This window comes from Channa argus, chromosome 17, assembly GCF_033026475.1.
Source record: "Channa argus isolate prfri chromosome 17, Channa argus male v1.0, whole genome shotgun sequence".
Taxonomy (NCBI): Eukaryota; Metazoa; Chordata; class Actinopteri; order Anabantiformes; family Channidae; genus Channa; species Channa argus.
Window position 1 is genome coordinate 1,254,034 of NC_090213.1, and position 127,401 is coordinate 1,381,434.

General features: G+C 42.1%; 8 protein-coding genes across 16 annotated transcripts; 3 read left to right on the top strand and 5 right to left on the bottom strand.

Moving 5' to 3' along the window:
- Nucleotides 1-7,164: 7,164 nt before the first annotated feature.
- On the top strand, nt 7,165-14,915 carry txlnba (taxilin beta a). Of its 3 annotated transcripts, XM_067482599.1 has the most exons (12): nt 7,165-7,333; nt 9,054-9,297; nt 9,388-9,460; nt 10,078-10,163; nt 10,303-10,473; nt 10,582-10,776; nt 11,263-11,382; nt 12,485-12,559; nt 13,000-13,092; nt 13,171-13,266; nt 13,350-13,859; nt 13,893-14,915. In XM_067482599.1, the coding sequence occupies exons 2-12, from the start codon at nt 9,064-9,066 to the stop codon at nt 14,616-14,618; spliced, it is 2,379 nt and encodes a 792-aa protein (XP_067338700.1). In that variant the 5' UTR covers nt 7,165-7,333; nt 9,054-9,063; the 3' UTR covers nt 14,619-14,915. The 3 variants fall into 3 exon arrangements, with proteins under 3 accessions (XP_067338700.1, XP_067338699.1, XP_067338698.1); XM_067482598.1 differs by lacking the exon at nt 12,485-12,559 and adding an exon at nt 12,362-12,436 and having other exon boundaries at nt 7,166-7,333; nt 13,350-14,915; XM_067482597.1 differs by having other exon boundaries at nt 7,166-7,333; nt 13,350-14,915.
- A 2,853-nt stretch (nt 14,916-17,768) lies between these two features.
- Nucleotides 17,769-31,983, bottom strand: slc35d3 (solute carrier family 35 member D3). Its single transcript, XM_067482080.1, has 4 exons — nt 31,273-31,983; nt 30,296-30,506; nt 26,827-26,984; nt 17,769-26,736 (listed from the first exon to the last, which is right to left on the bottom strand). The coding sequence occupies exons 1-4, from the start codon at nt 31,495-31,497 to the stop codon at nt 26,011-26,013; spliced, it is 1,320 nt and encodes a 439-aa protein (XP_067338181.1). The 5' UTR covers nt 31,498-31,983; the 3' UTR covers nt 17,769-26,010.
- Nucleotides 31,984-34,402: 2,419 nt separating this feature from the next.
- On the bottom strand, nt 34,403-71,211 carry pex7 (peroxisomal biogenesis factor 7). 2 transcript variants are annotated; one of them, XM_067482082.1, is made up of 11 exons: nt 71,047-71,211; nt 69,777-69,921; nt 69,616-69,673; nt 68,956-69,106; nt 68,772-68,849; nt 68,553-68,661; nt 57,387-57,493; nt 57,026-57,139; nt 51,943-51,998; nt 43,083-43,182; nt 34,403-35,052 (listed from the first exon to the last, which is right to left on the bottom strand). In XM_067482082.1, the coding sequence occupies exons 2-11, from the start codon at nt 69,883-69,885 to the stop codon at nt 34,969-34,971; spliced, it is 966 nt and encodes a 321-aa protein (XP_067338183.1). In that variant the 5' UTR covers nt 69,886-69,921; nt 71,047-71,211; the 3' UTR covers nt 34,403-34,968. The 2 variants fall into 2 exon arrangements, with proteins under 2 accessions (XP_067338183.1, XP_067338182.1); XM_067482081.1 differs by having other exon boundaries at nt 69,777-69,924.
- Nucleotides 71,212-72,119: 908 nt separating this feature from the next.
- LOC137103008 (uncharacterized) lies at nt 72,120-75,340 on the bottom strand. The gene is made up of 4 exons (XM_067482990.1): nt 75,132-75,340; nt 73,817-74,092; nt 72,829-72,953; nt 72,120-72,734 (listed from the first exon to the last, which is right to left on the bottom strand). The coding sequence occupies exons 1-4, from the start codon at nt 75,259-75,261 to the stop codon at nt 72,300-72,302; spliced, it is 966 nt and encodes a 321-aa protein (XP_067339091.1). The 5' UTR covers nt 75,262-75,340; the 3' UTR covers nt 72,120-72,299.
- A 12,896-nt stretch (nt 75,341-88,236) lies between these two features.
- On the top strand, nt 88,237-93,931 carry hey2 (hes-related family bHLH transcription factor with YRPW motif 2). Its single transcript, XM_067482915.1, has 5 exons — nt 88,237-88,689; nt 89,956-90,034; nt 90,121-90,204; nt 90,458-90,539; nt 91,380-93,931. Exons 1-5 carry the CDS (start codon nt 88,604-88,606, stop codon nt 92,015-92,017), a joined length of 969 nt encoding a protein of 322 aa, XP_067339016.1. The 5' UTR covers nt 88,237-88,603; the 3' UTR covers nt 92,018-93,931.
- A 2,921-nt stretch (nt 93,932-96,852) lies between these two features.
- On the bottom strand, nt 96,853-100,553 carry LOC137102988 (lactoylglutathione lyase-like). Of its 2 annotated transcripts, none has more exons than XM_067482956.1 (6): nt 100,395-100,553; nt 99,647-99,729; nt 99,284-99,424; nt 99,088-99,155; nt 98,895-98,933; nt 96,853-98,639 (listed from the first exon to the last, which is right to left on the bottom strand). In XM_067482956.1, exons 1-6 carry the CDS (start codon nt 100,470-100,472, stop codon nt 98,548-98,550), a joined length of 501 nt encoding a protein of 166 aa, XP_067339057.1. In that variant the 5' UTR covers nt 100,473-100,553; the 3' UTR covers nt 96,853-98,547. The 2 variants fall into 2 exon arrangements, with proteins under 2 accessions (XP_067339057.1, XP_067339056.1); XM_067482955.1 differs by having other exon boundaries at nt 98,844-98,933.
- A 1,673-nt stretch (nt 100,554-102,226) lies between these two features.
- bub1 (BUB1 mitotic checkpoint serine/threonine kinase) lies at nt 102,227-113,499 on the bottom strand. 3 transcript variants are annotated; one of them, XM_067482774.1, is made up of 24 exons: nt 113,318-113,499; nt 113,114-113,173; nt 112,471-112,612; nt 112,172-112,368; nt 111,973-112,013; nt 111,777-111,856; nt 111,639-111,682; nt 110,771-110,955; nt 110,538-110,656; nt 109,548-110,008; nt 108,978-109,018; nt 108,777-108,896; nt 108,515-108,613; nt 108,192-108,252; nt 107,888-107,972; nt 106,865-107,042; nt 106,658-106,724; nt 105,607-106,409; nt 105,071-105,171; nt 104,640-104,801; nt 104,387-104,544; nt 103,612-103,789; nt 103,399-103,505; nt 102,227-102,609 (listed from the first exon to the last, which is right to left on the bottom strand). In XM_067482774.1, the coding sequence occupies exons 1-24, from the start codon at nt 113,338-113,340 to the stop codon at nt 102,411-102,413; spliced, it is 3,711 nt and encodes a 1,236-aa protein (XP_067338875.1). In that variant the 5' UTR covers nt 113,341-113,499; the 3' UTR covers nt 102,227-102,410. The 3 variants fall into 3 exon arrangements, with proteins under 3 accessions (XP_067338875.1, XP_067338874.1, XP_067338876.1); XM_067482773.1 differs by having other exon boundaries at nt 109,548-110,011; XM_067482775.1 differs by lacking the exons at nt 113,114-113,173; nt 113,318-113,499 and having other exon boundaries at nt 109,548-110,011; nt 112,172-112,333; nt 112,471-112,609.
- A 1,404-nt stretch (nt 113,500-114,903) lies between these two features.
- On the top strand, nt 114,904-126,472 carry syncrip (synaptotagmin binding, cytoplasmic RNA interacting protein). 3 transcript variants are annotated; one of them, XM_067482784.1, is made up of 11 exons: nt 114,904-115,049; nt 115,882-116,041; nt 118,143-118,261; nt 118,368-118,589; nt 119,534-119,710; nt 119,916-120,051; nt 120,141-120,346; nt 120,656-120,805; nt 120,966-121,087; nt 121,441-121,979; nt 123,564-126,472. In XM_067482784.1, the coding sequence occupies exons 1-11, from the start codon at nt 115,047-115,049 to the stop codon at nt 123,590-123,592; spliced, it is 1,863 nt and encodes a 620-aa protein (XP_067338885.1). In that variant the 5' UTR covers nt 114,904-115,046; the 3' UTR covers nt 123,593-126,472. The 3 variants fall into 3 exon arrangements, with proteins under 3 accessions (XP_067338885.1, XP_067338886.1, XP_067338884.1); XM_067482785.1 differs by having other exon boundaries at nt 123,567-126,472; XM_067482783.1 differs by lacking the exon at nt 123,564-126,472 and having other exon boundaries at nt 121,441-122,692.
- The last annotated feature ends 929 nt before the right edge of the window (nt 126,473-127,401 follow it).

The window sequence follows — 127,401 nt, forward strand, 5'->3', positions numbered from 1 at the left end:
AGGAGACAAACAGGGTACAGCCAGTGTCCACTGGATGCATCTCATCTGTCATGGGAACATCTCAGGTTCCCCCAGAAGGAGCTGGGCTATGTGGCTGGGGAGAGGAACATCTGGACAACCCAACTCTGCATAAGAAAATGAACGGATGGACGATGATTTCGCTCTGTATCTGCTGGAGCTGCACTAAGATCTATTTGAAAGAAAAAAAAAAAAAACTTCCTTTCTGCTCTTTCTCGCACTTGCACCTCGTGAAATGTGAACACTGATAGGACTTTGCTTTGATGTTTTCTCCTGGATTTCTGCTGCCTTGTAAGTCGCTTTGGATAAAAGCGTCTGTTAAATGCCTAAATGTAAATGGAGCTTTGTGATGCATAGTTGTACTTTATTAAAGGATTCACTTCTGCATCACCAAAAACAATGTTAAACAATGTTAAAACCCTGCAACGTCTGATCCACTATGACAGAAAATTACACTGATAGAAAACTTTTACTGGCTGAACACATTCACTTCATGAACCGGGGGGAGAGACAACAATGAGCTGAAAAGTTGGGACAAAGTGTGTTTTGGGGCTGATGTTTGTCTAAATTCCAAGTCCAACCTGAATGAGTGGTTGTGATTGTGTTTAATTAAAAAGCCGCATCCGTCTGTCAGGCTGACTGCATTTTTGGCTTGTTGTTTTACTGCCGATGCCAAATCTGAAAACTCCTACACAATGGAATACACAGCGAGCACTCACACCTTTTAATGAACCTGCACCACCTGCAGAGAGACACTGGCCCCTCACTCCTGGCCCTGTTTCCATTCCACCCCAATTATCTGGTGAGTGTTGCTTTCATCAAAGTGAGACAGAAATTGAATACGAATTAGCAGCGGGACCTTTTCTGACCTGAGCTTGTCTTCGTGTTGAAGTGATTTACATAGGCAAAGGCATTAATTGGAATGATTGTAATGGAAACAGTCGGTTGATACTGTCAGGAAGTATTGAATGGGTCTGGAACCGTTTGCTAAAGAGAAGATCAGAGACGTTTGTCTTTAGGGGTTTAGATTAATGGCAAAAAAAGGCAGTTTAAGCAATTGTTGCTGAAACTTACCAGAGGAAACTTCTCTTCTCAGTACATCAAAAATTCTCCTCACAGTGAAATCAGCAAACTGCTGCCAAAAGATCACCAGCTTTCAGTTTGTCCCTTCAGGAGTCGCCACAGCAGAACATGTTCTGCACTTTGAATTGACGTGTACTTATGCCGATGCCCCTTCTGCCACAACCCTCTTATTTTTTGTCCAGGATCGGCACCAAGGTCGCCCTTGGTGGCTGTGTGGGGCCACACTGGTGGGGTGGGATTTGAACCCGCTGCCTCCCAACCCAATGCTCTACCACAGAGCCACCAGGCCCCTTTCAGACATCAGCAAACTGCTGCAACAGTGAACTTATTAGCCTGCTCTAAAGCACTAGTTTGAATTTTGAGTCAATGAGCAGCTAAACGCTTCACCCAGCGGATTCTCCCTCCTTCCCAACAGTCAAAGCTCTCAATCTATGCTGATCAGCCCCCTCATTTTCTCGTGCCTCAGTATAAAGCTCGCCCTAATTTAGGAAGTGCAGCTAATCAATAACAGGCCTAAAGTACATCCATCTAAGTTTGACACTCTCAGCTTGGAGCAGAGAATAAAGTCACTGTGATGAGGCGAGAAGACGTTGTAGCTTTAAATTCACAGTTTGCATGAAAAACTGATTTTAAGAAGAAATAAAAAGGCACAGATGCAGCAAGTAAAAGAAAAAAGCAGCATTTTTTTCCGTTCTTTCCTTCCTCTCACTCTGCTTCACTACAGCTCAGTGGGAGAGTCGTGATAAAACGTGTTACAAACTGTTCCCTTTTCCTTCTGTCAGCTTCTTGCAGGAGAAGCCTGATTGAAAAACGTAACAAAAGAAACTGAAAGAAAAGGCACCAAGGCCGCCATGAGGATCAATTACCCGAGACAGCCCTGATCTTTCCACCATCTGAGAGTGTTTCGACCTCAGTGAATTTGATTATACACAGTCCAATAACATTGTGCCGCAGGTTCGCTGTTACTTGAATGTAAATAAGTGAGTGAAGACGTTCAAAGGATTAATCTAGTGTGGTGACGGGAGAGTCAAATATTTATACAGACAGACATTTAACCTCAAAAAATTACTTAATATGCTTTGAAAGTTGTGCAGAATGTGCCAATAACCAGTTTAGAATAAGAATAATTCACATCATCACATCAAACAGACAAAACAGTTCAGTTTAATCTAAACTTCCTGATTTCTGTTATGACAAATGCAAACTCTCCAAGTCTTAATAGGTATTTTAATAGGTATTGAACAGTCTTACCTAGAGTCCAGATGAGTGGTTTAAGGCTGGAGAAACACAAGGTGAACTCCCAGCAAGTGGGCGTAAAGAGCAAGGTGAGGAAAAGTCGATATAGCCCAGAAGAACATCCAGAAACATGAAGTCAGAGCTCAACAAATTGTACACAGGAAAATGTCCAGTATTTATACTAAGTGATGAGACAAAATGGCTGACAGGCGTTCAATTGAGGAGCTGAGTCAGGTGGTTAAACTGTTGGCAAAAGTGGGCAGTCAGATCAGGATGGGAGGGGCAGGTGAGGAGGAAACCGGCAGGAGAGGACAAGCTGGAGACATCTGGTGGTAGACGTGGGGAAATGTTTTTGGAGTTTATCGCCTCGACCAACGGCTTCGCTGACCCCAACCATTCGATCTTATTGTCTAAGAGTAGCAACTTACAACAGTGAGCCGTCTTTGTCTGAAACCAGGAAGTCATGAAGAAAACGACTCTAAATAAGAAGCAGGGCCGAGGTAGAATGGTAACAGAACGAGCAGGGGTGGGGGCTTGATCAAGGAGTAAAATGACATGGACGTAACAAAAAAAACTAAATACCAGCAAAACGTTGGCCGTCTATTAGAAAATCAGCCATAATGCATGTGTTTGGTTTTGAGATTTGCTTTTGTCTCCAGTCCAAAGGGTCTCATCGTTCAGTATTTGGGAACAGCCTGTTAGTGCACAGAGGGTCAATTAACATTTAAATCCTGGTGCTGTGTGGGAAGATTTGAATTATTCATGAAGTCATCAGTTTTGTACAAGCTGTGCGAAAAACAACATGCAGGATTTTGAACCTCTGAGTTTGCACCACGTCTGAGTGAATCTAATGAAAACAACAATGAAAGACATTGCACCTTGATGGTGAGAGGGTTCATCCATTGGTAGGGAACTCAAAGGTGGTGGCAAAGCTTACTGGTTAACCCTCTGCCCCAATGAAGAACAACTATCAGCTGTCAGTGACTCTTTAGTAACATATGTGTGTTCAAGGACTGAGAAGCACTTTTGCAATAATTCAAACCCCCGGACAGCTTCAGATTCATTTGATCTTCTTCTACGCATTTTTTACTTACTACTGCTGAATCGAATCAGAACAGCATCAGATTTGCAGATGACACAACATTATTTGTGGCTACATCAAATAACGATGAACCTGCATATGATACAGGGAGTTTAAGGTTTAAGGATGTGGACAACATTTCTCTGGGTTTTCTTCTGCTACATGCACAGCAATGTGACTTCTCTGTCAGCCGACTAGTTTCTTCTCCAGCTGCGATCGAACGTCATCACTGAGCGGACTGTAGATGATGAGGATCATTTCATCCTAAGTGTGGAAAGAAAAGCCCTGAACCACGTTTCAGCTCCTCAGTAAAAAGACAGTGAGTTACAGAAGCTGGTGGAGCTCTGTTTAGAGAAAGTCAGAGAATATGTGATGAAAAACATGCACAGAGAAATATTTAACGTTAATATACACAACAGTGTTGTGTGAAGAGAGTCAAACAAAGGACAAGAGAGATAAATATAAAATAAAAGGCGAAGGGGAAAAATAGAGTTTGAATGGAACCATTTTATCGGAGGTCAACAGAAAGGCTTTATCTCCTCAGCAGCCTGAAAAATCATCATCTCTGCACATTTCTCGGGTTTTTTCCCCTCCACAGTTTGACACAGCTAGAAAAGGAAAAGAAACACAGTGTGTTATCAGAAGGACTCAGCTGCAGAGTGAGCATTATATTCCATCAACACAAAAGAAAATGGAGAAAGTTTCTGTCAGTGACCGGCCAGAAAGAAATGGACAAGAAGAAGACACGAGGAAGAGGAAAGTAAGGAAAGGAAATGAGGAAGAAAACAGTAGAAGGACGAAAGAGTGAAGAGTGAAGTGAAAAAGGTTTGACCAAGAAAGCAAAGAAGAGGCTGTGTGTAAGAGTATATGCGACAGGACAAAGAGAAAAGAGAACAGGGTAAAAAAATACAGATATGAAAAGATGAGAGGAAATGTGAGCGAGGGAAGGGAAAATGAAATAAAGGGATGAAAATATGCAATGAAAGGACGGACTTCAGAGAGGACGGGTGGAAAAAAGGAAGAAGAGGAGAAGTAGGTGAAGTGGACATTTTAAAGAAACAGTTCCTTGATAAAGAGGAGGTGGTGGAGACACTAAGAGCAGATCATGAAAATAAAGCCCAGTAAGCAGCAGGGGACTTTTATTTCAAAAGGAACAACAGGAAGCTCTTTAACAATGCTTCCTCCTGCGTGCTTTTATTTTGAAACAGGCTTGCAGGGAGCTCAGCTAAGCACCTGATGGAGCTTTTTACTTTGTGATCAGAGCGTTCTCGCGCAGAAAACCCGGATTCCTCTGACAGCGATCAGCACGACGAGGACGGAGAAACAGCTGCTTTTACTGTGAAGGCTGGAGAATCCCTCAGTGGGGGTCTCTCATGTGCTCCACTGTCCCTCATCTTTTTAAACGAGTTACAGCAACATGATGTTCACATCAAGCACACTGCAGACTCTGTGCTGGATTCAGTACTTATTCTGGACTGAGAAGCTGATTCTTCTATACCTCCCTAGATTTTAAGCCACCGTGTGCTTGGTCCTGAGCCCTGATTTTAAAAACTATGTGGAACACGTTCTGGTGTCGTGGCCCCAGAAGGGACAAGCTGACATGCTTTCTTCTCTTTACTTTGAATTTGTTATATACGACCGGTGCCTCATTGTGTTGTGTGTAATCTGTAAGTAAGCACTCAGATGTAAAATAAAAAAGTTGTATTGGGACATTGCTATTTTACCTTTTTTGTCTTTTTAACTGAGCTCTTTTAACCTAGAAATATGGACAGGAAGTCAACACGCCCTTTCACTGATCTGTTCATGCACATGCATACACTTTTCTTTGCTTCAGCATCAAGAGGAGGAAGTGCCAAACTGCTAAATGACTAAACGTAAATGTACAAATTAATGCACAATCAAGAACATGAACACAAATGTCATGTCATGATTTAATGTCATAACCAAGTGTGTATGAGAGGTGAGAGAGTGTGTTTTTGTGAAATTCAAATAGGTGAGACGAATTGTGTGTGTCTGTTTGTGTGTGTGTCTGTTTGTGTGTGTGTGTGTGTGTGCGTGTGTGTGTGTGTGTGTGTGTGTGTGTGTGTGTGTGTGTGTGTGTGTGTGTGTGTGTTTTGGAATCACTGATGATGCCACTGATGGCTCACTGCTGCCACCTTCTGCTCCCTCACAGAATCCATGATGTGTTGGTGACCTCATGTCTCTGTTAGACACACGCCTCAGATCAGGGCTAATGTCTGCACTGTCAGTGCTCCTGTCCACAGCGGCTCTAAAGACAATGATGAATTTATTTTACTTTAAGCCAGGACTAAAGGCCAGTTCACACAGTGTGTTTTCTCCTTTGTATCACGAACACTCGGTCGCCAGCATCTGTACCTCATATGACTAAAGCCGAAAGGAACTAAGTTCACCTTCATAGTAGTCGTGTGAACATCTGTGCTGCCATTTTACAAGCCACTGACCCGTATGAGCTTTACAGCACAGGATAGGAGTCATCAGGAGCCAGCAGCTGCAGAAAGGCTGACACTTCCTGTAATACCTGAGCAGAACATCAGCTCCCTAACAAACAGGGCAGAGGATGGACGTCCTGCAGCAGCTGAAGCTCCAGACTTCCATCATGCTTCACTTGTCCACGGTCGTCACTGACATCCTGACCTGCTCCATCATCATTCGGCAGCGTTTCATTCATTCGGTTCAGAGGGTGATTGGCTGCAATCTGCCATCGCTGCACGAGTCCAGGACCCTGAATCGAGGAGGGAAGGATTAAAGTCTGCCCCTCTTTGAACTCTGGCAGGAGGCTGCACACATCAGGAGCAAAAACCTCCTGTTTCTTACCGACTGCTGCTGGCCTCATCAGCGAGGACCTACAGCCTGAAGTGACTGATGGAGAGAGGAAAGGATATACAGAAGAAACTGCTGCAAATCCCTGCTCTTAGAAAGATGAGACATGTGGATCGACTGCTTTCCTTATTGTTTTACTAGGCACGGAACGGAATGAGAAATTCAAACGACACGATCCAATCCAGAGTGTCTGGCTGCAGACCAAGATGGCCGACCACCACCATCAGCCGGAAGTCGTAGCAAGATGTTGTGGATTTCAGCAGCAGATGGACTTTTAGACTAAATATGGCTCCAGAAATGTTCTCAAGAGACTTGTGGCCGAGGTTCAAGTCGTCCATCTTGTCAGCCCTGTCTGAGCTTTGTCTTTCTGAGCGTCTCCCTACAAAGAAGCTTTTTACAATCACACTCAGCATAACTCTGCTGTGATGATAAGCAGCTGCATGGAAATCAACAACGTCATAAAATCCCTTTTAAAAAGGCAAAGCCTGCATGTGGAAAATACAAAGAGGAGCATGAGGATGGGAGATTTCACAGTTATGACCCGATGATGGATTTAATCAGCTTTAGTTAATGTACAGACGTCACATTGTCGGTTGTAGGTTAATATAGTGAGTGAGGTTCACACTGCCTGTTGTCAATGGAGACTTTTTTATTTGGGCTTTTTTTTTTGGCTGTTTTCTGTTTTCTAAAAGTAAAGGAGTCAAATTTCTATGTGTCCTTTCTGTTCCGTGGAACCAATCAGAAGCAGGTCACACAGTTGGCCAATGTGGATTTGTTCCAGCGCTGTGCTGCTGTTACTCGCATTTTGTGTCTGTTGCATGTTTTTTGTGTGAAAAATTGCTTGATGCTGTTTTCCTGAAAGGTTCAACATCTCTACATCTCCTCCGTCCGCAGTCTGAACACACTCTGTCCGTGAGGAAAACACACACGTGTGAACTGCCTGGTTATTTTGGGGGTCAGCTGTTGTTTGTCACGTCAGCAGGACCCCCCCCGTCCCCCCGTCCTCCCCCTGTCTCTGTCCACTGCCTCACACTGTCTCTTCCTCACCTCCTCTCCTTTACTGCACCGATCCTGGTAAGACAGTTTCCTCATTGTCCTCAGCTCCACTAATCCTTTTACTTATTGTTGTTTGTGTTCCTTCCATGATTCCATAACTTTTAACAACTTCTTTGCACGTAGCCGTTAAACAAGCTCCGAAACCTTGAATATAGACCACAGGTGAAAGACAGGACCGGCTTCCATAATAGCTGCCATGAATAATCCGTCATGTGTTTGGTAATGAATTTGAAGGTTATCTTCTGTTTAAATGACTGTGTCAACACTTTCTTTTTGCATCAGTTCTACCACATTGTGACAATCTGGTCTCTTGTGTGCTGAGACCCTGTAAAACCCACTTCAGTTCTACGTGATGGAGTTATTCAGATTTTGTCTTCAGTTTGCTTGTTACAAATGTTTGTGCGATATATTATTCATTCAACAGATGGTGTCAAAATGATTTTAAAGTAGTTTTGTACAAAATTGATTTTATGTGAAACCTATAATCCAAGAATGTTGCTGTATTACAAGCTTCCCATAAAGTTCATATTTGGGGCTTAAAGATGTTTTACCTGAGGTTGTTTCTATTATTTTGTCCCCTGTGTAATGAGTAGTTGGCGTCAACAGCCTAATTTAATTTGTTTTTTAGAGGGGGGGGTTTGATTTGCTGCGTAATACAGTGGGTGGAGCATAACTTTGCAGTGTCTGTGTGTGTGTGTTGTGCGGTGTTTATAACAGTGAGTCTCTGACATGAAGCAAAAAAGAACAGCTGAAGTTACACAAACACACACAGACACACACACACACCTAAACGTATGAAACAATATGTTAGTGTGTCTGCAGTGTGTGTGTGTGTGTGTGTGTGTGGCTTTATCAAGCTGTCTCACCATATTTGGATGCTCTCAGAATAGACAAGACTAAAACAGGTGTGTGTGTGTGTGGATCTCATCAACATGGAACTTTTGGATGTCGACTCTTCAAAGTGACAAATTGAGTTGATTTTAACCCAGTGGAAACCTGCTGTTGGAGTATTTCCTACTTTAGTTTTTTTTTCAAAGTGAGTAGCAGTGGTCCCCACAGTCCACTGCTGGACATGTAGGAATGTGTGTGTTTGTGTGTCAGAGTGGGGGTGGGAGCCTCACACAGCTAATTTTAACTCACCAGATACAATAACAGAGGCAGCTGGCATTTTGTGACAGAGCTGTGAGGAGAAACAGCCTCAGGACTCACACACACACACACACACACACACACACACACACACACACACACACACACACGTCCCATTCACAGTTTAATAGTTTGGGTTTGATGTTCTGAAAAGGGAATAAAACAGTCAGTGCTGATGCTGAGATTCCTGCTTCCAACGACAAATGTGCTTTTACAGTCAAGAGTGAACATGAATTGTGTCTGTAGCTCCAGAAAATCCAGCACAGTGATACATCTCCACTCCAGAGGATCCAATCTTCTTCTTTCTTCTTTACTTTTTAAGCTTCTAAACTTCCTGTTTTTAGAATAGGAACTTTTGGGGGCCACATACAGGAGTCATCTTAGAATATGTACATAGAACTATTCTGTCATTAACATGAAGGACTGCTTTGATGTGTCATTCACACCCAGAGATTCATCACATCAGTTTAGAGATTAATACAAATTTCAGATTCACTGACAAACGTTTGTAGACGTTAGGACAGAATTACTGTATTTTACCGCTTTCGTTGGAAAGTGTTGATGGCATTTTATTTACCACGAATCCCAGGACACTGAGGATGGAGACGTCGATGAAAGCAGCGAATGTGTTGGTGCCCCCCGAGGCTGACATGGTGCCCCCCCCCTCCTCCTCCTCCTCCTCCCCCCCGGATGCCGACAGCACTCAGAGCGGGGCGGCAGCTGCACCCTGTGGGGATTCCTCGGACTTCTTCAGCCCCATGGAGGAGTTTAGCAGACGGCTGGAGGACATCGTCACTGCCCACGGCTCCGCGTCCTCACTCCTGGACAGACAGGTGGGTCTGCAGACATTAGAAGTCAGTCCTGACCCGTTGCTGTGGAAACACACGCGCAAACACACTTTTGTTCGGTTTTGACTCTGGCAGGATGTGATGGAGGTGGAGTTAGAAAAGATGCAGGGGCAGGCAAAGGAGGACATCACAGTTGCCACGGCGACAGGTGAGTAATGCAGGAAATATTTCTGCTGCTATTATGGTTGTGGACAGATTATAGGAAACTGGGCACAGACTCAACAAGGGCCCCCAACCTTTTTTTGGTCCTTTCGTGGTAATTGTACAATTGGTTTTGGACATTTTGTGTCTGTTTTGGTTCATTTTGGACAGTGTAGGGTCATCGTTCACCTCCATGTCTTTTAAGTGAGCTCTAAAAAAGAAAGATGAACAATAACTCAGGCCCATACACTGACCCCTGAGCTTTTGAGCTTTTGAGCTGCTGGGTCTGCTGAGAATACTGACATTTCAGTTAAAAAGACATGAAATGCTCCATAACAACCACAAAGACGCAAGATGACTCAAAAACTAGTCTTAAACTATTCAGAAGAGGCAACAAATGAGCAAAAACAGACAGAAAACATTTGAAAACAGAAACAAAATGTTTAAAAATGCAGAGAAAACAGATTGACGCAAATAACCACGAACGCAAAATGACACGAAACTAAACAACAGACAAAATAACGTCTGAAGGCAAATGTAAAATTACAACAAGCAGACGTCATTTTGTCCTAATCCGTTCACGACTAATGGCTAATGATTGTCGCTGTTTGTCCCTCACCCCAGAGGTGTCTCTCATCAAGCAGAGTCTGAACAACGGCTCCTCCCCAGAGGAGAAACTGGAAGATGTGGTCAGCAAATACGCTCAGCTGGTGAGAACCTCTTACAGAGATGGAGATTCTTTGCTTTCTGAAACTGCTCACACAGAAAAGTGTGTGTGTGTGTGTGTGTGTGTGTGTGTGTGTGTGTGTGTGTGTGTGTGTGTGTGTGTGTGTGTGTGTGTGTGTGCAGGCGGTCCTGAGGAGCTGCGACGAGAAGAAGCTGTGTGTCCTGCAGCAGAGGTTGTCTGTGCTGCTGGAGGAGCGGCAGCAGCTGCAGGCTGAGCGTCGCAGCAGCACCGTCGCTCGCAGCAAACTGGAGGCTCTGTGCAGAGACCTGCAGGGGCACTACAAAGTCCTGAGGGTATGAGAGGGGGGGGGGGGGTCCGTCTGCTATTTTACAGGCTGATAATAGCTGATGAAATGCATGCACATTTCTGAAGCCCTTTCCCTCATCGCTCCTGGCTTCCAGGAGGAGACCCTGCAGCGCTGCAGGGAGGATGAGGAGAAGAGGAAGGAGATGAACAGCCACTTTCAGCAAATGCTGACGGAGATCCAGGCTCAGATCGAGCAGCACAGCGCCCGCAACGACAAGCTGTGCCACGAAAACACCAACTTGACCGACAAGCTGGAGAGTCTGATGAAGCAGTGCGAGCTAAGAGAGCAGGTGAGGGGGGGTCAGCAGGGTGAAAGGTCAGCATGTTAACCCTGTCAGGATCACAGACATTTGGATTTATGTTTGGGGTGTATGAGCTTCATGAAAACCATTAAAAGTGTTCAATGTTTTAATCAAGACTATGAAACTAGTCTTGTCTGGTCATTTAATGCTAAATGTTAATGTGTTAATTTAACCATTTAGTATAAAAAGTGGTGCAGAATTAACACACAATAAAAGCAGGTAGGTAGCTTGATTTACATTTGTTAATAATCAGCCTCATGGAACCCGATGCCTCAGTGCTAAGTGTTGATTCATTGACTAAATCCACTCATTGATCCTGATCATGAACGAAGTCAGACTGAACATTTGCTTGTTTTGATCTCAGTGAACTGAATATCTTTGGGTTGTGCAGCCATTTTTGTAAGAAACTGTCAGGAGGAGCTTCTACTTTTCCCCCGATTCGGATTTTAAAGAGCTCTTCCTCCGTCTCTGCAGAGTTTGGAAAAGATTAACCGGCACCACGACCTGGAGCACAAACTGACCGAAGCCAAACTGGAGCAGGCCAACGCTCTGCTGGCCGAGGCCGAGGAGAAACACAAGAGGGAGAAGGAATATGTGAGTTTCCCTCTGAGCTGCTCTGAGCGTTTCAGTGGAAGATGTGATTGGCGAATTTTGGGAAAAATAATTATGATAACGACTAAAATTAACGCAAGAATTCTCCTCTTTAAACGTCTCAGTAATTTAGATCAGTTTCACATAAACTTCACAGCTTTAAGGTGGCGGTGAAAACTAAATCATTAATGTCATTAATGATCACTTATTATCACGTTATACATTTTTGTTATTACATTGCTGAAGTGTACGGCGGCCCTGAGAGCTCATAGCACTGCAATTTAAAAAAAACACGTGCAAATAGACAAAACAGACAATAGTCAACACAGGCACAGCGATATTAAACACACTGCAAAAAGCCACGAGACAACAAAATCAAGAAAGACGACAACGCACATGTCTCTGACAGGGACTAAGCATCAACTATGTGCATGTACGTTTAGTTAGATTCATTAAGTATGTCAGCAGGATAATCATTAGCAAAATTAGTGCATCAGAAACTATGGCAACCAGTGTGTCCCAGTTATGGGAGTTTTTATTGTCCCCTGGAACCACAATCATGTAGACAGTAATGTCTGGGGGGGACAGTAGAATCTGATTCGTAATTGTACTTTTAGTTGCTCTCGGAGACGTTTCCGTTGTCGTCTTCGCTCCCTGCAGCATATTTCTTCATTTGATTGCTCTAATTGCTGCACCTGTGTTTTGTCTATTTGCATGTCTTCTCAAACTGCAGTACTTTGACCTCTCAGGGCCACCGTAGATACGAGTCTATTGGTGTTTTATTCTAATCCTCCTGTTTGCTAAGTTTTCCTCGTTGGTTTTCATTAAATCTCCTAAATGTGTGTCATACTTTTTAGACTGTGAAGCCTTTTCCAGCTGATCATTTGTTACACTTGTTAAAAACCATTGTCAGCAGTAGAAGTGAGTGCAGCAGTGGACGGAGGCTCCTCAGATTGACTGTGTACTGTCTCTGTCGCCGTAGTTGCTTAGGGAGGCTATTGACAAAACAAAGAAATGCTTCGCTATGAAGGAGCAGGAGCTGGCCATGAAGAAGAAGGTAAAGAAACGTCTGTAATGTGTCTCTGTCTGTTCCCCCTCTAACCAGTTACTGCTTCAGGCTGCTGAGTGGAAACTGCAGGCTCAGACACTCAGAGAGCAGGGGACTGTCATGCAAGCGCAGGTGAATATTCACCGACAAAACTAACACGCTGATGGGGACGAGGGCAAGCTGCACATTCACGTGTGTCTCACAGAAGGACAGGGCTGAAGACTTTAGCTTTTGTGTCATTTTTTAATGGAGCAAGAGATGAAAAATTAGCTTTAGGGTCCCCTCTCTGCTTAAATCACAAAGCTATGAACGATTAATGGCCTCCAGCAGCATGTGTGGCTCGTATTTAATGACGGATGAATTTTGTAATTCATCACTTAGAAGCGAGTCATTATCCCCCACACGCCACGTTTCAACATTTAAACAGTTTGGTTCATACAATAATGTGCTTGGACTGGCTCTGTGTTTTTGCGACCACGTTAACTTGAAAGTTCTGCATCTTTAGTTGGAGCCTGTGGCTAAATGATAGATAACTGTCCTAATGCCTGTCTCATTGTTTTGGCTGTCCACAGTTGACCCTCTACGGACAGAAGTTTGATGAGTTTCAGGAGACGCTGGCCAAGAGCAACGAAATCTACGTCCGCTTTAAAAAGGAGATGGAGAATGTAGGTGGTTACAGTTCAAAGTTTTCAAACTTTCCTGTCTTTCCTGACTTTGACTTTTTAAAACTCCCCTTCTTTTAGATGTCGGACAAGATGAAGAAACTGGAGAAAGAGTCCAGTCTGTGGAAGACGAGGTTTGAGAACTGCAACAAGGCTCTGATCGACATGATTGAAGAGGTGTGTTGATGTTGGTTTTCTTTTTGTTCGGTTCACATCATTTCCTCAATTCTCATTTTCTCCATCATTTTCTCCCGTTAAAGAGAACGGAGAAAAGCAAAGAGTACGACTTGTTTGTCCTGAAGATTCAGAGGCTGGAGAAGCTGTGTCATGCTCTTCAGGACGAGAGGAAAGTCCTCTACAATAAGATCAAAGAAGTCCGCTGCGCTAACTCCAACCTCCCAGCAAAGGTCTTTGGCAGCTCGAAGCTCAGCGACGACTCTGATGACAAATCAGCTCTCCTGACTCCTCTGGAGCTCCAGGAGCTGCAGGAGACAGACCCGGCCCTGACGGAGGACATGGCTCGTTTGAGGGAGGAGCAGGCCAAGCTGCAGGAGTTTGCGGTCTCCCTGTTGACCCCAGTTTCTGACAATGAGAACGACAACAATAATGATGTAGACCTGGAAGAAGACCCAGTGTCTGCTGCATTTAACCAGTTCAAAACCAAAAGTCAGGTCAAAAAAGAAGCGATTTCAGTTGCTGAAGAGCAAGTTGTGGGGGTAAAATTAGAGGCAGCAGAACCTGATTTCTCAAAGCCAGATAAAGCTGAGGAGGTCCAAAGCCCAGATCAGTCAAAACCTCAGAAGTCTTCTGATACAACGACAACAGACCCACAACCAGAAGTTCAAACACCAATCGAGGACAAAGAGGTGCAACACGTCCAAACTAATGAAGAGATCCAGCAGCAGCAGAATCCCACTGAACAGGTAAAAACATCAGAGGTCAAGGACATTCAGATCCATCCTCTGTCAGACCTAAAACTACAAGAAGTTGTAGCAGTGGGAGAGCAAGTAGTTCAAACACAAGTTGAGGACAAAGAGGTGCAACAAGTCCAAATAAATGAGGAGATCCAGCAGCAGCAGAATCCTGCTGAACCGGCACAAACACCAGAGGTTGAGGAAGTTCAGATCAATTCATTAACAGACCCAAAATCCGATAAAGCAGTAGGTCAAACAAAAGACAAAGAGGGGCAACAAGTCCAAACTAATGAGGAGATCCAGCAACAGCAGAAACCTCCTGAACAAGTGCCAACACCTGAGACTAAGGAAGTTCAGGACCTACGTCCCTCAGACCCAAAAACGGAAGCAGCAGAGGCTAAGATCCTGGAGGAGACTGGTGAAGTCAAACCAGTGGAACCAGTGGAAGAAGACAAAACCCAGCAGCAGCTGAGTGAGTCGCTGCAGGTCTCAGACAAAGCACCAACCAAGTCAGAGCCAGCAGCACCTTGTGAAAACCTGCAGAACACTGCTGCATCCTCCACGAAGCAGCCACCAAAGAAGAAAAAGAAGAAGAGCGGGAAAAATGCTAACTAACATCTAAGTTTAGGATGTGAACAAGGTGTGTGTGTGTGTGTGTGTGTGTGTGTGTGTGTGTGTGTGTGTGTGTGTGTGTGTGTGTGTGTGTGTGTGTCTGATGTGAGAATACAGTGGGAGTGTGTTCCAGCCTTTTGTAAAGGTTCAAAATCCAAATTCTACAGCAGTTTGTCCTGTGTCCTCCAGAGGACAGACAAACAAAGCCAACATTTAGTTTGTCCAAACTAGTTTCTGCTTCAAACATCTGTGCAGTGAAAATGTTTCAATGACTCCAATAAAGTGACTCTGACAGTTTGACATGTCTACGTGTCCTTTGATTTGTCTAAAATGAAACAGTTATTTCTCCTGCAGCTTGTGCAGAAACACTGACGATTGCAACCGACAGAGCATCTTAACCCCTCACCATTTTAAGCTGCAGCCGGGGACACCTGCAGAAAGTAACAGAGAGAGACAGAGAAGACACAGAGTTAATTCAAAGACATTTGCTCACACACAAGTTACCCACCCTGTCCAGAGAGGGTGTGGGGGTCCAACATCATTAGTCCTAAAACTCAGGACGTTTGGCCTCTAGATAAAAAAGCTGCAGGACACACCTGGTGTGTGGGCTGGGATTTGAACCTGGAGACATTTCTACACCAGCCCGACGTCCTACAAACTGTGAAGTGACTGTAAAGCTGCAATATGACTAACTATGCACTAAGAACCTAACCTGAAGAACATCTTCAACCACCTGGTTCACTGAGAAGCTCCCAAACACCTGGATGCAGTTCCAGCTCACAGACACTAGATGGAGGCCAAACTCTTCCAGCTGAATTTTAAGGCCACAGGTTTGGAGACACACCAGTTCTGTTTAAACTGAAACTGAGCCTCCGTTTTTCATTTGTCGTTCACTTTAACAGCTGAGTCCCAGCATCAGATCTGCTTCTAGTCCGGCCACCAGAAACACAAACCATGCACTCACTCACGTTCGTCAGTCCATCACTCCCATGGTTTTTAAGCTGTTTTGATGGCATTTTCTACTAACTTTCTACTTTCCACTAACTAAATGTAGGCACCAGAAATAAGTCCCGGATAGTAGGAAAGCTTGACTGACATCTGAGTGTGTGAGTGAATTTTCTCCTTCTCGCTCTGTCACGTTAAGACAAATGAAGATGTTTTTCCAATGAGCTGCAGGCAGGAAACCAAAGTTACTGCAGGGGCAAACAGAGCGATGGGACATGTTCAATATTGGCTGTTTCAGACTATGTCAAGTCTCAATTCTTAATGCAATAAAATGAACCAAAAGTTAAACTTCACAGCTGAAGAAAAAAAGCTTAGAGGGATTTTAGAAGCTGCAGGTGGAAAATGTGAATGAGTGTCGAAGTAAAGATTGTGTGTGTGTGTGTGTGTGTGGTTCTGTAAAGATACACACTTCTGTCCTGCATGTTTCTCATCTGCTGATGCTTAAACTAAACTGAGCTGCATTTTCAGCATCATGAGCCCGAAACACTTTGATGTGGAGAAATTACACATTTCTACCTGTCGACATTTTAATCCACTTAGGAATCAAAATCTTTATTAAAACACACACACACACACACACACACACACACACACACACACAGCCTCCACGTTTCTAGTCAGAGTCGTCCCAGTTGGTGCTGGACCTGCTGCAGCGGCTGAGGTCAGAGTTCAGTACAGTAGATAAACAGGCTTAAACTTGATGCCAGCAACGTGTTTCAGAAAGTTAGGATGTGCTGCTAAATCTGAGTCAGTCAGAAGCTTTGAATAAAGTCCTGCTGTGCAGACTTTGTCATATTTGTTTGTATAAAGAAGACTGGATTAAAGAAACGATTGAAATATTAATAATTGACCAATTTAAATTTTTATTTTGAGTAAATGAATTGAAACTTACAAAAAAGACCTTAATGGGAAAATGATCAAGAGATTAATCAATTATTCGACAAAAAGAATTGTTAGAGGCAGCTCAAAAATATTTGTCTTTCTAAGGTCACGTTTCCCAGTCTGAAAGTTTTTTTTAATACATATGTGCATAAAATAGCATTTTTGCCCCACCCACCATCCCACCCACCATCCGTTAGGGAAAATAAATAAAAGAAAAGAAAAAGAATAAATAGAATGGGGAAAAAATCTGCTTCCATACTTTGAAAGTAAGTCGTGAAAAGTTGCCAAATGATTAAGAATTTTTGGCCTTTAAATTGTGTTTCAGACAGACTGAGGGTGAGTGGACTCTGCCAAAGTCCATCTGAAATATCTTCCTCCCATTTCCTTTTGAGTATCTTCAGTGTTGTCAAAGTCATCCAAAAAGATGAAGAGGGGCGACAGGGAAGCAGTCAGAGGGAGAACTAATACAATTTCTGAGCTGCAGCTACCTGTAGAAGTGAGATGTTAAACCTTTGCAGCGACAGATGAAACTTCTATGCTTAAAGTGGGGACGTCCTCAGTCTGCGACTCCTCCTGTGCTGCTGCCTGATGAAATCCACTCCAAGCTGGTTCCAACAGCAGCAGCTTCTTGTTCAAGTACTTCTTCCTGAGGACGTGCGGGAAGTGCAGCCGCTGCTGAGCTTTCTTCACTACGGCCTTGAGGTTGAAAGTCCAGGACAAGTCTTCACAAACCTGATGGTAGGTTGGGTGTTAGGATTCCTTGTGGTGACCGTGAATGCACCATGTTTCCTAATAATGATATTTCTCTATAACTGAACCACCTGCACATTTAGTTCTAATTGCTGGATCACGATTTCACCCCTAACACCTCCACACTTTGCTGCCAACGTCGCACTGGAACATAATGCAGCCAGTGATTCATTTCCTGCTGTGTTATGTGCACTTACAGTTTGTGTTCTAACATCCTGGAAACACCTGATGAGATGTTCTGCAGCCATTTCAACATGATGATGGAGCTAAAGGAAAAGACAAAAGGTCACAATCGAGATCAACATCCAAATAACATCCCATCACCATCCACCTACTAACTGTTTAACACTTCAAATATCTGAACAAAATTCACACCTTTTTGTGATCACGTCTTTTATTATTACTGTTGTTTTATTTGGATCCAGGTCTTTGTTTTGTGTGTGTGTGTGTGTGTGTGTGTGTGTGTGTGTGTGTGTTGAGGGGTAATGGCTCTATTGAGCTGCTCATGGCTCAATGCACAGCTGATGATGTGTATCAGGACTGATGGTGGATGCTGCAGCCTGTAATGAACACACACACACACACACACACACACACACACACACACACACACACACAGTGTTGACTCTGACTATACAACGAAACACAAAAGCAATTTTTTTTTTTCTTAAAGACATCAGAGGGGCTGTAATTTCTGCCTGCCCATCTTCCAGCCCCCCACCCCAGAAGCCACCTCCTTTAAAGTCCAGATCTCAGAGCCGTCTTAACCCAAAAGGTCCTGGAGGAGAAAGGCGCTTCAGTGTTCACCTGTTCACTGCAGTGGGAGAGCGAGCAACTGTCTCAGAGGCCATTTGTGTTTAAACAGCCATTTAACACATTTACACAGAAGTGAAGCCTGTTTTTGGACTAATGCAGTAAACTACAAGTTCTGACCGTGTTTCGCACAGTGTCACCACGTCCTCCTTATTCCACAAAGTTCAGAGGGAGGAGGACGGATTGACAGGTCAACAAACCTTTGGACTGTGCAGAGGAGACATCTGTTCACTTCACAGTCACTACCAACAGTCCATTTCGGTTTCATTCTGAAAGTTTAACACAGTCTTAAAAACTCAAATCAAACCAAAAAGAAAGTTTAAATAATGTCATTTACATTGATGCTGCTTGTTTCCTGAATGTCGGCTGTGCACGGTCTGTGTGAAATCACCGGGCGTGAACAGAGCTGCTGTAACATCTGGCTGCCTGGGAAACATTGCCACTGATGTGCTTTACTTTGAACGATCAGCGTCAAATCAATACTTTTCTTCACTGCACCTGCTCGAGGTTGGACAGGATTCACCTTCACTTGGTGGAAACACACTGTATCAGTGCACGTGCTCTAACACCAGGACCCGTTCTGTCCCGTTCACGCTGTGTCTACACATATTTGTCACCGTTTCTTTTTCAGCTTCATCCATCCTTCATGTCGTTTATTGCAGCTGCATTTTCTCTGGTTCTGACTGAAATTATCTCCAGACACTGATGCTTCTGATTCCCTGATCATGTTTTACTCTAAAGCACCATGTTGGTTGTTGATGGAGCCCCATGAACTTCCACACATCCTGGGGCTGCTCTGCTAAATGGCACCACCTTTGCTAAAATCCTAATGTTACTAGCAGCAGATCTATAAATTTCATTGGCTCCGCAAAGATCTGCAGCTGATAATCGAATATTCTGTCAGTGGTGCAAATTCAGAAATTCTTTGTTCCTTCACATGGTCGTCAGCTGGGAGGGCAAACACTAGAGGGGCTGTGCTGTCCGACTACGCAAGTTAAGATTAAATCTATCGTTCCAGCCAAATGGGGAAATGTGCATGAAGGTCTGGCACTTCTTTCCACATCAGCCTCAAAAGGACCTGTAGCATCTTTCATAAACACTGGTGTTTGAGTGGTAAAAGAAATGTTATTAATTAAGGAAACTGATGGCAGTGATGTGGAAACTAGCTGTAGCAATAAGCTGTGCTCTGCTGTCAGGTACGTAAGTGAAGAGCTGCACAAAAAACTGTTTGAGCACATTTCTATTAAACATGTGTTTTTTTTAAACATTTAATACTGTAGATTTTGTAAAAACTGTTCTGCAGCTGAGGGATCTATAGTAAATATTCATTATATAAATGAAATATAGTTTTTGTGTTTTTATTTTATTTATGTCCTTTTACAGTCCCCTCCCCCCCAGATTTTGGGGTTTTTTGTTTGTGTTCCTTGTTCTTCTTTACAAAAGGAAAAGCTACTAAGTCTGGAACCCAAACGGACACTTTGCATTAATTTCACAATTACATCCACGTCACGCTGAGCGCAGAGCTTCTTCTTTAAGCAGCTGGAGCAAACAGGGCTCAGGGTCTTTTTCCTGTTGCAGCATCACCACTGAAATAATGTTTGAAGTGAGATTTCTTCCCTTGCAGCAGTTCAGTCTCTGCAAACTCTCGACACGAAGTTTCCTTTGAAAGGTCCATGAAAAGCCGTGAAAATGCTGACACAAAACAGGTTTGTCTGCACTTTTCCCTGCATCTAAACTTTTTGGGTTTTTCTATTGAACAAAAACAAAACAAACAAACTCACAATTTTGATAAACTGGCTTGAGGACAGGAAGCACAGGGCCGAAAAAAAAATCCCAAAGATGTGAAATCACCTCCTGTTTGTGCTGATGATGTTTGAATCGGAGCTAAAGTCAATTTCAGCAAAAAGATGAAAGCAGCGTGTGAAACGTGACCTCACTTCACTGCACCTGGCTTCTCTTTGTCCTCATTCAAACTCTTCCTCCTCGTCCATCCAACAAATGACTCCAGTCACTTCTTACTCTGCAAATGGCTCATTATCAGCATTTGAACAACCTGCAAATTGTGTCCGCGCGTGTTGGATGGACAGTTTTCAGATGGATTTTGCAGCAAAGTGCTGACTGTGCCACCTCTGTCCTCTTAAGTCTGGAACATTGGACATTCAATAGTGAGACTTTCACGAGCAGCTCAGGTGTGTGTGTGTGTGTGTGTGTGCAGGAAACACCTGAACTAAATTACCAGTTCAGAGCTGAGGCTGGCAGAGAGAGGGAGCAAAGGAGCTAATGGTGTATGAAAGGAGGACAATGATTCAGCAGCTGTGGCGTCACACAGTGTGTGATTCTAAAAACCCTGGATGACGTGAAATGACTCGGAGGCAAATTCTGGTCTCCAGCTTCACTTCTCCTCACACAAACACAATCATGTGTTTTTTTTATTGTCCTTTTGCCAACTTTGGCAAAATCATCCAACAACAACTTAATCACGAGAAATTCTGCATTCACAGAGTCTATTTAGTTACATTAAATATGTTTTAGTGACAAAATGCAGCAAAGACAAACAGTAAGTGTTGGTCCCTGCAGAGTCTCAGAGGCAACTTACTGAGCTCAGTTACAAAAAAAAAAGGCCACAAATGGCAGAAAATAAAGGAAAACTTACAGAAAAGACCAAAAAATAAACTAAAGGTAACCAGGAAAAACGATTACAATTCTGATATATATTAAAAACCATTCAGCTTCACAACAGCCACAGATGATACGATAAAAGCAGTTTCCACTTTCCCTATAAGCAGATCCGAGGTTTGGTCCCACGTCTTACGAATCGGCTTTTATTAGCAACAGGTGCGTCGAGGGATCACCTGTCCTCAGACCTGCCTCTCTAGGAACCAGAACCAGACGTCTGTTTATTTATCTGTGAGCTTTTTATGACTTGATCAGTCGAACGAATATTTTCCGCCCAACAGGTTTCGCAGCAGTTTTACATCAATCTGCAGTGTTCGCTCCAGTGAGTCCACTGGCCTCACAAATGAGACGTCCAGGTTTTAAGAAAACGTGTCAAAGGAAAAACCTGTTTTCCCTGGAGGACACTAATGATGTCTGCCATGATGATCAAATGTTCACACACACACACACACACACACCATCAGAAATACAACACTGTAATCACGTCTTTGTGCCTCCAGTAGAAACATTCACTGAATTTATTGCGCTGAACCTCGTCCATCTCTGCTGTCTGCTTATGGAGACGTTCCCCCCACCCACACACGTCCCACTGGAGACAGTTCTCTACATATAAGTAAAAAACAGGATGTTCGACTCGGTTTGCACTGATCATGCAAAGTGAAGAGCAGCTTTCTTGAAATACAGACTTGAGACACAGGCACCAAAAAACAAAACTGGGGAATAATTTTAGGGAAGAAAACACGTCCCTTCAACATATTAGTGTTTCTATGGATTTGGTGCGATGCCACTGACCTGAGTGTAAAGAGCCGTGACACTGAGACTTGAGTCTGGGGTGGGGTTAGAAAAGCAGCTTGGCATGAAAGACCCACACTAATGTGGATGCATGAATGCACGGCTACCTGCTCACCATGGTGTCAGCACACGAACCTCCCTGCAGGTCTCGCTCTGTTTATTTCAGAGAGCCAATAAAACTAAAGCCAAAAATCTTATTAAGTAAATGAGTTTAGTTTTGTTCAATCTTCAGTGTTTCTTCTTAGACTTTGTGTCACACACATGTTGTGGTTAACAATCCAAACTAACATGTCAGAGGTCAAATCGCTCCGCTTTTTGAAGACCTTTGGCGTCATCATATTGACATCACAGCTGCACGTCATCGGCATAGGAGGCTCCAGGAGCAACTTTAGGTTTAAATCACATTACAAGAAAAACTACATGGAAAGAAGTAGAAACATTGAGCATCCAAAACTGTACTACATTAAAAAATCGCTGTGGCGTTTAAGCACCGTTCTGTAGTGAGTGGACAGTGTTGGTCTACAACGTGCAGACAATGCACTGAAGGTGAAGAACGTGAAGAATGACTTCATGTCCGCCGCCTCATAGCAAAAATTATTTTCTTTTGCAACAGCTTCACAAAGATTCTCTCTCTCTGGTTTGATTAAGATTAGAAATTCTCATTCATTCATGCAGCTGTTGCCGTCTTCAATCTAATTCTCAGAGTTGCACTGATGCACATTGTCCTTCACCTCAGTCACAAAGGGACAAATATCAGCAGGTTATCACGGCGGTGTCGACCAAAGCTCACGGCCGAGACGCCGGACGAGTCCCGTGTCACGATTTAACGACTTCAGACACCATTTTAAAAAGTGTAAATGAATAGAAGAACATCTGAACCAGGCTGCTTGGCACAGCGCACACACACCCTGCTCTCTGCGGCTCGAGGCCACGTCGGAGCCTCTGTGCCGTTAAATGAAGTCTGGGGACTGTGAGGAGAAAAATCCATAGCAATCGAGAGCTTTTTTCCTCCCACACGAGTCAAGACGCCAAAGGCTTTTCCTCAGTGAGAGCAGGGATAAACCGAGATGCTGCAGATACAGGAGTGATGCTCCATTACCACAACATCAGTGTTAAAGGAGGGAGGGGGAAACTCAGGGCACGTTGGGCACAGAATAGTACAAGTTCTCACAGTTATGACTTTGGTGTCTCATCACAAGAAACGATTTCAGAATGTGCCTTTTTTTTTTGCTCCTTGATTTGACAAAGATCTTATGTGATGAGCAGTGTGGTTAACTTATTATTATTTACACCCATTCATTTATTATGAGATTAAGTGACTTAACTTTTTTTAAACTGCAAACTGACTACACAGACGATCGGGCTCCACATGACCTCAGGTCTGCCGCGAATGGAAGGTGCTTCTGGAAATTGCATCTTTTAAACTGTTGGTTCAAATAACGTGACGTAAAAACATTTCGTGAACATATTTAAACATATTTAATTTGTTTTCTACAATGCGTTAGTCACAACTAGAGATTTACATTCAGTGCCACACACCTGTAAACGTAACACCTGACCCAAACCTTTCCCTCCACTCTTGTTTAAAGTCATCTAACCAGGCAACACTCAGGCTGAAGCAGCAGCTCGCTGCCCAAAACGCTCAGAACAAAACATTAAAAACATGCAACGAAAGCTGATTTTCCCTCTTGGCATCAGTCACAACACAATACGTAAATGCATCAACATCCCAACGCCTCATAGTGATTTTACTAGCGAGCACGGCGTGTTTTTGAAAAAAGAGATTCATTCCTGTGTGCAGGTCTTTCCGCATCCAACTGAGTTTTAAATGCAGGACGTACAGTGAGAATCTAGACGGGAACCGTTCACACACAGTTTGACACAGACGGTGACCTGTGTTCGTTCTTCAACGACAAAACAAGGAAAGAAATCCTAAATTCAGAAACATTATTGTGCTGCGTCAGATTTCATCCTTTGCCCACATTGTAAAGAGTGTAATGCAGAAAAATAGAAAGAAACCCAATAAAATGTTTGGCTGAAAACATCCAAAACATACTGTGGATTTGACTTTTGGTCCATCAGGTCTCATCCTAACAGCCGCACAGAACAGCACCTTTTATAGAAGATAAAGACCGAGGACTGATTGGAGAAGTGTCATAAAACGCATCTTAGCAAGTGAGAAAAAGTGTCAAGTTTCTGTGTGGAAAACGAAGGTAAAACGCGTTTCCTTCCACCTGTGCTGCAGGTGTGGATGTCAGCAGCTGAGCTGCTTGTGGCCTGATTCTCTGCAGTTTGAACAGGTCTCAGAGAAGATGCTCTCTGCTTTTCCCTGCTGATTCCCCTCAGTTTTGATTGTAAAACAGCTTCTAACCTCTGTTGTTTCATAACCTCTTCAGAGTTTTTCCAATTTTAGAGGCTTTTTGTAAAACAGAAACTACTTTTAACAAGCTCGAACATTCAGTGAACTGATTTCTACTATTTAATTGAATTGAATTGAATCTTCTCTTACGTTGCTTACTCGTCATCAGGTCTGGTCCCTGTGCAAGAATCCTTAGTTAATGTGTCTGTCCTCTTTGTTTAATCTGTTCAGCTTTTGGTTTTTCTACATGTGAGCATCCAGTCACAGCCGAAAAAGACGGAACAGTTTTTTTTTGCTGCCAAATTGCTAAAAAAAAAAACAGGTGGACGACAAACAGTAAGAATAAACACTATTAAGGCCAAAAACGACCTTAAATGTAAAATGCATTGGACCAGATCTAATCATGGACCAAAAACTGCAATTTGAAGTGTCTGTCCAGGATGTTGCAGCCCACATGTGAATAATTCTTGGAGACGTTTGGTGTCCACAGCAGCCCACACATGTGCATCACCGAGGCTGATTTTGACAGGTTTTTATTAGAAACTGACTCTGAGCTGCTCGGAGCTGGACAGGCAGCCTCACAGCGGTCGGCTGAAACTGGATTTAGAGCATGTTGGACCAAACACATGATGGTTTTTGTCTCTTATAAGAATCTGTTCAGAGCCTTTTGCCAGTAGATAGTCCAGGCAGGATATGAGATGGTTAGCGAGCTTTATTTTTTGCTGTCTTTATGCTAAGCTAGGCTAATCATCCATTTCTAAACTATAGACATGAGACCAATGTCCATCTTCTCGTCTACTCCCTGGACACACAGTGAATACATTTTCCTGCAAACCCAACATGCTATTGATTCACATGGACATATCACAGTTCCGTCCACCACCTGTCTTCAGATCTCAAGACATGAAATTCAGATGTCTCCCAGCTGTGCACTAAAGGATAAAACACATACAAAAATACAACAAGGACACAATACACTCACCACTTTGTGTCAGACACGTCCACAAACTCTAAAAACTATGTGTGGACACACTGTTACTGTAAAGATGGAGTTTCCATGGTTACATGATTCCACCTTTACACTTCCTGATCCCATAAATGACATCATAGGAAAGCTGTTTCATAACTCGCACCATAGTTCACCTGGACGAACTAAACAGCAAACGGGAAACATAATTATAATCACCGGCTGAATTATTTTAGGATTTAACACATTTCTTCAATGGAGGAAGTTAAATTAATTAACACTAAAACATTATGAAAAGTACGAAGTGTGTCAGAGCTAAGAGTCTAAAAAAACATTAAAAGACTTTAATGTCGGTGTCGTCAAAAACAGGATGTTGTGCTGTAAGACTCGAAAAAATGCTAGCAAGCTAGTTAGCATTTAGCCTAGCAGTAGTTACCCACATCTGTTCTGGATGAATTTCAGCACTGTGTGTCTGTTATATGACTTTATTAACGGCACCACAAACAAATTCCAACAGTTCACGGGAAATAAAACATTCACATAACTTTTTTTTCGTAGCTGAAGTGAACCCGTGGAACCATCCGACAAACCACACACAACCCACAACGACTAGGAAACAACAATCCCCCCACATCTGAATAAAACCCAGCAGAAACCTTCAGCTGTTTGTGTTGCTTCTCCCTGGCTGGATGTGATATTTCGGTTTGCACAAGATGCACTAGTTTTTCTTCAAGACCTGCTTTTCTTCACCTGGCATTCAGATCATCGCGGGGACACAAAGCGAATCATGCTACAGGGCGGCTAGCATGGTTCCCGCTGCCACACAGCTGAAGGAGACAAGAGGCAGCATTTATCACTAACAGGCAGCTTCTCCTAAAACTCTCCATCCCCTTTTCTCCACCAGGAACCTCTTTTTTTAATCTCGTCGTAAACAAAGCAAATGTTTCCTGCCTGTTTTTTTGCCAACGTGCATTGGTTCAGCACCGCTAGCTAACGGTGATAAGAGGTTCCCGATGCTCCCACAGCTCCAGTGCTTCAGTCTGTCTCCTTTTTTTCCCTCCTCTGCTTTTTTCAGCATGTGTCTTTTTTTAAATCCCCTTTATCATTTGCAGGTTTGGTTTCTCAGGTCTGTCCAGGTCTCCACCTGGGCCTTAGGGACTCTGCTGCTCCATGTTTTCAATCAATGGCTCTTTCTTCATGAACTGCAGATGTCTGATGGACCTCCACACCCCGACGTAGCTGTCACTGAGCGACTGACTGGAGGGGGGAGTTTCCCTGTGCAGGTGCTCCCTTTGCATCTCCAGAACCTCTTTTTCTGTCATAACATGAGAGTTCGCACCTGCTTCTGCGTCTGGCGTCCACGGCTGCCCGTTAGCCAAACCGACCTCCTCCTTTCCGTCACTGCTCAACACTCCCTCCACTTCTGCGTTTCCTGCATCAGATCCGGTGGCAGCAGCAGGTCCACCATTGTTCACCAATGGTTTCTCTTGATAAGGTTCCCCAGGCAGCGCTCCGTCCTTCCCTGCCTCCTCCAGATCCTCGTACAAGCTCTTCTTCTTCGTCTCAAAGTATTTCACCACGCAGTATGTGATGGAGCCGACTGTGTTCACCACCACGCCACCGATGAACAGCCCAGTCGGCGCCACATCACTAAATGCCAGCATGCCGACAGTGATGGTGGCGATGCTCTTCACCACGCCAACGAAGCTGGTGGTGACAGCAGAGTTGATATAGGTGCAGTGAAGCGTGGTGAAGTTCATAGCGCAGCCGATGAAGATGCAGAAAATGAAGATGACTGTGATGTGGGGGTCCTTCCAGCCCTCGTACGACCACATGTTGATAGCGTCCATGGAGATGAGGGAGCACACCAGCAAAACCTGTGAGAAAGACAAAGAGGAAGAACAAGAAGTAGAGAAGATGAAAATAGAAAACAGATGAAGACTAACACTCTGCTCCACAGTCCTTACCGGCGAGGCCATGATGGCGATGGCATACTGTGCAGTGAGGGGTCCGTACTCGCTGTCAAGACTAGTTTTCTGAATCAGGACCAGGTAGGAGGCGTGGATGATCACTGCCAACACTCCAGTGATGTAACCGAAGGGATCTCCGGTGAGGTCACCTGCACCTGGAAGATGAAAATTGTGAGGAAGTTCCCATGGTTTTCCTGATGTAACTGGGAAAAAAAATCAACCATAGTTTATTACTGGACTCTGTCTTGACACTGACAGACTCCCATATAAACTGCTACTGGACAATCACGGGTTGGGAGTGGGTCTTAGAAAACAGTGAATGAGAAGATAAAGGAGCACAAATGCTTCATCTTTAGATCCATGAACTGGATCTGTGTCATCTACATTTGATGTTTCTAACATACAGTTTGAGAAACGTATCAATGTTCTTGTCAGAAAGAGAGAAAAAAAAAAACAGAGCGAGGAAGAGAAGTGGGAGTTTGAAGGTTGGTTTGGACACATCAGAGGAGCTGGAGCAGGAGGGTTAATTCTGGCCTGAATGTGTGTGTGTGTGTGTGTGTGTGTGTTTGTGTAGGCTGGAAACTGACTGAACCAGCTGCTCACGAACAGCAGTGCAACACACACATTAAAAATGCACAACAACCAAGACGAACAGTGTTTGAATGGAAAGTGGCTCCAACCTTCTACCTGAGGTAGCTGGATTAGCCACATGCTAAATTGCATCTTTGTGACATCATCTACGCTTTTATTTTATCCCGTGAGTTCAGGGTTTAGAGTTTTTACGCCGGATGTCTTCCTGACGCAACCCTTTGCTGCTGGGGAAGGGAAAAGGCTGTTGGGGGTTCAGTGTCAGGCCCAGGGACACTTCGACATCTACCCAAGCCCAGGGAGTCAACCACTGACCTTGTGGTCCCTGGACAACTGCCTTATCAGCTGAGCTACAGCCGCCCCGACATCATAACTACTGTGTTTTTTAAAAAAAAAATCAACGATATTATCCCCCCAAAAACGTTTAGAGCTAAAGCTATAAGTTTTTCTCACCGTACCATATCAATATGCAACTTAATTTAGTTCTGATATCAAAATCTTTTCCTGCAGACTGCTCTACACACTGAAGTATCTCTAATAGACCACACCAGAGTTCTATTCAACCGGAGCAGGTAGGTCGTGTGTGTCGTGGAAATTTAATCCATCCGATGCATTTATTGATCCCACAACACTGAAGAGGTTCAGAAATATCTGATTAAAAATAATAAACACTTGCTTACATAAAGAAATGAATGTAGACGCAGGGGGAACAAAACCAGTCTCATCACCTCATGTCATTGCAAAAGGGGAACAAGCAGAACGTTCCAACAAAACCACAGACATGAGAGAACTTAACCTTTGCTATAAGACAATGAAAAGGTCATTAAACGTCAAAAACACGGAGTCTAACAGCTGCATGTTTCCTGCTCTGCCAGGTCATGAATAAAACATCATGTTCCAGAAGTAGCGTTCCACTTGAAGCTTCTACAACATTATTTAATCCGCACTGACTTTAATTGTGAGGCCCAACATCTGAGCAGAACCACCAACTTTCCCTCCCACAGAAAGATTAGAAACACCAAGAAACAGGCTTTTCTCACTCCTCCACCACAGAAGATTTCCTTTCCATCATATTTTTAGCCAAGCTGTCGATGAAAAGATGAATATTTGGTTTGGGTTTTTTTTTTACAGGGAATAAAACTGTGCTCTTCACAAAGATTAATCCCACAACGATGAATCTCTTCATTAAATCCATATTCTGCACATTTCACACTTGCTGAGAGCAGCTTCTGCAAACGGATCATTAACAGTGATGGAAAAATCAAATCTCCTGCTGCGAGAGACACATTAATGTGACTATGTGTGATATATGTGACGTATAACTAAAAACTATTAAACTGCGAGTTTTATAGCAGAGAGCTAATATTTCATCTTCTGTATGTGGACAGATGTGACGGCAGGTGGAGGGAGGAAAGGAGGTGATGGAGGCACAGAAGGAAGTAAACAAAAAAAGAGATGTTCTCAGAAATTTCCAGTCACCGTGACAAACCAAAAAAAAATAAAAAACAATCCCCACAATGTTTATGAGATTTTGTTTTTCCTGCAATTCTCCACTTTTCTACATGAAACCATCAAACTCTGAACCACATCTGTAAACTAACAACTTCTCCCCAGAGTCTGTCTGCTCAGGCTCTTTCAATTATCCTCAACCACACTGCAGGGCAGAAATAAAGAGCTATTATCTGATGTTAGCAATAACCAGGGCCACAGGGGGGCCTGGGGGGCCTGGGGGGCACTGTCCACAAAGGATGCAAATGATGGATTTTACCTTCCTAACTGTTTATTATTATTTGTTTATGACTGTTTAGACGGAAAAATGGTGTATTAGTTACATATTTGACATTTCTGACACTGACCAAACACACAAACACACTATGAGCCTGGGCTGGGGAGCTGTGCCCCAGTCTGGCCCCCTCCCCATTAGAAAAAGACGTTCTGGATCCACCCCTGCTCATATTCAGAGAATCTGAATCAGAGCTCCGAGCCTCCGAACAGTGCAGCAGTTTGGCTTCTTTGAGCTGAGTGTTGTGGTTTTGGGACTTAAGCTTTCAGTGTTCGGGTTCCGTTTGTTCTGCAGTGGGTCTGGTTCAGTACAAAACACTGAATCGCTCTGCACCACACACACTTTACCAGCGGGAACATGTTCGAACACCTTGTACTGCTTTTTTACGGCCTTTAGTGAATCTTCTCGATGCTACAGTTACACTTTGGCGTTGGACGCTCCAGGGAACAACTTTATATTCCCAGAAAAACTGTGTTAGGTTTAGAGAAAACAAAAGGCTACAAGCAGTGACGCCAGCACACATGCCCTTCATTACCATAGTAACCATGTGCGTCACATGGTGTTCTGATCATCATTAAAGTGCATCTCACAGTAGAGTTGAACCCTGGTCCCCTGTGAAAAAGTCCTGTGTTCTTTCTTTCGTACTACACTGGAAGCTCAGAGTGTCGATCACCAGTGCAAACAGGAACCCTGAGCATTAGCGAAGCAGAAGTGCTGCACAAAGCTGCGGGCTGACATGTTTAAAGATCAGCTGTTGAATAATTTGCAGCAGGTGAGGTGCTGGAGGAGGCGGAAACAAGGAGAAACCACATTAAAACACTGATCCAAGGTTCCTCTGCACGCACTCCAACGGTTTGCTGATTTCCCCAGAAAGCAACTCTCATTCCTGAAAATGTAAAGGATCCCTAAAGATATTGGGCGACTGTGGCGCAGAGCGGTCGCCCACCAGTTCCACAGTTGTTGGTTCAATCCCCGGCTCCTCCTGTCACATGTCGAAGTGTCCTTGAGCAAGACACTGAACCCCAACTTTGTCGAGTGTTGGCCAGGTCCCCCATCGGTGTGTGTGTGTGTGTGTGTGTGTGCGTGTGTGTTTACCAGCCAGTGCAGCTCCGCCTGTGGTGATGACCACGGCGGTGACCACGCCAATGGACGGGATGCCGTTCCTCAGCACGCACACACCAATGCTGAGCGTGAAGAGCGGCAGGCAGCGTTTGAACACGACATACATGGGCAGACTGAGGCCTCTCAGAGACCACAGAGTGAGCGTGGACTGCAGCGTGGACAGGATACAGACCGAGGCAAACTCCTGCAGACAGAGACACAGAGACATGCACTGTCCAGTTAGGAGGAACCTGCCCTCAACCCGTAGAGACCGAAGACTAGAGGTCAACTCACGGTGACAACAACCAGACTGGAAACCTGGACACCAAGTCTCTGCAGTAACACTGAGGTTTTTAAAATTAGTTGAGTATTTGACTGTGTACTTGTACCAAATCTGTCATGAGACAGAGCAGCTGCTTAACTGGTTCTGTGACTGAAAATAAAGATTTTCTCTGTTTCTTTGCCACCAATAACTCTGCAGTACCCACACGGATACTAACTCCCCGGAGACAAGCACTGCAGAAGCAGAGGATGACGATCGTTTCAGTTTGACTTTAAACACAAGGCCAACTGTCTCTGCAGCATGACCAACACTTCCCTCAGCGATGGGGGGGGGGGGGGGGGGGGGGGGGGGGGGGAGGAGATACACAGGTCATTCAACTTTTAGTGATACACTGATAAATTGATGTTTCTCTCTGTTGGTCAGATGCAGATTAAAAGCTTTAAAATCAGGCAGATTTGTGACATTTATGATGTTATTGGTTGTAACGATATTTAAAACTTGCACTTTGTTTTAGTTTGTGTCAAATGTATAATTCATAATCAGCACGGATCTGACTAAAAATGATCAATATGTTCTTCTATTTCCAGTCTTCCCAACTCTGCAGCTACAAGCACCCAGGGAGTCCCGGGAACCCGGTTCGGGAATCACCAGGACGCAGCGCTTAGTTTGCAAACTTGGCAGTTTTTACCTTGGAGAGCTGAAAGCTGAACGCGGGGATCTTGACCTTCCCCAGCCGCCTGAGGGTCTCCAGAGTGAGCGCCGCGGTGCTGCTGGTCAGGAACTGGATGAGCGTCAGGAAGGTGAAGTGATAACTGGAGATGAGGAACTTGAGCAGGATGTTGAGGGAGCCGGAGAAAACGCCGTGCGCAACGGCCACGGAAATCCCCAACAGGCGGCTCTTAAACACCTCCATGATGGTTCGCTGGTCGCTTTGGACAGAGTGAGAGCGGAGGAGGTGAATCCGCGCAGAGCCCGGTGTGGAGAAGCTGCCTCTGGAGGATCAGGGCAGCGCTTTAGTTTTTACGCACAGCCGCGACGCACCGCTGCTGGATGGGAAACGGGAGGACGTGAGGAAGTGAACCCCCCTCCCTCCCTCCCACCTTTAGTGCTGTTACTGAAGGAAAATGAATCTGCCTTCATGAGCTTTTCAGCCGATTAATACAAACGATAACAGAAGACTCGGTTCTGCTGACTCCTGTCTTTTTTCGGCTTATGAGCAGCTGCGCCTCAGCTGCTGCGTTAGTTTCCGGTCATTCAGAACCAGCGGAGGCTTGTTCTGTGCGCTTCTGTGTGGAGAAGGATCAGAAGCAGAGGAGCGCAGCCCCCGAACTGAAGCTGCAGTGGAGTTACAGCAGGAGCGCAGGAGGTGCACAGTCCTCTTAAAGAGCTGCGAGGAAACTATGACATTTTGCCGCAGCGCCTCTTGGCTATAGACCGGGGGAGGGGGGAGGGGGGTGGGGGGAGGCTCCATCCATTCATTCAACCGTTATTCATCCATTCAGAGCAGCTCACTCTGCTTGGGCCAATTTTTCCAGGAACCTGCAGGTCACCACTTCTACAGCGTATCACACTCAGACTCAGCTGTGTTTCCATCCAGAACATGCAGCTGTGGGAAATGAAACGAAGTCAGGCTCTGGGAAACTGATACAACTGCTTGAGTCAAAAACACAGAAACTTGACTTTTTGAATCCATCTTCGCTCCTGATAAGCAAATACAGACTATAGTGCAGCTCCTCTGGGATTTAGTCTCACAAAACAAACGTTTCTTCTCTTGGCACTTTGCTTCATGAAAGATCAATTCAAAATGTCAACCTCACGGTGGCACTGGAGGGAAAGTCAGACCCTCCTCATGAAAACCTGCAAGTCGTATGCCCCCCCCCCCAGAGCAAACATACATTTCCAGAGGTGCTGACTTTTAAAGACATCAGCAGAAAGTTTTGTCCAAAGTGCTTTAAAGGACACTTTCAGTCATTTTTTTTGGATCTACTTTGATTAATACATGTAACTGAACCACATTAAAATGCCTCCAGATGACATCACTTGCAGGAACCTTCAGTTCAGATCACCAGGAGTCGAACCTCTGACCCCGTGGTTTGTGGACAACGATGAACGAACCCTTAAATGAGCGAAGGCACAAACACAAAAACAAACCACACAAGAAAAAAGTGTGTAACTACTGAGTTCAGGAAAACACAACATGCCTCGTTTTCTCTTCTTCCTCGTTGCCTTTTCTAATTAGTTCAGCTCCGCTCTGCTTTGTCGCTGTGACAGATAAAGGATTTATCGGATGAAATAAATGTGAAAATGCGCAGATAAAAGATTCAATGGGTTTTTACACAATCTGCTCCTAATAGCAGAACCTGCACAGCTCCACATTAACAACATATCAGTGAGTCTCCACATTGTTTTACCCTCAGATTTACAGACTTTTCACTAAATACACAAACAAATTTACAGGTTGTTAAATGAACAGCAGAAGAACTTTTAGCTGAATCCACAGCAGCTTTCATGAAACGCTGGAATTCCTGACATTAAACATCTCTGTGCACTGAGGTGTCTTCAGTTTGTGTTTGCTGTGCTGCCTTAAATTTGATTGGCTCCAGTCACGTCGTGCACTTTCATGCTTGTAGTAACTAGTACTGCAAATATTATCTCGGTCAAGCAGCACAAGTAGAAAAATCCCTGTAATAATCAACTTGACTCGCTGGAACAAAGAAATGTGGGGATTCTCCAGAGGAAACAACGGTTTGACTCGTGCTGAAAAAAGTAGGATGTTTCTATGGTGCTGGTCTCATCCTGAGCAGCTCGTCTGTAAAGTACTACTGTATTTTACAGGACAAATACAAACATACTGCAAATATGACCGAAACAAACTTCAAGGTCCAATGAACATGAGTGGATCAGCTCAATACAAGAAACCACCTGCTGTATTACAGTATTTGGTCTGTTCAGACTCGAGTTCTAATCAGCTCATCCTTGGACAGTTTCACCGTGTTAGTGAAATGTTTGGATGTTTTGCCACCACGGTTCTTCCTCCCCCACCTCCCTCCTTCTTGTCCTTATCGGAGACAGTCCCCATCAGTCATAACAGGCGTGGAAATGACTTGGACAATATTTTAATTGAAATATTCCATCAGAAAATCCGTTTCCGAGCCACGAGGGAGGAAGATCCGCCCTTATCGAGCACAGAGCATTAGCTTCCAATTAACACGCGGAGACAGAAGAAGAGATTAAGACAAGGCCGAGGAATTAGACCGGGACTCTTCTCTGCAGGGAACCAAACTGAAAGCATCCTTCCATTCCTCCACAAACTATAGGTGATGCAGATTGGACTGAGTAGTGGAGCAGGCTCACTTCATTTTAACGTGATGGAGAAAACAGTCACAGTGTTGGTTTATTGCTGCTTGGAGGCCACATCAGTACAGATGTGAGGCCTGCTGTGGGTTTACACACTATGTTTACACTGTAGCTGCAGGTTGGTCATTTTCTGTCAGTTTCTTTTTTGTTTTTTCATTAGACCTTTCAGCGTAAATTTGATCATCCTGTTTATTAGATAGTTTGTTTTTAAATGTGTTGGAAATGGACGAACATTTGGTCGTTATTGCTAATTATCATAATCCACATTTGAACCCAGCTGCCAAAAATCTTCAGTCGAGCACCAAATGTGGATTCACCCGCTGCTGTAAATCGTCCCTATGAGACACAATGTTGCCACCAACATTTTTACATCTTTGTTAGTGGACAATAAAAACAAAACAAAACACATTATCATGAGATTTAAAGGAAATAAGTATATTCTTTCAAATATGAAAAACATCTTCATGTGACAGCTGCTGCTTTATTGAAGGCACTGAAAATCCAGCAGCCGATGACTTCGACATGCTGACACCCATCCGAGATAATTAGATGGAGATCTTTACACTTGGGTGCAAAACTTTTTCACCAATATAATGTTTGATGCACATTCAACCAGTACAAAAGAATGAAAGCAGATTTTCGGTTAATTTATCAGAGCGATGCAAATATTTGCACTAATATTTTCTGGATTTTGCTTTACTTTTTTAGAAGCCCTTTGATTGCTTGAGTTACTTGTGATGGTGAAAGTGCTGAATATTGTTATGATGTTGTGTTCAGGGTCAAGCTGCCTCCCTCAGTATTACTGCAAAACAACCCTATTTACATAATGTTTCACCAACAGGTAACTGATGGCAGCAGTTTGTTTTCTTCAGACTCCTACAGTAAATAAAGTTCTTTCCCTCTTTGAGCGAACTCACACACCCCTGCCTATAGTCCACTGGGGTTTTTTGAGTGGGAGGGGGACTGAATGCAGCCTGGCTCTGGCAGTGAGGGTCCTCACACCGCTACACACAGCTGCACGTGTGTGTCACGGTGCTGCGCTGGCAGCTCCTGCAGACAAACAGGCAGGTGAGTAGATCTTCACCGTCTCATCCCACGAACAGTCCACCACCTGCAGACGACACAACGCAGACAATTTGACATGCAGCTGGGTTCTGGGGGGTTGTTTCACCAACAGACAACTTGAAACAATCAAAAGTTTCACAAACTAGCTGTATGAGAGTGTGGCTGCAGGTCTACTGATGGTTTCTGCCCTGGAGAATAGCTACTGTACACTCACACATTCACACAGACGAATTCTACAGACGAAACCCACAGTTAGCACCACGTACAGAGAACAGGATGGTAAATTCACCGTCGAACACTTTGTCACAGGCTCAAAGTTTGGGCTGTGTGTGGACGTGGAGGCCACTTACCAAGACTCAGGCATCACAGTGAAACTGACAGAGCCTTGCAGATACAAGGACAGAGTGGTTCTATTGGAGGTTTCTTCAGTTAAAGGGAGTTTTTCCTCTGCACCAAATCCTAGTGCAGATCTATGGGGATTTGGTTTTCTCTATAAATCTGTAAGATCTTGACGGTATTTTGTGCCTTGAGATGACTTTGTTGTGATGTGCTGCTATAAAAGTAAAGTTGAATGAAATTGCAATTGCACTGATTAACTGATTGTCTTTTCACTCTGTCTCAACGACACGAAGCCAAAGGTGGAGTTTTTGGTTTCCGAGACTTTGCCGCAGGTGAAGTGTGGACAGCTCGCAGCCAAGACGTCCAGCTCTCTGTCTCCTCTGAGGGACACTTACATCAAAGTGTTCCCCCTAAATTACCTTCCATTATAAGGTCTGGGACAAATGCACTATGAGAGACGGCCGACCGGCCGCTGGCCTCCTTTCGTCTTCCTGCATCCCCTTTTTTTTGGAGGGACAAAAGAACAGACTGTGTGATTTCCTAAATAATGGTTTGCATCAGATAAACATCTTTCATTTACTGCAATTCAACCTTTGGCTTTCATCATTCTGCACTACGATGCAGATTGACACAAACCTTTAATCATCTTAACAAATCATAACACTACAGAGACAATCTTCTATAATCTCACATTTGTCCCTAATATTTGTTGTATTTACAACTGAATCCACGGTTTCCATCTTTTTCTGCAGAATGTTTTATGTTGAAAATGTCCATTTGTTCCTGAAGCCTTTTTCTATCTATATTCATATCCAGTGTGTTTTTACCTCTAATGGCAGAACATAATTATTCCCCCCAAGCGTCTCAGTGCCCACACAGGAGGACACACGAAGATGCAGACACAGGTTTGAAGGCACATAAATAAATCATCACGGTTCAGGTCTATTAAATCTAATTGTTATAAACCTACAAAAAACAAATCACAAATATGAAGTAGAAATAATTTACGGACAATTTAAATAAATAACAAATCAAGTTTGTTTCGAAACTCCTCACAGTCGGGAGACGTCTGAGATCATGTACCACCTCCCTCTCTACTCTATAATCACAAGGGATGTGGCTATCAACTGGATGACATGCTGCACAACGCAAATCAGCTGACAGGCTCAGCATCTGCTCCCAGCTTTCAAAGTAAAACACCGGGTTCACTTCGTATCCTCAGGTATTTATGATTCACATCAGTGCAGGTGTTAGAAGTAACTTTGTGTTTGGTTAAACAGTGACGAAGAAGAAGAAGAAGAAGAAGAAGAAGAAACAGCTGCAGCCTGCTGGTTGGAAAGTCTTGATCCTGCCTGTCATTCTGAGTCATTTAGGGTGTTTACGTCCTTAAGGTGAACAGTCAGCTCAGTCACAGAAAGGTTTAAAATGTCTGCAGGGATTCTGCTAGATTTTTTTAAATAATCCATAACTGTAACAGTGTGATATTGCTACACACCTGCTCACTGTTTCGTTTTGCAATCATGGACTGAAAAATGTCTAATGCCCACAATTTTATCACAAAGGCTGTATGACACAAAAATGTGAAGTTGCTGAAAAAATGAATAGTTTTAACACCTGTCTGTCAGCTGTGTCACTGTTTGAGTTTGAGCTCTGGCTGAGCTGCTGTGTTCTACTGAACAAAAGTGATTTAGAGCATTGCTTTCACAAAGATCCCAATGGTGCCACACTCATGTTTCATGAACCGCTGTTGATTCCATGCTGCACATAGAATCCATAAAGGATATTTAGATAGAATGATCTCAAGGCAAATTGCAGCTTGCCTGAGGTTTTTTTTTAAAAGAGTTCAGTCAGTTCAAACAAAGTCACTTATTTGTAAAGTTGATATTTCAAATGTAATGTATAGATTAGTGAAGGTGTCAAGACCAGAGTGGACAGAAGTGTTCAAATGTGTGGAACTACTTTTGTTTGCTCAGGTTTATCAGTATGAGGCTCGTTATTAGAAAACCTTTTACCACAAGATTCATTCAGAACTCACTTCTCACATCTTCTCTACAAGCTGTAAACACCAAATAACTTTAGTTGGACTGCTGCACTGTTTGATGCATCACTCCTGTCGTTACGCCTCTGCGTCGGTGACGGCTATAACATTTGTCCGTCCCATTGTTGTCCACTTCTTTAGGGAACTTCTTCAAATTTGACACAAAGATTCAGGTTAAAGATGAGGATGAACTGATTAGGTTTTAGGGGTCATATATCAAGGTAGCTCCGACATTACTGTCCATTCAACATCACAAAAACCCCGTGAGGGGATTTCTTCACATTTTCTGATTAGTGGGCTTCCCTTCTGCTTGTTTTGTCCTTCTGATGGGACATTAGAATTAGCGAGTTAAGCAGCTGAACGGCGTTTCAGGACATGAGTAAGCAAAGTGGTTGTGCAGTGAGTCAGCCCCTGAGAGGAGGGATGCCCTTTTTTAATTAACTTTAACAGCCCGTCGTAATGGAAAGACACAGTCACCGGCCAAGACTGCAGCCAAGCACAAAAGGGGGGAGAGAGAAATGACAAGATGTGTAATGAGGAGGGGAGGAGGGGAGGAGGAGCGGCACAAAGGAGGAGGAATACGAAAAGACTGGAAGGAAAATAAAGGCAGAAACTTCAAAGTCTGGCAAATGTTTCTTAGGCAGCTTTACATTTCAAAAAACGAGATAATGAGGAATTATAGGAACCAATAATTAAAATAAAATAAAATAAGCCTTAGCAGATACTGTAATTATACACAGGGGTGGGATGCAGAAGGCAGCGGGTTCGAATTCCACCCCACCAGCTGTGGGATAAGCTGAGAGCACAAAAAAATACATAAATCATGCAGTGGAATACAATTGTTATCACAGGGGAATTGTCATGGTAACAGTGTTAAACGACAGCCTGGAGACACTTCCCCTAAAAAAATGTGACAATTTAGTCATCAGCTGCTTCCAACAGAAACTACCTCAACTGCTGATGTAGGTAGTTTAACTTAAAAGTGAGACAGAATTCAAAGCGTTAAGCCCGAACCTCTAAATGTATCAGTCGGTCTATGTTCCAGCCTTAGATCACAGATAAAGCAGGAATAAATGAGTGTCTGCCATAGGGGGGCAGGGTTCGGATGCCTTACATCTGGAGGAAGCTCGGAGCCAGATGAGGTGGATCGAGCATCTCATCCTGATGCCTCCTGGATGGTTCGAATTGGGTTTACAGTCCAGCACTGACTAAATATTGTGTCCTCTCCTGTGTTACTGTCACCATGCTGAAGCATATACAGGACGACAGTACTGACCGAGAAGACGCATCACATCCTTCACTCAAATTCATTCTCGGCAGTTTCTGCTGCCACAAACACTCATTAAAGGCCAAATGTGAAATAATCCAAGAATAACAACGGTATCTAATAAATGGACTATTTCCTGTTTTACTTTTTTCTTGAAACTGTCAGAAATGTACCAATTCAAGTATGTGTGTGTTGTTGGGATGGTCAAAGGTGGTGTTGAGATAAAGGAGGCTAAAGATATTAGGAACATTACTGAAATAATAGTCCTAATCTACCAAAGACATTTATTCTGTTCTGTATTTGTAGCAGCAAAAGTAACTGTGGCAGTTTGAAAAAGGATTTTCATAAAATTACCCTCCTGCAGACCTGAATCACTGCATCGTATCTCTTTATCTCTCTCACACACACACACACACACCACAAAGCAAAGGTCTTCCTCCCGTTCCTGCAGTGTGTGAACAGGGTAATCCATTAGACACGTGTGGCTACGCCAAGATACGACTTCACCAGTGAGTGAGTGTGTGTGAGAGAGTGAGAGAGGAAAAAAGCAACTGATTAGAACGAGAAGTTATTAGGAGAGAAGAGATAGGAGCTCAGCAGAAGTGAGCACTGCAGAAAACACTTTAAAGGGAAGAACAGGGACCAGGACGAGACAGAAATAAGGTAGGAGATGCAAAACAAAGAAAGATGAGACAAAACAAGTAGTGCAGGAAGAGTTTGACAGCAGATTCGCCCCATGTCTGCAGAATTAAACAGTGATGTTTGTGGGAAAAAACTAGAGTTCATTATGTTTCTAGACCAAAATGATAATGCAGCACAACTAGATCTCAGCTTGTGCAGCTGGATTTTCATCCCACATCCTGTGATTTACCAACATTTGTTTTAATAGTTTGAACGTGCAGGTTCTACCCTCTGACCCTTCCAGAGGCACCGTACTGAATGGCTGTCTGGTCTCAAAAGGACAGAATGAGAGAGAATTTGTTGTGTGAGGTTTAAAGGAATTAGATACACGTGTAATGGTCAACAGTGACTGTATATGTCCACACAGCCGACACAGTTCATCACATATACCACAATGACGAGGAGCATGCAGAAGCCTTTTACCACAATAATGCGAACAAGCCTTAACAGCGCAAAGACCCACACCTACGAAGAATAAGGCTTAGAACTGCTGCTTCCACTAGAATTACACCTGCTGCTGTTTTCTGATTGTCTCACCTCTGAACCAATCAGCTTTTCTTTGTAGCCATATCTCAACTTTTGATGAGTTCAGTATCTTAACAAATAAAAATGATGGTAAACAAGAACTGAGTTGGAATGCGCAGAAATAATGTACACAGCCAAACAGATTGGTGTCACGTGTATAAACACATATGCTGATGATACTTTGATATATTTTATATAACAGACGCTGTAACAGTAAGAAGATTCTTCCCTATGGGTTTTTTATCCGACACTATCAAACTCTGAATGTAGGTGACATTTGTCTGTTTTCTGAAGACACGTCCACATTCACAGACATGGGACCACCCACGGAGACGTGGGGGTTGTGGTTAGTGGTCTCCTCAAAGGGCTGACTCAGCTAATCCCACAGCTGTCCATGTCACAAACACAGAGGACAGTACTTACTGTATTGCACACGTGCAGACACAACGCTGATCCAATCAGTCATGAAAGTTTGCATTTCCATATATTTCTATATAAAAATGACTGAAGTTGTCCTTAGAATTTCAAAGTGATTCACTGGGAAAGATTTCCTGAGGACATGTAGACAAAGACAACCAGAGAGAGACTGGCCCAAATGGAGAGAAACCATAAAAACAGAAGGGATCTGCTCTGTGACGTCACTGTAAATGTCCTCAGCAGTGAAACAGCTATTTGTGACTGCGTTATTTTACCGGCTGCTTCCTGTAACCACATGTCTGATAAGAGCACGGCTAACAAAAAGCTCATTACTGGTGTTTCCCCTTCACACACCTACACACACTGTGACAGCTCATTACTCTATTACTTTCTCTGCTTAGTGTGACACTGTGGGTTCAAGCCCCAGCTTGTGAGGTGCCGTCACGTACCCACTTCCACCTCGTTATAGTGTGTGTCCTGGTAAAATGCTCACTCTGATTTCCCAGGGTGCGAATTTTGGCTCGGCCTGAAGAGGCTGATGGAAGGTTATGTTGACAACACGAGCCTGGAGGCAGCCAGGTAAATGTAAAGGCGATTCTGCAGGAAACACTGGATTCTGGAGACAGAAATGATTCTTGCTCTCAAGTAATCTGACAAGGACTAAACCCTGTAATGTATTTCTAAATCATTTCTCTAATCTGTCAAAGTCTCACACCTTTTGTTTCCTCCAGAAGACATAAATGTTCGAACCAAACTCCTTTGTAACCCGTTTCAGCCTAGTGAGCATCAACTCGTCTTTAAATGTCTTCAGAAATCTCTTGGTGACACACTTATACAAACGTGTTGTCATGATCAGACTATGATCGTAAACCTAGATTTAAATAAGGCAGGACTGATTATCCTAGAGGTTCACATACATATTTGTGTGTGGCAAAAGTAATTTTCCTTAGTGAATGAAAGTCTCATTTAAATTTGTTTAAATGAGTTTATCCTTATGTAGTTTTGGGATTTGCATGAAATACTGATCATGTTTTATGAGAATGATTTGTGCAAGAACAAAGAAACAAAAAAGGGGTTCACGATTTTTACAGTAGGTTTCACTGTGAATCGTTTTATTTAGAAGAAAAGTTTGGTGAATGTTTTAGACACAAGATTAAGCTTTTAATCATTGAGCTCTACAGCAGAGTGACTGTAAAACAGTCAGTAATATTAAGTAATATATATAAATAAGTAATATTATTGATAATGAGAAGAAAAGCCAACTTCTTTACTGGAGCAGCTTCAGCACCACGGACAGCTCCAGCTGTCACAGCTCATCTCATTCATTGGTTTGTTTATAAAAGACAAATTGCCATAATTTCAACTTTAATTTTCAGAGCTTTTTTTATTTGAAGTAATAACAGATGCATGACAATGGTGCTGCATTAATGTGCAGCATGTTTTGTTTTCCATCACCATCTTCTGACCCTTCTCCCAACATCAGATTTACCCCGCAGACACTTGGAAACCACAGAACTAGGAAGTTAATTTGGTTTGATTGTAGGAATATCAGCCTGTACAAGCTATCACACCACATGCAGAGCCAAACGGATGAATACTGAGCAAACAATAACCCGCTGTGGCATCTCGTTGTAGTAAATATCCAGGGCAAACAAGGATGATTGCTTAATTTTTTTGCGACTAAAACCTTTGGATACCATTTCCACTATCAATGGATCAGTTGTAAAACCCTTTTCTGCTCGAAAGCTTTAGTGAAATGATTTCCTCGAATTTATGAAATCAATATCCAAACTGATGGCACGTCTTGAAAAATGGTCAGCAGTGCTGTGTGCAGCATTCGTAGTTAATGGGATGAAATGTGCAAAGCCATGTACATTAAAGAGACCTGGGGCGTTTTAAAGCTCGTTTTAGGTTTAGCTGACAAAGCTAAACTTTTGTTGAATCAGTTTCAGTAAAAAAGTGATAACCTTGTTTTATCTTTGCAGACTCGGACACATTAGAGAAAACCAAACTGCAGCTGATTTCAACACTGAAAACCTCGATCCCAGCATAGTGTTTCTCAGGGTTTCCCACTCATTTAACCTCCAGCTGAACTCTGCTGGATGTCACTTTTACCACTTTGGGTTTACGTCTCCATAGGGGAGGGGTCACAAAGCCTCAAGAGAGACACCCAAAAATTTCACTGAAAACCAGTCGCCTCCTCAATTTGCTGCTTCTTCAGGCCGACACATTTGAACCCAAAGACAGATTGAAGTATATATTTATAAGTATATATTTTACCGGGCAAATTTGATTGGCCACCTTTCAATAACAGTGTAAAACCTCAACACGCAGGCTGAATGATCAAATCAGTCTATTTAAAAATCAGTGAGGATTAAGAAAAACAGTAATGAGTTAAATGGCAGAACTACAGGGTTCACGTCACATTATTGAAACAAAATCCATTTTCATTTTAAAAAATGAATTCAGCCACTAAATCTTTAAAGGTTAACTCTCCACAACTTACAGACAGTTGGTACCAAAGACAATATGAACAACAAATCCACCAGTGTCCGTGCAGTTAGCAGCTGTAGCTAACATGACAGAGACACTGTAATGTGAATGGATGGATCGTTCAGCAGAGCTGCATCACATCTTGTGTTAATTTCCATTTCGTAGCCCAAACCTCCTTTTTCCTTCAACTGTTACGTCCAGCTCCTGCTCAGAGTCTGTGTGCCAGTGCCAGAGTTAAGGGGACAGTCTTAGGTCTCATAGGACTTTAAGATTGCACCTGTTCTTTTACATGAAACTTGCTCTAAATGTGTGTTACCTGGTTGGGGATGTGCAGGTTAAAGTCTAACCCACAGACGAACTCTGAGTGATGCTCCACAGTGTCCAGAAGAGGCTGGTTCCTGCTGTAGTCCCAGAACCTGCAAACAAAAGAATCAGTCTTCAACCCGATTTACTGTTTCTCAATTTACATCACTACTGATGTACCACATCTGTTGTGATGGGTTTTTTTAACAATAGTAAAAACTGTTGATGTATATTTAAAAGATCTTTGTGGATTTTTATGTTGTTGAATAAATTCTGGCTAATTATACAAGACCTCAACGCTTTTATGCACAAAGCACAGTTAGTCGCTTGTACCACTCTGTACCCTCTCAACAGCACCGTTTGTTTGAATAAGGCCTCCACATACGGAGCCAGGCGACACTTAAGGTACCGAAGTGGTTGATGCCATCTTTTAAAATTGGCCCAAAACGGCAGCCGCATTTATTTTAGTGTGATCAGTCAAAAATGCACAATTAAAACACAACAGATTGGTTTGAACTACGCACAAAAACACCAGGATTAAGTAAAGGCACAAAATAAACGTGGTTATGATTAGTAACACCTTGTGTCACATGATGTGACTCAGTGTGTTACAACAACCACAGCAGCAGTTTCACAATCGACTGAAACTCCAGTGTTGGTGAAGTTGGGGCAGCTGTAGCTCAGTTGGTGGAGCAGACGTCCATGTACCACAGGGTCATCGGTTCGTCTGCTGGTCCCACCAGCTTTAAATTGAAGTGTCTCGATACACTGAACCGCTAATTGGTCCCTAGTGTCTGCTGCCTGGTTGTAAGTCACTTTGAATAGAAGCAAAAAGTGATAAAAGCTTTTGGAGAAAAGAGTAATTGTCTTTGTAAAGTGCTGTGATTTGAACCCATCCAACCACAACAACCTTATCCTAAAACACATTGGTGACTGCTAAACAAAGTCAACCAGTAAAAAAGATTTCGGGTTGTTTTTGCTGCCTGGTCGGTATATTAGTGAGCACTGCACCTTTAGTTTGCTCCACAATTGCACTAACATTTCAACCTTTATTGTTATATTTTTTTAGATCTTATTGATGCTCTAAAAACCGAGAGCTGAAAGGGTTTAAAAACCAACAGCCATGTACTGTGGAGAATAAGATAAAAAATAAAGATGATGAAGAAATAAAACAGACTGAGCAGGAGGCTGAGTGAGACGAGCAGTGGACAAAACACAAGAGTCAATAAAACACTGCCTCCAGACCTCAGGGCAGCAGCAGCCAATCGGACTAATTGAAAAACTGTTTCTCTTCCTTGTGTGTGTGTGAGTGTGTTCACCGAAGCCCTGACGCAGCAAACACTCCCTCCAGACTCATCCACTTTGCAAACGTAATTAAATCATTTTCAGAGGGAACACTGCAGCTCCCAATGGGCTCCATCAGACCTGTATTAATACTGGAGCTGCAATGCACGCGCACAATGAGGGATGGGGTCTGGAGGGAGGCAGCCATTGAGAGATAATACATATTGAGTGGGTTGTTAGTGTAAATCACTGCTCACACTCAATTCCCTCCTCGTGTGTTCATGGGTGTGCGTTCTACAATGCTGCAATAGTAACCGATTAACGTTCAGTCTTAATGAGCAGAGACGGTTTCCTTCGTTGATTTGGGCTGATTGATAACTCAGACTTTCTCCAAGTGAAGATACTGTCCTGTCAATGTGAGGATGCTTCACAGAGATCACAGAGTTCAGTGCAGCAGCACTTTAACATGATTAAACTGAATGTATCTGCACAGAAGGGTTCAAACTGATTTATGAATAATGTTGAACGATTGAGTTTCTACTTTCTTGCAGGCAAATAACAAACAGTGTAACTATTAAGACATATATTTTCTGATATTTATGCCGTGTGCAATTTAAGCTGAAGGGCTTTTACTGGGTGCGCATGAAATCAAAGTCTGGCACGTTGACTCACACAACACTAACGACGTGTCAATGAAAAAAGACCTCCACTGAAATGAAAGCGTCTCCGCCACAAAGATCCCAGTCAGTGCATTAAGATTTACCGTCGGGTCGTGAGTCAGTGTCTCGGTCGGCAGACGTACAAATAGCAGATAAATGGGCAGAATTTAGTTCTTGCAGAATAATCTCTCCAGTCTGTTTAGTTTCACAATAGAATCAATATGACTTCTCTATTGTCATGTCAGTTTCAGCCAATCAATTCAAATTAACTTTATTTATATAGCAACGGTTCACAACAAAGTCATCTCAAGGCACTTTACAGAATAAAGTCAAGACTCTAAAGATGTATAGAGAGAATCCAACAATTCCCCCTTGAACAAGCACTAGGCAACAGTGGAGAGGAAAAACTCCCTTTAATGGAAGAAACCTCCAGCAGAACCAGGCTCAGGGTGGACGACCATCTGCCTCGACCGGTTGTGAAGTGGGTTCTGGTTAGATGTGCCACAGCTATTATTCTCTCTGATGGATATTACTAACAGAAGTGACAGCTGCAGACAGAACTCTACAGACAACTCAACTCTGCAACTCTACGCTGCAGACCCTCCACTCTATCGTCTCCACATTTAAAAAAAACTGAAACATTTCTTCTCATGTCACTTTGCTTTTACTATCGTCTCTCTGACTTTGCTTTTTTGTTTGTTGGTTTGCTTTGTACGTTTCTTGTAACTTGCTTTGGATGAAAGACAAATGCCAGATGCGTTGATGTAAACTGATAAATGATTATATGATTAGAATCGATATGGGCAGAAATGCTGTATTAAAAGTCTCAGATTAGGAATTCACATTTATTTCTGATGAATGAGTAATGGTTTTTGGTCACTGTAGAGCTGGACAGCTGGACAACTCTAACATTACTAATTGCACCTGAAATATAATAGGCCACAATGAAGAAAGGTGGTGGCAGATAAATCAACAGCTGCTAAACTAACCAAACAGATTTATTTTAACTGAGATGTAGAGAACATGGGTCTGTCTGAAATGTTTTTCCACAAGCATCAGATTCACATTGTTAAAGGTTTGGATGACGTGAATGTGTGTGGAAGACCAGGTGACTGTCCAACTTGGACAAATACACCATGTTATTTCTATCAATGGGGCTTGTGCCGTCTTTTGTCTGCAGTTTCCATGGTAGGTAATCATTTAGCTTCTATTGTGTTTCATTCAGAGCTACAGTCCTTTCACCGGTGAGCTTTGTCTCACTCTTACTAGAAAACTCATTAGTGACAGCAGGCACAGAAAAAAATAATGTACAAGAGAAAAATATATGAGGAAGAAACTGAAAGAGAAAGCTCGACCAGAAAAGTGACGAGATACAGACAGAAATGTTAAGAGAGTGGTGATCTGATGTCACCGATGCTTTAGATTTAAACAGGAAATGAATGTTAGGAGTTTTAAACACACACACACACAGCAGATGAGAAAAGAACACATTATCTAAAGTCAACATGAGACGTCCAACCTGCCGCTGAAAAGGAAAACATGACCGCAGAGTGTTTTCAATGGGTGGTACAGGAATACTGACAATGGAAAAACAAGACCTCAAAATGTGTTGCACATGCTGAAAATACTTGGTATTTTAAAAAGCACAGGCTGATGCTGATGGGAATGTGTTGCTTGTATCTTGTCAAACTAATGAAACTAAAAATGTTGATGATGTTCAGACGATCATCACAGTTACTTCAGTTCATTCTGAGGGAATCAAAGTCTAACAAAACTAATAAATCAAATAGTAAATTACATTACAAAACCCAAGATGCATGTGTTCAGAGGCACATGTTGGTGGTTGAAAGACCCATTTAAAAACTTAATGATAAAATGGACAGACAGGAAAACGAGAGGGAGGGTCTGTGTGTACATATGGAGCTATAGAAACCTGTCTGAATATGATCTGCTCCACCTGTGTGTGCAGGTGGAGCAGATCATTATTCGGACCTGTTACAACCCGTGTCCCAAACACACAGGGAGACCGGTGTCTGAGGACAGAGTTGAGTGAAGGGTGTGACGAGTAAAAACACGCTTGGGTGGATGTGGCAACACTCAGATTTCAAATGTAATAATCCAATAATCCGGACGATTCACAGCTATAATTCAGAAGGTTTTTCTAGCGGCACGATTCAAAGTTTGTTTTCAAAGTTATCACATATACAGTATGTAGGACTTTGTAATTGTCAAATATTCTTAAAGTGTTTGCAGCATCAAAACTTTAGTATTTATTGCTTATGCTGCTTATGCTTATCCAGGTGATGTCATCTGGAGGAGTTTTTTTCAGATACAAGCCGAAAATAAGAACATGTATATTTACACTCTAAACTAAAGCCATAGGAAGCAAGTTGAAAATCGATGACGTCGCCTTCAGGTAACCAGGTTACAGTCGGTTCTCTCGGGAAAGCTGATTTCTTAAGTGTGATGTAAAGGGGGAAGCTGGATTCTGAGACCGGAGTAGGGGATTAGAGAAACCTGGTCTCCCCAGGTAGAGTTCTGTCAGAGAACGCTGACCTCTCTGCCGTGTAAACATGTAAGCAGGTTTCTAATCAGCTTTCTCAAACTGCGCATGTGCGTAACAAAAGGCTGCAGACAGGAGAAAGCAGCTGCATGAAAGGAGAGAGACAGCATCACCAGAGTGACGCTGCCTCTTTTTTTACACAAAGTCTGTCTCTTGACAGAAAATGGAATCAACACAAAGTGTCTCACACACGTCCAAATAAATCAATTTCCCCTGTGCATTTTTTAAAATGAGGCTGTGGTGCATTAGCTGCATATGTGGTTCCTCACTGTCCTGTCACGCTGCTGCGACACACACACACACACACACACACACACACACACACACACACACACACAGTAAAGTCATAAAGCAGCGTTTTCTGTCACCATACAGTGAAATCTGTGAGCCAGGCTTCCAGTCCAAGGTGGAGGAGAACTCAGGTTACTCTGCTGCTGCATGTATGGAAGGTTTCCTGTAAGCAGGTTACTGAAGTGCATGTAAACGTCTATCAGGCATTCAGGGGCAAGACAGAAAGTGAGAAAGTTCTGTTCCAGAAGAGCTAAGGGTCGTGACACACAAAGCCAGCGAACAACAGACCACAGTATTAAAAATGGAATTATGTACCTACTTATCAGACAGATCTTCAATTGAAGGTACAGTTTGTACATCTGCAGACCCAGGTTTTCTTCTTTGTCTTGCTAGTATGAGTTTCCCATTGGGATGAATAGAGTCTCTATCTATCAATGGAAACTTGTGGGTAATGTGCAGCCGTGGCTTCATCCCATTCACAGTGTTTTACTGATATAACTTCCGATGACGTAAACCCTCAGTAGCTGTTATCACAGAAGTGAAACAGGAAAGTTAATAAAGAAGCAAAGAGAGTTCAGATTAAATTAAAGATAGAGCGTCTGTTCACTCTGATGCTTGTGGAACGTTGCAAAAACTTTCCTCTGCGTCCGGGTCATCTGCTGATTTTCTCATGAAACCAACTGTGGGAGAAACTCGTGTCGCTCTCAGGTTTTACACCGTTAACCACTTGCTTCCAGCCTTCTCGGTTACTGTGTGAAAGCAAGCACCTCTCGTCAGACATTACAAAGAGCTTCAGATTTCTCAAGGATTAATAATTAATGTGGGTTTATTTACAATCAGTGGGCTGACATGTTCCTGCAGAGCAAACATGACAGCCTCAAATCCTCTTTTCTTGCAGCTAACGCTAACCCTGATTCAGAGTATACGCACCAAAAAACACTGTCTGGGTTTGTGAGTGGACGTAGTACGTGGAGGTCAATAATCCAGTCTTTCATAAAGCTGCTCTACAGACCTAATCTACAGCATAACAATGTTATAGCAGAACCTCGCTTCGGTTTGGTCTCCACCAGTTCCTGAGAGAAATATCTGCCCGCTGCTAAATGATCCACTTTCCTATTCGTAGGTGTCCAAGTTGTGCTGATGCGATGCTACTACTTACATTTACCTTTCAATAAATCTGTATGTCAATCAATCCGTCAACCTGTGCCATTATTGTCACTGCAAGACGTACAAAAAGTGGACGATGTAAAGACAAGAGACACTGTGCCAAGTTCAGCTCTCTAATGGTGCTTGGATAAAAACTGTTCTTAAATCTGTTGGTGTGAGAGTTTAGAAACCTAAAGCCTAACGGCTCCCAGAGGGCAGAGGAGTAAAAACATGGTATCCAGGATGAGATGAGTCTGGTCCTGTGTGGCTTCAACTGAGTGCCAATGATTTTCTGTGCACTTCTGACGACTCTCTGAAGAGCAGCTAGAGACCCAATACCAGCGTGGTGACCAGGTACTTAACGCATGATGAATAGCTAAGACCCAGATGTCACACTTAAGTCTTAGACAGACACGTCAACACACCTGCTGTAATACCTGACTGGAGGTTCTGTCAGCAGAAGAACCTGCACATTCTGCAGGACCACAGCAGACTTTGACACAAGCTTTTACTGTTTTTTGGAGGGGAATTGAAAAGCTGAAAAGCTGAATAAGAGTGTGAAGCAGCAGTTTAATGGGGGCGTATGAATGTGTAACTGTGTCAGTGAGAGGGAGGCGTCGCTGCAGAATCGCATCTGAATTCAGCAAACATCGAAACATGATTTAAGATGCATGTGTTTTATGCCTGAAATCGTTTTACTTTTCTCGCAGCGTCCGGGCTTCTGGTTGGAAAACAAAAATAAATGTTGTTTGGGACATTTCTTATGTGTTTCTGAGGATCATTACCACAGATGCTGTTTGCATAAGTCTGTCAGGTGGTGATTTCCCACTGTGTGTGTGTGTGTGTGTGTGTGTTTCTATGTTTGAGTGGACAGCTCATCAGGTCCTATCTTGTTGCTCTTTTTATGTTTCGACTTGGAATTAGTTTAGCGTTCGTGCAGCGACTGTGTTGGTGGAGTGAGGGACTAGGGGATGTATTATGTCAATGAATGTTGGACCAGAGACGGGAGCATAAGTGTGTGTGTCAGGGCCAATGATGAACACAGGACTCAGCACAGAGTATCTGAGGCAATGAAATGAAGTGGATCAATAAAACACAAGGTTTGGCAACGAAACTGCTCTCACCACAATTACCTTTCAGCTTTTCTGTCTTCCCTTTGGCATTTATTCCTCACTTTCTCTCTATCGTTTGATAGATCTGCCTGGAATTTCTTTCAGCATTTGAACTTGCCACCAGTCCCGTTTCTTTAGCGACAGATGCTATAGATGCAGATGCTGAATTGAGCCACGTACAGACATTTATAAAACTGATAAAAATGATTTGCAGAAAGAAAATGTATTTTTTTACCTAATAGCTGGGGTTAGAAAATATGTGGTATTTATTGTGTAGCCGTAAAATCTTTTCCTGGTTTCATGTCTTGATGGTCCAGACTCAAGGTTGGAAACTGATTTTTAATGTAAAACCAGGATGGGTGTGATAGCTGAAAGCCATCACCCCTGTCTGAGTGACAGCGTTGAACAATTTAGAAATGGAAACACATGAAAGTAAAAAAACCTTCAATTGCAGTTCCAAAAATGGCGGCTGGAAACAACAAGAGTTGGAACCGTGTTTCTAGCTGTGTCTCTAGCATTTAGGACTAGTGGCGTGTCAAAAACATATGGAAGAATCCAGGATAATAATAATAACAATAAGTGTAAGTGTGTAAAAGAGCGTAATAACTTACAGTCACTTGTGCGTCACTTTCGATAAAAGCGTCTGCTAAACGACTAAAGTGTAAAATAATGGAAATCAGTCAAGTTTCCATCCAACTGTATCACAGATTTTCAAGAACTTCTGCAAAAAATGCGTTTTCGATCACGAAAGACACAATGTGATTAAAAGAAGAAACGACCAAAAAAAAAAAAAGATCATTTGTAACCCAGTTATCACGTTTCCACATCGCTCCACAGATCTGATGGCTGCAGTTTTCACTAGTTTGCTTTTATCACTAGGACAAAGATCAACCAATTGCAAATGTTTATTTGTGATATTTCGAAGGGTTTATGCTCTTTAGTGTGCAAGATGAATAGTGAATATTAATAATTTTCTTTATTTTCCCAAAGATCCCGTAAAGTTTGTGCAACACTGCATGTTTCTTTGTTCAAAGATGCAATGATGATGATGATAAATACATTTACAAACCAAATGAAACTAATTCCTCATATCTGAGAAGTAGGAAGTTTTTTTCTCATTTCCTTATTAATTCTCCCCTGATTGATTATTCATTTACTTTAATATTTGACATCAAAGGTTTTGCTAAAAGACCACTGACATCCCCCCCCACTGTATCTATAACCATCTAGCGCAGTCTGTAAATCTGGTGCACATGCAGACAGGTGAAGAATAGAAACTGGAAGCCATGAAAACTGTCAGTGAGATGAAGAAAGAAAGAAAAAGCTGCATGTTCGGGTAAGAGACACAGAGGCAGCGTTGCTTGAAATTACGCGATTTATTAACTCACCTTCTGCAGCTCAACACTGGTTATCACATATTATCACTCAGTGTTCTTACACATGAGAAACCCAAAGAAAGAAACCATCATCCACTTTGGTTGGAAATTGAAAGTAAAGCAGCAGAAATAAAAAATTCCACATTCACGCTGCGGGTTTTGTCTTCAGCTGCACTGTTTGTTCCCTCTCTAGAGTCTAATACAAAGAACTTTGTGTAAACCTTCATTTGACTTAAACAGGTACGACTGCCTTCATTTCCATGGCTCATTAAAGTAAAATGGAAACCTCTGATTGAAGGTGTTGTACTGTGGCTCTTTGCTCCTGGTGTTTCACAATAAGATGCAACCGCGAAAGCCAGTGATTTCATTTAAAGTTTTATGAAACAAAGTTTAAACTGTGCATTGTGATCAAGACAAAAGCATATAAAGGCTAATATCTTACCTGACAGAGAAGTCATATGAGCAGGACGCCAACACCATCGGACTAAAGGGGGAAAACTGCAGGAAACAGAAAATAACAAATCAGGAAAGTGATGCTGGATTTTACTCCCAAATACTGTGAATGAGGGTGACCGTAACCCAGGTAACCAGGGAACGTGCTGTATTTCTGATTACGTCTGCAGAACATCAGTAATCACATTTCTGGAAGTTTGCCTTGAGGATTTAAACCGTAGAACAGTGTAAAACGCTGCTTCCTGGTTTTCTTTGTGACTGTGCAGGAGCAGACAACACAGTAAAAAGATTAAATCATTACAAAGTGCCTTCGAAATGTAACAAATACATGGTAGAAACCAACTTAATCGGGCTTCTACAACCACTTTGACTTAGTTAGAAACTTTTGTCATGATTGTGCGAACCAGATTTCTGGTTTAGATAAAAATGGCTTTTTTTATTCATGTTTCATACGTGTGGAAAATAACATGTCAAGCTCCAATTCTATGAAGAAAATAATGTAAACGTGCAATGGTAGCAACCAGTTATGATAAATGTTTTACTACAGTCTGTGGTTCCCATCTGCCATTTTCTGAAAACGTTTAACTTAAAGTTTAAGGTAAAAATAAAAGAAACCAGCCACAAGCGAAAACAGATTGTAAACTGAACCAGAAGTTGAGCTACTTTAATACTTAAATACTTCGTTCTATTTCAGCACCTTATCTGACCAAGTTTGACATTGTAGTAGTATTAGTACACATGTACAGTGCCTGGCAAAAGTATTTATACCCTTTGAAACTTTCCACATTTTGTCACATTACAACCACAAACATAAATGTATTGTATTGGGATTTTATGTGATAGACCAACACAAAGTGGCACATAATTGTGAAGGGAAAGGAAAATCATAATGGTAATTGTGGTGAAAATTTGTATTTCGCCCCCAAGTCAATACTTTGTAAAACCACTTTTTGCTGCAATTAATGCTGCAAGTCTTTTGGGCTTTGTCTCTACCAGCTTTGCACATCTACAGCAGAGAGTGAAACTTTTGCACATTCTTCTTTGTAAAATAGCTCAGGCTCAGTCAGACTGGATGAAAAGGGTCTGTGAACAGTAATTTTCATGTCTTTCCACAGATTCTTAATTGGATTCAGGTCTGGACGTTGACTGGCTCATTCTAACACATGAATATGCTTTGATCTCAACTCTGAGCAGCTTCCCTGTCCCTGCTGAAGAAAAGCATCCTCACAACATGATGCTGCCACCACCATGTTTCACAGTGAGGATGGTGAGTTCAGGGTGATGTGCAGTGTTAGGTTTCAGTTTGGTCTCATCTGACCAGAGCATCTTCTTCCACTTGGACCTCTTATGTCTTTATCTCCACAATGGCTTTTGTTCTTGTCACTCTTCCATAAAGACCAGATTTGTGGACTGCACGGCTAATAGTTGTCCCGTGGACAGATTCTCCCACCTGAGCTGTGGATCTCTGCAGCTCCTCCACAGTTACCATGGGCCTCTTGGCTGCTTCTCTGATTAATGCTCTCCTTGTCCGGCCTGTCAGTTAAGGTGGTCGGTTTCATGATGCTGTTTGATAACTAATGTTCTCTAACAAACCTCTGAAGGCTTCACAGAACAGCTGGATTTATACTCAAGTTAAATTACACACAGGTGGACTCTAGTTACTAAGTAGGTGACTTCTGAAGGCAACTGGTTCCACTGGATTTTAGTTAGTGGTATCAGAGTAAAGGGCAGAACTATTTATCATTTTCCTTTCAATTCCCAATTATGTTCCACTTTGTGTTGGTCTGTCACCTAAAATCCCAACAAAACACATCTATGATTGAGGTTATAACGTGACAAAATTTGGAAAAGTTAAGTACTTTTTCACGGCACCGTAGCACACTGCCATCAAAACGTTGGTTTCAGTGCACAGACGCCTGCAGGTTCATGTGTTTCAGAGGGATCATTGTGCTGCCAGTTCCTTTTTCCACGAGATGTTTATCCCACCTTTTGTAATCCTACAGCTGCAGACAACATCCAACCATCATGTGACACAGTGTGGTCTAGCTGTCATTTGATTAAAATGTCATGTGGTGAAGCCTTTTGTAGACGCAGATGTTTTATTCTGTACTTTCCTGTTGAACTGGACTTTGTGTGTTTGGTTGCATCTGCTTTAGTTGTGTTAGTCCTTGTGTTCATGTTTTCTCTTTTGTTGTGTGGTTTCTGTGATTTGATGTAACAGGAAATTAAAAAGATAGAGTCTTTTTACAGTCACATATACAAACATGAGCCCTGACTGACAGAAGAAAAGCTTCATTAGTCATTACAATAGTAGTTTGGAATTTTTTGGAATGACTATGACACATCAGGAGCTGTAGAAGAACTACTCATTCTCATTACTGACCAGGAAAAACCAATGTTAAAGTACATTCCTAGTGTTATGTGATGGTGTAGTGTGTTATGTATTATTAGGAGACATATGTTGCATCACTTATCATTTTACAGGGAGGTGTTGTTCAGTCAGACTCACAGAAGTGGCTGCTGTTCAGAGATGTTCACTTGTCTTTTTTCTGAGCAAGGTTCACCCTACTGACCAATCTGAAATTGTTAACAGTCCCATTTTTACCTGGGACCAGCACCAAGGTGGCCCCTGGTGGCTGGGCAGGACCACACCTGGTGAGTTTGGGATTCGAACCCGCGGCCTTCTGCATTCCAACCCGAGGCTCTATCCATTGAGCTACCATAGACTAAACTGCATATTGTAGCTTTTAAGTAAAATTACTAGTATCATCTTACATATAAGTAATAGTAATAAGTACTATCTCCAAAATACATAAATGTAAATGTAACACGCTGGTTGTCCCTCATCTTACGAAACGATGTGAACGACAGGAAAAAAGTCATCAAAGTGAAAACACAGCTTGAGGCAGGTGTAGCAGAGATTCCAGCCCCTTTATTTCTGCTCAGCAGTCAGCGGGTTATGCAGAAACAGGAGGACTGAGAAGCGTCCGCACAGAGTCATTTCGCCGACTTGTCAGCGAAGCACTCGTTCAATTAATTTGCTCCTTCATTTGTTCCCCCGCTCTGCTTCTGACAGCTTCACCTTCCTCATCACTCTCAGCCACGTTTTACACCTTTCTCACTGCTACCGTCTCCGTCTTCCTCTTCGTTTTCCTCTTAGTCAGCTGCTGACCGTAATCAAATGACCGCAACCTGTTCAGCGGCTTTCGGCTTGTCCCTTTAGTGGTTGCCATAGCACAACGTGATCCCCCAGATGCCTATACAGTTTTTTTTAGGTGTAACTAAAAACTCGCTAACTTGATTAACATGTTCATTAGTACTTCAAAAATGTCATTTTTCCTTCAGTTACATTTGTGTAAAGCTGGAGCTTTGAATTCTTTGCTTCCTGTGATGCAGCTTATTAATGTCCTTTATTAGACAACACTCTGGTAAAAACTCCTTCAGTTAACAACACGGAGACCTTTTGGACATTTTGTCTTCAAACCCAAACGGAGACAACGCTGTGATACAATCAGGCTCCTTCAGATACACACAGAAGAAGAATTATATAAGTAGATTATCCCAGAATAGAACACCTTACATCTATTAAACTGATTCCAGAAAGGGATTGTGACCCCCACTGCCATTGGGTAGAACACGCTTTAAACTTCAGTACTGACATCTGCTGAGCAGCAACATTTGGCATCAACACGACCTGTAGCCTAAAGGTCAGGACGCCTAACACATCACCACCACAAACGCTCTGACACAGAGCGCTCAGATCAACACGGTTACCTGCAGATGAGCAGGACGGAGCAGGTGTGATGTAAACAGGCTGGAGCCTCTATATCAAGGATAAAGTGTTTAATATTTATTTTATATTTAAATGACTCTAAGAATCCAATCTTTGTTATTCAGTGTTGAAGCCGCTGTTTCATGTGTAAGAGACTAGTTGTTATTTGAGCTGTTTACTAAAAAAAGATCAAGAGCAGTTCTTCACCTTTGCCGTCTACAGCTTTAGATCAAATAACCAAAAAAAGCTGCATGTAGGATGTGTCAAATCTGCATCTGGTTCCCAGGAGCTACCTGATCCAATACTGAAAGTCCCGGTTCATAAATTATGTATGTGATCTAAATAAAAGAATAATTAAGAAAAATGTGTCTCTGACTGACATGTCAGGAAGCTGTAGACAGTGATCAGACGATCTAAAAAAACCCCACAAACTATGACAAACAACAGCCCTTCAACACCACTTAAACTGCCATATAGCATGTTTCTGGACTCCGACTGTGGATCTGTGTACAGCTGCTGAGTGTTTGCTGTGCAGAAAAGCGTTTAGGTTAATAAAGCTGCAGCAAGGGCACAATGCCAGAGATAGAAACTGATATTGCTGCAACATGCACATCGCTTAACTCTTGCTGCGCATTTAAGTCAAAAAATGAGCTACACTGTACATTTGTTAGGTTAGAATAAAACTGTCGTTAAGTAAACTGTTAAAGTGCCAAAACTACCAAATTAAAACCCAAGTTACAAAAAAGCTAAATGTTAGCTCTAATATTTTGTAAGCTCGACTTGCCAGTCGGATGGAAAGTGACTCTTTCAGCTTGTTTTTATCTGTTTGTCTGCTGATCATGAATCCTCTCACCTCCTTTCTGCTCCGTCCGGCAAATCAATACAATCTGACAGATTTGCAAACCCTGATAAACACACACACACACACACACACACACACACACACACTCAGATCAACTGGTGACACCTGTCCTGAAAAACTCTGCTTGCCTGAGTGACCCCAAGAGAGTGTGAGTACAGTGCGAACATCTGCGTGTGTGACATAATCTGTGAAACTGGGACGTTTTTGGAAGCTCCTCTGCAGCTGTCTGCTCTCACACACACACACACACACACACGTGAGAGTGTGTGCGTGGTCTTATTAGGTCCATTTAAGTGGGTGTTTTGATGCTGTCATGCTCTGCACTGCATCTTCTGCACACACACACATTTTCACTCAGTTCTGAGGACAATATGTTGTTACATGACATTTGTTGGAGCATATGAAGGCCTGTGTGTGTGTGTGTGTGTGTGTGTGTACCTTAACTCTACGGATGGCGTAGGTGTGGCCCAGCAGTCGATTGACAGGTTGCCGTACGTTCCTCAGGTCCCACACACACACGCTGCAGTCTACAGAGCCCGTTGCCAAAATATTCTGCAAACAGAGGAAAACACAGAAACTTTACAATAAGAAAATGTTAATAAATCAAAGATGAAAGTGAAATAAAGCAGCTTACACTAAAACATTTTAATTCAAATGTTTTTTTTAAGTAAAAACCAACCAAATTTAAATTTAAAATCTTATTTAAAAGATATTTGGATTAATACTTAAAGTAAATCCAGTCTTAATTGTAATCGAACCCCGAACCCAGAAAATCCAACTATGCAGCTGAGTGTGTTACCTGGTCATATTTGCACCAATCACAGCTAAGAATCTCCGCCTTGTGTGCTGGGATGGCCAATCGACATGCTGCACACTTCACGTCCCAGACTCTGAGCGTCCCATCACCTGGGACAGAGATAGGACAGAGAATTACCCAGCATGCCCGGTCTGAGCACAGCTGGTGACCTCTGCGCTGCTCACTGGCACTCGAGATGTGCAAAAGGTGGTCGTGTGAAAAGAGATTTACGGGCCGATACAGGGGCAGAGGCAGAGAAGATGTCTAGATGTGGATTTATAGAGCAGCAATTACTACGGTTTGTACATCTACAGTGTGACAGATTTCAGATCTCAGATCAGGTTCCGGCAGGTTCATATGCAGAATCTCTCCACTCATGGACAATTGCGTTGTGTCCCAGTACACAACTCTGTCATGAGCTGGACCAACACAGGCAAATAAAAAGCAGCCAGCACCGTCAGAAAGCTGCACAGAGCTTCAACACAGAAATAATCAAAATATATACACACATCCCTGAATATGTTTATTATTTAATATTTGTAATATATTAAAATACAACCCTAAACCTGTTATTATGCACTTTCCTTCTATTACAGTAACTGTTGTTCCTGACAAGTGAGCAGAGACTGTGAAGCTTGAGACAGAAGGAAAAAATATAACGAAGGCAGATGAAGAGAGACAGAAGAAAAAAAGAGGTTAATTGAGGGGAAGGCAACTGTGTCTTCAGTTCCTTCAGACGTCAGGACATATTTTACTGGGAGTGTGTGTGTGTGTGTGTGTGTTTAATGGGCAGAGGCTGAGGGTCTGGCAACACACTGCGACAATCATCACATAAAACCTTTACACTCTGCTCCTCCCTCTTTCTCCTGATTCATTTCACAGCCCACAGGTTCTGAGAAGTTCATTCAGACTCTGCAGTTGTTCCTGCTTTCAGTCGTAATCAGAGCCAAGTGTTGGGTTTGCTTCATAAAGAGCTGAGGGATGGAAGCTGTTTACCGACAGCAGAAATTAAAGGGCAAAACCTTTCTGCAATTTTCTTAACCACTTCTGGGGAACAATGAAGCTACACGTTGTTGGTTGTGTGGCTGTCATTTGTCTACTTGCAGCTTTGTGTGGCCGTGAATTGATGATTAAGCAGATCGACACGTAGAAATGTACAGTTACAGCATGTACGTTTTTCTGGTCTCTCATCCTGCCTTTGTCTCTTCATGGCTTTTTTGTCTCATTTGTTTCAGTTTTGCACCACATTACAAAGATAAACCGCACTCTGCATTAAACCTATTTGTAAAAATCCCAAACTAATGTTTTATTGACATTTAAATATAAACTTTAGTGTGATGCAAAGACGCTGAGGGGAGGGGCCACCGAAGAGTTAATCTGCAAGATGCAAATGAAATAAACCAGCCCAACAGGCTTATGAGGCTCTTCAGAAACGACGTCACCTGAAGTCACCGTGAGGCTGACAGCAGAATAGTTTGGACTGGGAGCTCAGTGAGGAAGAGGAAGGCCTGAAGATTCCGTGTGTGTTGCAGGGAAGAGATTAAAGAGTTTACAGAGGGAACTTCTTCCCGGCTTCTCCTCATGTTTACTGACCACAAGATTAATCCTCTCCTTCAGTTTCCTCTTCATCTTCTTCACTCTCTCCACCTCCACTTTAATCCCAACGCTGGATTAAAACACCCAACACACCCACCCAACAGCGTCTCCTCCTGACCACATCCTCCCGCTCTTCATCGATTTATCCATTTTAACCCTTCACAATCTTTAATTTATTCCTCCCTGTTCCTCTCGTCCTCGCTCACGAAATCCAATTCTCAGCAGTGTGCTGGAAGCTCCTCTGGCACCGGCAAGTGAAAAACATGCCAGCTAGATGTGTGTGTGCAGCAGCACAACAGTTCAATATTTAGTGTTTCTTTTTAAGCTTTTTACTGATGTTAGACTGTAAAAAGATCCCAAAGAAATAATCCTGACCTCTTCACAGCTGTTTTTGTCTCAGAAATAAAACCAACAGTGTGAACATATAGTCTGTCAGTTATCATTAACTGTACATGAGCGACACTAATGTCACATAGTAAATTTTGTATTAATGTCATTTTCTACAGCAGTGTGTCCATCAGTGCAACAGAGCGTAGCTCATCCAATCGCTGCCGAGTTTGTGGTTTTTTTAACGTCAGGAAAACTCATCATTGAATGGACTTCAGTAACCAAGCTATGGTCCGTTGTCTTCTGTAGATGTTTTCTGTCCTGAAACCAAGAAACTTGCTTTGTGTGATCGGTAGTGGGCTCGAGAAACTGGATTTCCTAAGGTAGGATTCTCATGGAGAACCGTGTTTCTTCAGTGTTGTGAATTTATGAAACCAGGCGTCTAATCAGCTCCACAAGTTCAAACGAGCAAGACAAATGTCTGCAGGCGCGAAGGCAGGAGAGTATTTGGACAAAATCAAAAAGGAAACAGTTTCTTAATGATAAAAGTGATAAAAGATGAAGTTACTTAGTTAAAAATTGGATCCTGACTGATGTGATACACAGAAGTACTGCTGAGCTTTTGTAACAACACCTCTCACCCACACACATCGCTGTCAAATCATGTGAAAACTCTTAATTATAAATGATGCTGAGGCCAATATTTATTTTGTTTACACTCGATGTGCCTCCTTCCTCAGAACAGCAAATCCCTTCACTGATTGGCTCGTATCGATCCGTTCTGACCAATCAAGTGCAGCAACCCTCATCTACGGCACCATTAGCTCCTATGGCAGCAGCACAGACGCTGATTCAGTTACATCCTGCACAAATAGATGCAAAAATGTTTCTCAGAACATTTTAAAGCAGTGCTGCACAGGCTGGTATTCAACTGAATCTAAAATCCCTGGTTTCTGGAAATACGCTACTGGTCTGTGTTGCTCATAGCATCCGTTCCCTAGTGAGGAGAGGAACTCCTCTCCCTTTTCAAGCACTTTAATGAAATGTTTGCATTTTCCTCCTTTCACCCAACACCCAGAGTTGAGGCTGAATGTGATCACAGCGAACGTGTGGGTGACTGTAGCAAAAAGGGTTGAAATAAGAAGCCAGAGAGCTGCACGCACACAGATTAACATGATTGTTTTCACTGGCTGATGAAGCAGAGATCAGCCACCTCTGAAGCTTATCTATAATCCCACCACCACGGGGACTGTATCACAGGTTTGAAAACAAATGGGCGCGCAGCTGCATTGTGTTCCAGCAGGGAGCAGTTGGCAGGGCAGACGTGTTGTGGGCCACAAACGACCAGAGGAATTACACATAAAGACGTCACGCTTCTTTTATGCGAGATCACTTTTCACTGCAGCCACGCACGGAAAAAAAGGCAAGAACAAGCTCCACAAATTCACGCATTAGACAAATATACAGATACATAGAATATCTGTGTACAATGTATATTTACAGAATGTTTTTGAGGTAATGTTAATATACAGAACTTGTCCTTACATTAATACGATTATGAGATTATGCGTTAGTAGTAACTGAAGTTACATAAACTGAAAGTTAAATATTTGCCTCTGAAATAGTTTAGTCAAAGTATGAAGTTGCAGCAAAAGGACAACTCAAGCACAAATCCTTTAAGTTGTCCCTAAGTGCAGCACATGAAGCTACAGTTACTTCCAACGTGTGGCACTGTTTAAATACGTGACAATCATCACCAAACCGTAACAGAGGGTTTTTTCCCCACAATAAAACTTGCCCGTCTTACATAACAGCTCTCTTATAACCACACTTTCCTGCCCTGTTCCTACCCAAAACACACACACAGGGACTAAGAAGCTGTGGTTAAATAACAAAACTACTGGACAGGAAGGAGTTCTGCTGCAGTTTAGTGAAGCTCTGATTTGTTGCAGAGCTCAGAGAAACACTGGCTGCACCACAAACAACACAGGAGGAGATATGGAGGCCAGACCGAAAGGCAGTTCTCATCTCCTGCTGATGCTGGAGGTGGGAATCTTGTGTGGCACTGAAGCGAACTGAGGGGATAGAGAGCAGGAAGGAGAAGGCCGATATGAGGAGCATGGGAAACCCCGATAAGTGTATCACGATGAGACGTCATCTGCCCCCTGCTTCTCCTTCATCTCTTCCTTTCTTACTGTAGCCTCTCCTGGTAACCAGAGGGGAAGCCTCCACAGGGAGATAAGGCAGCAATTCTCCACCGCACACTAATTCCAGCTAGTCCTGTTTAACAACTCATTATCATCCATCCATAAAACCCTCGAGAATAACAGAAAGCGTTCAGACACATGTGGGTTCGCAGCTACAGTGAAAAAAAACTACTGTGTGATGTAGTTTCTCTCCTGTGACTGAATGTTTTTAACATGTTCTCATGGAAAACAGCTCAACTTTGACGATTAAAACCAAAGGATTTGTGTTTAGAATAAAATCAACTATTTTTTTTTTTAGGTTAACATGCACATCTTCACCCAGGAGCCGACAGAACCAGACGATGACTCAAAGTGGATCTGATGTAACTTCTTAATGCATCTGCACAAACAGGTAAAGTAAAGAGCGTCGTGCTGGTCTGTGGCAAATTCGCAGGAATTTCCTTGTGTTGATTTTAAAATGGCACGTCAGCAAAGCCACTGTGCAGTTGTGAGCTGATGACCTTGTGTAAGAAATACATACGGATTCATTCAGTGTTTGGCCCCCAACACATTTGTTTCCCTATTTCTTCTGACCACAGTCTTCACTCGAGACTGAAGTAAATTCCTGCAGGGTGACAAAGTTCAGCGACCGCAGTTTAAACAGACCATCGATGCATCACGAAGCCAAAGTGAGCTACGGCACAGCCACAGCCAGGAAGATTTATTTCTAACTTTATCTGGGAAGGTCTGAATGAGCAGAGTTTTTTTTTACTTCTGTCCTTTACAGGGAACCGGTACAAGGTTATTTTCCTTTTCAGATCACATAGTGGTTACTAAACTACAGCACTGAGATCCATCCATACATCCATGTTCAGCATACAAGATCTTCACAACAACAAAAAGTGTCGGTCTTTGCTATGAAACTGAACTGAACTGTTATTTTGGTTGACTTGGCTGTTCCTTACTCTCTGTACAGACACATTCAGCAAACACTGACACTAGCTTCAAGCTTCACTTAGTGGGGGAAGAAACACTGTCCAACACAAGAAAAACCCAAACTGAATTGTAGTGTACAGTAAAACAGGTTGCACTTCTCACCTCACCTCTATCTGAAGTGAAACGACTCTGGACAGTGAATGAAAATGATCACAGCTTAAAGATTCCGCTCAGATCAGGCCTGCAGCACAGGGTCTCTACAGAGACGGGGGTCGTGATGAAAACACGAGCAGGTGAACAATGTGATCACTCTTCTGCAGTGGTTTTGGAGAGAAATTAGCTAGTTTACCACGCTGGTTGACTCACCACAAAGACTCTGTTGCCAAATTAGCAGGTTCTGGTCAACAGCATCCACTGACACTTGAAACTCAAATGGTCAGAAATGATTGTGACTGGTATCAGACAGGTGGCAGCATGACATGGCAGCATAGCACATTTAGGCCCAAAATCACCTGGTGAGGTTTAGGGAAAGATCACGGTTTACGTTTAAATAACTACTCACTATAAACCAATGTTGACCAACCAATGATTTGTCTAATGGAATCACCAAGATAATAACTGTGACTTCAGAACAAAGCAGTAAAACTACAACAAAGTCATCAATGCACAGGAAAATAAGAATTTCACACTCAACCAGTTCAACTGACCTGAGGCTTTGTCTACAACAACAACAACAACAACAAGAACAACAACAACAATCCTCCTTTTGTTGGGAACTTAGCACAGATTTAAATAATTTGGCCACGAACAAATAAATTAAATAGTTTTTTTATGATGTCACACCATCGATATGGCTGATCCCATATCACACAAAGCATATAAAGCTTCCGGTGGTTACAATTCAGAAAAGAGAAAGAATGAAAGGAAGAAATAATCAATAAATAATAACTTTCAAATCCAGTGATCGGATACAAGACACTTTTCCAAAGCGTTTGGATAAAAGACGTGTTTACTTTAAAGAGCATTTTAAAGTGGACACATCTTTCCCACAAAGCCATTTTGTCAGGGTGCTTCCTCCATAAACCCTGGTGTTTGTTGCAGAGAGAGGAGGGTTAGAACACATGCTGTGCTAAAGTTTCCCTCAGGCCACAACACTCACACACAGCCAAAGCTCACTGAAGCGAATCATAACACAAATATGACAATGTGTATTTGCGTGTGTGCGTGTGAACAGTGAACCTTTGTGTGTGACGTACCTGCTATCAGTTATTTAAGCAGACGCTACCAGGTACCAGGAACAAACACACACACATGATTAACAGGATTGTGTGTGTCTCTGTGTCCTGTACAAACATCATTTAGCTGGTGAGCACGTTCTGATCTCACACACACACACACACACACACACACACACACACACACACAGCACTACTGCTGGGGGATGGAAAGACAGTTCAGGCTCAGTTACACATTTAAAGCTTGACACTAATTAAAAGTTTAACAAATGAATAACAAAGAAAATGTGGTTAAAATAAACGACGTTATTTGTCTGAAGCTGTGTGTAGGTTACACACAAGTGTTATTATTTGAAGATGTTCTAAAACTACACTAAATTCCTCTCAGCACACAAACACAATCACAGCGGCGACCGTTTCCACTTTGTGTCACCGGTGTGAAATTAAGTAACCAGGTGTTTTCTTCAGTGTCATGTAAACAGCCGTGCTCATAAATTGGTGGCGTTTCCTCTTCACTGGTACAAGCATGGTGACCCACCATGCCAACGAGACCCCCACCATGCTAACACCACACAGGGTCTGTACAAAGGGATCTGAGAACCGGTCTTGTTACTGCTGTGCCACAATTTCACTGCCTGTCCTACATCCACTACACTCCCTTTGTACTTTTTTACTTTACGTTGTAAAGAGGGGGGGGGGGGTTGGTCGCTCAGTGGTAGAGCACTGGGTTGGGAACCAGAAGGCCGCAGGTTCGAATTCCAAAAACGAAATTCTGAGAAATCAATTGGTTTTCTGATGGTTCCACAGCCGTTATGTTTTCAAACACCAACACACCTCCACACTTCGGTTTCAATCCTCCACCTCGGGCTTACTGTGGAATAACGAGGGAATACGCTGCTTTCTGACTTTTCTCCCTCTCACTCTCTGCGTGTATGTGTGTGTTCGTGTCACAGCAGAATGACAGCTCAGGGAAAGACAGAGGAAAAAAACACATGGAGCTGAATCACAACAGTCAGAATTTTAAAAGTCTGCAGGGAAAGTGACTTATTTACACTTCTACAAAGCACTTTGTGTTAAATAAATTGTAGGTGGACATTGTTTGAAAAATGAGCTGCATGTTTCTGTCTGGAGCCATAGTTGAGCACATGCAGAGTTGGTGAAAGCCAATTAGAAACCTGGTTATGTGTATACATGGCACAGGAATCCAGATTTCCCTGATCCTCTATACCCTGACCAGTGTTTCCCCTAGAAGATTTGGGAGCCTCAGTTAAAGCCATCTTAGATGTTCTTCTCCTAACAGGCTGTTTATGCTGATGGCATATACAGCAGAATATTCCTGCCAATCTTGCCAGTTATGAAAGACAAGAAGTTATTAAAGACAATGTATAATTGTGCTACTTTCATAATAATTGCTAAAAGCTGAATGACATCAAAATAAATTTAACACCTTTCTATTTAAAACTTTGTTTTAAATTTATGGGCCAACAAACTGGAACGTAACGTTTAGTCTGATATATCAGATTCAAAGCTAAACATCCCATCAGTGCAGCAGTCATGTTATTAGTTTGTTTTAATGTTTTAATCCTAATTTTTCATTCTTTTGCAAGCACTTTTCATTTAATTAGCGTAGCTGTTTTTATGCCTTTGATGGAATTAAACACAAAATAATCATTTAGAGATTTCATGGACCATTTCATTACTGGACTGTAGGTTTGTCAAGTGATGCAAAGCTACCTCCTCTTAAGCAGAGATAGATTCTTCGGTGCATATACAGTATTTCATGTTGTAAAAACGTAGCTTGACCGCACAGACAAATCAAACTTCCTGAGCAACTCCTCACAAACTGTCACTGTAGTGTGTATATAGATATAGTTCTGAAAATGTAGTTTCTATTTCTTTTTCACATTCTAATTAAAAGTGGTTGTTACCTGCAATTTGCACTTTTCTTCAAATCTCAGTCAAGATGTTTTAATTTCAACAGCTTGTGACAAATCAGGTGTGTCCGATGTAAAAGGCTAAATCACACAGTTAAATCCAAACTTCATACTGTATCTCATGCAGCATTTTATCCAATTACTTCTCTAAAGCTTTTCTGGCACAAACATTTATAATGACATGACTTAGTTCTGAGAGTGGGCTGTAGGCAGCTGTGTCATTCCAATAAATAGATTTACTGGAACAGATTTGGTATTGGCACACACTCAAAATCAAAGTGATTCAAAGCAGGATCTGGGCCAAAACAACTTGATTGATTCATGACTCGCTGCTCTCTGTAAAAAAAACCCAAGATGCATTAAACACAGTTACAGTAGGACAACACGTGCTTTTGACCGATCTTTACATTATTAGAGATAAAGAATTTGAGATCGTTGACTGTGTCCATGTGTCGGTGGTGCGGCAGTGTCTGCACGAGCTGCTGGCAGGTGGTTTATCAGATCAGATGTTAACATTGAAGGAAAGCAGCTGTAACAGCTCAGCACACAGTCAGTCCACATCCACAGTGGTGGTTTTATTATGGAGGTCAGTGCTCAGTAAATCATTTAGCTGCAGAGCTCCAGAGCTGCACTTATCTGATCTGAGCCCAGTGTGCTCACCGATCTAACAAGCCCCGAACGTCAGCAAACGCCACTTTACCTCTGAATCCTGCACTGAAACTGAATTTCAAATTAATCTTTATTTATTCATGACAGTGACAGTTGGGATACAAGATGACATTTTTAAAACAGGTGTGTTGAGTTAATCTGGATTTTATTTGGTAAATGTTTGTTTAGATTTAAAACAGTTTCATTTTCAATCTGAGGGATTAAACCGTGTAAAACACACTAAAGCTGCTAAAATAAAAAGTAATCAGCAGTTGATTCTTCACACTTCCAAAAACTTTAAAAATCACCTGAGCTGAACTTTGGACTGCTGGTTGTATAAAACAGAAATATTCAAGATTCAGAAAAGTAGTGTCTGAGCTGTTTCTATAGTTCCTCATTATAATCTGCACATTTTTTCCCTCCCTGTAAACCACTGACAGCTGTCTGTACATCCATGGGTACAAACAGCTAGTTCAGATACTTTTACTGCTGCCAATTAAAAGGCAGCTGTGCAGTCTGGTTTGAGTGAATAGAAAAATTGAACCTTAAACCCAAAATAACTCCCATGAGCAACAGGAACTTTACGTCTTCCTGGTTGTAAAATCTCATCAGAGATTTCCGCCCGCTCTCACAAACCAATTAACCCAAACTCATCAGGCAGCTCGTTTTAGCCAATCTGACTCCAGCTGGGTCTGATCAGAGAGCTGACGAGAGGAGCACAGCTTCACCCACGTGATAAAGTTAGCCGCCGTTCAAACACAAATACATAAGATAATCTCACCTCTCCCTCTGGGAACTAACTGACTCCGCAGTCTTCTGAATGAAGCTGATTCTTAAACTCACCTCCTCGATCAAGAGCAGGATGATGAGCTGCATCATAAGCACCAGCCAGTTGACTGCAGAGGGTTTTAATGCTTTACTATGTGGCCGGGAGACTGAAACAACATTTGGATGGTTATTTTTTTCCACAGACCACAGAGCTGCACGACGAGCGGCTGTTTAAACAGCGAAAACTCACACCTCTTACCGAGAAGTGATCATTTCAGCTTTCTCCACCGTCTCCACGTGTTAACGTATAAAGCTAGTTTGCTAATAACCATAAACATGCTATAACAAGAACTGCGTGTACAATAATGTCCAATAACAGTTCCCCCACTCCCAAGCAGCCCCTCCCTCTGCCAGTTGTACCTGCTCAGCAGTGAGAAAGAGATTCTCCACAGAGAGCAAAGAGGAGGACAGAGGGCCAGTGAGTAATAGTGAGGATTTCTAGGTATTTCATTAGGTAAACCTGTACAGTCTAATGCAATCTAAGTCTAAACTTTGTGTTTATTACACAAAGGTCATAGTGGTGGTTATTATTATTAAAATGATTATTATAATTAGACAAAACATTAGGAACAGCTCTTAACATAATGCACTACAGTACGACTCCACCAGCCGCTTTGAGCTTAAGACCGTCATATAATATTGCTGGAAAAAGCAACCTTCACCATATTCTGACTATATGTACACAACCTACGTGGTGTCATTTTTACTAAGACGGCTCATAAGACTAAAACGCGTTGCTTGTAGTCGCCTGCTGCAGAAACTACATATGATACATACAGTCTCCAACATCCTCTTTCAACTGAAAATACATAATTAAAACAACATGAAAAGGCTGTTTCTGCAATAAACAGGGATTTAGAATCCCTGCAGTGTGGTCTGACAATGAACGGACCCACACACACATACGCAGCAGAGGACACAGCAATAACACTACAACACTTCCACCTTGTGGTGAGAGTAGATAAATCACAGAAGACATCAAACTGACTAGAGTAAATCTAAATCAACGCTGAGGTCAATGTTGAATTCCTTACTAAATATTACGATTTAAAAAGGTCATTGTAATTATTTATTATTGGGCAGATTTTGTCAACAATTGTAAGTTTTCCACATTTTTCTGCATAGTGAGCTCTTTTAGTTTAAATACTTCAATTTAATGTTTTTGACAATACTTAAAAGTTTTGAATGCAGGATTTGTAATAAACTACTTTTCCATTGTGGTGTTGTAATATATCTGAACACTTCATCCACCGCTGCTGAAAACCCCTTGAAAAATGTGATGATTCAGCTCAAAGGTTTCATCCTTAAATTAAATATAAAGCAAATAAATACAAATGTAATCTGCACCACACAAGAATTCACTTCTATGTTTTAATACTTTACTTTTTATTCTCACTTTCTTTATTTTTCCTTCCCTAGATTTCACGGTTTTCATCACATAACGACAAATCTACAGCCTCTGTTTTCGCATGAACTCACCGGAGGCAGAAGCTAAGCACCCTGGGATGTGGGGTGACCAAGTAGTGCTATAGATGACCCCTTCATGACCCCTGAGTGTGGTGAGAGAATGGCTGAGAGCAGAGTCCCACTGGAGGAAAACACACAGACACATAAAAAAACTGTCAGACGAAGGAAAAGACAGAAACTAAGAGCGGAAGAGAAAGAAGAAGAAAACACAACAGCCAAAGAAACACTCACCACTTTAATCGTCTGATCCCAGGATCCAGAGACGATGAGGTTCTCTCCTCTCGTCTGACTCCAGTTGACAGAATACACCTTCACACACACACACACACCAAGCCACAAGTTCAAAAGTCACAATTCTGCATCCTAAACACAGACTTAAATATTTGACCCTGCTGTTGGTATAAGTGTGTGTTACCTCCTGTGTGTGTTCTCGGGCCACCCTCAGCGGAGCGCTGGGATTGGCTGTGTCCCACAGCTGCAGGCTGCCGTCTCCACCGGCAGCCACCAACACGTGCTCGTTGGCTTCACTCCACGTGACATCGAACAGACCATCACCCCAGTCCCAGCTGACACACAAACACACACATCAGTACACTGACTCAGTATTTCGCTCCTTTAGAGTGAAGTAAAAAAAACTCCTGGGACTGTGGCTGTTTTACAGATCATGATCTGATAATTATTGACACATTTGTCTGTGAGCAACATTTTGCTGTTGTTGGAGCTAATTTTACCTATTTCATACAATACATGACTGCAACTAATGATTATTTGATGATAAAATAATGTGTTTATTTTTTATTACCAAAGCTTTAGAAAATATCTGTCTCTGAAATGTAGTGGAGTACGAGTATAAATTAGCATTCAAAGAAAACACTCAAACCAATTACAATTACTTCAAAGACTTACTTGTTCAGAGTAACTATATTTAATTACACTCCACTACTGCAAAATGTGAAGACGGTGTTTAAAAACCAGTCGAGTAAAACTCGAGTAAATTCCAAGTTCAATTAATCTTTAAAATAAACAAAAATGCAAACAATGTAAACACTGGACTGGAAAAAAAAAATCAAAGTACCTTCTCAATAAAGAAATATCTGTTTCTGTCTCATCCAGGACCAACAGTGTTCCACAGCCTACAAACATTTTGGAGTTTACCATTAATCATACACATTTCTCAGATATTGACATATTATCTTGATTATACAACGAGAACCTTCATGACTGTAATGTACTGACCAGCTATCCCATAATACTGGGCAGCGGCGCAGGCCACTCTGTTGGGGATGAATGGAGACATTTCCACTGCATAGCCATGACGAGCCGGACTTCGAAACACCTTCACCATGATCAGCAGCAGCTACCTGCAGCTTGGCTGGGCCACCTGCTGGAAAAACCAAGGACTGTGTTAGACTGGAGGAGGTCAAGGAAGAAAGTCACTAAAGTTCAGCAAAGCAAAGTGTGAAAGTGGCAAAAGGAAACGATTTCACACAAATAATTAGCTTCTATACATATAGCGATTACTGGTTTCAAATAATGAACAAATAATGAAATATATGAAATACTATTAACAAGAGGTATTTAAAAAAAATTTGTATAGTTTCACTTGTAAAAGAGTATCTTGGGTAAAACACTGTATATTTACAATTAGAAACAAATAAAGCTGTAGTTCAATTCTGCTGCTGAATATTGGACAATATTGGACGCTGGACAACTTTTTAATAAGGAAAATACTGAGATCCTCTCAACACACATATAGTAATGAGACAATAGAAAACAAGATCAGCATCATTAGATTCAAGGCTGTAGGACAATAAATCCAAAATATTGCATTAAGTTAAAATCCTAATAGTCAAATTCAAATGATTCCAACAAAAACTTTTTGTCTTTCTCAGACTTTTTGTAAACTTAAATGAACTCGGTATAAACTTGTTAAACATTGAAAAAAAAAAGATTGTTCTGTTTTGTTCCAAGGAACTGGCATATGTACACGTCAAAAAATGTGTCAGGTCACTTTTTTGCATGTTAGTAATTTTTGTCACTTTTCTAGATTTATCTAGGCTTAACTTGGAGTTTTGGACTTTTAAAACCTTTTTTTTAATCCTGTTTTGTTACAAAAATGAAACTGTCTATGCAAAGAGCAGTAGCTACATATTACAGACGTCACTTGAAGGACCACAAAGAAAAAGGTGCAAATAAGCTTTGGTTTAGTTTTCAAATTTAACTTTATGCTGAGGTTTTATGTTCTAGTTTTCTCACAAATCTAATGGTGTTTTGAAGCCTTTACACTCCTGTTAATATACTGCTACACTGTAAAATAGTACAGACTTGACAAGTATACAGAAGTGTGTCATTAAAATCTAACTACTACATCCTCTTATTTTCACGCTTGATGCCTTTAAATCCAGTAATACGTTTCTCAAATGCTTTATCATGACACTGTACAGCTGGCTGTGAGTTACAGACGTCAAAAATAAAGTAATATAGAAACATTAAAAACGGGGCTAACCGGCAAATAACGATGTGTCGGGCCACACACGGATATAAAACGAACTTCAGAGTTTCACTTCAGATGAAAACGTGAAAATGTTTGAAATCCGCTTCATAAATGCAGAAATGAAGCCACTGAGCTGCGGTGCAGCAGCTGCTCTCTTCTTCACACTGACGGCTTCACAACTACTTCCGTGTTTTGATCAGCTGACCCGCTCACCCGGAATAATCCCGTTTGATTTTGTACATCTCGCGAGATTTTCGTTGTAGGCGATTTTTACCTTAGCATGGAAGTCATTGCCTATAATATAAAATGCAGATAGGAGTAAAAATGCTTCCATTTTACGCCATTCATAAATGTATACATACTTTAAGTATTTTTACTTCATGTCCATCACACTTAGTAGGAAAATAACACACACTCTCTGTATATAACAGTTTCAGTTACTGTCCAGATGCAGATTGTTAAAAACTAATGCACTGATAAATGCCGACGCATATATTATGGTTGAAGCAGCTGTCGGTGCATAAAGTGGTTATAATCACCTCAACCATTACCTGCTGCTGTTTGATTTTCTTTGCAAATGACACCTGAACATTTTAGATTTCTTCAGAAAAGTTCGTCTTTACCAGGACAAATTGTTTTCATACTGGAGTACTGGTAATTTTGGATGTAAAGTAGTTTAGTGTGTGCAAAGAATATATAATGTAAATCTTTTAGGCAAGTACTGCAACTTTTACTTTTTATGGAGTTCTGCCAACTCAAAATGTACAAAGACACCTGCTGCTTTACATCTGTTTTTTGCCTGTTATTGTATGTGCAAGAAACATTCCAGCAACTTCCAAATTATTTTCGAACTTGGACAAAGTAGAACCAGGGAAGAAAAATACAAGGATTGATTCAATAAATAACGTACATATTTGAACTCTCTGAGTATTACATCTTGCATAGATACTGTATAGTATTTCTCATCACATCAGTCATATGTCTGACCAGTCAGCACCTCAGGTGTTTCTTCACCTACATATTAAGATAGATTATTGTCACATTTACTTCATTTGAAGCTATAATTCATATATAAAAAGACAAAATTGTATGGACAAGATTTTTATTTAAAACAGCATCGAGGCCATGGTGAGGAGAACCTCAGCTAAAGTTTTATAAAAAGGAAAATATGACTTTTTCTTTATATGAATTAAAATACAAGTCCACTAAATGAGTTCCATACAGTATTTATAAAAAATGTTAAATATAAAAAATTTGGGGGTTCACTAAAAATGAGTTGCACCGAACTCAGCCTCGTGTAGAAGCTGCTGTATCTTGGTTCTGACCCAAGACTGCTTTTCTGTACAGAGTCTTCTCATGGCAGGAGCCAAGCTGAGCAGAAACAGAGTGACGTCATCTCTGTGGTCCACGTGCCGGTCTCTGTGAGCCTCCCTGGCCTCCATCCTCCTCAGGTACTCCTCCAGCAGGCCGTCGCTCACCCTCCCCCTAATTCTGCTCGACCGAGGAGACACGAACTCACATTCGTCCTCATCATCTGTCTGGTCTAGACTTTCCCTCACCATAATATCCTGCTCTTCCATTTTCAGGGGATTCAGTCTGGAGGTGGCGCTGGATGGTGGTGGGCTACAGTGAGCCTGACGGTGCAGGGACGGCTGCAGGTCCAGTTGCAGGACAGGAGGCGGCGTCGGCTGATCCGTGGGCTGTGAGGGAGAGTGTGAAGAAGCTGAAATAAGAATACTGACCACTCTATCACCTCAAACAGTTCCTTCATACAGCAGCAGTGTCTGAGATCACCTCAGTCTTTGCCTCTTTGAGTCTGACAATGTCGCCACTGGCAGGAGACGGTCGCTTCCGCTGCCCGAAATCTGGAAAGGATGAGGACAATGTCGTAGTTGTCGTTTCGTCTGCCGCAGCGATTCCTAAAAACAGAGATACCACACATTAACCTTTTATCCCACAGCTGGAATCGAGCAGAACCACACAGAGAGAAGAATTCTTCATGGTCCCATGATGGGGGGCAGGGGGCACTAAGGGACATACTTGGTTTTTATCCACACTGTTGTTCATTCCAACATAACTGCAAAATTTGCTTGGTATGAGACAGTTATCAACCCTATGCTCCTTTGGACAACCAACCTGCTGACTGCTCAAATTCACAGATCTGTCATTCAGTTTCAGTCTTAGTTCCAGAATTGTCACCATCCCTTCTTGCAACCTTCATGTGCGTTTGAAGAATTTAAATGTTATACACCGTGAGACTTATTTTTGCCTTGTGAACCACAGCAACGCACAGAGACATTAGATCAAGGTAAGCATTAGTCCGTATGTTTGTTTCAGCTTGTATTATCACAAGTGTGCACACGTTTTCAACTTTCGTTCTGCAGTTCCAGTTTGAGGAGAAAACATGAACACAAATTTTACTTTTGACTTTCTAATTTGACCAATTATTCTTATTAACAATTTTGATTAGTGGAGCTTAAAATGCGAAGATTGCCTTATTTTCTTTGCTTTATTCAGTTGCAGTAAATCTCTGTGATGTGTGACTGTCAGGCTAAAAAATTAAATCATTTGATTTTCCTTGTTTTTCATCTTTTACTGCAGCTTACTGTAAAGAAATGTCCATAGTCTTATTATCTGTCCATTTTTCCTTTAATAAAATCTGGCATATTATTCAGCATTCTACACTGCACTTGACAACTGGGATATTGTGAACCCGAGACTTTGCCTAACCCACCTTTTTATTCAAAATGTTTACACATGTGACTCAATGTTATCTACAAACCGTAAGTCTCATCATCATCGCTGCGTGTTTCCGTGGTTGTGCTGCAGCCCAGCATCTCAGATGCATGTATCTGGGAGGGCTGCAGGTCCAGAGCCCAGCCATTGGTTCCTGCAGCTCTGGCGTCAATAAACGGGTTTAAAAAAGACAAAATGGCTGAATATCTCCACGGTCTGTAGTTGAGGAGCCCTATTCCACTCTCCCGTCTTTCCTTCTCCCGCTGTCTCTCCCTCCTGTGTTGGTCCCTCAGCGTCTTCCACTTCCTCCTGCATTCCGACTCTGATGAGGAAAACAATATGTTCACTTCAATGTGCAACAAATACTCAACTGACAACAACCACATCTCTTTTGAATCAAGTGCAAAATGTACAAAAGTGTAATTAGGGGATCTGTTGCATTTCTTTGTTGTACATCATAGTAAATTAAATTACTTTGAGCTGTTGGAAATTCATCGTCATTTTCCGATGCTTTTAGGGACAAAAATAAAATATTTGAGTTTAAACAATTTGTTACAGTTCTGCATCATTTTTAACTCCCTACTGTTTTCACACCAACAGACAAATAGAAAAACCTTCTCTGTTAACACAACATTGACTGCTTTTACTGTAAGACTGGAATCGCTTTGCGAAAAGACAGAAGAGTCTTTCGCATTTAGAGCATCTGCATCCACGTATGTGGTATTTGGCTATTTATAGTACTGCATTGGCTACAATTTTCCCTTTGAGTAAAATTGTAGAATCCACAAACTGCATGAAATTGTTATTATTATTATGTTTCTCATTGTCTATTTTATTACAAGATGGACCGTAATCATGTATTATTATATCATATGCTTTTAATAACATTTTTAGTGTTAGTACACATGATATAACAATAAATCCTAATTACACCCCTAATGACATTGATGAATGGCTGGATGAACTTTTTACTTTATTTATTTTATTATTGATGTTATTAAGCCTTTACAAATTTAGCTATCTTGGGACTCCCTATGTTAGAGCACAATTTGTTATAAACTACAGCACCCAGCACTTATGTAATGAGTCGTTTTACAAATTAAACTTTATATCTGTGAGCTGGATTTAAAGGATTTTTCAGTAGGAACTGATGTTTTCGTCCGCAGAGAGTCGGAACATATAAAGTCACGGACTCATATTATTTTGATCCTAACATCAAAGGATTTGTTAAAAATAAAAAAATAAATGGCTCTGATTGAACCGCGCTTCTCATCCATATGTAGCTGCTGTAACGAACGCGTTTCACCGTGTTTTCGCCAGTTGTTTCTTTCACAAACGGCACGAAAACTTGAGCGACTCACCGGGAACACCGACGATCTCCGCGACCTGCCTCCAAGCGTCGCTCCTCATGTTCAGGTCTCGGTAGGTCAGAGAGGTGGTGTCGTACAAGCTGGGGAAGCCGGATACAGCCATGATCAATTTGTATTCCATTTTTGTAAGAAAACAGACTTCTGAAGCTGTGGTGGTGCAATACAGCGACAGGAGTAAGAAGTTAAAAAAAAAAAAAAAAAAAAAAAACATCCGTCTGATTCCGTTTCCGGTGTGAAGATACATCCACGCGATTGGTTCCTTCCCGCGCGCGTCAGACGTGATTTGAATACGTTGTTTTGAAATCACATGTAAAGTAATTGTAGTATTTTATTTATGTACTGTTGCCTGTTTTTTGTTGTTTTGTTGTTTTAAGTATAAGTACTTGCCGATAAAAGTACCTTCCTAAAAACAGATGTACTGTAGTAATTTACATTCCTACATAAATTGAAATCGGACAGTGGAGTAAAATGTAACTAGCTTCAAACCCTCTAAATACAATGACCTGCAAATCACTTGAAGACTATTTCAGATTAAAATAAAATATTCAATTTATAAATAGAAATGTATTTATTGATTTACTTGACTTACCAACACTAGTACCAACTCTTATGTAAAAGTATATGCTTTAAAAAGTGCTACCACAACTACAACTAAGGAGAAGAACTACTTCAGTTTCCCTCAAGTTGAACTACAGTACTAAAGTAAAGATTGAGTACAACACTACAAGTACTGCAGCAAGCAAACAACACATTTGATGATGATGTGTTCAGTGCAGCGTTTGGTCGCAAGTCTCACAAAGAAGCTGTAGGAGGCGATGTCAGTCCAGCAAGTCCCGAGGTCGGCAGCACATGTCAGCTGTGTTTCCTTTCAGGGATGCTCTCATAATCAGTTCCCGCAGACAGAGGGAGTTTGTTTTAGATCCTTTTCACTCCGTTCTTGGTTGTTTAATGTCTTTTTTTTCCCTTTTTTTTTTGGGTCATATCTCCCTTTTTTCTTGCTTTTGAATCTTTTTGTTTAAATCTTTTAAAGTCCTTTCTCATCTTTTGGGGTAATTGTCTGTGTTTTTTATCTGTTTGTGGTCATTTTATGGGGTTTTGTAGATTTTTGGGGTTGGTTTTGTTCTCCAACAAATACAGTGCTGAAGTACAGTAAGAACAGTCTTCACAGTGCCTGTAACTTGATACTCACATCTATACAGTAGATTCATTTAAACCAATCTTCAGCCATAAACACAAACTGTAAAAACCTTAAAATGTATAGAAAGAGTCTAAACGCTGAACAAAAAGCCTGTCAAAACAAAAGGGTCTGGGGCTTTATGACTTTGCTCACAGTGTCCATACATCTTAAATGCAATGGGACAGAGCCAGAACTGAAGAGACACAGTATCAGAATCCCGACTTCCTTTCATCTTGAACCTGGAGAGAGAACAGCTAAACTAAAAGATTTCTACTGATGGTTGGTTGGTTGGGACTATTGGTCATGAGATTAAGTAGTTGGCCCATAAAGCAGCTATCACTTGCCTGAAGGCGACAGTTCAAAAAGGTGACTCCCATGATATGTCTGCAGTAGCTTTTTGACATAAATGTAATGACAAGGAAGTTGTTGTAAATAAACCAAAAAAAGACAAGTGCAGTAGTTAAGATGGGAAGAAATGAACACTAAGTAACAACCTCAGCCTGAGCTCTGCAATGATCCTCAGCTGGTGAGGGATGAATGAATTCATATTCCACAGTCTGGGAATAGATGGAGGATTTTTTTTAATTTAAACAGACAGCAATGTTGAATTTCAACAATATTTTCTTTATAAGACCTTTGACATTAGCCACATAGTGGATTATAGTTCCAGTGTTTGTATTGCATGTGTGTGTTTCACTGCAGTAGTTTCTCATAAAAAACTCACACATGGTCCAGACTGACGTTCTGCAGCACGATGGGGAAATCCCTTCAAGTTTCCCAGACTGTTTATACGATGAAATAAATAAAGCAGCACGGGTCAAAGGTCAACAAAGCCTAAAAATAGAGGTCTAAGAATTGAACAGGGCAGCAGCAGGAAATCCCAAAAACACACAAACCCCAGACTGAAGACAAAGATGGACGCAAAGTACCTGACATCACCAAAATCCTAATTTGTGCACAGAAGCTGGAAGTGGTAGAAAAACAGACGTAACGAGAGGCTGAGACTCAGCCAAGCAGAAAATTTAAAAAGTTAAAGCTTCACTGATCGACATTTCAGAGAATCCGGTCACATTGCTACATGTAGTTAAAGAATGATCACAATTAGCACATTTCCTCGGCCCTAAACAGATTTCCAGCATCTTTTGGGTGATTGTTTTGGTTCTGCAACCCATTTCCTTTCTGCCAGTTGTAGGTCGGCAGCTGTTTACATCAGATAAGGTGTTGACGTCCTCACACAGTTAGAGAGTAGCTGCCGAGGAAAGTGGAGCATCAGGAGGTGGTGGAGACCAAACCTGAGCTAAAAGGATGGTGACATTCATCCATCAGGTGAACAGGTTAGAACCTCCAACAGTTCTTACTGATATGATTCAAACTCGATACAGCTGCTGCTTGTTTGGACAAAACTGAAACCTGTGAATGAAGAGGTAAATTGGTGTCTCTGCTTTCTTTCGCTCTCTGCTCTCCTCTTATGCAACAGTGAGGTGGAGGGTGTTCAGCAGACAGCAAGACGGAGACAGAGAGTCTCGCTGTCCTCATCATTGCTTTGGATTTGGAGAAAACCAACAGGGGCAGACACAACAAAACAAACACGAAAAGATGCACAAATTTATCATGAAGTAAAGCAAAAAAAAAACAACAGAGAGACACAGAACAACCAGAAACAGATGCACAGTAACCATAAAGACACACAGAGAGACCACAAAGTGGACACATGCCGTGTCTTTTTATTCCAGAAGCTGAAAACATGCAGAAATGAAGAGGTGACGCCGTGGAGTCGTGTTTTCCCCAGTTTGAACAAAGTGATCTGAGAGACAGAGTGGACACGTCCTGCCTTTGATTTTCTACCACGTCAGCTTCAGGGCAGAACTAAAACTGATCCCACATCACGGCTGTGACCCCTGTTATGTAAAACCGGCCTCAGAGATCATTAAAGATAATGAACACACACGCACAGACACTTCTGCATCCACACACAAAGTCAGGTTTCTGCACAAGTGTCCCATAAAGATTAAGGAGCAGGAACTACAGCAATGTGGAGAACGTGGCAGGTGACGCTTTACAGCCCACGTGTGAAGTGAGTGTGTGTTTTCCATTATTCTGGTATTAAACCTGTAAGTGAAGCACTTGCAGGTGGGCAGAGCGTATTCAAAGCTGTTCAAGGCTCTGAGCCGGAGAATCTGACTTCAGGGACTGGAACCGAACAATCGCCGCCGTGTCGCTCGTCGCCTGAGTCAATAAACACACCGATGCCAACTCACACACACTCCGGCCACCGTGCACTGCTTCCTTCCCTCACAGCTCCCTCTCATTCCTCTTCCTCTCTCCCTCTCTTTCTGATTAATTACCACTAAATCACCAGCGGTCACAAAGTGACGGGCAGCCTTTCGTTCTAACGCTCGTTCGCTCTCTTCCTCCTTTTCTCTGACTTCCCTCCTTCTTCTGGGGTATTTCGGATGGGCCTCCTCCTCCTCCTCTCATTGTTCTTGAGTCAAGTGGGGGGATTGCTCATTCGCTGGCGATGGGCTTGTTTTTCTCCAGGTTTTTATTTGTGCAGGCAAAGAAAGAAAGAAAGGCCTCCGTCACATTGGTGCCGTTGCCGTCACAAACAGTTTCCACCGCGGTTTTTCTAACCCAACAAAGACAGAACGACACAAGCAGCTAAAAATAACTAATCCTTCAGGCCCCTTCACACACAAGCAAACTTTCAGTTGCTTGTCTAAAAGTGTAAGTTGGAGACGATTTGGTGGACTTGTTTATTTCTGGTATATTTGATCTATTATCTATTAGTTTCCTTTACTGTCTTTTGTCATGTTTCTCTTGTTTTTATGTTGATATGTGTCTTTTTTGTAATCTAAATTTGTTTTGTCTTGTTCTTAACATTTTACATTGATTAGGAAGTTATTTGTATCTTTAACCTTTCTTTTGCGTCCATTGGTCTCACATCATCTCACACTTCTCATTTTTTCGCTTTTATGGACATTAATATCACCGTTTCGACTCTTTATCTTGTTCGTTGTTGCTTATACAACTTTTATCTGTAAAGCACTTTCAACTGCGTGAGTGGAACTGTGATGTATGAAAGGTGCTTCAGAAGTGAAAATGTAATTGATTGATTGATTGATTGATTGATTTGGAAACAATGAAAAATGATTGTTGGTGTGGTTACCAGTATGAATGTATTAGAGTGTGTGTGTGTGTGTTGGATTTGTATATGTATTCCAAAGACTGTGTGTGTATACTGAGAGAGCACCAGTGTCTGCAGGCTGTTTGAGCTTCCTGATGTCGATAGGGGTTACCAGGTGTGTGTGTGTGTGTGTGTGTGTGTGTGTTATTAGATTTAACACATGAAAAGATTATTTAAGTGAATATACTTTTAATTTACAAGTCCCAGCTGATATTGCTGGTAGCTGGTATTTGTTGTTCATTTAAGATACATATTGATCAAAGAATTGGAATTGGACAGATGATCAGTTACAACAGTTACTGGGAGCTTTATTTTGTGACCATCGTGTTTGTTTTGGAGGAAAACCATCAGTTCCATTACTGCAGTAACAGGCTTTTATTCTGGTGTCATCTGTTGATCTAACCAGTGTGTAACGGCTGTTGTGTAGTGTTTGTGTGTTTGATTGCTTTTGTCTAAAAGGCAAAGTTTGGTTTATTGGGACATCACATGGTTTTGAGCGGAGACTTTGGTTTTGACGTGAAAGTTTGGAGTGTGTGAAGATGGTTGTGCAGCTTTGAGCTGGGTTAAAGTTTCAGTTCATTGTGTTCAATATAATATCACAAGTGGCAGTAAAGAACGGATCCAGTATTTATCAGAGATTCCTAAGAAAAACAAAAGCTCTTCATTCTTGCGATGTAGAAAAGGTGTCACAATGGTTGCATTGTTTCCCAGTTTGAGTTTGTGGAAATGATGCAGAAATGTGTTTGCACGTTCTGCTGCTGAGTGGGTGAAAGTTTTAGCTGTTAACATCCTGGTGGTTAGAAAAAATGGGGCTGGAAAATAAAGTGTTACGCAGAAAAACACACAAACACCTATTTTCCTTTGTGTTACAGTATTAGAGGTGTATGTAACCTAATACTGCACAGTTTCCCATAAACCTTATTACAGCTACAGTACTTTTAGTTCCAACCTTCTGAATGTCCCGATTATCAAACATGCTGATGTGACTGCTCTTGTTCTTCCTCATCATACTCCTCCTCCTCCTCCTGGTCCACCATCACTGAGACTCTGTCGTCTTCGTCCTCTTCTGTTTCCTACATGGCCGACATCACAGTTCCGCTCACACAAGTCGCTTTTATCCTGTTATTTACTGGCTTCATCCTCAGTCTCTGATTGGTCATTTTTACCTGTCACACACTTTTTACCTGTAGTGTGTCGATGACGACAGCGAGCTACTTGTGGTTGTCTTCCACCACATTTTGCTCAGCATCGTTCAGAAAGTGTTCAGAGTTTTGCAAAAAGGTTGAATCAGATCTGAGAACTGTCAAAACTGTCAGTTTTGACATTTGGTACCAAAACAGAAAAAAAAACTATAATTAGTCAGTTGCTTAAAAGTCAGATAATTAATATTTTTTATCATGAACTGCCAAAGAATTTATTTTCTCATGATAAAAGCTCCCTGCATTTTAGTGTCCTGTATCCAGAAGTGGATCCAGATGTCACGGTACTGATGCTGCTCTGTGTTGCCCTGGTAACCTTCCATATCTCCCTCTTCCTCCTTCCCTGCTGCTGACCCCTTCATCTCCCCCCACACACTACTTATAATAAAGCAAATTTCCTCCTCAAATACCAGATACCAGAATCGGGGTGACCAGATCCCAAAGTAGGGGGGCACACTTCTCAGCTAATATTTAAAAACCTTAACTTTTTTTTGCAAATATTACTGTATTAATAAACAAATGGTGTGTTTATGAAATTTTCCAAGTCAGAAATGTCAAACATGTAACTTATCCACAGTTTTTAACTCCAAATAGTCACAAACACTAAGAAACAGCTGGGGACATTTAAATCCAACTTTTACAAAGATAATCTACCTGGTTACAACAGCTACAAAATTCTATTGCGTCATATGAAACCACCTTAAATGTACATAATGACATTTTATTTATCTTTTTTTTTTTCAGATTAGCTCGGTTCTCCTAAAAGTTCTTCAGCAGGTACCTAACACATTCTCACTGCAGCATGGGGGGGCCAGTGCTTTTTTTTTTTTTTTTGTCCTTTCGGCTTATGAATACAGTGTCGCCACAGTGGATCATTGTCCGCAGGTTGATTTGGCAGTTTTTTTGCCTGATGCCCTTCCTGACGCAACCCTCCGCAATTTCTACCGGGCTTGGACCCGTGCTGCACAGCTGGGGAGGGGAATGGGCTGTTAGCGGTTCAGTGTCTTGCCCAGAGACACTTCGACATATAGCTGGGACCGGGGATCGAACCACTGACCTTGTGGTCCATGGATAACAACTGAGCTACAGCTGCCACATAAAGCATCATTTCCCAAGAAAATGTTTTGTCAGTTCCCTCATGCAGGAGTATATGCGTTTACTGTGTGGTTGTGTGTCCACCCATACTTCATTGGGCCTTGCACATTTCTGGGTTTTAATGAGTGTGTGTGAGATGGGTAGTGACAGGCGTAGGCTCCGCTACAATAAGAGCCTGTGTAGCTGCAGCGGGGGGCAGGAAGCACCGAGAGGGGCCGAAAGAGGGCAGAGAGGGGCATGAAGTCAGGTCAAACACCCTGGGAGAGCGGGCCTGGGAAAACCAGGGGAACAGAGGGGAGGGGGCCACATGGTGACGTCACGTTTTTTAAAACTTGAACCAGTTTGGATGTTTGCAGGAGTAAACGGATGAGTGCTGAGCTTTGATAGAAGTGGCCGTCTACCATTTCATTAACCTTTGCTGGAATAGAGCAGCTGTGCAGTGTTGGGATGGTGATGTCTGTCTGGCAGGACAGGATGCAACAAAACCTTCCTGATACTTGTGCCTGAGAACTGCAGCTTAGAAATTCTAGTTTTTATCAGCTGCTGCGATGAAGCTCAAATCCACTTGTATCTTCATCACTTTCTTTGCGCAGCAGAAATCTTATCTTTTACATCCTTTCAAAAACAGTTAACAAAGCTTTGGTGACTTCACTGTCAAACTAAAGGAAATCACATGTTCCCAGGTGCAAAATGATGAATCCCTAACGTCCATGTGTGCAACCTGCTGCACAACCTTCTCCACCCAGTGCTCAGTCCCACTCCTCTGTAAAAAATGCTGCTCTGTGCTGCTGTTTGCCAGTTGATGAGAGCCTGAATCGGGGAGATAATCTTGAGTAAGCCTCCTCCGGCGGCTGGTGGAGATCAGGTCTGAGGGCGACTATCAGGACGTGTGATCTCAGCTGACCGGTCCCGCTGGTAAACTCGGCTCAACAATGACTGGCTCTCAGCACCACCAAAGAATAACAGGCTTTCACTGCAGAAAGCCACAATTATCCTTTTCTCTCCGTCTTCCTTCCGTTCTTTCGCCGGTCAAGATGTTAATTCACTTAAAGCAGGACTGCACTCATGAAGACATCCCCTTCATTCCGTTCACGAGATCCGAACGCCATCAAAGCTCTTCTCGGGCTCGGACTCTTCTGCTGTCCCTGCTCAAAGACATGTGTCACAGCAGGAACTGAACGTTGCCCGATTTTCAATCAAAAAGTTGTTTGTTCCTTGACCCAAAGTTCTTGTTTCCACCATTTCATTGAAGTCTCCTGAACCCTGATTACAGAAAAAGAACCTCTCCAAACTATTTTCCTTTTTATTTATTTGTAAGTTTATTTTATATTTTACAATTTTATCATTTTTCCTAAAAGTGGCAAAATAAATCATTTTTTGTTTACCAAGTGTTGTTACTCTCCGACCCGTAGGGGGCGCTGTGGGCCCAGGTGCACTGCTCTGTGTACTTTTTAATTAGCTATCGATGTGCGATGGAGACACTCCACCTGCTGTTGCAGGAGCTTTGAGTCGTCCAGCCATCGCAGTTTTCTTCTCCTCAAAGTCGCTCACACTGACATTTTTTCCTGCCTCATGATGCTAAATCGAGATGATCCACGTTAGTGCCGTCACCTGCCTGCGCTTTTAATGTTTTAACTGATTGTTATAACTGTTTAGTGCAATGTGCAGCAGCTCTTAGTTCACATGAGTAGAAAGGAGTCTACAGGTTCAGGACCCATGAGGACGAGTGGGTCAGGCCTTCAGGACAACACACGCACCTGAGGAATTGAACTGCCAGCTATTTAAGGGGCTTTCTTCCTCCCAGGCCTCCACCAGCCAGATTACAATGAGCGATCTAGCAGACGCTTTCAGCGGCCTACAACTAAGCAGCAGACGCTAGGTTCAGAGGGTTCACAGTCTTATCCAGGGACACTTTAACTTGTAGCCAGGAGGACCAGGAGTTGAATCACTGACTGTGTGGTTCATGGACGACTGCTCAACCCACTGATCTACAGCTGCCCAAGTTTGGTTAAGCTTTTGTTTTAATACTTTCATTGAATCATATTCAACATTTTCAAAGGTGATTTTCACCTTGTTCCTTTTAATTTAAATGTAACATTTATTCTCTTTAGACTTTGTACCAAGTTGTTATAACGTTTAGTCTTTATGATGCTGCAGGGACTTTCCATCAGCTCTGGTCTGAGAATACACACACACACACAGTGCTGGGAGAGTTGGGGGAGTTGGATATCAGCTGATCGTGTGTGAGAGTGTGTGTTGTGGAGAGTCTGAGATGGGCGAGCAGGTCTTTCCCACACCTACTTTCTCTGTTTAGAATGTGCCACAAATGTCAACACACACGCACAATGAAGAATGATGAATGAAGAAAAACTGATGTCATCTGGAGGAGTTTTTCAGCTAAAAGCAGAGAAATATTTAAATATAAATGAAACTCAGAGGAAAGTTTAAAAGCATGAATGTACATTTACACACTAAACTAAAGCCATAGAAAGCATGTTGAAAATTGGCGAAGTCGCCCTTTACGGTCACTGTGCGCTGACATGACTCACGCAAACACAGCTGCATGATTTCAGGTGAGTTAAAGCGATTGGTCGACATACAGAGAAGCCCAAGGATCTAAACAGAAACAGTGTGGGACACAAACTACAGTGTTAACATTCCTCAGATGACGCTGGTCCAATCTCATCCTCAAACGCTGCATGTGGACAGAGGACAGAGATTCCCGATGATGGCAGAGAGAAAACGCTATTGGACAGTAACGTGTGTGTGTGTGAGCAGCTCCGCCGTGGATAAATAAACGAAGGCCTTTATCGTGTGTGTGAATTTCCACACAGGGTGTCGCCTCTGATAAGTGGAACCAGACCAAACGTCTCAGCACAGGAGGACGACTCTGGGCCGCACAGATAAGAAAAGACTGGAAGAAATGATTTAAAAAGCTATTCCTGACTGCGAGCGGGATTCCAAAAACATTTGAAAAAGTTGGGACAGGAGCACGTTTGGCACCTTATATCACTGAGGAGAGCAGCTGCTAAGTCGATGTTATGTGTGTGTGTGAAAGTCCAGATTGTGGAACATACCTGTCATCAACACCACCACCTCCTGTTCACACACACACACACACACACATTACAGATCCCTGAGGGTTCCCGTAGGCTGTGGAGTGTGTGTTGACGTGTTGGGAGATTAAAGGTTCAGGACTCCTCTTCTTCTCCTTTTGCACTGATATGTCAAAGGCTTCTTAAGGATTCTTCTCTGAGGTTGACGGGTCAACAACTCAAAATAACCCACTGATCAGCTCAAATTAGCAGCAGTGCTGCAAGAAAGTGGCTCTGCTGATGTCCACTACAGAACAGACCTGTCTGCTCTGGTGCTGCTTCCAATCCTCCTTCCTCAGAGTGTTTCTGTCTTCAGTCTCTGACAAGTGCTTTTAAACTTAACCTTTATTTATAGGAGAAGTGGAGGAAAGGTCAGAGGTCAAACGAGCGGTGGGAGAATAATCTTCCTTCTTCTGAGTCTAAATCGCACGGCGACGCGTTGCATTCGTTAGTGTACACAGCACAGTAACTTTAACTGCCGCCTCAATGATTCTTTCTATAAGAAAACCTTCCAATCAGTATCTGTGTCAAGTGTCTGGATCCCTCCTAAACACACACACGCTCCAAACTGTGGCCTGATGGGAAACAAGGGTCATGTGACAGGAAGGAAGTGGAGTAGTGCTGCACCTGCCGGTTGGAAGTACAACTGTCTGCAGATTTCCTTTATCACAACAATGGAGCATTATATCGTCAGACAGCAGACGTTCATACAGTCTGAGGGAGTGCATTAAAGGCCGTGATAAACTTCTCTTCACCCCTCACCCCCAGCCCCATTTACAGGTGACAACAATGCGCCCTTATTTTGAAATCCAGTTTAGTCCTTTGTAATCACTGGTTCTTGTCATTTTATTGAGATAATCTCACCTCTTCTGCTCATTGATCATCTGAAGACTGTGTTCAGTGCAGCAAATATAAATCACGTCTTTCATAGTTTTTCCCATTATCACCTGCTTCCACCTTTTTCACCTGTTTTCTTCCTACATACGTATATATAAATATATTATTAGAATACTGTTTAACAATCTTCTATATCAGGGTCAAACATACCTACATTTGCTAATGTTGTCTTTATAGTTTTGCCTGTGGTCTTTTTCTGAGGTGCATCCTTGGGAGGATGCTGCTGTATTTCACCACATTAACTTTAAAAAGGCACATCCATAATCATATGTGGTATGATTATGGTTTCGTTGACCTGCTGTTTCACCTGAATCACCTTTTAATCAAGGTGTTTGTGAGATGCAACATAACTGCACGCGAAGGGCTTCAAACCAGCAAGATAAAAAAAAAATGTGAGAGCGACAGGAATTGAAGGAAGACAGAGACAAGGTCACATGTAACAAATGTCTGCACCTTTATGTCTTAACTAGGCCACTGACATGTCCCCCAGACGTTTTTTGTGTCGAATGAACTCGGATCTCTGAGCAGAGCAGAGTCGGCAGGTGCGCGCTCATCTGACCGGACAGTTTAAAGAAGTGATGTAATGTCACAACATAAAACGCCACAAAAGTCGCCCTGCAGCACAGACTTGACAATGACTGATTTGTGGATATCGTGTGTGTGTGTTTTAGACGTCCTGTAGGAGCGAGAGGGTTGAGTGTGAGGTCTGAGGCGTCGTGGTGACGGACGGGTGGCGAGCACCGTTTGACTGAGAATAATACACCACTTCCTCCCATTCTCTCCGTCTCTCTCCACACACACACACACACAGAGACACACACAGAAAGCTTCCAGTCGTGTTCTCTTGTTCCAAAAGGATTTCCGACTCACGGCACGGTGCCCTGCACAGCACACACACACAGACACTCAGGGTTTCCTGTTATAGGATGGCCCTGCTTGTCCTCGCTGACCCCTGACACCAATAAACCTCTGATGGCAGAAACACACACTGTGACCACCTGCTCCAAAGCCTAAAGAGGCTCATCTTCTGTCCTTACAGCCTCAAATCAGACACGGGAAATGTCTCTGTCCCACTCAAGTCCCCCATTATCAGCGAGGAAGAACACGAATAATGATTTCTTTTGTTTCACTTACACTCATGTTTCATGTGTCCACAATTCAAATCTTTCAAAATAAAACACAATTAAATGTCGAAGGAAATAAATGTCAAAGAAGCTTGATTTTAGCTTGAAAGGAGCATGTGAGCGTTTAGAGCTTTTACATGAGGTGGACTCACTGTTGTGTTACAGCAGTAATCGGAGACAAAGAGACACTTGTGTATTCAGAGGGAAAGGTGGGGGGACAATGAGAGGGTGCTGACATCTCTCCGTGAAGTTATAGCTGGAAGAAGGAACCTTGGATAAATGCTGGGAAGGTGTGTGCAGTGTTAATGCCCCATTAAATCCTTGTTGTGTTGCAAAAGATTAGCAGGTGTGAAAAGGGAGTGTGTGTGTGTGTGTGTGTGTGTGTGTGTGTGTTCCCTCTCTCACACACATTGATTGGGTTTCAGTGTGTGCAGACAGGAGCTGTGGGAACGTCTGACACACTCTCTCACACACACACACACACACACACACACATACACACACACACACACACAGTGGGCTCCAAGCTGTAAACTGACAATCACACTGAGTTTAGGTTTCAGGTTGTTGCTTGATGCACTAGAAGTTTCCATCAATGTGCTCGGACCCGTCAGTTTCCCATGCTGCACAGCTAAGGCCGGTTCCTGAGCGATCGTTTGCTTCCATCACTGATGATTTGCTGATAGAAACTGGACGATGACGATGTTCCTCTGGGGCTCAAGCGATGGCTTTAATGTTTGTGTGTGTCCTTGTTGTCTCCTGCAGACTGAAGAATAAAAACCATCCAGTTTAACCAGTTCACATGCAGAACAACAGAGCAACAGGTTCAGGATCCTTGTAGTCCAGTGCTGGTTTGACCACACACCTCGATGTTCATTTAGCTCATTGATACATTTCACTTTTTACCTGCAAGTCTGATGAGTCAGTGAAGAGGGAGGCGGTGGTGATTTTCAAGGTTTCAAGTCAGTGTTGATCATGTTTGTGTGTAGGCTCTTTCAAACTAAACTCTGATCAGTAACTTGAGAGGCTGTGACCTCTCAGGCCTCTCAGCACTGAATTCATATTGGTAGTGGTTCATTTAGAGCGGATACCTCACTGGATGTGTGCTGCAATCTGAGACCTGCTGCTTTTGATGAGAACGTTTTTTGTTGTTAAAAGTCGCCTGATTCCCATCCGTGCACTTCACTTTATGTCTTACACACACACACACACACACACATTCAGAGCCAGACCAGGACTATCAGGGGAGAAGGAGCAGCCCTGCAGAAATCTCCCATCTTAAATCTGTAAACGTGGGCGGTTCCACTGTGCGTGTGTGTGTGTGTGTCCCAGGCTCCGTGGGAACACTCCAGCAGCAGCAGGAGGAGCAGGAGGACGCACCGGTCACTGCTCCAGGCTGCAGTCGCCTCACACTCCACCTGCCGCGGACTGTTTCCCGGACGCGCAGCGCAGGAAAACCGAGCTCCAGGAGCTCAGGAGAAATTCTTTGAAGACCGGAGCGACTGCAGATCGGGGGGGTTTACATCATGACGCGCAGCCCCTTCCTTTGGTAAAACTGGAAAAGCCCGAAACGTCTGCATCAAACAAGCTTTTCGAGCTTTGTGGAACATCACCAAACTCTTGGTCACGTTTGAACTGTGGTTCGATTTTCGTTCATCGGGTTTATTCAGTGTCCTCCCGGGGACACGCGCCATGAAGCGGCCGTGTGAGGACAGCAGCTCGGCAGACAGCGACGCGGAGGAGCTGATAGATGTGGGCAGAGACAGACTTCATCCAGGGTGAGTTTGCGTCCAATTATCATTTATTTTGTTATTTTTCTCAAGACGGATCATTTCATAACCACTTCTCTCGGTTTCTATTAGAAAACTCCCAGAAAGTTCAGTTTCAAGTTTTAGCTGATGAAGAAAAAACAAGTGCGAAATTCCCCCTTTGCCACATTTGCGCAGGATGTGGTTTTGTGGATGAGTGTAGGGAGCAGGAGCTGCAGGACAGGGTTCGAACGCTGGAAGTGAGAGGGTGAATGAAGGGTTAATGTTCATTTTACTAGTACAGGGGAGGTAATGAGGTAAGAAGTGGAATAGGAAGGTATTTGTACTTCAAATACATAACTATTTAGCTACAATTAGAAACGCACGTGCACAGAACTTCAAAACTTACTCTTCATCACTTTGACTTAAACCCACAATGGACCATTTTCCAAACGACACAGATTAAAGTTGCACCAACTAACTGTGACTTTTCCTGCAACTTATCATGTCTGTGTTGTAGTAACTTGAACAGTTAATTGATTTACTTGAAGGCATTTTAGTATTTTGTACATGTCCTGTGAAATTTTGACATTGTCTTCAGTCATGGTTTGTTAAACCCCCCCCTCAAATAAATGTAAGAATGTGCTCTACAACTATACTTCTTATTATTAACTAAGTAGTAGTAACTACACCATAATGAAACCTTCCAGGTCTCTCTGCACAAACAGCTCTTCTCATGTCAATTAGCTGTAATTCGCTCCCATAGTGTAAAATATACGTCACACTGTACTGTCAAATATATTTTAGTTGCAGCTGCAAACGTTTGAAAACATTAATCTTCCATCCATCCTGAGCAAATACCAGCCCAGTTGATGAGATGCACCTTGGAGCTTTGACCCTGTTAATATTTACCTGCAGGTTTTTAGTGGATTACTGCCTCCTGCTGGTGTGACAGTGTAACTGCGTCATTTGTTGTCAGTGTACTGGAAGTTAAATTTACTCACAAACAATCAGCTAATAAGTTTGTGCGGCCTGCAGTTACCTCGAATTTGATGGGAACTGAGTAAAGTTAAGTAAATAATGTAAGTTTGGACAGATATCAGATTTTACAGTGTATGATTGAGTAGAACCGTAAAGAGCCTCCTCCAAAAGAATTGGAACAGAAAGGGCAGGAACATTTTTATCGATACCTGTCATGTGATGTCACATTTTACTCCACTTTTCTTCTGGTTTAATCATCAAATCAGCTGATGTGGTCATTTCGAAGATCGATTACATCCTGCTTTTGCTTTCCAGACACGCGAAGGCCTCCTTCATCAGATGTGGATCACCGACCACGACCACGCAAGTGATGTCGAGGAAAAAACGCAGAGGGGTAGAGTTAACAAAGCATCGCTGATTCTGGTGTTGTGTCGCAGGGTTCGAACTCTGGAGATTTACTGCGATTTCTCTTGTTGTCAGATAATCGAGAAGCGGCGCAGAGACAGGATCAACAACAGCCTGTCGGAGCTACGGAGACTCGTCCCCACAGCTTTTGAGAAGCAGGTGAGAGTCCACGATTGTTTCCACAGGACTTTCAGTCAGTAGCTGTCGACCAAAGAGGGGCAAGATACTGTCAAAGCTTTCTGTGCTTTAATTCTTACATAGAACACATAAAACTACATTGTGGGTTTGGCGGTTGTTTGGTTTGTCTTGGATCATGTGTCACATTTCTTCTCTTTCTCTTCAATGTCTGAGATGCAAAGCTGCTTCAGAAGACGTTTCAGATTGTGTCTAACACTTGGTCTCTTTTTATCAGGGTTCAGCTAAACTGGAGAAGGCTGAAATCCTGCAAATGACCGTGGACCATCTGAAGATGCTGCAGGCCACAGGAAGCAAAGGTAAACACACAATCCGAAACGAACTTATGTGATAGAAAACTGAATCTCTTTGGGTTTTGGACTGTTGCTAATCTGAAGCTCTCTCCTTGGACCGTGCACCGCGAGGTGCAATATCAGGCAATCATTTCCACAACTCTTTCAAAAGTATTGGAACAGCAGTCCAATTCACTAGTTTTTGCTCTACGCTGACGTCGTTTGGGTTCAAGATCTTATGGATGTGAGATTAATGGGACAGAGTCAGCTGAAGCTGCTGCCTTTCAGTTGCATCACTTTTCTACAAAAGACACAAAAAACAGATAGTTGCACTGATACCGAGGGCACAGTCTACTTCCTGTTGTCTTTGTTGTGTAGTCGCATGCTGCAGGATTGTTCCTGTTTCTTGTCCTACAGTCAAAGGGCTCGGTATAAAAACACAAAACTGCACTGAGGAACTGAAATAAAACCAAAGAAATTCCAGAAGGACAAACGCGATGCAACTGTTCACAAGAAACAAAAAGAAATTGGGCCCTGGACACACAGCAGACTGGCCCCCACCCTCTGTAAAGAATCGCCCAAGACTAAAGACGTTTGGCTTTAATTACAATTTAGTCTTTGGTCATTTCATGTCTGTTCTTGTATTTTTGTGACCATATTTTTGACACTGGTCCATCAACATTTTTAACATTTAAAGTGTGTTTTTCATCAGTTTGCTTCTATTTTTTTTTACTTTTTGCGTCTGTTTTTGGTCAATTTCCAAACTTTTTTCTTCGTCAGATATCTAAACACTGTTCATACTAATTTTATATCATCCAGACACGTTGATCAAACCCACATTCTCTGACTGTCTCTGTCTGTCTACAGGTTTTGTTAACGCCCATGCTCTGGCCCTGGACTTCCTGTCTCTGGGTTTCAGGGAGTGTTTGACAGAGGTTTCCCGTTACCTGAGCGCCGTGGAGTGCCTGGACTCCGGCGACCCCCTGCGCTCCCGCCTCCTGTCCCACCTCACCTCCTGTGCCTCCCAGCGTGATGCGGCTGCCCTTACAGCTGCTTCCCCACATCACCACCAGCAGCCTCACCCTTTCCTCCCCCACCGCTGGGCTGCTTTTCAGCCCCTCCCTGCTGCCGCCCCCTCGCTGTACGGACTGAACATGGTTCCAGTGTCTGTAGATGCTGGAGGAGGTGGAGGCCCACAGAGGCTGGCCGAGCTAATACAGCACAGTGTGGCCTCTTCATTTTCCTCCCACACAGACTCCTCCCCTGCTTCCTCCTCTTCCTCGTCTCTGTTGCTCCCCTGCACCCCCGCCCCTCTGTCCACCTCCCTCCTCTCCCTCTCGGCTTCATTTCCCATCACACTCCACGGAGGTTTCCCCATCATTCCTCCCTCCTCCTTCACCAACACCACCAGTCCTCCCATCTCCTCCTCATCTTTGTCCCAGACTCCTCACAGCAGCAGCAGTAAACCCTACAGACCGTGGGGAACCGAGGTCGGGGCTTTCTAACCACTGACTAACCCTCAGCAACCAGCCAACAGCCTGGAAAACACTTTGATTGGTTTTAGCACAAACATCTCGTTAAATTAACTCGTCAACTAATGAGTTTTCACCTGTTGATTAGACAAAAAAGGTCCAGTTTTTCTGAAGCTTCTGCCCAATAGACAGGAAGGTCTTACTCACCGAAGCCTTTAACACATTTGAACCAAGATCCTTTGGTTCCCATCAGCGTTGAGGTCGACTAAAGTAATTTATTACAAAAGCCTTTATACAATTTATTAAAATGTATAACTTACTTTCTGTTTAGCTTATGTGTGTGTTAATCTCACAAAGCAGCGCATCAAACTACGATTTTGTTATTTAGCTCCAGTTACAAACGCTCTCACACAAAAACTGTACATTTGCAGTGATGAATAAAAAAGGACAAATATCAGTGTTTCTACAAAGACTCTGTGTGGAACAAGAACAGCAGCAGCTTCTCCCACAATAACACATCTGCAGCAAACCACATGTGGGAAAATTCAAATAAATGTAGTGGAGTGAAAGCAAACATAAAAGTTCTTCCTCCGGCTGAAACTGTAGATAAACACAGTACTTGGGTAAATGTATCTAGCTCCTTCCCAGATCTTTAAGTAGAGATTATGTGTCCTACTTCAGCTAAAAGCCAGGGTAAGTACGGTGAACTTACTTCGTACTTTTGTACATGTAGTTGCACCTCCACAGCACCGATGGGTGAAGCAGTGTTGTTAATTGATAACAGTAAGCAAACTGAGGAATAACAAGGGGGTACTTATTAAATATTACATGATAGGTGTGATACAGATAAGCAGGGTAAGAGGCTCCACTTTAAATTACAGCCCTCAGTTGTACTGTACTTAAGTACAAAGTGCCGTGAGAACTGTTGTGAATTGGCGCTACATATAAATAAAGTTAAATTGAATTAACAGCAGATAGGTGCTGTTTGCTGTACTTACCCTGTAAGTTGCTGGCTGTGATCTAAAATGTTATCAACTTCCCAGCATGCACCTTCTGAGAGCTGAAGCTGTGTTAGCTGTGCGCTTACACCTTGGTGATGGGGGCTTTATTTCAAATTAAAGGTTGTTATGGGCACAAATGAGTGGAATCTGACAACAGACACTCATTGATCCACTTTTTTTTAATCTAAAAAAAATGATTTGAGGGTTTTCACTTTAGTGCTTTTGTGCTGTGATAATAGATCTTAGCAGGTCCAACTCCGGACCAGCAGCACCAGTTTCTGTTCGCAATTATGAAAACGGTGACGCTTGGTGCTGAATTCCGTTTATTGGTGATGGTGGTGGACAGACCCTGGGTCAAAGTTCACCGTGTTATCCACAGAGTTATGGTTGAAATTCCAAATTTATTCCTCAGATGCACAGGGACAATGTGGGGAGCTGAAGTTTTTAAAACCAGTTTTTTAAGAGACTTCTTCTTCTCCCCCTTTCAGCTGTTCCCTTTCAGATGTCTCCACAGCAAATCCTGTGCCTCCATCTAACCCTGTCCTCTGCATCCTCTTCTCTCAAACCAACTAACTTCATGTCCTCTCTCACTACATCCATAAATCTCCTCTTTGATCTTCCTCTAGACCTCCTGCCTGGCAGCTCCAACCTCAGCATCTTCTTACTGGTATATTCACAGTTTCTCCTCTGAACATGTCCAAACCACCTCAATCTGGCCTCTCTGACTTTATCTCCAACACATCTAACATGAGCTGTCCCTCTGATGTCCTCATTCCTGATTTTTTAGTTTTTAAAGAGACTAATACCTGAAAAGAAGTGTTTCTCTGTGTAGATGAACAGTCCAACAGTGTTGGGGCCTGTTGGGGTTTTAGCTCCACGTTTTTCTGCTACATGTCTCTGAATTCTCCGTGTGCCTTAGTACAAATAAAGATGCTGCTGTGGTGAAGTGTGCTGTGGTGGTAATTTATCTTTTCCCTGCGGATTATGTGGAAACTGGGGCCCTGGACACAGAAGATCTTGGATGTTTTGAGTCATTGTTTTTGTCTGTTCGCGCACCTCTTTTGATTAAATTCCAGTTCTTGTTCATAACTCAATGACAAACAAGAACGATGAACATGAAGTTTGAAAGCTGTGGCCCATGTGACCTCTGACCTTTGGGGTTCGTGGGCTTGTGCAGTAACAGAGCCATGATTAAAGGGCTACTTCCTCATTTTGAGCCTATGACTGCTTCAGTCATACACGTGTAGTTACACAAAAAGTGGCTTCAGGTCACGTTTAGTCTGCCACTTCTGGAAATGACAAACTTGTTAAGAAACAGGAAGAAGTTAAAGGAAGTGTTTAAATTTGTTGCTGCCTCAAAGAGGATTTATTTGGTTTTCTTTCTATAAATCTTTCACTGCCTTGAGCAGTGGTGCAAAGTACTCACTCAAAGTGTCCTGACTCTAAGTGAGGCCACATTAGATGATGTCAGCTGATAAATCATGAGCCTTTTATGAAAGTTCTGTTATTAAGATGGTGAATCAGCGTCGGCCCTCTGTTTAATGGAAAAACCTGCAGCGGTATGACATCAGACAAGATGAAAGCCACTTTCTACGATGACGTCACATGTTCATCAAAGGACTGACTAGTGTGAAAAGTGGCTTTGGTTTATGCTCCGTTTTCCAACAGTTTGTGAATTTATCCCAGTGAAGGTAGGAATTCATCCAAAGCAATGAACCTGCAGGACCAAAATAATTCTTTACTCGAAGCAATTATGGAGTTTGTTGAGAGCCTGCTTGAATTTGCAAGAGGACAGACTGAAAAGCTTGAGGATCAATATGTGAGCGCCAACAGAAACTTTGAAGAAGGTTTGAAGGAACGATCCCTGGACCCCAGCGGTTCATCCGGTCAGTTCACAGGTGAGTGCAGCCCGAATGTTTCACCTGAGAAGCGACATCTGCTGGCAGAGATGAGAAACCGCTTGGCACGGAGGGACGAGCTGTTGGCTCAGGTGGAAAACCTGGAGGCACAGAGGGCCAAAGAAACGATTCATCACCTCCAAACACACAGAAAGCTGCTCGACATCCTCATTCAGTGTGAAAGGCAAAAGAAGAAACTGTTTCAAAATCTCTATGGAGACAACGTGACCGTCTGTCAAATGTTCATACCCTGGTTGTACCGCAGCATAGGTGAGACAATCAGGCCCATTCAACACAGGTTTGACCCGTCACCACAGGAGCAAAACCTGTTGGCCGAGAAGACCGGGTCCAGTTGTTGGAGATATAGCTTTAAACAGAGGAAGTCCAGTGACACAGAGACACAAAAGACAGTGAGTGACCTCCTGTCGACACTGGAGACGCTGGATAAAGTCTTAGAAGGTGAAAGACTGGAGACAGAAAAGTATAAACGCCAATATCAAGGCCTAATGCATGAATATAAAAACGTGAGCAACACGATGAAGCAGCGAAAAAGCTCCTGCAAATGTGGCCCTGACGTCACACCCGAACTGCACACAACTGAGTGCAAGATCAGGTTCACACAGGACGATGAGGACCTGTTGGACACACTGGACGAGTGTGCGGGAGAGATCATGGACAATGTGGCAGAGGTTGAAAAGCAGGCAGAAGAAGAGGTGGAGGTTTTCACGCGGAAGGTCAGACAGGAAGCTGCCGAGAACCAGTGGGACTGCATGTGGATTTGCTCAGCAGGAAATCGCTGTGAACAAGATCCAGATAACCACCTCCGATCAAAGCTTAAGTTGCTCAAGGATCAGGTAAAATATGAAAGAGACAGGGCTGAAAAGTTTGAACAGCTGCGTTGGATCGTTGGGGTGACATTTGAAGACTGGACGAAGGTGGAAAACCAGGTAGGAAAACCTGAAAACCAACTGGTGGAGACAGAAACCCAGTCGAAAGAGGAGACAGCAGCTGTCGGACAGGAGAGAGGACAGGGAGACGAGGCGAGACACCAAAGCAGCAACAAACCACTGTTGCCAAAGACTGAGACTCTGTCAGTGGATAAAGACAAACCAGCTGAACCAAAGTCCACAGAAGAGTCATTGATTGTTAATGTTAAACAACAAGTGGACACATCTGAGGAGGATGAGAGGACGTCAGAAAGTCCATCAGTCTGGTTATCGAGCAACATTGTCAAAGGTGTGTGTTTTGGCTTAGTTGCTGCGGTTGGTGTCGGTGTCCTGGCTGCCAGACGGTGGTTCTTCCGATAAGTCCTGCCCCCTTGTACAGTGTCCACCACCTGCTGATGTCCAGCCGCTACATGGTGGAAGAGTAAAGGACTGAGTGTAAGCAAAAAGCTAAAAAAGGGACCAAAGTTTCAGGTTGTCCCCCTGTATGGAGGGGTGTGTGTGGCTCCAATGGAGGCTGCGGTTTGAAATAAAAAAAGGTCACTAAAGAATAAAAAGGTGCTGTGTCTCAGTGTCCTCATTCATTGTAGTGTAGGACAAAACTCTTCACAGTCGAACTGTTGCTCACAACTGTCATTTCATTTTAGTGTTAAAGGTTTGGTGTTAAAGTGTGAGCCGTCATGTTCTCCTGCTTAAACTACTTTCTAGGTTTGTTTTCATTTCCTACTTCGACACAACGTATTAAATAATCACGTAAACCTGCGTCATATATTTTGTTTCCATGCAAACTTTGACAAAAAGGCGTTTGGGCACAAAGTCCACTGTACTGTCATTTTTAGTCCATCTTTGTCTCTGTGGGATTGTTTTAATCATTTGTCAATTTTTATTTAACATTTAACCATTTTAAGGAAGTGGCACCATCTTGTTGTGCAGTTACCATGGTTACGAGAAGTTATCGTCAACATGTCAGTTTGTCAGTGACTAGTGGTTGTCAGGTATCAGGATTCTGAATGACATCACACAAATTGTATACGTTCATACCAGGAAGGCTCAGACTGCTGCTGTATTTATTGGTTCAAGAAAGTCCACCAGTGCACATGTGGACCAGTTATTTTAAGGCTTAATGCAGCAATGACAGAATCAGAGAGACGAGGAACCAAAGTGACAGGAACTGAGCTTTAAATGTTTCCCTGGCACGTGGGACTAGATCGGACCACTGTACAGTGCACGAGGACAAACAGGTCTCACAGGCTTTGAATCGATGCATCTGTAGATGTTTGAAACTTACAAATTGATTAAAAATAAAAATTGAAAAAAAAAATCACATGCACATGAGTCCTTGAGATGTTTCTACAACTACATTAGAGTCCACCTGTGGAAAATTCAGTTGATTGGACATAATTTGGAAAAGCACACACCTGTCTACATGAGGTCCCACAGTTAACAGAGCATGCAGAGCACAAACCAAGACATGAAGTTCAGGAAATTATCTGTAGACCTCCGAGACAGCATTGTATCGAGGCACAGATCTGAGGAACGGTACAGAAAAATGTCTGCAGCATTGAAGGTCCCAATGAGCACAGTGGCCGCTACCATCCGTAATTGGAAGAAGTGTGGAACCATCCGGACTTTTCCTAGAGTGGGTCGGCCAAATTGAGCGATTTAAAAAGAGAGGAGGGTCTTAGTCAGGGACATGACCGGCACCACGATGCTCAGACTGAAAGAGCTCCAGCACTCTTTGGCCTGGATGCCAAGTGTCACGTCTGGAGGAAACCAGGCTTCAACAAAGTATCAAGTAAAGGCTGTGAATACTTATGTACATGGGATTTGAACCTGTGAACTTCTCTATCCCAACCCAATGATCTACCAGTAAACCATCCAGTATTACTGTAATGCATTTATCTGACAGTTATACTTTGTTGACATTAGATCTTTCAGTTTGGTTCCTTTTAAGAATACATCCACCTTAACCTGGGACATGGGTGGATTGGTCCAAATGGTCCAAAGCCTCTTAAGTTACTGTTGATACTTCTTGTTTGGGACATCAGTTAATGAAAAATGATCTAAAAATGGTTTTAATGAGGAGACATAGACACGGAAAACCTCCAAAAATACACTTAACATGAAGGACACTGAACATGAAAAGGCAAAAAAACCCCTCAAAATCTGAATGTTTAATTAGCACAAATAGACTGAAAATGACCAAACGCCCAGTTATATTAGTATTGTATAGGTAATTATGAGTATTTTATCAGTGGATTTTTACTGCGTACACACACACACACACACACACACACAGTGTCCTCTGTGCTGTCCGAACAGACAACACCTCAGATAAATAATGCAGAAAGCTCTGTCTGTATTCTGCTTCTATCGCTTTCCCGTTAAATACTTGTTGGAAGTCGGTGCCTCTGTGCTTCACTTGGACTGTTTCTGAGGGTTTGACAGAAAACTACAACAGGAACAGCAACAGGAAGCATTTTATTAGAGGTCAGCCACGAGGACACGGTGACAGCGGACGGACCCGTGTGCACTGAAGCATGAAGGAAGCAGAGGTGGAGGGTTTGTGTCTGGCAGCAACTTTCTGTTTCCTGTCGGTGGAAAAAATGAGCTGTGCACTGATCAAGATGAGTCACTGAGCAGCAACATGTCCGACAGGAGCTGGATTTAGTTGACGCAGGCAGAGACAGAAAAGTCCTGTTTGTTGTGTCCCGATTAGTTTATGGAGACATCGCTGCCACCATGTTGGCCGGACTTAAAACCTCTATGTAGTAGCCGTCTGGATCCTGAATGAAGGCTCGATCCTTTAAACCTGTGAGGAGGAAACAGGTGAGGACGTCAGCTCATCGCTGCAGGCGTTTGACCTGAAAACCACCCACAGCAGGACACTGTTTGTCTCAGCTGCTAAAAGGATGAATCCCGAACGTCTATGTGTGCAACCTGCTACACAACCTTCTCCAATCACATCAGTGGCTCCCAGTTGCCGGAGTCACTGACGTGATTGTGTTGGTCTCACCTGAACTTGGTTTCTTGAGGAACTTCACTCCTTGCTTTTCAAATAACTTACAGGCTGCAGTAATGTCGGGGACAGCGATGCCAATGTGTCCTGCAACAACACACACACACACACACACACACACACACACACACACAGCGTGAGCTGAATTATCAAAACTACAACCAGTTCCCTACAGCAGATACAGCAGCGACAATATATCAGGTAAAAGTCAAATATAACCGGCGAAATCTGAACTTCTCACCGAATCCTAGAGGCTTGTCGTTTCCGTGGTGATACCACAGGCTATCGTCCACCTCTGAACCCCAGTTACTGACACAGAGAAACAAAAGTCATTAAAACACACTCACTGTCAGTCAAGTCACAGATTCCTGTGAGAGAAAGTCAAAGACATGTGTCCAACACTGTGTGATAACTGGGCTTTACAGGGCAGGACGCACTGTGTGAGCTCTATGGTGCCTCTGCGAGAGAAGGTCCACGCCGTCCTCTCCCTGACATCACCCGGGATGTCGCCCTTGTCCTCGTAGCCCAGGAAGTAGTTGGTGAAATGCATCGAAGGGTAGTCGATTTTCTGCAACAGCCTGGAGACAGCAGAGCAGTTTTCTTATATCAGCATCTGAGATTTCTGCACAAACGCTCCTTCAGCAGGAAGCAGTTTCACTGAGGTCTGAAGTTTTTAAATTATAAAACTGAATCTTTTGAGTTTCACATAAGAAACGTGAAAGCTTAAAGCAGCAGACTGAAGAGAGAAACGTGGGTTTAACTGAGTCAAACTGATCCGGGAATATTTGATGAGGACTCACGTCAAGCCCAGGATTCGAGTGTAGAAGTCCAGAGATCGAGCTGGATCTTTGACCCTCAGCATGGTCTGCTGCATCATGAAGTCCTGCAGAGACAGAAAGACAACTGTTACGCAGTTTATAAAGCGCTGTTTGGTAATGTTACTGAAGTGTGTGTTAATCTGCTGCAGTTTCTTCACATTTAGATCAGAGCAGTAATCAGCCAAGTCCTCCACAAACCATGTACCTGTGCATTTGGACTTTGGAACTGAGCTAAAGGTTTAAGGTTTTTCTTTGCCATGTGGCGTTTGCTGCCTGCACAATCCCTGGTTTTAAGTGCAAATTACCGTCATTATTTTAAGCTGCTGTGGTGATGAGTGAGAGCAATGTTTTAATTAAAGTGTCTTTACAGTGTCATTCAATTATTCCATATTTAGTCAAACTAAATCCAACTCTGTCACGTTGGGGTAGAAACACAAACCTCCGAGGTGGAGAATTCATGAACTGGGCCTTTAAATGAGCTTCACGTCATAGCTGAGTTTACATTTACATTTCACTCGAAAGACTATAAATCTCTTCAAACTGGAGCAGAAAAGGAGCCGAGTGCAGGTTTTTCCAACTCAACAAACATCCAGGGTTAAAAGTCAGAGTATGTAAAGAGTCAGGTCAAACAGGTCAGACTGGATTACAGCCAGAGCCAGGAACTAAAACACAGACAATAAATTAAATCTATTAATAATGAACCTGGTTTCATGTCTAAGTAAAGTGTCACCTTGGTGATGGCTTCTCCTTCTTTACAGGCAGCAGACACGGCCTCATCCGACAGTCCCCTGTCTTCCATGGCTCTCATTCAAAGTCAATGAACACAGACGCGCGTCTCGAGGTGTCTCCGTCCACTCCTCTGCTTATGTGCTGCATTCAAGTGCGGCTTTTAAAACTGCGCTTCAAAGATGTGAAATTACACATCAGCACAGAAGCCAACAAAAAGATTATGTTTTTAATGCAGAAAAGAAAAATAAACTGCAGGATCATTTCACGCTTAAAATATAAGATAACAGGAAACAACATTTCATTTGTGAGACATTAAGTTTTTTTTTTGTATTTGCAGTTTGTTTTTCAAAAGATTTTATTGAGCTATTGTAGTTTTTTTACTAATTAGTAATTTTGACAAACACTTATTAAGTTGCATTTTGGAGAAAAATTATACTTGGTTGAATTTTCTTTCCTTTCCTTTTTAAATTTCTTTGGGATGGTGAACTGATTCCTATGCGCTTTGGACATCGGTCAGACGAAGGCAGCTGAAAACATCACCAGGGCTTTAATTTGCAGACAAGCAGAGAAAATTCAGAAACAGAGAAAACAGAGAAAAGTGTTTTTCCTGCCACTGCTAATACCAGCACTCTTTGTACATGCACTGATATATTTATATATTATATTTTTGGTATAACATGGGGCTTATTTAAAGAAAACAGAGTCCTGATAATCAACAATAATCGTTCCAGGCATTGGTTTGAAAAATGCTTGTTAACGTTAACTATACACTTTCTACATATGTCTTGTGCTTTAGAAATTTCTGACAGACGCTGAACACACCACGATTTCAGTTTGTTCAGGGAGGGGCCACAGCGCAGCTCCTGCTGCCTTCAGGTAACCTCCGCTGTTACAAAAGAAACAGGTGCAGCAGTGATGAGACGTGCACCAGGTGGAGGAGGACGTGAGGCTCCACTCTGTCCATTCTGAGCTGCTCCAAACGTCACATCATCGTTACGTCTTTACACACACGGAGGGTGGACGAAGATGATCTGTGCAGTGTGTGTGTGACCTTCAGCCACAGACAGTTACAGGTTGGCAACAGGAGTTAAAATAGAAGTTGGTCACAGTCTTAAAAGATAACGAAAAACAAAATAAAAACTACCTGCTTTGACATTCATTTGTCATATGTATATTTGAGGATGAGTTGGTCGTTGCAGTAAACTTTAACCAGACTGAGAATATCGATAACTGGAAGCGTCTGGAAACATACATGCAGAAAAAGCTCAACTCACCTGGATTCTAGCAGTTACACCTGGACTGCAAAACACATAGTACCACACACACACACAGTTTAGACACTTTTTGTTTGCATGAAACGAGTTGTGCTGTGTGTCCACAGGCTCTAAAGTTTGACGGTGCAGAATATCCACCACCGGGATATTACAGTTGAAGGGTGATGGGAATAAAACCACTGCGGGACGATTCTCGTATTACATTATTCTCTGGCATCTGGTCGAATACATCGGCAATAAACTAAACTACTGATGAATGTGACGAAAGACGTGGAGAACCTTGAGCACAGCTTCCTTTTTAGTAAAACTGCCAAAAAACTAAACGTTAAATAATGAGGAAATTTTTTAAAAAAAAAAGCACTTTATGCTTTTGAATGCGTTGCTGGCCATAAACACCTGAAATACTTGCTGCCAAATTAAGTCTTCAAATAAAAACGAAACATGAATTAATCTGTGCAACAAATAAATCCACCAACTCCTGTGTGAAAGAAGGTTAAGAAGGGAGGCGATCTACTACACTTCAACACTTTATTCTTTAAGAAACAAAAGAACAAAGTACGGAATTTAAAAGCATATTTTAATATGTACAAATTTCGTTTAGACCAAATCCTCTTCACCAAACAGGTTTCTGTACATCAGTGTGACGCACTTTAAAAAAGGAGAGAGCAGGTCTTTGCTTTTAGAAGGAAAAGAACAAAAAGCGGTGGACAGACAGGTGGAAGGACAGGAGACGGTCTGTCTCATCATCTCCGAGCTGCCTTGCGACTCTCCAGCAGCAGGACCACCAGGCGGCTCTTCAGCGTGGACAGTTTGCTGCTGTAGTTCTGCTGCAGGACGGACGTGAGTCTGGAGCGGAGGCTCCGCAGACTCGGCAGGGAGCTGCTGTCCGGCACGTTGAGCAGCGTGTGGAAGAAGTCCAGCCACAAGTCGCTGTGGGGGTTTCTGCAGGACAGAGACTCAGGTTCAAAATGTGGACTTCCTCTCACATATAGGGCACCAAGAACGTTTTCAGACCCGCTTCACTTTTTTCTATTTTGTTATGTTGCAGACTGATACTACAATTTTTCCCTCATTAATCAATGTGATATTTCAGTTTTTCCTTAATTTAGACATTTCAAAAATGATATATGAGGCTGCAACATTACAAAATTGAGAAAAATAATTAAAAATAAAGAGGAAAAAAGTGGGGAATCCCTGCATTTGTTGGGGACTATTTCCAACAGCAGATTAATTTACACTTTTGCTTCTAGTGAATATTTGTGAATATTACTAAACCGATACCCGAAGAGCGAGGCAAAGATTTCTGATCTATAACTGGTCTTGTCTGGTTAATACACCTGTTTGCACTCAGGCAAAGAAAAAAGAAAAAAGAGAGAGTGGACTGTAATGTGCTGTCCAAAAACTAAAGTCGTCTCTTGATATATCAAAACTCAGGTGATGGGAAAAATAACAACAAAAAAAAGAAAAACCTTAACAACAACTGAATCAATTTAACTGATTGTTTTAATGGAGAATTTCTTCAATTTTGAGAGTGATGCAAATTAAGTTGCACAACATTCTGTTTGACATAAACACATTATATAGAACAGAGAACATTAAGTACTACAGAACATTTTCTTGTGAAAAGACTTCAGTGCCCTCTGTTGGACAAATATGTTCAACTTTCTGTTCGAACTTTCAAACATTTCTGCAGTGATCTTAATACTGTTGTTGTATCAATCCAGCACGTACCGTCTGAACACAGCATTTGTCTTCCAGACGCCACCTTCATCAGTGACTTGCATGTAGGTTCCAAACAGCATGCAGTGGACGGTCCCGGCTATTCCAAAGTAGTCCGTCTGAAAACACACACGGAAAAGAGACAAGGGACCAAACACAGTCAATTTTATTTATAGCTGCTTTAATCTCTAAAGCAACAACAAATACTTTTCCAGGTGTCCTCACCTGATAGTTCCAAGGTTTCCCACTGAGCATCTCCGTACACTGGAAGCCTGATGTCAAACACCTGGCTGTGAAAGCAGTGCCTTCTGGGAAAAGCTCCATATCTATGCTCTGTCCAAGGTCAATGAGGACGAGGCCGTGGTCCACGCTCTCAGAGTCAAAACACTTGTTGTCCATGAACCTGAAACACAATAGTGATGATGATGATTGTGTGTTTTAGTGACACGCTTGTTGCTTCTGTACTTAACCACATGTGATAATGAGTTCGGTACATGCTCACGGACTATATGGCTCTTTAAGTAGATGCTCATCATGGATCATATTTTTTCTTCCGAGGTCATTTCATTAAAACTTTCAGGGACATAACGGGAAAATCTCTTGTAGCAATGTGTTGATTGTTTCTGTGAATGATCAGCTTTCAGCATTTTATTGAAAAACATCAAATGCATTGCTAAGCTAACGGCTCCGCTTTGATATTCAAACAGTAGAACTGAACAAATTGTAAAATTAAGGATTTGTGCAAAAATGAGTCTGTCTTCACATTGTTCATAAAGCTTAGTGTTACTTATTGTATTCTATGTATTTCTTGTCTTGTCTATTTCCATCATCCTTGTTTCCAAATAAGTGACTGAATATGGTCTAACAAAACTGCTTCCGCATTATAAAAGTTCTGTAAATTATTTTTGTAGCTGCTGACCATGAAACAGATTTAAAGTCTTGTTACACAAACACACACACGCACAAAAGGCGAAGAAGCATGTGTATATGTCTTCATTACCTCTCTCCCAACAGGAAGTTGTCAGGCTTGATGTCAGCGTGGATGATGTGGATACTGTGCAGCTGCTCCACCATGTGCAGGATACAGACGGTGAAGTACATGACCAGAGGCTGAGGCATCACCTTATCAGCCAGAGTTTTATAGATGTTCACCGCGTTCTGAGAGTGAAGTCACAGTTTCAGAGGAACATGAATTTCATGCTACGATGAAACATGTAGGAATCCATCAGAGTAAAGGAAGGACGTGAACATACCAGCAGGGTGCCGTAGTTGTGCAGCTCACCAAGCAGCACGCTTCCGTCAGTGAAGAGGTGAGCTGAGCGGGTGCTGCTGTACAGGTGACGGACGTCGGGCTGCAGCCGAGCGTCCAGCTGAGTGTTGATGTAAAACTCCCAGGGATTTGCCGGCTTCTGAACCTGTTCATGTTAAAACGATTAGATAGATTAGATGGAAAAGATTGAACTGCATCAGCAGAAATTTGCTCCAAAAACAATAATGTGGAAGTCACATTCACACTGCTTCATATTCCCCCATTCACACACTCAGATGGGGAAGCAGATATGCAGCTGGACTGCACACACCAGGACAAACCTATCTGAGGTTTAGAGTCTCCACCCGCTTAGCCACAGAACAATACTGTTTAAGAGCAGGAGTTTTCTGGAGGCTTTTTGCAGCAGTTCCTTACCTTCAAAATCACCTTCTCTGAAGTTGTGGGGTCAGTGGCCTGGTAGACTGTGGCAAAAGCCCCCTGACCAAGAATGCAGTCGACTCGCAAAGATGCTCTTCCTGTCAGAAGACACACATCTTCATTTTAACACATGTTAATTCACTTCAGCTCAGCACTTTAGTGTTTAAATACGAGTGGTACGTTTGGACTTCAACTCAAAACTCGGACATTGTAACTTCCTGGCTGTGCTTACTGACCAAAGGACAACATCAAATTACTGTAAATAGCATCTCTGTTTAATAAGATTTACAGATGTTGGAAAATGTATTTTGAGCACTGGACAGATCGAGACTAGCTGCTTCTTACTGCCTGCAGTCTCAATGCTAAGCCAGGCCAATATCCTGACCTTCCTTAAAACATTTGTTATGGTGAGGTTCACTTAAAACTTTGTGCATCATGCACCACAACACGAAGACCCATATTCACGAATAAATAAAAAACTTGCTAAAGCGTCAAACATTTCTGTTAAGACAATTAGATGAACCTCTCCTTACCCATGCTGAGCGTCATCTTTGGGGCGATGTTGGGTACGTTGCACTGCCAGGTGATGCAGCGGGGGTGAGAGGTGACAGGCACCGTGAGGGTGGACAGCAGATCAGAGATCAGTTCGCTATCCCAGGGATCGGGGACCAGCTGGACGGCTCCCGTCCTGGCTGCCCTGGGTGGAGTTGTGCTCATGGAGATGTCCGTGCTGGACCTCAGCCCTTTGTCTGGACTCAACATGGGTTCATCCTGTGGTGGCTGCACCAGGCTCATGGCCATGTCAGCACAGAGCTGTGGCTGCTCTGGACTCATGGGAACGTCCATGGTCCTGGGTCCATGGGGACACAGGAAGGCATCCAGGTCTGGCTCGACTGTGACTTCAGGGCTTGTGATGGCCAGCCAATCCGGTTTGACGGAGCAGTCTGGGCTCATGGGAACATCACAGGCTGGTTTCTGGATGTGTTCTTGGCTTTCACTTTTATCTTCCATGATATGAAAAGGTTCACTTCTGGGTCTGAGTGAACTCCCAGGCTGCTGTGAGACAAGAGAGCCTTGTTTGTAAGGCTGCTCTGGGCTTGTGTACACCTCAAAATCTGGTCCTGTGGTCCTGGAGGCAGAAGTCAGACAAAGGGTCTGGTCTCTGAAGGAGAGGATAGCGGGAGGAGGAGGCTGGACCATGGTGATGGAGGAGGTGGTGAGGCAATGCTGGGCTAAGGCGAGACCTTCACCGACGATGGTGCCTTGTTTGGCCGAAGACAGAGCAAGCTGACTGACTAAGAGCTTATCATCAGACGGACTCTGCTCCATGATGGGGCTGAAAGTGTGTGTGTGTGGACAGAAAAAAAACCCCAATAATTAGACTTATAATTCAATATTTATATGCATTTCTTACTTTTAATTACTGCTTTTAAACCTCTGAGATCACTAAGTCAGGAAGGTCTGACAGTGCACTGTGCAGAACACTACTACAAAACAATGATAATCCATAATAAATGGGATTGTTACAATTCAAAGCCATTTCAAATCCATAGTCAGCGAATAACCTCAATAACTTGACATTACCTGAGTTTTTTGGGCTGGCGTCTGATAAAAGCATCATCGTCAGCGTCTCCACCATCATAGTTGTTCTCTGCAGAAAAGAAAATACACTTTGGTTTTAAATGTATTGCTTTCAGACAACCACGATGAATAGTTTGGCTGAATTCCTCACATCATGTCTCACTAAAATACACAAACTGCAGGCAGGTGAGTGCGTGTTGGTTCAGTTACCTTGGTCAGGGAAGAAGTTGCCGCTGGAAGGCGTTTTGTGTGTGAACGGGGTGGAGACAAACTGGGCCAACATGGCAAAGTCTGAGGTGCTGTTGGGACAAGCAGCCAGAGAGTTGAGGGAGTTGTAGCGAGCTCCCCACATGGTGCTCTCGTCTGGGATCATGTGTAGAGGAGTCTCCTGATCAGGAAACACAAACGGGCATCAACAACATGGACGGCACAGAAAACGACACATTAACCAAATACTAACATCTGTAATTACAAGGAAACCAACACGGTGTTGTTAGTATGTCGCAAGATGTTGATAAGAAGACAACAATCCTTACTATAATCTATACTGGGTGAAAAGCTCGGGGGCTTTAAACAAAACGCACGCTGACGCCTGGCGACTTGTAAAACTAACAGCAGCTGCTCTCGACTGGGACTGAAGCCTTGAAACATCTCAGGGGTTTCTGATGGACAGGTTTAGTCTCATATGTTGCTAATAAATGTTCCGAACTCCTGCGAGTTATTACAATGTCTCTGTGTTTGCCCTGAAACAGACTGGACACCTGTCAAGGGTGAAACCGGCTTCTCACCCAGTGACTCCAGCCGCACAAGACCCTAAATAATATACACGCTCACAGATAATGGATGAAGGGATAATTATTAGCATATTTGCTCAGCATAGTAACGCTCAGTGTGACATTCATGTAAAATATCTTCATGGTTGATGTTTAGCTGCTGTAATGTTTTATACATTTGAAGAATGATTCATAAATTAGGCTTTAACTTTCTAACATTACTTGGTACCAAGGAAAAATATTCTCCTACTTATTATTAAATCTTTCTAATACGTCACTATGAGTCTAAGTTTTGCACATCTCCACCCTCAGGACAAAAAAAACAAAAACCTTCATCTCTGTACATCCCAGGTTGCACATTGGATGTCTATGATTACATCATAATGGTACAAATGCAAACTTGGACCTGTTATTATGATGTGATGAGTTTATGACCGCCACAGTTTTTGCCAGTACTCACATTAGGTTTGTCTTGTTTAGACACCGGGAGTTCAGCCAGAGCTCTGATTGGTTTAGACTTCTCAAAACGAGAAGGAGCAGCAGCACTTAACAGAATGCAAGAGAGAAACAAACCATCGACATTATTCACGGAAATGTTGACAATTATTTATGACATTTTACCATAGGAAAAGTCAGTTATTATTTATTATTATATTATTTATTAGTATGTCGCACATGGACACAACTTGAGTCATTTAGTGAAAGTTAAACTGGACCTGACACAACAAGGAAGCCATCATTTTTCTGTCCAGTATTCACTGTACCTGCCATTTTCTTTGTCAGTGTCGTCCTGGAAGATGGTGAACGGTGTCGTTGTTGGAGGCTCTGTGAATGAGAAGGTGCCGACTTAAAATCATTAAAAGAAAGGTCTGTTGGTCGGAAACTGCATCCGACCCAAATGTGACGAGCACAACAAAAATGCAATTCACGTCATTTCTCTTCTGCCGAAGGCTGAAAACAAATGAACTGTTTTGCCAGGTAACGGTATTCTCGCCCTAATAAAGAACTTTTAAAAGACGTGTTTCTGCTGTGTACAGGTCAGTTCTTTAAACGCTTTGTCTCCTTATTCATTCACATGTATTTTTACCATTTCTTGGTAGCCACGTCTCAGCAGTGTGGAGCACTGATGTGCTGCTGAATGAGTCTTCTAGGAGAGTCGGCGCCTGGAACATGTCCATGATGACACCTGTAGAATAAAAAAAAAAGCAAAAAGGAAACTGAAGGTGCAACAGAACTGGTGTTGTTGAGACACTGACACCTGTAAAAAACGTGACTAAAGACAACATCGTTATTCCTCGTTCCTCCATCGTTAAAAAACCCACACAGACATAATGAGTGGTTGTACTCACCCAGAGCTTCTCGTGTGTTGACAGTGGGTGAAGGCAACACCCGTGATGGCGTGGCCTGGACGAAGCCCAGTGAATTGTTAGGAGTGACGTGGGACAGGTTAGCTGTGGCTCCCTGTGACACTGAGACAGACAGAGACCTTCATTTGAAAACATTCACAAGAAGCTACACAAGAGACAGCTGTGAACATCTTGGGTACTTACCATCAAGGTTCCCCTCAGGTTCTGGCAGATGAATGACATTTCTGAAGAAAAAAAGAATGAGCTGAATCTATTGGAGAAGCGGTCTGGACATACAGATGGTCGACAGACAAGAAGACCTTTTACAAAAACCTTTTTAATACATGCAGCTTTTTCTTCATACACCCACGGTCAGAACAACAAGTGCAATGATGTCGGTGGTGGAACAGCTTTATTATTTAAAGGGACAGTTAATAAAAAAAAAAAAAAAAAAAAGAAAGTCCAATCCAGTCCAATAAAATGGATGTAAATTAAAGGGGCTGCAGAGGGAAAAAAAAGTTATGTGTCTCCACTGAAACAATATCTACGGTTCTTTGAATAGTCTACACGTAGTTGTCAATGAAGTATTTTTTTAGGTATTATCTTTAAACAGTGCTGCTGCTGATTTGGACGGGCATTGCCCAGATGTGACTGATCATCACGTTGTTTAAAAGCAATAGTTGTATATTTCTTCAGCAATACATCAGTAAAAGTTGCCCAGGCCATGAAACAAGTCTGTTTTCTTACAGGCTCGACAGTGTCTCAGATACTCACTGATCAGTAGTGTTGTGCTCCTGGGTTCGACACTTCTCCAAAGTGTTGGGCTGATGTTGAGCATCCTGGTGTTCTGGAATGTCCATTTTTCCACCGGGAATGCAGGCAGGTCTGTGGAGCGACTGGTTGATCTGGTTGAAGCTTCCAGGCTGCACCTCCGTGAATTGATCGGTGCACAACAAAGTTAGTGTTGATTTTGGTAAATGAATGCTCCTGTCAGCCAGGCCTGAGGGATGTTGGGACACGTGTGAGCTCAGGGGATGTGCGTCAGTTGGCCTGGTGCTTTTCTGGTGCTGAGGAGGGTCGGACACAGCAGCGGACTCTTGGATGAAGGTCGGCTCCATGCATAATCTCAGGCCGAGAGAGCGCCTGCTGCTCAGGCGGTTTGAGGGTCGAGGATGCCCAAAGGTCTGCTGGGTAGGATTAGGGTTCAGACCGGCAGCTGGCTCTACCACAGGCAGCTGCTACCAAGAAAAAAAGCAGAGATTTCATGCAAATGAGGCAGTTTTCACAATTGTTGCACAGTTTACAAAAACTTACTATACTACACGTGTAACTTCATCAGTAACTAGGGTAACTGATGAAGATGGAGGACTCCTCTTTATTGACTTCATAGCACAAATCAGCCAATTAAATCAGAGAAATTAAAGCAGTTCTAACCCGTAACTTTGCAAGCTCGATTGCTTTCATGACTCTTGTTGCTCACCAGAGCATGTTTACACGCATGCAGCGTTTCTCCTTAGCATTAGTATTTTCCAGTGTTTGTCACCATGAACTAACAGGCCACATGTTACTCTGTTCTTAGCAGGAACCTCCAGCCTTCATTTTATTTAGTTTACACTGTCTGTGTGCTGTTCACATGCTGATTCTGGAGCTCGCCACAAAGATGGACGAACAAATATGACTCATTTGTTACTCGACTAAACGGCTTTAGCTAAAAGTGCGTGCGGTGACATGTGTGCCACGCTACTCCGTGTACTTCTGTCTTACTCTCTGTGATGAAGACTGGCTGGTTAAAGTGCCACATGCTTCCAGGTCCTGGGTAACTTTCTCCAACAGTGATTTAATGCTCAGGATTCCCTCCTCTTGCTCCCTCAGCGTCTTCCCCTCTTTAAACAAAAATAAAACCAATGTTATAAAAAGTTAATACCTCCCCACATAATACACATAATTGGAGTTGATATGTTACATTTCCCCTGCATCCGAATTTACAAACCACTTACTTTTCTCTCTGAGCTCCTTTTCCTGTTTCTCCCGGAGCTCACGGAAGTACTTCTCCGCTCGGACCTCCTCAAAGCACAATTCAGATTCTTCACAAACCAGTTCATCCTTCATGTACTCGGACACGGTCTGAACGCAGGAGCCTTGATTGGACGAAATCATCCCGGACGTCTCAGAGCGGGACACTCTGTGGAGGACATTATACCACATGGCGCTTTTGAGCATTTTTCCTTCACCGAGGAAAGAGTTCAGTTACTGGGGCTTTTTGAACTTTCTGAGCTCATCATTCTGATTCTTTTAGCCTAAGTATGTCCTACTTCACCAGCAGTGAACAGGGGACACATAGTGCTCCTTGGTACCACTATACTGGGCATTAGGAATCTGAAATATGTACTGCAAAGAAATACTTTGTGTATTAATCAGTAACCGGTATTAAACTAACAGCCTATACATAATTTTTTTTACATAATACATAATTAAAAGGATAAAATATAACAAGCGTGGTTGACAGAGGTGCTTTTCACGTTATCCTATGCACTAAAAACTTCCTTTCTGCTCTTTCTCGCACTTGCATCTTGTGAAACGTAAAACACTTTTCTGATAGGACTTTGCTTTGATGTTTCCTCCTTGACCTTTGGATAAAAGCGTCTTCTAAATGTTTTATAAGAATTATTGTAATATATTTGACATGACTCCTGCTATTTATCCAGCCTCATCATAGATGCATTGAAGGAGGATATATTTTTAATTTCAATAAACCTGTGTAAACTACATGGTCTGCAAGGTATATTTTAACTTGAACTGAACATTTCTACAAGAATACAAACCTGGGTGAGTGGGGGTATAATTAAAATAAAGAATAAAACTTACAAGATGGTGGTTTTATGCGGTTTGGAGAGACAATCCACAGAGACCTGTAGCAGAGAGTACAGAGTATTAGTTCATCTCAAAAGCAGAGAAAAATCACTAAACATTATTTTATGAAAAATGTATTATATATAGACACACCTTCACCTGAGCCACTGGCTCTTTGTGGGACGACATCTGATTCGTTAATTGCGAGTCCTGCAAAGGGTTTCGACCTCCTGCTGTAAAATATAGGCAAATACAAATTAAAAAAACGAAAAAGAATCTGACAATATTCACAAAGCCTTAAAGAAAATAATATTTTACCAAATATATAATCCAGTCAACGCATTCTTACCTGATACTGATGACTGGCTTCCGGTTCGTGTTTGGAACTGCCTGCAGAGAAGTTTTATGAGCATATTGAATTAATTGCTGTGCATGTTTAGTAACATATTCTTGTAAAGTGTATTGTCCTCAAAGAGCCAGATGATAAACAGGCAGATTGGAGTATTTACTGTAAGCAGACATTCTGCTCCATTCCTGTTTGTTGTTACCTGTACTCATGGAGAACAGTGTCGGCAGGCTGGGCTTGGTTCTCCATTGCTTTTTGGTACACAGCTTCCGCCTGTTCATTCATGCCTCTGTGCTCAAACTGTTGTGCCCAGGCCACATAAAGAGCAGCAGTCCTGCTGCCTACGCCTTTACTGTAGATGTAACTATACAGCGCAATAGGGTCAGAATAATAACTCGCCTATAAGAAAGTTAAAATGGAGAAATATTTGTGTGAGATTTAACCAACTCTATCTGTATGAATGTTGCACCATTATAATGTAATGTTACGTGTGACACTTACACATTTGATACAGTAGTTAACATATCTGATGTCATTTGAATATTGGTCAACATTCAAAAATTTCTCTACCAGTCTGTCAAATACCACTGACATCCCATCACTGCCACCTGCAGGCAAAGTTTGTTGCAGATACTCCACAAACCTACGAAAACACACATAAACACTGTCAGCTAACAGTCAAGCAAAATGAAAAAATAAGTTGCACAAACAGAGAATTACTGTCTGAGCACCAGAGGAGATTCTGTAAAATTAAAACAATGTGATGATTTGCCTGTACAAGAAGCCCTGTTTATAATGTCTATTTTAATCAAGAAAACAAGGAAATGGCATTAATAGAAACTACAACATAGAATAACACACTAACTATTGAACAACTGCAATTGAAAAAGGTTTTTTTAAATAGTAATGTGTGGATTATAATAATCTTCTAATATACACACGATAGACGAGGTCTTTACTTTGTTCATTACCGTAATGCATGTTGTGGTTATGAATATTATTTTCTTGTAGTATACATAATTGTTCATAATTACTTGTTTCAGTGGTAAATGAACTATTTCTCCATCTTCATGTGCTGGAAGTTTAGTCTGAAACCTAAAGTTATTGCTTGAAAAAAAATAAGCAATCGTAACAATTTACTCACTTGTCCCACGCATCCAGTGGGTCTTCTCCTGTGTATGAACTCAAATTGCTTTCAAAACACCTAAAAGAATGAATGTAGTGAAAATTAAAGAAGCGATCATGAATGCTATAATTACATTATTATACAGCGTTGTGTTCATGCTAGCTGTAAGCTAACAGCTAACGTTAGCAGGAAACGTAACTTCAATGTTTTCCTATAACTTACTGTAAATACGTGGCGATATCCATTTCGCTTTTTTGGTTAAAATGACCTTTTAATGTCGCAATCAATCCATTAACATCCAGCGTTAATACGTGGTTGATTATCTTTGTTTAAAAAAAAAAAAAACTCCGTTAGATAACTTTACTCGTTACGTTTGTCTCTGACCGAGCAGCTGCTGTTCATACTAGATTTGAAATTTCGCGCTCAACCAATAGGAACGTGGCCGACTTGAGAGACCACGCCCCTTTACGTCCATTACGCACATTCCTGGATTAAAAAAACGTTTCAAATACATATTAATTGGCAAATTGTGACCAAGTACACTGTGGGAGATATTTATTACAATGGTTAATATAACTATTTAAATTATATTACCTTTATTTAATATGGTTTTTAGTCAGTTCTTTAGTTTTTTGGGTTGTACTGGCTGGGTTTGTTTTCTAGTAATTGGTCAATGCCAAGGGACCCTCGGTTTACCGAGAGTTAGCCCACTGATAGATGAGTAGGAATGGGATGGATTTCAGTTACAGTAAAAGAGTCAGGAGAAGCGAGTATTCATTTTTCTTTCTTTGATTGCTGGCATGAAATAAAATGTAACTCTGAGAATGGACTATTGCATTTTTCCTGTGTAAATGGTTTCTTCCACATAATCAGTTACCTTTTCCTTTTGATTTAAGATTCATTTTGACTGATCCCCAATCTATGACCTGCTTCTATCGCTTCAGCTTTAAAGGGCAACTTCACCAATTTTATACTTGCTCTCATTGGCTTAGTTTAGGTATAAAAGTACCTTAATGCTTTTAACCTTCCCTGTAACTTCTCTGTATTAAATATTTCTCTGCTTCTAGCTGAAAAACTCCTCCAGATGACATCACCTGGAAAAGATTTCCTTCATTAGGAGATTAGATGATGTCATCCGGGGGAGCTCTGGAAAAGGAGGTTGACCATGATTACAAACTCCATATGTCAATCAACAAGGTGACATAATCTGAACTGAAGGTTCCTCCAAGTGATGTCATCTGGAGGCATTTTTCAGCTAGATGTAGAGAGATGTGTTGTTACAGGGAAGAAAATGGGAAGTTTAATGGCATTTATGTACATGCACTACACAACCTAGAACCAAAAGAAGCAGGTTCAAAACAAAACATATCCGTATTTAGAGGTTTAACGGGTTAGGATTTCAAAATAAAAGTCGCGACCGCTAAAATAAAATAATAATAAAAATAAACAGCGTTAACTAAAAACTCTGTTGTCGTGTAAAATGGATTTCTCGAGTGTAAAGAAACAGCGTAATAGGCGATATATTTCTAACGTGCTCTCCTAGAAATGCTTCTTATTGACAGCGAAATTTGCAAAATGCAGCAACAGGCTCTCGTCAGCCAGTTAAAAGACTAAAACAGCTATGCTATTATGTCACACGTGACGCTTTGCTATCGGGAAACACTCATTTTGTTGATTAAAGACAGCGATGAGTTCTGTAGCTAAATAAAATTCAGTTACTGGGTCACAACCACACTGACCGGATGTAAGAAAAATAGGCAGCCCCTGATAAGCTGTTTAAGAAACCCCGTATATTTAGACAAGAAGCAGAGATCGCGACGTTACGGCGCCGCCATTTTGTTTCACCGGGAGTAAAGAAACCAACCTGAAAAGCACCGGCGTGAATAATTTCTTTTATTTGGAGCAACATCAACACGGGGGTTTAACATCGTGCACCCAGATTTAAATTTGCATGGTATGTACGCACCGAGGGCAACGTTACAATATGAAAACATAAGGTGCTTTGTTGTTATGTGGGATTTCTGTATACGCTGATGTTGAATGCGTTGCACCACCGGCCAGTGTTAGCAACATAGCAGCTCGTTGTAAGTGCTAACCGGCATTTTAAGAAAGAGGCCCACAGTGGTAAACGGCCAGGTAATGATGTTGTGTGCATGGCTCCTTTGCACCATAGTTAAAGAGGCGAGTTGCTTGAAAAGGTGTAATTCGGAGGTCTGTTTTGTTGACCCGATTCTCACTCAGTTGCATCCCCATACGTCTGGTAGAATCTGGGCCTTGTGATCTGCGTTCAGCTACCGACGCTAACACAACTGAGATCAGCCAACAGAGGCGTGGTGGATGTGAATGAAAACCAGTTAGCTGTAGCAGGAGGTGATGATTTATTTATTTTCCTTTAGTGATTAGATGGCACGAACTGTTCTCTTGTTTTTCAGTCAGTATCGGGTGCTGAAGCTGGGTAGACGCGCCATCCAAATGTTGTTTTCAGTTTCATATTTGAGCATAATGTTAGCAAGCAGGGCAGATAACGTTCCCTTATGTTAAACCATGTCCAGTCTTGAACGATGGCGCCAAACCGAACACATGTTTTTTCTGTTTCATTCTTATTTTGTAACCGACCACCTCCAGGAGAACCCGGTTATAGATCTTGTAGCTTTGCTGTTGCCTCGATTGACACCGTATATACACATCAATTTAATTATTTCTCCAGATTGACTATTGCCACCTTCTGTGTATGTAGCTATTGCTATTATACTGTTATACTATGTGTTTTGTTTACATCTGTACAGATGTCTGGAGACATGGCCACAGAACACGTAAATGGGAACGGGACGGAGGAACCAATGGACACTACAGCAGCCGTGACCCATTCTGAACATTTCCAGGCTCTATTGGAAGCTGGTTTACCTCAGAATGTTGCTGAGAAGCTAGATGAACTTTATGTAGCGGGTAAGTTTCATCTCATCTTGTGTCCTTACATTATTTACTCCAGGAAACTAACAATGATCTTGATGGCCCTGTTTATGTTTCACACTATATTGTGATATATTGTGAGGTCACACAGGTTTTAGTTGAGATTCCTTTATTGACTGTGTTTAGATGCGCCACCTGTCTGCTTTGAGAAATCAGCTGTCTTGGGTAATTGGAGAATGGCTTTTACATGCACTTTAGAAACCTAGTTACTGGAAAACCGCGAATATCCGTGGCAAAAGTAACCTGATTTCACCTCCACCTCCGACTTCTTCTGGAAGCCTGGCACAGATTTTATATTGACGGAAGACGCGAATTTCAGACTTTCCCGGTAATTCACAATGGAAACTGTCTGAATGACGGGAAAGTGATTTATTAAGGCTTATACAAGACACTTTGTGTTAGTTTAATTTTCTGTCTGACTTTAGGCAGACTTTATTTTAAAAAATGAGGCGGCAGTCTTTCACTCAGCTTCATGTTTGCATCTGTAGAATTTTGTTGCACACATGAACAGTCGCAGAAGGCTCTTTAGAAACCTGGTTACACACATGCATGGATGCATTTTCTTTTTTGTTTTGTTTTTTTCGGCTTATCCCTTGAGTTCGGGGTCTCCGCTGCGGATCATTGTCCGCATGTTGATTTTGGCACAGTTTTTACGGCGGATGCCCTTCCTGACGCACCCCTCCCCAATTTCCACCAGGCTTGGACCAGCACTGCACAGCTGGGGATGGGAGTGGGCTGTTAGGGGTTCAGTGTCTTGCCCTAAGACGTATAGCTGGGACCGGGAATCAAACCACTGATCAAACCAGATTTCGGATTTCGAAACATACATCTATTTAAATACACTGAATTATGATGATCCTGTTTATATTTCACACTTTGAGAGATACGTCTATGTTGTAGGGTCACGCAGGTTTGATTTGCCTTCTTTTATTCTTGTTCGTAAATCTCACAAACCCCAAACCAACGAAGACTTGACTGTACCAAATAGTATCTGTCTAACAAGCGTTTCATATGTATCTAAAGCTCAATTTAAATCAATCCTTTTACCATGAACTTCCATTACTATCTCGAAACTGATATTTTGACACTATTGTCCCTCGTTACCATTTACACAGACTGTGTTTTAAGTCAGTTCCACACACATTTTACTGCCACAACTACTAACAAGAGGACAAATATAAGTAAATCTTAAGTAAATGCCCTGTTTACATACTGAGTAACAGAAATGGTTGTAAAGGACAAAACAGGAAAGCTAAAGTACTGAAAGATGGTTGTTTATGGGATTTGTTGACGGACATGCACAGAATTGCATCAGATTTATTCTTTTTATTGCTTAAAAACACCTCTTGAGATTCACTTAGATTTCACTGTTCTGTAGTTCGCTCATATAAGCACAGTACCATTAGATGAATTCCAATCAGATTTTGTTTCAGTTAAATAATTGTGAGAATTCATTTACACATCGATGTTCTTGAATACCTTTGATATGAGTCGCCTGCTTTGTTGCTTTATGTGTGAGGAAGTATATAATCATGCTGTTAGTATAGAAATTATATGGGTAAGACATTGGCTGTAGCTGTGAAGGATTTAAGGAGAGTAGATTGAAGCCAGCTGGTACTGTGGCATATGCAGAAACAATGGAGCAGCTGTGTGGCTCCTGGGGCTCTTTCACAAAGAGCTACAAGGATGTTAAATATCTAAAGCACGGTTACAACAAACATCATTGAAACTGTTGCGGCCAATGGTAAAATGTGTCTTTTTTTTTTTTTTTAATTATTATTTTTTAATTGGCAACTCTGTTAATTGTTTTTGTGATGCTGTGCTTTGGAGAAGCATCAGCTGCATGTGTTGCGTTCTTGAGTGAAGTAGTGGAGTTAAATAGTCAGCACACATAATAAAACCTGGGAATATTTTGGGCTTTGCTCCTTCTGCTGTTTTTGTTTTGTTTTTTTTCAGATCAATTATTGTGCGGTTGCTGTTGTTCAGCTCTCCATTGTTCAGATGCTCAGATAAAATGTAGTAGTTTTTAGATTGCCCTTTTTTTTTAAACACAGATCTGTTTTGTTGTACTTCTCAGGCCTGGTAGCACACAGTGACCTAGACGAAAGGGCCCTTGAAGCGTTAAAAGAATTCAATGAGGAGGGAGCCCTGCAAGTGTTGGTCCAGTTCAAAGAAAGTGATCTGTCACATGTGCAAGTAAGTTTCTCACTCCAAGATCTTTATAAGTGACTTTGTCTGCTCCCTTTATTCCACCTGAAGAAGGTTAATGTCTCAGTTGTAACTCACCTCTTGTCTCTTTCAGAACAAAAGTGCCTTTCTCTGTGGAGTAATGAAGACTTACAGGCAGAGGGAGAAACAAGGGACAAAAGTTTCTGATTCCACTAAAGGACCGGATGAAGCAAAAATCAAGGAACTGTTGGACAGAACCAACTACACACTTGACGTAACGACAGGTCAGCGAAAGTATGGCGGCCCACCACCTGAGTCTGTGTACTCAGGTCCCCAGCCCACAGTTGGAACAGAGGTACATCCTATTTTTAAGAGTAAAAGTAGATTGTTGAGCAGGGATTAAGGTTTAGCGTATTCTATTCTCAGGGAAAAGTAAAACACAGTTGGTCTAACAGCTCATCAAAAGTCAGTCAATGAATTGACAATAGATTTTAATCTCTTATCCCGCCACTCTCAACTCTGCCATGTAATCCAAAAATGACACATCATTGATGTAAGACTTTTTTTTTTCCCTACTAAACATGAGCAAAATAAAGTGTATCGTGACTTTAACGTGGTCTCTCCGAACAGTGTTGCGTTACCCTGAAGAAGTCTGCTACTGTTTGCCACAACAAATGTCATTCACTTTATCAGCTGAACCAATTAACAAATTAGCTTAAGGATTAGTAAGGGTAGTATTCAGGTCTTAAACATCTTTAAGGACTGAATGCAGAAATGCAGTTTCATCAGTGCAATGCTTACATGTGGTACATTGCATTTACCAAACCTTTTGATATTTGGTGTTTGTTTTCTCTCTTTTGTATATTTATACAAACATAAACATATTGCTACTTGAACTGTATAGTCAGTTATCAAAATGGTTGCTAATATTCTTTCACTAGTTTGAAGCACAGAAGGATTACTAGCAAATTCAGCTTTCTTTTTTCTCCATGTCTAAGTACAATAAAATGTACTAAGATATAGTAAGAATTAATTGTAGTGCGTTGTCCCTAATATTTATCATAGTTTTGTACTTTGGCCATAAAATGCTTTGATTGCATTCATGTGCTTTGAACAAGGTCTTAAATGTAACTGAATAAACCTTGGACAAGCCTCTGCCAGAAGCCCCACAATGTTTAATATTGGCTATAAATACAGGACGATTTATTATGGTATTTCTGTCCATTTTCCCTTCGTTATACATGGTGATTATTGAATGTTTGTATCTGTTTAAAATGTATTTATTCTTTGTTCTTGTAGATATTTGTTGGGAAGATTCCCCGTGACTTGTTTGAAGACGAGCTGGTTCCTCTCTTCGAAAAGGCTGGACCTATCTGGGATCTAAGGCTAATGATGGATCCATTGAGTGGACTGAATAGGGGCTATGCCTTCGTCACATTCTGCACTAAAGAAGCGGCCCAGGAGGCGGTCAAGCTGGTGAGACATTCACGCAGTGCCATCCAGCAGAAAATCTCCCGTCTAGGAAACTCAATTTGAACAAGAATGGAATTGGGACAGTAGTACTTGTTCCATTTAAAGGCTGTTTTCTTAAGCAGTTGGAGGCAGTTGAGCTCATTTATTGTCAGCTGTCATCATTGTATATGACATGTTTGTTGCTCTTGTTGGCATGTTGTTTTCACAGTGTAATAATCATGAGATTCGTCCTGGCAAGCACATCGGGGTGTGTATATCTGTAGCCAACAATAGGCTATTTGTTGGCTCCATTCCCAAGAGTAAAACAAAGGAGCAGATTGTTGAAGAGTTTTCTAAAGTCACAGGTACAAACCTCTAACCTGTCTTTTGACGTTTAGTAAACCAGTTTTTCAGCTCCAAAGTGCTTAAACTGAAATGTTGGATCCACTCACAGAGGGCCTCAGTGACGTGATACTCTACCATCAACCTGATGACAAAAAGAAGAACAGAGGCTTCTGCTTCCTAGAGTATGAAGACCACAAAACGGCTGCTCAGGCCCGCCGGCGGTTAATGAGCGGCAAGGTGAAGGTGTGGGGCAATGTGGTGACAGTGGAGTGGGCTGATCCTATTGAAGACCCCGATCCAGAGGTCATGGCCAAGGTTAGCTTCAGAAATATTGTGACAAGATGACTAATAATCTTGGGAAAATCTTCAGAATCAGATTTTATTTGCCAAGTATGTCATGTAAACAAGAAAGTAAACTCTGGTTTCCTGTGGCTTCATTGATACTTGCACATTATAACAATAACAGGAAATATTCATATCGACACACAAGCATGAAGTGTCATCACATGACCTAAAGGTGTATCTACATTTCTGTAGCTTTCACAATCCTCATCCTTAAAGTTAATTTCATGTTCACATAAACACGCAGGAGAAGATGCTGACATGGATTTGTCCATTTTACAGGTCAAGGTTTTATTTGTGAGAAATCTTGCCAATGGTGTCACAGAGGAGATCCTGGAGAAGTGTTTCAGTGAGTTTGGAAAACTGGAGCGAGTTAAGAAGCTTAAAGACTATGCCTTCATTCACTTTGAGGAGAGGGACGGTGCAGTGAAGGTATCAACTCTGATGCAGCTGTTTCAATTTTATTTTTAAAGCTGTATATTGTCTTCAGTAAAATACACTTGCTGAAATGTTAGTCTCTTTATAGATAGATAGATAGATAGATAGATAGATAGATAGATAGATAGATTAATTTAGTTGTATTTTTCCTCAGGCATTGGAAGAGATGAATGGAAAGGAGCTGGAGGGAGAGCCCATTGAAATAGTGTTTGCCAAGCCACCAGATCAAAAGAGGAAGGAGCGTAAAGCCCAGAGACAGGCAGCTAAAACTCAAATGTAAGGAAAAACCTCTTCAGCTCTTTTTTTTTTTTTTTTTCAAAGCGAACTATCAAAAGTTGTTTGCCGTGTAAAGCTGATGATTTCTATGAATTTTTTGATTGTAAACAAATCCCATGTTTAAAAAGTAATATGCTAACAGTAAATTGCATAAACTCTCTGTGAATCCAGGACCTGGTTAGGCTCAGCCACACATGCTCGTAACCGTGCTCCATTATTGGAATCAAAATCATTGTAATTTTTGACTTAAGTTAAAAAAGTAAAGAAAAAAGAAAGCAAGTTAAAAAAAAAAAACTGGAATTGTTCTTTGCTTTGGGCTTTTTCTTATTTGCTGCTTCTTATGCTCTCATCAGGTATGATGACTATTACTACTACCCTCCCCCTCCCCACATGCCTCCTCCTGTCAGAGGTCGGGGCAGGGGAGGCAACCGGGGCGGCTACTCCTATCCTCCTGATTACTACGGTTACGAGGACTACTATGACTACTATGGCTATGACTATCACAATTATCGTGGCGGCTACGACGACCCCTACTACGGGTACGAGGACTTCCAGGCCCCAGGTCGAGGGCGGGGGGGAAGCAGGGGAGCCCGGGGCGGGACCTCTCCAGCCAGAGGACGCAGCGGGGCTGGCGCACCCAGGGGGAGGGCCAACTTCTCCCAGCGTGGCGGGCCTGGACCAGGCCGTGGCGGGCGGGGCACAAGAGGAGGCGTGCAGCTGAGAGGGCGAGGAGGGGTACGTGGTGCACGGGGTGGCCGCGGTGGAAATGTAGGAGGAAAGCGCAAAGCTGATGGGTACAACCAGCCAGATTCCAAGCGTCGCCAGACCAATAATCAGAACTGGGGCTCTCAACCCATTGCTCAGCAACCGCTCCAAGGTGGTGATCATTCTGGTAACTATTCCGGTTACAAATCTGACAACCAGGAATTTTATCAGGATTCTTTTGGGCAACAGTGGAAGTAAACACGTAGGGCTTTGATAACAAATTCCGTGTTTTCTTTTCTTTTTTTTTTTTTTTCCTTTGGTATTTTTATTTTATATTTTTGATCTTTATTTAGAGACTTTGGTCTGATTGGCCCTCAATCCCGTACGGTTGCCTGCATTTTTTTTCCTCAAAATTGGTGACATCTGGCAAGATATCTTTTTTGTACATATTTTAATAATCCGCTTGGACTCAAACAGTAGTCACACTCCCACCTGTTTCTGGCGAACTGGTTTTCATTTTTTCCCCCTTTTGTTTTTCTTTCTTTTTTTTTTTTTTTTTTAAGATGGTCGATTTCCATAACAAAGTTTGAAAAAAAAAATTTTTAGATGCAAATATGTGCTTGAGCTGTCTATTTGGCTATAGCTTTATGTATGTTTTTAGAAATTCTGGTTTCCATGTTTTAAGTAGCTAACAGCATCAACGCATATGTCTCCTAAACATGTATTTAAAACAAATGAAAATACAATTTGTATTGTCACAAAGTAATGCGTGTCTTGTTATGATAAAGAGGAAAAAAAGGACCATCCTAGTCCTACTTTTTGGCTTTACATTTTGGCTTGTATTCTTTGCTGTTTGTCTGCTTTAATAAACATACACGCACACGTGTACAAAACTTCAAATTGTGTTGCAAATTCATGTTTCGGCAAATTTTCTCTTCAAATTGCCTTCAAAATTTAAGGCTCGTTGTGGAAGAAAATGGATTAAAGGTTTGCCAATGTTGGCCACATGTTACAGTGTCACCTTGCATGCCATCAAATTCAAATCACCTATTTCTATAGTCAGCATTTCTCAAGTGCTCTGTATGTGTGGTGACATACTTCATCCTTATGAGTTTCTTTCATGTCCAAAAACATAAATGTTTCACAATTTGGTGTCCCAAATTCACTGTTCGTGCAGCATAAGGAGTAAACCCAACTCCCTTTTAAAGTCTATCAAACAGGTCGTGTTTGTTTTTTTTGGGGGGTGGGGGGGTTAAAGCTTGATTAACTTTCAAAGTAAAGCTTTTTCTTGTCCCAGAAGGATCTACTTAGCTGTTGCAGGCCTGGATACTAATCTTGCATGTTTATCCAGAGTTTTGATGGCGTGCTGTTGTGGGAGATAACTGCCGTGCATGACTTGCTTGTAATGTTTCTGTCCACTTTGCTGCATATTATGGATGAGAATGGCTGCTCTTTAACCCCCCCCCCCCCCCCCCACATCCTGTTTTTATTTTTTTTCTCTCTGCCAGTCAACCACGGTTCACCTGCTGCACCTCAAACAGTTTTCAGTTGTAGGCTCCGAACCAGGCCAGTTATTTGCTTTTTCGTCCACTCTTAAGGCATCGACGTGCATGTTGCGTCGGAGAGCGTGCTAGTCTGTGTGAATGCATTGTCTCTTACTGTTTGCAGAATCATGTGTTACACAGTTCTCCCTCTGCATTTATACCGTGTGTGTAGCTGTAATGTGATGCCGTTTCCATTCTCTAATTGCTTCCTTTTGTTACCTGACTAGCAGGGAAAAGGGGTCGAGGCCGGTCCTGACGTGTTGGTTTGAAGACGCACCAGTGTTTGGCGCTGCAGGCTGCGAGTGGATGAAATGGTAAGGTCAACTGATTCAGTGGTCCAATGGTGCTCTACTGAAACTGCCATGTTCCGAGATAATCACAACGGCAAAACTGAAGACTTTAAAGTTAACCAGACTTGGCACTTGTGACCTGAGATTAAAGTCATGATGGACATTGCTCTGAAAATTCTTTGCACTTTTTTCCTTTTAGATTTGAAGTGGTTTAGTGGAACCTGATGCAAGTTTTTTTGTGTCCTTGAGTTTTTTAACTGCATCTTCATGATGGACTAGACATGGTGATCTGTGATTATCAGAGATGGTGTTGAGGTGAAATCACCCAGCGTTAAAGTTGGGCATTTTCTTGAAAGATTGCTGTTTAAGAACTGTAGCCAACAAGGGTTTAACTACCTCGGTTTGGAGGACTTGCCTGCCCTGTTCCACATGCTGGGTTTGCACTGCAGGAACTTGAACTGATCCGGTGATATGAAAGGTGGTTAGCTGAAAGCTGTTCAATTGAATGTTCTCTTCTCGTGTTTAGTTGCTGTTTACACACATTTTCACACCATACTTGTGGTGCTAATACTTGAGAAGAGACAGCTCCTACATTTCCATTTACATTTAGTCATTTATCAGACGCTTTTATCCAAAGCCACTTACAAGTGAGATACAAGGCAGCAAAAATCTAAGTCAAGGAGAAAACATCAAAGCAAAGTCCTATCATCAAAGTGTTCACAGTTCACGAGATACAAGTGCAAGAGAGCAGAAAGGTTTTTTTTTTTTTTTTTTTGTTTGTTTTTTAAAGATTTAAGTGCATAGGAAGATGCGGAAGAGTTCAGTTTTCAGCAGTTTTTTGAATATTGGGAGAGAATCAGCTGAGCGTGCAGCGTTTGGTAGCTCGTTCCACCATCGTGGGATCATTGCGCTGAACAGTTTTGCTTGGTAGCTACTATGTTTAACCAGTCACATGTGATGGTCCCACAAGCACCTTTGACCTGCACGTTCTTGGAACTTGTTTTAGTACTAGCTGACGCATGCTAAAACGTATGTCCCAGAACTTGTATCCATGGCTGGACAGGCAGATCTAGAAAACCAGGGGGTAAAGTTCCGTTCCTGCTGTAGAAATCCACTTAATTTGGCTTGAAAGTAACAGAGACTGGTTGCAGCCCCATCCTCCACATCAGAGATGCGAGCGACAACACAACACTAGGAATTCTGTTGTCTTTGCAAATGAATGGAGTGATAATGTAGTCGGGCAGAAACTGCAGTTATCGTCTTCCATGATGAGGAAAACTGTCCTTTATGTTTGTCATAGCCCTTGTTGTAAGGTTGTTTCTGCTGTACGCAAACATTTTTCCGACCACTGACATTTGACTAAGCTACCTTTTCTTGGTCTGCAAGAAAATGAATCGATCTCTGAAAGGTTTAGGAATCCAAGCCCAGATGGCATTGAAAAGCTTTTAATTGCAGTTGCATGATATAACATTTTGCATCATGTCATATATGTATGTGACAGCCTTCTGTAAATGGTGTTGTTCGTGTCTTTTCAGCATCTGTGTACACATTATACTCAATATCAAAATGTTAAGAATTTAAAGGAGCAAATCCATCCTAACAACCTGACAGTGATGGGGGTAAAAATGATTTAATGAAGAGCATAGATTTCAGTGAGGCTGCCTGGGTGCATTTCCCACAGATGACTTAAAATTTTGTGACCAGCTTTTGGTGTTTACATTATGTAATGTAAATTAAAATTATTAAGTTCTTCATAAATGTCAAATACACAAAACAAAGGTCGAAACAAAACTTAAAATTATATGTCAGGTTCTTTTCTGTATTTGAAATAGACACTAAATCAATGAAAGGACCAAACCCTGTCAATGTGTTTGACTCCATAGAATCTGTTAGAGTAAACGTTTCATATTTTTGTCCCTCATCACTTCCATTGTAATGAATGGATTCATTCAGTGCTACTATGAACTGGCTGCAATATTCATTTGGGCACCTGACTGTTGTTTTAAGACACACTTGGAAAAACTGTGAACCCAACAACGAATTGCCTAAAACAGCTGGTCAATGTCGTTTTAAACCAGAATGAAAAAAAGTGTTGGGTTATTGCTAGTTGGAGTGAAGCTGTGTCACTGTTGTTTTTACTACTTGGACAACAGTTGAGCCAAATTGTCCAAAGGAATAAGATCTGTGAGGCTGCAATTCACATTGGGATACAGTCAGCTTTGCTTCTGGTGTTTTATTGCAATTGGTAAACAAATAGAATTGCAAAGATTTGATCTTTTAAAATGATGTCTAATATATTTCTAGTATTTACATATTGTTTCCCTCAAAGTCACAGCCTTTTGCTGTTCTCTAATCTAGTTGCACAGATTAATTTCTACACTTATATCGTCTAATGATTCCATAAATTGTTAGAATTTTAATAATAGGACATTTTTAAAAGATGGTCAAAGGCATTTTATGAATTTATGGCAGCAATTTATTCATTTAGAAACAAAATTTTTTGTGAAACTTTCTGAGGCTGGATTTCTCCTTTAAACTCATACATCATTAAGGCGTAGTAGGCTTTTTGACGTTTTGTTAAAAACACCATAAACCCATCGTCTTGAATCTGATTCATGGAGCTTTGTTATTGTCTTTTTTTTTTTTAAATGCAGTTTGTGTAAAGATCCAAGTGACAGTTTTTATTACTAATACTGACTGTTGCATCACCAATGTTGTGTGTGTGTGTTGCGTTTTTTTTTTGTTTTTTTTTGCTAACAGGTGTTTGCATTATTGCAAATGAATTGTTTTATACTGTACAGTGACGTGAATTAAAGCTATTTTTCTAATAAAGTTAGTGACTCTGATCTGGGCTTGTGTTTTTATTGTATTTCAATTGTATTGTCACTTTAATATGTAGTATTTGGGTCATGGAATCAGCCGGTTTCCATTTTATATTACAATAGTGCTACATTATTATGCATGTTTGAGATCACAACTACTAGTCTAATAATGTCTACTAGTGCAAATTTTAAGTTTTTAATTAAAATGCTAAAGCTAGGAAATATAATAAATGAGTGAGACTAGTACAATAGTAGACAGTTCATGCAAGAGGCTTTTTAATCATCAGGTTATTGGAAAGTTCAGTTAAAACGTTTTTCTGCCAGGTAAATTGAGTAATGTTAGTTAATTTAGTCCTGTTCAAAACGTCTTTAAATTTTCCTCATCTTTGCAGTATTCAAAACCATATGTGGAAACTATGTTAAATTTATGAAATGCTATAAATAAAACTGTCATATTTATTTCAAATATTTTTAAAATTGTAAAAGGCTGAACAGTCGGGGGTCACCAGCAGGAGACTGGGTCACCATAAACTGAAATGGCGTTAGTTGGATTCAGGGTTGCCATATCTGCTGTGGGAAAAAATACCTTTTCAATGCGTGACCAAGTGTCATGGTTTGCAAGCGACTTTTTATGATTTCATTTTGATTTTTTTCCTTTTCATCTACATTATAATATATCAGTATTTATTTGGATTAGATTGTGATGTAACCTTAAAGAAATTGTGATGACTTTTTTTAAAAACTAGTTTTTACGTTGTCAAGAAAATAACCAACAGATAAATATTTTAAATTTTCCTTATTTCCTCTTGACGTGAATAATAGTTTTTTTGTCTATAGCTTTCAGAACTCTAAAAACACGTTCTAGTATGTAATATATAACAATTTGGTTAAAACTAAAATGTTAAATTAGTTTTGCTTTGTCATGAAACAATACACACACAGATTCATATATT

Bases quoted from the DNA above. Each gene is read 5' to 3' on its own strand.
- bub1 (XM_067482773.1), bottom strand. From the start codon at position 113,340: ATGGATATCGCCACGTATTTACA. The intron at 112,014-112,171 runs GTAACAACAAAC...ACTTCTCTGCAG, and splicing joins ACTGTTCTCCATGAGTACAG to GCAGTTCCAAACACGAACCG. The intron at 108,253-108,514 runs GTAAAAATACAT...TCTCATTCACAG, and splicing joins GACGTGGCTACCAAGAAATG to AGCCTCCAACAACGACACCG.
- syncrip (XM_067482783.1), top strand. The intron at 116,042-118,142 runs GTAAGTTTCATC...TGTACTTCTCAG, and splicing joins AGATGAACTTTATGTAGCGG to GCCTGGTAGCACACAGTGAC. The intron at 120,052-120,140 runs GTACAAACCTCT...ATCCACTCACAG, and splicing joins AGAGTTTTCTAAAGTCACAG to AGGGCCTCAGTGACGTGATA.
- hey2 (XM_067482915.1), top strand. From the start codon at position 88,604: ATGAAGCGGCCGTGTGAGGACAGCAGCTCGGCAGACAGCGACGCGGAG. The intron at 88,690-89,955 runs GTGAGTTTGCGT...TTTGCTTTCCAG, and splicing joins AGAGACAGACTTCATCCAGG to ACACGCGAAGGCCTCCTTCA. The intron at 90,205-90,457 runs GTGAGAGTCCAC...TCTTTTTATCAG, and splicing joins CCACAGCTTTTGAGAAGCAG to GGTTCAGCTAAACTGGAGAA.
- LOC137102988 (XM_067482955.1), bottom strand. From the start codon at position 100,472: ATGAGAGCCATGGAAGACAGGGGACTGTCGGATGAGGCCGTGTCTGCT. The intron at 99,730-100,394 runs GTGACACTTTAC...CTGTCTCTGCAG, and splicing joins AAGGAGAAGCCATCACCAAG to GACTTCATGATGCAGCAGAC. The intron at 99,425-99,646 runs GTGAGTCCTCAT...TGCTGTCTCCAG, and splicing joins ACTCGAATCCTGGGCTTGAC to GCTGTTGCAGAAAATCGACT.
- LOC137103008 (XM_067482990.1), bottom strand. From the start codon at position 75,261: ATGGAATACAAATTGATCATGGCTGTATCCGGCTTCCCCAGCTTGTAC. The intron at 74,093-75,131 runs GTGAGTCGCTCA...TTTCCTCATCAG, and splicing joins GGAGATCGTCGGTGTTCCCG to AGTCGGAATGCAGGAGGAAG. The intron at 72,954-73,816 runs GTTTGTAGATAA...CTCTGTTTTTAG, and splicing joins CGATGATGATGAGACTTACG to GAATCGCTGCGGCAGACGAA.
- pex7 (XM_067482082.1), bottom strand. From the start codon at position 69,885: ATGGTGAAGGTGTTTCGAAGTCCGGCTCGTCATGGCTATGCAGTGGAA. The intron at 68,850-68,955 runs GTAACACACACT...GTGTGTGTGAAG, and splicing joins CCCGAGAACACACACAGGAG to GTGTATTCTGTCAACTGGAG. The intron at 43,183-51,942 runs GTAAGATATTAG...TTTTGTTTGCAG, and splicing joins TCATATGACTTCTCTGTCAG to GTTCTGGGACTACAGCAGGA.
- slc35d3 (XM_067482080.1), bottom strand. From the start codon at position 31,497: ATGGAGGTGTTTAAGAGCCGCCTGTTGGGGATTTCCGTGGCCGTTGCG. The intron at 30,507-31,272 runs GTAAAAACTGCC...CTCTGTCTGCAG, and splicing joins TCAGCTTTCAGCTCTCCAAG to GAGTTTGCCTCGGTCTGTAT. The intron at 26,737-26,826 runs GTAAGGACTGTG...TCTTTCTCACAG, and splicing joins TCGCCATCATGGCCTCGCCG to GTTTTGCTGGTGTGCTCCCT.
- txlnba (XM_067482598.1), top strand. From the start codon at position 9,064: ATGGAGACGTCGATGAAAGCAGCGAATGTGTTGGTGCCCCCCGAGGCT. The intron at 9,298-9,387 runs GTGGGTCTGCAG...TGACTCTGGCAG, and splicing joins CCTCACTCCTGGACAGACAG to GATGTGATGGAGGTGGAGTT. The intron at 12,437-12,999 runs GTAAAGAAACGT...GGCTGTCCACAG, and splicing joins AGCTGGCCATGAAGAAGAAG to TTGACCCTCTACGGACAGAA.